This window comes from Ornithorhynchus anatinus, chromosome 3 (assembly GCF_004115215.2).
Source record: "Ornithorhynchus anatinus isolate Pmale09 chromosome 3, mOrnAna1.pri.v4, whole genome shotgun sequence".
In the NCBI taxonomy this organism is placed as follows: Eukaryota; Metazoa; Chordata; class Mammalia; order Monotremata; family Ornithorhynchidae; genus Ornithorhynchus; species Ornithorhynchus anatinus.
This window is the reverse complement of record NC_041730.1, coordinates 54,654-194,848: the sequence shown is the minus strand read 5'-3', so window position 1 is coordinate 194,848 and position 140,195 is coordinate 54,654. Positions and strand designations below refer to the sequence as shown.

General features: G+C 53.2%; 3 protein-coding genes across 6 annotated transcripts; 2 read left to right on the top strand and 1 right to left on the bottom strand.

The window, feature by feature from the left end:
- Positions 1-2,728: 2,728 nt before the first annotated feature.
- MRPL21 (mitochondrial ribosomal protein L21) lies at positions 2,729-9,378 on the bottom strand. Of its 2 annotated transcripts, XM_029060462.2 has the most exons (7): positions 9,272-9,378; positions 5,807-5,867; positions 4,455-4,540; positions 4,133-4,296; positions 3,778-3,830; positions 3,361-3,464; positions 2,729-2,890 (listed from the first exon to the last, which is right to left on the bottom strand). In XM_029060462.2, exons 1-7 carry the CDS (start codon positions 9,348-9,350, stop codon positions 2,826-2,828), a joined length of 612 nt encoding a protein of 203 aa, XP_028916295.1. In that variant the 5' UTR covers positions 9,351-9,378; the 3' UTR covers positions 2,729-2,825. The 2 variants fall into 2 exon arrangements, with proteins under 2 accessions (XP_028916295.1, XP_028916296.1); XM_029060463.2 differs by lacking the exons at positions 5,807-5,867; positions 9,272-9,378 and adding an exon at positions 5,621-5,775.
- Positions 9,354-34,097, top strand: IGHMBP2 (immunoglobulin mu DNA binding protein 2). The gene is made up of 15 exons (XM_029060461.2): positions 9,354-9,537; positions 12,599-12,768; positions 13,971-14,163; positions 14,638-14,735; positions 15,909-16,072; positions 16,878-17,078; positions 17,681-17,828; positions 18,601-18,775; positions 23,393-23,575; positions 24,664-24,782; positions 28,945-29,039; positions 29,281-29,404; positions 29,786-30,922; positions 32,884-33,071; positions 33,832-34,097. The coding sequence occupies exons 1-15, from the start codon at positions 9,458-9,460 to the stop codon at positions 34,030-34,032; spliced, it is 3,276 nt and encodes a 1,091-aa protein (XP_028916294.1). The 5' UTR covers positions 9,354-9,457; the 3' UTR covers positions 34,033-34,097.
- A 24,592-nt stretch (positions 34,098-58,689) lies between these two features.
- Positions 58,690-133,023, top strand: CPT1A (carnitine palmitoyltransferase 1A). Of its 3 annotated transcripts, none has more exons than XM_029059811.2 (19): positions 58,690-58,876; positions 90,728-90,886; positions 95,729-95,868; positions 100,030-100,201; positions 103,267-103,368; positions 103,924-104,061; positions 106,098-106,175; positions 109,140-109,247; positions 111,734-111,821; positions 113,398-113,593; positions 115,689-115,877; positions 116,617-116,722; positions 120,047-120,163; positions 120,912-121,076; positions 123,444-123,578; positions 125,363-125,515; positions 126,129-126,242; positions 129,670-129,762; positions 130,991-133,023. In XM_029059811.2, the coding sequence occupies exons 2-19, from the start codon at positions 90,746-90,748 to the stop codon at positions 131,075-131,077; spliced, it is 2,322 nt and encodes a 773-aa protein (XP_028915644.1). In that variant the 5' UTR covers positions 58,690-58,876; positions 90,728-90,745; the 3' UTR covers positions 131,078-133,023. The 3 variants fall into 3 exon arrangements, with proteins under 3 accessions (XP_028915644.1, XP_028915645.1, XP_028915646.1); XM_029059812.2 differs by lacking the exon at positions 58,690-58,876 and adding an exon at positions 60,043-60,220; XM_029059813.2 differs by lacking the exon at positions 58,690-58,876 and adding an exon at positions 70,367-70,389.
- Positions 133,024-140,195: the final 7,172 nt, after the last annotated feature.

The following is a 140,195-nucleotide window of genomic DNA, read 5'->3' as shown; positions in this document are numbered from 1 at the left end:
CAAGTGGTGGAGCCAGGATTAGAACTCATGACCTTCTGGCTCCGAGGCCCAGGCTTTATCTACCATGTTATGCCGCTTGGTTGGCACGAAGTGCTGAGGTGAGAATCACTGTGTCCCTCAACCCATATCTCTGCACCCCCACATCCCTGCTGCTTTTTTAAAAATGATATTCATTAAGTGCTTACTATGTGCCAAGTGCTGTTCTAAGTGCTGGGATAAGTGTAAGTAAGGTAATCAGGTTGGACGCAGTCTCTGTCTCATATGGAACTCACAGTCTTAATCCCCATTTTACAGATGAGGGAACTGAGGCACAGAGAAGTTAAATGACTTTTTAAGTGGTGGAGCTGGGGCTAAAACCTAGGTCCTTCTGACTCCCAGGCATGGGCTCTAGCCATCAGGCCATGCTGCTTCTCTTTTATCTGCCCCCAGAGCCTAGTCTGTCCGTTATGGGTAGGGAATATGTCCACCAACTCAGCTGTATTGTCACCTCACATCACTGCACCCCCAAATTCGTTCTTCACCCCCATGTCCCTGAACTCCCTCAGCCCACATTCCTGCACGCCCGTGTCCCTGTACTCCTCACCCCTGCATCCTTAGAGCCTTTCAGCTTTGCATTCCCTGCATCGCCGTCCCTTAGATTTCCACATTCCCTAGCTCACAGGCAGCTTTCTCGTTGACCTTCTGGGCACTGGGGGAGACCCGAGAGCCAAGACCTCCCCCAGGTGCCCCTTCCCTACCCTATGCTCGGTTCCCATTGGACATTATTCTTGTCGCTCTCACCCTTGACACCAGAACAGGTCCTTGGTGCCCTCAGCCAGAATACAACTCAGGGCTTGGAGGGAAATTGATTGATTGACTGGATTGCAGGTTTGACCGGCCCTCAAACTCTGCCAGCCAGCCACCCAATCGACTAGCCAGTTAGCATACTCTCCTCTTGTTTGGGCTGAGAAGGGACAGAAGCCTGTCCTGGGGTCAAATAAGGAGAGGAGGTGAAGCCCCTCACCCTAGTGTTGGAAGAGCAGTCGATCAGTCAGTCAATCATATTTATTGAGCGCTTACTGTGTACAGATTACTGTACTAAGCGCTTGGGAGAGTATGATAGAATAATATAACAGACACATTCCCTGCCCACGAGTTTTCAGGCTAGAGGAGGAGGCAGACTTAACTTCGAACAAATTACAGATATGTACATAAGTGCCGCGGGGCTGGCAAAGGGAATGAATGGAGTAAATCAGAGTGATGCAGAAGGGAGAGGAAGAGCAAAGAGTGAGGAAGGCTTCTTGGAGGAGATATGCCTCCATTAAGGCTTTGAAGGGGAAGAGGTCACCTTGGTAAACTGGGACTACCTGAAGGGAGCCCCTGGGAAGGAGCAGAGGCTAGAGTAGGAGAGACTCTTCTGGCTGGACAGGCTATAACACCAATGGGGGAAACATAACCTACCTCACCCAACTGGGGTTTGGAACTTGTGCCCCTGAGTCAGAGGGCTCTGTCCCTCCCATCTCGGGCCAGCACTGACTCTGAAAGATCCCTGCTGACCCAGCAGAGACCACCAGAGACTTGGGTTCAGATCCAAGATTACTTTGCTAAATCACAAAGATGGTGGGGAGAGGAGGAGAGGCTATTGGTCTTCAAAGGAGACATTATATAATAAAATACGTTGTGGAGCAGTGTTTTGCTAGCTGCTGCATTCTCTTACCTTTCCCAATCTAGCCAAACTGAGGGTAGGGTAGGCAAGATGGGCTCCCCCAATCCTTCAGAACAGGGACAGGGGCTTGGGTGGAGTCAGAGCTTTTGACTAGTAAGGGATAGAAGTTAAGTCAGTTCCAGCTCAGGGGAGAGGCCGTGGAGTCACTCTGTCAGTCAGGGTGACCGTTGGCCAGTGGGAGTGCTGGGAATGAGGTGGAGGGCCCTTTGATGAAAGGGGTAGAATACAGAACCAGACTCAGTTCTATGCACCCTGTCCAAACCCTGGTTTGCCATGCCATCACCTTAAGGGCAAGTCTGGTGACTGCACCTGAGAACAGACAGGACGGAGCCCAAGCAGGGAACGGAGTGGGGCAGCACAGCCAGGGGTGGAGCCCCCTCTGCATGGGGACAGATGTAAGGCTCAGGACTCTGCAGTCTGGGCCCATGCAAGATTGGAATGGGCAGAGCCAGGAGGGTGGGGGGGGCGGGGGAGGCTGGGGCCAGGCCCCCACCACCCAGAGCTGGAGGGAAGGTGGGATCCATTTCCATGTGGGAAGCAGCGTGGCTCAGTGGAAAGAACATGGGCTTTGGAGTCAGAGGTCATGGGTTCAAATCCCATCTCTGCCACTTGTCAGCTGTGTGACTGTGGGCAAGTCACTTCACTGGGCCTTAGTTACCTCATCTGTAAAATGGGGATGAAGACTGTGAGCCCCATGTGGGACAACCTGATTCCCCTGTGTCTACCCCAGCGCTTAGAACAGTGCTCTGCACATAGTAAGCGCTTAACAAATACCAACATTATTATTATTTTTTCCACTGGAAGTTGTTACCAGATCCCAGTGTAGGTGGGAATGAGTAACTTCCGGCACAGACGAGGGTCCGTGCTGGGTCACCAGAGTGGAATTTAGCAGGGGTTGGGGAGGACTATCCAGGGGATGGCCTTTGCTCATGTCCCCATCCGTCCATCCATCTGCTTGGACACATTATGTCATCCAGGCATTTGAAAATCTATTAGGTGGTAACCCGAAAAAAAGGCGCAAAATTCTTCTTAGATTCAGAATTTTATTATAAAAAGGCAATTGGATTTTTGGTTCGAGCAGGCTCAGAGCCCAGCGTTTCCTCTGAGGCTCAGCCCGGGGTCACGACAAACACGGAGCAATTTCGATGGTGTTGATGCGTAGCAACGTCTGCTGGGTCACAATGGCTGGAAGAGACAGGGGAGTGGGTGACCAAGCCTTCCAGCACTCACCATCTGGCGGCTGGGGGAGAGCCGGTCCAGCGAGCCCTCACGGGGCCAGCCCCTGGCCCCATCCAGACCCAGGCCAGGGAACTCCTTTTACGTTTGCATCAACCCCCAGCCCCTGCCCCCGTCATCATGACCTGCCACCCCATGCTATGCTGCACCTAGTCACTCCAAAGCAATCCCAGAGTGATGCCAGCCCCACCCTGTATATTGCCCCTCTTGTCTGTCTCCAAGCCCCAGGCACGACTCCCCATCTCTTGTCTTTCTCTAAGCCCCACTGCCGACTGCCCGTCACTCTCAAAGGCCCACACATGACCGCTCGGTTGGTTTGGGGCTGGGACGTTGCAATGCCCAGGTCCACCGTTGGCTCAAACCCGAGAGGGAGAGGGGTCCAGCACAGCGTCCTAGGGGCTGGGTTTTTCCCAACGTACTTTTCCTTTTCCTGAAGTTCTTCCTTTTCTTAAATTTCATATAGACTCTCGGCCACGACTCCGTCTTCTCAACAACGGTGGCTTCTACACGGACGAGGTCCAGGCTAGAACAGAAGATGGCAGGGTCTTGGAGGGAGGATGGAGGAGGGCCAAAAAGGACAATGGAGAGGGAACAGAAGGGATGCTGAAGAAAAAGGAGCCTGAAGGACGTCAGTGGTGCAGAAGACAGGGCTGGGAGAGAAGACATCCAGGGGGTAGGAGGGCCAGGATGGCTGGCCACTCTGGTCAGTCTAGATGCAGCAGCAGCCAAGCTGGGCACTGGGTGGGGCCCCCACCATAGACCAGGTTCAGCTGGCACCATGGGGGAGAGGGAGGAGGGGCTGCCGCCCATAAGGCTAACAACAATATGTGCATTACCCTAGCAGAGGTTTTCCGATGAGGGTGAAGTCGTCGGCTCCCACCAGCAACACCTGCAAAGGTTCAGGGAGTCATTTAAATCACTGCCGTTGGGGAGAAATGGGCTCCCTTGTGAGAGTTGAAATCTTCCCTCAAGAAACCAGGCCTCGCCACTCTTCTGACCCCAGACCCACCCACGCTGGCCACGGTCCCCAGACCCTCCCACTCCTCTGATCCCTCACCGGGCCCGCTCCCCTCCGCCTCCCTCCCTTTCTGGCCACGATCCCCAGGCCCTCCCACTCTCTAAGATGGTCCTCAAATGATGGGCCCGACAATGCCCCGGGGACATGAAATTGCCACAATCCGACTTCCTTACCTTTTCCAAGCGAATTCTCTCTCCGCATTCAATATCCAGCGAGTTCCCGATTAAAATCAGATCCTCATTGGTGACCTTCCACTGCTGGCTGGCAAAGTGCACGACGGCAAAGAGACGGCCGTACTGGCCGGCGGCGATCTGCTTGTTCACCTTCTGCACCAGCGCTGGTGGACATGGGCCTGGTCACGCCCGCACCGCTGGCCCCCACCCCCTCCGCTCTGGCCTGGACGCACCTCGCCACGATCCATCCAGCTGACCGGCTTGACAGACCCCCACCCCCGCCCCAGGCACGGCCCCCAGCCGGGCCCCGGGAGACGACTACCTGCATGGATGCCGGCCTCTTGGGCTGGGTCCGGAAGCTGGATTTTCGGCCATGGTGGTGAGGTCAGTGACGTTTTTGGGAGGAGGCTGGGGGGAAGGAGCAACAGCATGTTGAAAAGGCCCAGGCTCAGGGCCACATGGGCCCCTGCGTGACGGGCCCAGCGTCAGGACAGGCTCGGGCCAACGCCGGGGGGCATGGAGCCACCGAGAGCCAGTCATCCACACAGGTCCCCCGGTGCAGGCTCACACTCCTGTGAGGCCTAAAGAAAAGGCTGCAGTGCAGGCCTCATTCTCTAATGATCACACGAACATGGCGCCTCTTCCTCTAGCACGGGCCACACTGACACTAGGCTTCAAACATCTCCAACTCTCCCTTCTCCATCCCTGACTCTCCCCCAAGGACCATCCCACACACAACTCTCCCCAGTGACCCAGCAAGGACCATCCCATACCCCTGGCTCTCCTCAGTGACGCAGGACAGACCATTCCATACAGAAGTCAGAGACCGGGCTTGGGAGTCAGAGGGCGTGGGTTCTAATCCCAGCTCTGCCACTTATCAGCTGGGTGACTTTGGGCAAGTCACTTAACTTCTCTGTGCCTCAATTACCTCATCTGTAAAATGGGGATTACTAATAATAATAATAGTATTTAAGTGCTTACTATGTGCCAAGCACTGTTCTAAGTGCTGGGGGTGATACAAGGTAATCAGGTTGTCCCACGTGGGGCTCACAGTCTTAATCCCCATTTTACAGATGAGGTAACTGAGGTAACTGATTTAGACTGTGAGCCCAATGTGGGACAACTTGATTACCTTGTATCTACCTCAATGCTTGGCACATAATAAGTGCTTAACAAATACCATCATTATTATTACAACTCTCCCCTAGTAACCAAGTGTGGACCATCTAACCCCCTCCCCCATGACTCAGCACCAAACGTCCCATAGTCCCGACTCTCCCCCGGTGACCCAGCACAGGCCACCCCTGACACTCCCCCAATGATCTCGCACAGACCACCTTGAGTAGTTCGGCCGGAACCACCTAACATCCCAAACTTTCCCCACTTCCTTTTCTCTTCCCGATTGATTATGGTTTTGGTTACAGTATTTATGCTGAGCCCTGCAGTCTGGGCCTCCCTCGACCTCCCTCCTTGGGGCCCGCTCCTTACCTCCCCTTAAGCTTTTGGGTCTTTTCCATTATTGCCTGAACTCTGCAAATGTTCTCTCGCTCTCCTCTACCCTTTTGATGTGCAATTTGGGTTTCAACCTCTTCAGGATGGAGAGTTTTCTAAGGACTGGAGAAATCCCCCAGGCTCCCCTCAGATCAAATGGCCGGTCACACGCTGGTACATTACCGGGGATGAGCAAGATGGCTGTCAGAACTCTGACTCCGGATGGCTGCCCACAGGAGAGACGCTGAAGGTGGAAATGGAAAACAAGAACAGCCCAGAGTTGAAATCAGCACCATGGTTCTTAACTCCCAACCCAGAGGTCCCCTTCATCTGCCCTCATGGTCAGGGCACTTCTCATGAGAAACAGGCCAGAGACACAGAACACGCACCAGGTGTCATCTTTCAGGAGCAGGAGGGGAATTTGGGTTGGGGTTTAGGGGCCAAGGAAGCTAGGCGGATGGCCCCGGAGCAGACCCCGGGTGCTCACTGCCCCTTTGCTTCTTAGAGCCCACTCCCTCAACTTTGTGAACCCCTAGAAGGGAAGGCCCCTGCCAGGGCTGGGGCTGTGACTCTGGTCAGTGAGATACAAGGAGCTGGGCCTCCCACTGCTCTCAGGTTTTCCTCATCACTATCTACTCTGTTTGGGTTTCACCTTCCTGTAAGCATCTGCCGCCAATCCCTTTCTGGCCTTCCTCAGAGTCGGCGAGTCCCTTGGGGCCAATCAATCAGTAAATGGTATTTACTGAGCGCTTACTATGAGCAGAGCACTGTGCTAAGCCCTTGGGAGAGTACAATACACTGGCCAGGGACCATGTCTACATCTCGTCCGGCTCCTCTTCCTGTGTCCAGCCCAATGTGCTATAATGTCTTCCAGAGTTTTACTACCCACCAACACAACCCACGCAAGGCTGTGGCCTTTTCTCCTGGTCAAGTGTGGTGGCACAAGTGGTCTCTCTCTTCTCTCTCCTCCTCCTCCTCCCTTCCTCTCTCTCTTGTATTTGTTAAGTGCTTACAGTGTGCCAGGCCCTGTGCTAAGCACTGAAGTAGGTACAACTAATCAGGTTGGCCACAGTCCGTGTCTCACGTGAGGTATTCAGTCTTAATCCCCGTTGTACAAATGAGGTCACAAACATAGAGACGTGAAGTGGCTTGCCCAAGATCACAGGGCAGACAAGTGGTGGAGTGGGGATTAGAACCCAGTTCCTTCTGACTTCCAGGCCTGTGCTCTACCTACTAGACCACACTACTTCTTACCTCTCTGTGCCTATTTCCTCATCTGTAGAATGGGTACTAAAGATCTGTTCTCTCTAAAACTGTGAGCCCTAGGTGGGACAGACCCCTGATCCAGTTACTATGTAACTAACCAAGTACTTAGCACAGTGCTCAGCAGGTAGGAAGCACTTAACACATATCAATCATATTTATTGAGTGTTTACTGTGCAGTGCTACGTGCCTAGCACTTGGGAGAGTTTATATACTATAAATGCTACAGTGGAGTTTGGTAGACAAGTTAGAGGGGGATGCAGACATTAATATTGGGAGAAGCAACATAGCGTAGTAGAGCACATGCCTGGGAGTCAGAAGGTCATGGGTTCTAATCCCAATTTTGCTATTTGTCTCCTGTGTGACCTTGGTTAAGTCACTAATCTTTTTTGTGCCTCAGATAACCTCGTCTGCAAGATGGGGATTGAGACTATGAGCTCCATGTGGGACAGGGACTGTGTCCAACTCAGTTTGCTTGTAATCACCCCAGCGCTTAGTATAGTGCCTGGCAAACAGTAAGCGCTTAGCAAATACCATCTTTATTATTGTAAATAAATTAGGGATAAAGGCATAAATCCTGTGGGACTACAGGGGTGAATAAAGGGTGCAAATTCAAGTACAAGGGCAATGCAGGGGGGAGAGGGATAACAGTGTCAGAATATCACCACTACTACTCATTATTATTTGTTGAGAGTGTGGAAGAGTGTGGCTGGGGCCAACGGTAACAGTGAGATCGTCTACGTGCAGGATGGATAATAATAATAATGATGATGGTATTTGTTAAGCGCTTACTATGTGCAAAGCACTATTCTAAGCTCTGTGGGGATACAAGATGTTCAGGTTGTCCCACATGGGGCTCACAGTCTTCATCCCCATATTCCAGATGAGGTAACTGAGGCACAGAGAAGTGAAATGACTTGCACAGTCACACAGCTGATCAGTGGCACAGCGGAGATTAGAACCCATGACCTCTGACTCCCAAGCCCGGGCTCTTTCCACTGGGCCATGGTGATTAAACCAGTGGTAGTGTCACCCAGCTCAGGTCACAGAGTCTCTCGTGGGGAAGGAGCGGGGCTTAAAGCCAAGAGCCCGGGCCCGGCGGTCGGGAGATCTCGGCCCAAACGGGCCTGGGAGTTAGAGGACACGGGTTCTATGTGGCTCAGTGGAAAGCACCCGAGCTTAGGAGTCAGAGGCCATTGGTTCTATTCCCTGCTCCGCCACTTGTCAGCTGTGTGACTTTGGGCAAGTCACGTCACTTCTCAGTGCCTCAGTACCCTCATCTGTAAAATGGGGATGAAGACTGTGATTCCCACGTGGGACAACCTCATCACCTTATATCCTCCCCAGCTCTTAGAACAGTGCTTTGCACATAGTAAGCGCTTAATATAAATGCCACCATTATTATTAACAAATACCAGCATTATTATTATTAGCAGCGTGGCTCAATGGAAAGAGCATGGGCTTAGGAGTCAGAGGTCATGGGTTCTAATCCCGACTGCGCCACCTGTCAGCTGTGTGACTTTGGGCAAGTGACTTGACTTCTTGGTGCCTCAGCTACCTCATCTGTAAAATGGGGATGAAGACTGTGAGCCTCACGTGGGACAACCTGATGACCCTGTATCTACCCCAGTGCTCAGAACAGTGCTCGGCACATAGTAAGCGCTTAACAAACATCAAAATTATTATTAATCACGGCTGCGCCACTTGTCTGCTGTGGGGCCTTGGGCAAGTCGCATAACTTCTCTGTGCCTCAGTTCCCTCATCTACAAAAGGGGGATGAAAACGGTGAGCCCCACGTGGGACAACCTGATGACCTTGTATCCCCCCCCTGCGCTTAGAACAGTGCTCGGCAGAAAGTAAGGACTTAACGTTATTATTCTTATTATTAAACCCGGCTCTGCCACTTGTCTGCTGGGTGACCTTGGGCAAGTCACTTCCCGTTGCTCGCATCGCTTGCAGAGAAGCAGCGTGGCTCGGTGGAAAAAGAGCCCGGGCATGGAGTCAGAGATCATGGGTTCCAATCCCGGCTCCGCCGCTTGTCGGCTGTGTGACCTTGGGCAAGTCACTTCACTTCTCTGGGCCTCAGTGACTTCATCTGTCAAATGAGGATGGAGACTGTGCGCCCCACGTGGGAATCATCTGGGATCCCCCAGCGCTTAGAACAGTGCTTTGCACAGAGGAAGCGCTTAACAAATACCATCATTGCTATCATCGCTGTGCCTCGGCAGCAGGGGGAGGGCATCCCTCTGCTCGCTCCTCCTTGGCAAGGGAGGGGGACCCGCGCTTACCCCGGCGTTTAGGGCAGTGCTTAGCAGGCGGGAAGCGGTGGAGAAGCCCTCGGCTTCGAGGCCGGTGGGGCCGGGCCCGCCACCCCCGCTCACTCACCCGCTCCGGGCCGGGCGGGGGGCCCCGGCCGGAGGCCAAACGACACCCCGAGCCTCAGCCAGGCCCCCGCCGTCGCCATCTTCCTCCCGCCTCCGGCCGGAAGTGGCAAGCGGAGGGAGGAAGAAGCTGCCGAGGAGGCCCGACCCGCAGGCAGACACAGGCCCGGGGGGGGAGGGGGCCGCCATCATGGCGGCGGCCGAGGCCTTCGTGTCCCGCCAGCTGGGCCTGCTGCAGGAGGAGCGCCAAGCGGAGATCGACGAGAGCAGGTGCCGCCGACCGCCCCATAGGTGTAGACGTTATTTAGCCCTCTGTTTATTATTAATAATAATAATGTTGCTATTTGTTAAGCGCTTACTCTATGCAGAGCACCGTTCTAAGCCCCGGGGGAGATACGAGGTAAACAGGCTGCCCCCCGTGAGGCTCACGGTCTTCATCCCCGTTTTACAGATGAGGGAACTGAGGCCCAGAGAAGTGAAGTAATAATGTTGCTATTTGTTAATAATAATAACGTCGGTAATGTTCTTAGCGCTGGGATAGATACAGGGTCATCAGGTTGTCCCACGTGAGGCTCACAGTTAATCCCCATTTGACAGATGAGGTCACTGAGGCCCAGAGAAGTGAAGTGACGCGCCCACAGTCACCCAGCTGACAAGTGGCAGAGCCGGGAATCGAACCCACGACCTCTGACTCCAAAGCCCAGGCGCTTTCCACTGAGCCACGCCGTTAAGCGCTTACTATGTGCAGAGCACTGTTCTAAGCGCTGGGGGAGATACAGGGTAATAAGGTGGTCCCACGTGAGGCTCACAGTTAATCCCCATTTGACAGATGAGGGAACTGAGGCCCAGAGAAGTGAAATGACTTGCCCACAGTCCCACAGCTGACAAGTGGCAGAGCCGGGAGTCGAACCCATGACCTCTGACTCCCAAGCCCAGGCTCTTTCCACTGGGCCACGCTGCTTCCCCTTATTTTGCTAGCGATGTGTAGGGATCTCTGATTCTGTCGACTCCCGACTCCTTGTTTTGTTGTCTGTTTCCCCCTTGTCAGCTGTGTGACTGTGGGCAAGGCACTTCACTTCTCTGTGCCTCAATTCCCTCATCTGGAAAATGGGGATTAAGATTGTGAGCCTCACGTGGGACAACCTGATTACCCTGTAATAATGTTGGTATTTGTTAAGCTCATACTATGTGCTGACTCCAAAGCTCGTGCGCTTTCCACTGAGCCACGCTGATTCTCTGTATCTCCCCCAGCGCTTAGAACAGCGCTCTGCACATAGTAGGCGCTTAACAAATACCAACATTATTATTATGCATTTATTCATTCAATCGTATTTTTGGAGTGCCTACCGTGTGCAGAGCGCTGGACTGAGCGCTTGAAATGTACAGTTCGGCAACAGATAATAAGAATAATAATGTTGGTATTGGTTCATTCATTCGTTCAATCATATTTATTGAGCGCTTACTGTGTGCAGAGCACTGGACTAAGCGCTGGGAAAGTACAATTTGGCAACAGAGACAATCCCTACCCAACAGTGGGCTCACAGTCGTGCTCACTGTGTGCCGAGCCCTGTTCTAAGGGCTGGGGGAGATTGTCCCACGCGAGGCTCACAGCCTTCACAGTCTTAGGGAAGCAGCGTGGCTCAGTGGAAAGAGCCCAGGCTTGGGAGTCAGAGGTCATGGGTTCGACTCCCGGCTCTGCCACTTGTCAGCTGTGTGACTGTAGGCAAGTCAATTAACTTCTCTGTGCCTCAGTTCCCTCATCTATAAAATGGGGATGAAGACTGTGAGCCTCACGTGGGACAACCTGATTACCTTGTATCTATCCCAGAGCTTAGAACAGTGCTCCGCACGTAGTAAGCACTTAACAAATATCAACAATTTTATTATTCATCCCCATTTTACAGATGAGGTCACTGAGGCTCAGAGAAGTTAAGTGAGTTGCCCAAAGTCACACAGCTGATAAGTGGCGGAGCCGGGTTTAGAACCCATGACTTCTGCCTCCTAAGCCCGGTCTCTTTCCACTGAGCCACGCTGAAACTGGGAGCCCGTTGTTGGGTGGGGATGGTCTCTATCTGTTGCCCAGTTGTACATTCCAAGCGCTTAGTCCAGTGCTGTGCATACAGTAAGCATTCAATAAATACAGATGAATCCCCCGATTAGACTGTAAGCCCGTCAAACGGCAGGGACTGTCTCTATCTGTTGCCGACCTGTTCATCCCAAGCGCTTAGTACAGTGCTCTGCACATAGTAAGCGCTCAATAAATACTATTGAATGAATGAATGAATGAATTTCAAGCCCTTAGTCCAGTGCTCTGCACAGAGTAAGCGCTCAATACGATTGAATTAGTGAATGAATGAGGCTCCGTTTGGCCGCCTCTCCCTCAGCGTGACTATGGATCCAGCCATCCTTCTGACTGCCCCCGTGCCCGCTTGACCCTCGGCAGGTCCATAATAATAATAATGATGATGGTATTTGCTAAGCGCTTAACTATGTGCCAGGCACTGTCCCAAGCGCTGGGGTGGATGCAAGCAAATCGGGACAGGGACTATGTCCAATCTGATTTCCTTGCATCCACCCCAGTACTTAGTACAGTGTCTAGCACATAGCGCTTAACAAATACCAGAATTATTATTAATAATAATAATGGCATTTGTTAAGCGTTTTCTATGTGCAAAGCACTGTTATAAGTGCTGGGGAGGGTACAAGGTGATCAGGTTGTCCCACGTTGAAGGACATTTGCCCACCTGACAGTTGAGGGAACTGAGGCACAGAGAAGTGAAGTCACTTGCCCAAAGTCACACAGCTGACAAGTGGCAGAGCCAGGATTTATTATTTTTACGTGTCGTCCCATCTCTCGGCATATCCATGTGTCCGCCCCTCAAGGTGTCTGTGCATACGCTCGCCCCTCAAAGTGTCTGCCCACTCCTCAAAGTGTCCATGTGTCTCCTTGCCCCTCGGTGTGTCCGCACGTCTGCCCATCGCTCAGACTGTCCATCCGCCCTTCTGTGTGGACTGTGTCTTCTTTTTTCATTCAGTCGTATTTTTTGAGCACTTAGAGTTTGCGGAGCACTGTACTCCTTTCTCTATCCCTCCACCCAGGAGTGCAGGGCAGGGGCAATGAGCAGTGGACAGAGCCGGCAGGACTGACCGACTCTAGTCTCCCTGCGTTATCGTCATCATTCTGTGTGCTAAGCGTTTCCTATGCATCCAGCCTTGTTGTAAGCACTGGGGTAGAAGCAAGTCGGTCAGGTCAGACTCAGCCCCGTCCATCCGTTTCCCTCCCCTGCCTCCTGCCCACCACCCTTCGGCCACGGTGCTGCTTGCTTCCCAGGAGCTGGCAGAAAAATGTCTCGCTCAAGGAGCTGCAGCGTCGAGGCGTGTGCCTGTTGAAACTCCATGTGACCAGCCAGAGGACGGGGCTGTACGGCCGGCTGCTGGTGACCCTGGAGGGCCGGAAGCGGGGCTCTGGCTCGGGGCTGCCCGCCAACAGCTTCGGCCCCGGTACGTCTGACCTCGGCCCAAGTGTGGGCCGCCTCGAGAGGCCCTCATCGTGTTCTGACGGGGCCTGGATTTCTTTCGGGTTCTGTTCCTCACCCTTCGTGCCGCCCGCTTCCCGGCCCCCCGGGCGCTAAGATGCAGGTATCGGCCCGTAGTGGTCTGTGCTGCTTTCGGCGGGAACCTGAGTGGTTCTGTCAGAGCCCACCTCCAGCCACCCGGCCCACTAACTGAGGACTTTAATTCGAGCTGGGGCCATTGTGGGCTAGAGTCCAGCCCAGGGGATCCCTAGCCCTGGGGTCCGGCCCTGCGAGACCCCAGAAGGCCTGTGGCCTCGCCAGTGTTGGAGCAGCGAGGGTCTGTCCTGGGTGCCAGCTGGATGAGCTGCCCCATACTGGCCTTTAGAGATGCCCAAGGCTCGGGGGCACATGACCCCTACCCACAAGGAGCTAATGGTCATTAGACGGAGAAGCCTGGACCCTTTGGGAAGGAGGCAGGCAGCTAAGTGCCAGGCACCCAGGCAGGACTTACCAGGTCGCATGGACGCCGGGCCTCTGTCCTAGTCTCCAAGTCGCTGTGGGAGAGTTTGGGTGCGGGGGGGGTCTGTGTTTTCGAAGTTGTCAGGCTCTCTCCGCACAGAGATGGTGCTGGGGGTCTCTGGAGCAGCCGACTCCAAGGAGGTGGAGGTGGGTGTCTCCAAGGTGGCTGGCTAAGAGAGGAGGCAGTGGTGGGGGTTTCTGGGGTGGCCAACTCTGAGGAGACAGTGGCAGAATCTCCAGGGTGGCCGCCTCTGAGGAGACAAGCTTTGAGAGGAGATAGTGGTGGGGAGTGCTTGGGATAGGCGGTTCTGAGAGGAGATGGTGGTGGATTAATCCCGCCATCTTGGCCTACATTCTTTGGCCAGGGGCATCAGTGGAGCAAGGGGAGAGGGTGTCTGCCTGGGCCTTGGGGGCTCCCCTCTTCCGCCTGCCTGCTTTCTGTTTTGGGGTCTCGGCCCTTTGGTGCTTTTTACCTCCACTGCCTCACCTCCCCCCACCCCCTGCTGCCCTCCCGCCCTCTTCCTTTCTGTTTTTAACTGGGATCAATGCAAAGAGGATCCCCCGCGGCCAGTCTCCCACGGCCGGTCCCCCACGGCTGGGGTGTGGTTGGCCTGAGGCCTTGCTGGGGACCTCTTGGCCCGGCCCGGTTGACGGTGTATCCTTCTGCAGGCGACATCGTGGGTCTGTGCACCGCGGCGAGCGAGGATGCTGAGCAGGCCAGGGGGGTGGTGACCCGGCTCACCTCTGAGGCCGTCACTGTGGCATTTGAGGAACCACCAGGGGGCCAGCTGAGTTTGGACCCAGAGAGCACATTCAGCCTGCTCCGCCTGGCCAATGATGTCACATACAAGCGGCTAAAGAAGTAAGGGGAGAAACGGCTACCCCCTCCCTTCCCCCTCCTGCCCTGCTCAGACCCACCACCTTCCTCTGCCTGCCTTGTCCAGGCCCCATTCCTCCCCCTACCCACTCTGCTTGGACCCCCTCCCTCCCTCCTTCTGCTTGCCCTATCTGTACCCCTTCCTCCCCCTGCCTGCCCTGCCTGGATCTTTCCTTCTCATTCATTCATTCATTCATTCATTCATTCATTCATTCATTCATTCATTCATTCATTCATATTTATTGAGGGCTTACTATGTGCAGAGCACTATACTAATCGCTTAGAATATACAATTCGGCAACAATTGTCCCCACCTGTCCTACCCGGACTCCCTCCCTTCTCGGCCTGCCTTGCCTGGACCCCACCCCTCCATGCCCATGCCCAACTAGACCCCCACCCCTCCCCTGTCCATCCTCCTCCAACCTGCCCCGTCCACTTTGCTGTGGTCTCTTCTGGCAGGGCTTTAACCCGGTTGAACCAGTACCATTCCGGTCCCGCATCCTGCCTGATTGATGTTCTCTTCGGCTCATCTGAGCCCAGTGACCCCACTCAGAACCGTAAGTGTCTTCAGTCTTGGGCATGGCCGAGCCCGGGACCCCGCTCAGATATGCAGGTGTCTTCGATCTTTGGGCTTGGCTGGGAGTCGTCGTATGAGGTGGGGGATTGTAGGCAAAACAGCCGTCCCAGGTCAGCGCTGCTTTGGTCCGCCAGGCGCACTAATGATAATAAATTATTATCGTACTTGCTAAGCACTTACTATTTGCAGCGTGGCTCAGTGGAAAGAGCACGGGTTTGGGAGTCAGAGGTCATGGGTTCTAATCCCGACTCAGCCGCTCGTCAGCTATGTGACTTTGGGCAAGTCACTTAACTTCTCTGGGCCTCAGTTACCTCATCTGGAAAATGGGGATGAAGACTGTGAGCCTCACATGGGACAACCTGATGACCCTGTATCTACCCCAGCGCTTAGAACAGTGCTCTGCACAGAGTAAGCGCTTAACAAATACCAACATTATTATTATTATTATTCACCAAGCACTGTTCTAAGTGCTGGGGTAGGTACAAGTTAGGTTGGACACAATCCCCGTCCCACATAGGGCTAATACTCTTTATCCCCATTTTACAGATGAGATGCCTGAGGCCCAGAGAAGTGAAGTGAGTTGCCCGAGGTCACACAGCAGACATCTGGGGGAGCCAGGATTAGAACCCATGACCTTTTGACTCCTAGGCCCGTGCTCTATCCACTAAGCTAGGCTGCTTCTCCATGCTGCGATAGCAGTAGTCATGATAGCATTTACTGAAGGTTCCCTAGGCGCAGGGTACTGTGCTAAGTGTTCTGGAAGTACATACTAAATAAGCGAAACATTCCCTGCCCATAAGAGTAGAGAAGCAGCGTGGCTCAGTGGAAAGAGCCTGGGCTTTGGAGTCAGAGGTGATGAGTTCGAATCCCAGCTCTGCCACTTGTCAGCTGTGTGACTGTGGGCAAGTCACTTAACTTCTCTGTGCCTCAGTTCCCTCATCTGTAAAATGGGGATGAAAACTGTGAGCCCCACGTGGGACAACCTGATTCCCCTGTGTCTACCCCAGCGCTTAGAACAGTGCTCTGCACATAGTAAGCGCTTAACAAATACCAACATTATTATATTTATAAGGAGCTTCCACTGTAACGGGAGAAAGCTTGAGGTGATCGATACCAATAAGGGGGCGGCAGCGAGTCTCGGCTCTCTCCGCAGGCCCCACCGTGTTCTTCGACGAGGCCCTTGATGCATCCCAGAGGGAGGCCGTGACCTTTGCCCTGGCCCAGAGGGAAGTGGCTGTGATCCACGGTCCTCCGGGCACGGGGAAGACCACGGCTGTGGTCGAGGTAGTGCGACAGGCCGTTCGCCAAGGCCTCAAGGTGAGCTGCCCTGCAGGTCGGCGGGACCGCAGTGTGCTGAGCCGTGAGGCGAGCTGGGCCGCAGGCGGGCTGGGCTACAGGACTGCGAGTGCCACCAGGGTAGGGACCAGGCCTTCCCCTTTCGTGGCGCGCTCCCATGGGTTTGATGGTAACGATCGATCGATTGACCGACTGACTGACAGATGGACGAGGCCCTCCTCGTTTGTCCATCCCCAGAGGGAGGGGTGCTTCATGGTGCCCCTCCAGTTTGGCCCGGAGCTGTGGTTGGGCCTCCTGGCACCTCCCTCTTCCCTGTAGGTCCAGGAGCCCTGGGTTCCCTTTTCCCCCAGTAACCGCCTGGCAGCGCCTCCCTTGGCCGGCTGACCCTGGCCAGTGTCCTTGGAGCCCCGCGGGGTCCCGACTGACACAGAATTGCTGGGAACCTTGGTTCCCAGCCTCAGGAACTTCCCACCGACACTGCCCCTCGGAGCCTAGAGCTGGGCAAGGCCGTTACCAGGGGCACTCCGATGGATGAGCTGTCTCACCCCTTCCCTCCTCTCCCTGGTCCCCCTGCCCCTTTGGTCAGCAAGGTTCTGTAGCTGGGGGGATTCAATGGTGTATTTGGGCCCCGAAGTACTGCTCCCCCTCAGAGCCCCCGGTCCCCTTGGAGTTGCATGGGCACCGCTCATCCTCATCCCAGGGCCTGCATTTCTCCCAGGGAGCAACTTCCCTCGTGTGCTCCTCCTCCCCACGGCCGGTGAGGCCTCAGTCGCAGTCAGGATGAGGCTGATGGGAGGCGGCGGGGGGTGGCTGTGCTTGTCCGCAGGTGCTGTGCTGTGCCCCGTCCAACACCGCGGTGGACAACCTGGTAGAGCGCTTGGCCGGGCACCACGAGCGGGTGCTGCGCCTGGGCCACCCGGCCCGCCTGCTGGACTCCACCGTGCGGCACTCCCTCGACGCCGTCCTGGCTCGTGGCGACGGCGCCCAGCTTGTGGCGGACATCAGGAAGGATATCGACCGGGCTTTGGTGAGAGTTTGCAGCCAGGGAGGGAGGGTACACCGGGTGGGGCCCTAGTCCCGGGAAGCGTCATCCCCTAGTCTGCCAGAAGAAGTTGACTGCGTCATGTAGGCTGCATTTTCTCACTGATGGGAATCGAGTGCCCGCTGTGGGCAGAGTGCTGGGCCCCTTCTCTGGGCAGACTGCTGAAGTAGGTGCTTGGGAGAATACCATCTGTGAGAGACACAGTCCCTGCCCTAAGAGTGCTGGCCATCCCGTGGGGAGGCAGGTGGGCACTGGCGGTCTCTGTACAGTGGGACTAGGCGGGGAGGCCGGCGGGCACCACTGGTCTCTGTACAGGGGGAACAGGAGGGGAACTGCAGTTCTGGACGGCGGGTGGGGAGCAGCCAAGAGAAGTTGGCACTGGGGTGCTGATGGGCTGAACAAATCCTCACAGTGGGGGTGGGAGGCCCGCGGCTGACGGGACAAGGCCACTGGGGATCCGGTGGGGAGGGCCTCCTCCAGGAGGAGGAACAAGAGGAGAAGGTTTCAGGTGGGCTGGAAGCTGGGGAACGGTTCAGGGTAGGGTCCTACGTAGGGCCCTAAGGGCTTGAACTTCGTTTCTTTTCTAGGCCCAAACGCGGAAGACTCAAGACAAGGGGGAGAAGCAACACCTGCGGAGTGAAGTGAAGGTGCTGAGGAAAGAACTGAGGGAGCGGGAGGAGGCGGCCATGCTGGAAACCCTCACTAGGGCCAGCGTGGTGCTGGCCACAAACACGGGTGAGCTACGCGGGTAGCTTTGCCCGGAGCCGGCGGCTTCAGCGGCTCCATCCCCATCCCCAGGGGACACAGGCAGGCAGCGAGCGGGCGGGCCCCGGCCCAGGCAGGAAGCTCGGGGATGACCCAGGCAGGAGTCCGTCACCCCCAAATTTGTACCCACTCGCTGTATGCTGGAGACAGGTGGGGAGAAGGTCCTGGGGGCAGCAAGCCCTGGCCGGCCTCTGCTCGCCCCACCCAGGACTCCTGGCCTCCAGCCCTACCTTGGGTTCCTGGCCTCCCACCTAGCCCCTGGCCCTAGCCCGGGTGCCTGGCCTCCACCTGGCCCCTGGCCCCACCCCAAGCTCCTGCCCTGCCCCCTCCCCCCGGGTCTGGCCCTTGGCCCCACCCCAGGCTCCAGACCCCATCACCTGGCCCTCGGTCTCACCCCAGCTCCTGGCTCCCCTGCCTAGCCCTCGTTCCCACTCTGGGTTCCTGGCCCTCAGCCACCAGAATTTTTGTCCAGGCTAGAGTTCTAGGGGAGAAGAGGGGGTGGGGGAGCGAGCTGGCCAGTCACCCGGGATCCGGCTGCACTGGGCGGGGGGCTTTGCCCTTGGGCTTGAAACCTGGCCCCAAGTGAACCCAGCCTCCACCTTGGGCAGCCGGGAACCCCTCCGGGGGCACCCTCAGCCTCCCGGGAGCCCTGCTTGGCCTGCGGCCGTGACCGTCCCCAGTCTGGAATGTGGGGCGTCCCCTCCGGTCAGCCCTGCCCGTCTGACCCGCTCTGTGTCTGCAGGGGCTTCTGCCGACGGGCCGCTGAAGCTGCTGCCCGACGACTACTTCGACTTGGTGGTGATCGACGAGTGCGCGCAGGCCCTCGAGGCCGGCTGCTGGATCCCCCTGCTCAGGGCCCGCAAGTGCGTCCTGGCTGGAGACCACCAGCAGCTGCCCCCCACCATCCTCTCCCAAAAGTAAGACCCTGCCCGCTTGCTCTCCCATTCATGGCTGTCCCCCACCATCCTCTCCCACACCTAAGACACCACCCACTCACTATCCCTCTGACCGTCTTGTCTGTCGGCACAAGGAGCAGCAGTACAGTAGAAGTGACACCAGCATCGATGGCGATCTTAATAGTAATAGTACTCATTCATTCAGTCGCATTTATTGAGCACTTACTGTGTGCAGAGCACTGTACTAAGCATTTGGAAAGTACAGTTCGGCTATAAATAGAGATAATCCCTACCCAACAACGGGCTCACAGTCTAGAAGGGAGGGAGACAGACAAAACAAAACAAGTAGGCATCAATAGCATCAATGTAAATAGAGATAGATACACATCATTAATGAAATAAATAGAAATATATGTACACAAGGGCTGTGGGCGGGAAGGGGGGTAGAGCAGAGGGAGGGAGTCGGGGCGATGGGGAGGGGAGGAAGAGCAGAGGAAAAGGGGAAAGGCCTCCTGGAGGAGGTGAGCTGTCAGTAGGGCATTGAAGGGGAGGCGGTGTGCTCGTTTTGGGCCCGGGCGGCCTGCAGGCCGGAGTCAGGCCCGGCACGCCCCCGAGGTGCTAACGGCGCACCAAGACGCTGAGTAACTAAGTGGGCACGCGCACAGGAAAAGGGGAAGAGGGGTTCGCGCGTGCCCAGCGGACTTCGAAGGGGGAGTGGGAGGGGAAGAGGAGGAAGAGGCGGGGAGTGAGGGAAGCAGGAGCAGCGCTCACCAGTAGTGGTAACAGCAGTGGCAGGGCTAGTTGTGGTTGGCGTGGTGCCCAGTAGTGGGCTTTGGGAAGAAAAACATTTACCACTCAAGCAGTCACAATAAATAGAGCAGACATGTATACCGGTTTGCTGAGGAGGCTGTAAGTCAGTCCCCAAGTGCCAGAGTTGGCCGAGGTGACTCTAGGGGGTTGGGGAATTAATCGGGGAAAGCTGGTTGGAGGAGGTGAGGTTTAAGGAGGAATCTGGTTGTGGAGAGGTCTGCGGGCTGTCCGAGGTGGGAAGGGAGGAACGGAGGGCGATCCACGCCAGGGGGAGAGTGGAGAGCGAGGCCCAGCTAGAAAGTTGTCATTGGCTTGGGAGGACTAACACGCGGAGTGGGAATTAGTAGGAGAAGAGAGCAGATGGGGAAGACGGGGCAGAGCCTCGGGGCCGATGGGGGGGGAGGGGGTCTTGGCTTGACGAGGAGGGACCGGGGGAGCCAGCGGATGGCGTGGAGGAGCGATATGGGCTGAGCGACATTTTGGCAAGATGATCTCGGCTGCGGCAATCAATCGATCAGTGGTATTGATTGATCTCTTGCTGTGTGCAGTGCACTGAATTGAGCACTTGGGCAGGTATGATATGACTGACTTGGTAGGCACATTCCCCGCTCACCAGGAGCCTGCAGTCTAGAGACGATGGCAGCGTGAGGTAGAGATTGGAGGAACGAGAGGCTGGAGGCAGGAATCCTCCTTTCCTCCCATGGGTCCATGTTCTTTGGGCCCGGATCACGTCTCCTACCTCTGCCATCCTCTCCCCAGTGGGCCCGGTTTGCTCCCTCATGTCCACGGCAGGCCGGCTCTCAGTAACCACTATGGACTTGTTGTACCTGTTTTTCTCCTCCTGTTCCCACTGAAAGTATGCCATTGTAAACATACTTACATCCAGCCGGCCAGCCATCCATCTACGGATGCGAGCCTCTACAGTGGGATCGTAAATTCCTCGAGGGCAGGGATGGCACCTCAGATGTTTAATGAGCGGTCCCAGGCCCGGCACCGGGCTCTGCGCAAAATCCCTGCTCAGCGGAGACTCCCAGTTCTGTCGGATGGGGGCCGTGTTCTCGGAAGAGCCGCGTCTGGTCCCAAGAGTGCATCTGCCCCACATGTGCTCGTAGCCACCCGACAGTTCCCCCAGCCCCTGGCCAGGCTGTTGTCCCAGGCAGTGTTGGCTGCTTTCCCAGTGTGTTCCCAGCCGAACGGAGCCAAGTCGAGCACAGTCGAGCACCTTTGCAGAGTGAGGAATTCCCCCTCCCACCATCCTGCCATCCGTACTGCTTGGCCTGACCTGTGCCCACCTGTCCTCTTGAGCGAGTTATCTACCCCTATGGTCTCAAATTCCTCTCCTACAATTCTCTCCTTGACCCCTCCAATCTGGTTTCCACCCCCTTCGCTCCACAGAAGCCACTCTCTCAAAGGTTACCAGTGATCTCCATCTTCTCAAATCCAACGACCTGCATGCCATCCTAATAATAATAATAATAATAATGCTGTATTTGTTAAGCACTTACTATGTGCCAAGCACTTTTCTAAGCATTGGGGTCAATACAAGGTAATTAGGTTGTCCCACATGGGGCTTAAAGTCTTAATCCCCATTTTCCAGATGAGATAACTGAGGCACAGAGAAGTTGTGACTTGTCCAAAGTCACACAGCTGACAAGTGGCGGAGTCGGGATTAGAACCCACGACTTCTGACTCCCAAGCCCCTGCTATTTCCGCTAAATCACGCTGCTTCTCAATCCCCTTGGACCTCTCATTTCCCTTTGTTACTGTCAACCACCCCCTTCTCCAGGAAACATTATTCAACCTCGGTTTCACCGACATTGTCCTCACCTGGTGGTTGTTTTATTTCTGTGGCTGCTCCTTGTCAGTCTCTTTCATGGGCTCCTCCTCTGCTTCCCTCTCCCTAACTGTGGGTGGGTCCCTCCAGGCTCAGTTCTGGGACCCTTTCTATTTTCCATCTACACCCACTCTTTGGAGAACTTATTCACTCTCATGGCTTCAGCTACCACCTCTGTGCAGATGATTTCCAAATCTCCATCTCCAGCCCTGATCTCTCTCCCTGCAGTTTCACATTTCCTCTTGTCTTCGTCCCTACCTGGATGTCCTCCCCTCACCTCAAATTGAATATGTCTAAAACGGAACTCCCTATCTTCCCACCCAAACCTGTCCTACCCCTGACTTTCCCATCAGTGTAGATGGCACCACCATCCTTCCTGTCTCACAAGCCCGTAACCTTGGCGTTATCCTTGACTCCTCTTTCTCATTCAACACGCATATTCAATCCATCCTTAAGTCCTGTCCATTCAGCTTTCACAGTATTGCTAAAATTTCCTGTCCATCCAAACTCCTACCCCATTAACCCAAGGACTTATGCTACCCAACCTCCTTGCTGACCTCCTAGCCTCCTGTCTCTCTCCACTCCAGTTAATGCTTCACTCTGCTGCCCAGATCTTTTTTCTACAAAAATGTTCAGTTATTCATTCAGTCATATTTGCAGCGTGGCTTAGTGGAAAGAGCACAGGCTTGGGAGTCTGGTCAGGGGTTCTAATCCAGGCTCTGCCGCCTGTCAGCTGTGTGACCTTGGGCAAGTCACTTAACTTCTCTGCGCCTCAGTTACCTCATCTGTAAAATGGGGAGGAAGACTATGAGCCCTACTTGGGACAACCTGATTACCTTGTATCCCCCCCACAGTGCTTAGAACAGTGCTTGGCACGTAGTAAGCACTTAACAAATACCAACATTCTTCTTCTTCTTATTGAATGCTTAGTGAGTGCAGAACCTGTACTAAGCACTTGGAAAGTACAATTCAGCATCAAAGAGAGACAATCCCTGTCCACAACGAGCTCACAGCCTAGAAGCGGGGAGACAGACATCAAAACAAGTAAATGGGCATCAATTTCATCAATGTAAATACATAGAATTACAGATACGTACATACATAAACAAGTGCTGTGGGGCAGGGAGGTGGGGTAGAGCAAAGGGGGCAAGTCAGGGCGATGGGGAGGGGAAGCTGAGGAAAAGGGGGGCTTACACTGGGAAGGCTTCCTGGAGGAGGTGAGCCTTCAGTAGGGCTTTGAAGGGTGGGAAGTGTGATTCTTCTATGTTATGTCTTTGTTTCCCCACTCCTCAAGTACCCCCAGTGGTTGTTCATCCACCTCCGCATCAAAATGGAAGTTCTTCACTATTGGCTTTCAAGCACTTGATCACCTTGCCCCCCTCTTACTTCACCTTGTTACTCTCCTACTACAACCCACCTGCACACTTTGCTCTTCTGATGCTAACCTTCTCACTGTATCTCGATCTCATCTCTCTCGTCACTGACCTCTCGCCCTGGCCTCTGTCCCGGGACACCGTCCCTCCTTCATATCTGACGCAATTACTTACTCTCCCAACCTTCAAAGCTTATTGAATAGGCATCTCCTCCAAGAGGCCTTCCCTGACTAAGTCCTCTTTTTTATTCTCCTACTCTCTTCTGTGTCACCCTGACTTGCTCCCTTTATTCATCCTGCCTCCCAGCCCCAAAGCACTCATTCATTCAATCATTTCATTCAGTCATATTTATTACATATCTGTATATATCTGTATACGTATTTCATATACATATCTGTAATTTACTTATTTATATTAATGTCCATCTCCCCCTCTAGACGGTAAGCTCATTGTGGGCAGGGAATATGTCTGTTGTATTGTTATATTGTCCTCTTTAGAGCACTTAGTACAGCGTGCTGCACACAGTAAGCGCTCAGTAAAGACGATTGACTGCCCGACTGACTGACTCCCCCGCTCCCCCTCTCCTTCCCACCCCCATTCTCCCCTCCTGTGTCAATGCAGGGCAGCCACACAGGGCCTGGCAGTCAGTCTGATGGAGCGCCTCGTGGAGGAGCGGGGCGAGAGCGTGGTACGCATGCTCACCGTGCAGTACCGCATGCACCAGGCCATCATGCAGTGGGCCTCCCAGGAGATGTACGATGGCCGGCTCACTGCACACCCGTCCGTCGCCGGTCATCTCCTGAGGTAAGTGGCCTGGCAGGGATGGGGCTAGCAGCCAGGCCCTTTAGCGAGAGGAGCCAGCCCTTCCCCAGTCCTCCGACCCCTTTGGGATACATGTCCAAGCTGGGGGGGCCCCCAAGCATGCAGGAGGAAATTGTCAGGCATTTCATCCAGAAGCTTTCCAAACTGGCGGTCCCCTGCTCTGCTCACCCCAGGGCCCTCCCAAAGGGAGAGCTGAGCTGCCCTACACGGCACTTTGGCTACTTGGATGGAGCACGGCCAGTCACAGGGATGGGGCTGGGCTGGGGGTGGACGCCGGGCCAGGTGGGCAAGTGTCACCGCTTAGCACAGTGCTCTGCATATAGCACAAACTCAGTGGGTAGGCCCCCGACCAGTTGACTGGGGAGGCCCTTAAGAAGCTGCTTTTCTGCTGAGAAGCTGTCAGGGCAGAGGGGCTGCTGGGATGAGACAGAGGCGGGAGCTGCCTGGGTTTAGGTTTGGGGCGAGGGCCTGGCTAGAGATCATCCGCTGTCCCCATGGTCAGTCGAGGGGCTGTAGTCCCTCTGCTGAGGCTTGAACCAAGAACGTAGCAGTTCTCCCATCAAGTCAGAGACCGGGCCCGGGTGGGCGTTGTGGCAGAGAAGATGTCTGTTATTTGGTTTTATTATTGTTCTCTCCCAAGTGCTTAGTACAGTCCTCTGCACACAGTAAGTGATCATTAAATACAAGTGACTAATGGACTGGCTGAGCTGCCAGCTCACGTCCTGCTGCCTGGGGTCGGGCCTGGGCTCCCCATACTCCCCCGGCCTCCTTGGCTCCCCTGGTTCCTCACGCTTCTCCAGGCTCTGCAACTGCCCGTGGGGTGCAGGACTGGCCGGCTGAGACTCGAACGTTTCCCGGGCCCCTGGGGGTTCGACTGGGGCTGTGGGTTGAGGGCGGCCACCCCCGGGTGAACTCGGGCATGCTAGAGTCGAGTCCCGGCAGTAAGAAGCCGTGGGGTTAAGGCTGGGCGCCTGACCCCGAAAGCGAGGGGTCATCCTCTTCTTCCCAGCCTGAGGGGATGGGTGGCTGGGTCCAGGCACGAAAGTGCAGTCTTCCCCGACGCCCTTCAGGGACCTGCCCGGCGTGGCCTCCACCGAGGAGACGGGGACCCCGCTGCTGCTAATAGACACTGCAGGCTGTGGCCTGCTGGAGCTGGAACAGGAAGATGAGCAGTCCAAAGGAAATCAAGGTACTGGCTGACCACCCGGGGTCAGGGGGTGGGGGACAGGGTTGACATTCTGGACAAGTGCATGGCCATTGTTTATGGTTTGCAAGTGAGGGACTTGGGGAAGCTGGCTCCATGGTCAGAGATCAGGCGGGCTGGAGGGGCAGTCAGTTTGACCCTCTGCCCCCCACCAAGTCCCCGATCTCATCCCCCGTTGCCAGAGCTCTGGTCAGGTGTCAAGCCTTCCTGGGTCCACCGTTTCAGTCCCTCTTGGGCCTGGGACTCGGGCTTGGCCTTCTAGCCCTCTAACAGATTGAACTGTGTCTAACCCAGCCCTCAGCCTAGTGCTTGGCACATAGGAGGCGCTTTGCAAATGCCTCAAGCGATCTGCCGCCTCCTCTCCTCAGCCAGCCCTGGAACACGGGTGGAGTGGGTTTCAAGAGAGAAAGGAGAGTTGTTTTATGCCGGGTTGGATTGACGAGCCCAGCGAGTCCGCTTGTCATGGAGACCGGGTGGGGACAACGCACAGGCAGGTGAATGATCGGGGCCGGTGATGGAGGTTTGGGGGCCACCAGCCCGGAGATGAAGTCCAGAATGTTTCCAGGAGCAGGGAGCTGTTCCTTGGGGGCAGAAGCAGCCAGGGCCACTCAATCTATTAATGGTATTTATTAAACTCTTACTTTGAACAGAGCACCGTTCTAAGCGCTCAGGAGTGTACAATATACTGGAATTGGTTTCCTGTCCTTAAGGAGCTTACAGTCTAGAGGGGGAGACAGACAGTATAAGTAAATTATGAATATGGACTTAAGTACAGTAGGACCAAGAGTGGATGAATATATACCACCCAAAAGGAACAAATCCAAAAGGAACAGATGATGCAGAAGGAGCGGGAACTGGGGAAAAGAGGGCTTAATTGGGGAAGGGTGCATGGAGGTTTGGCCTTGCAGGCTTTGAAGGTGGGGAGAGGGGTGATCTGGCATATTCAGAGAGGGAGGAGTTCCAGGCCAGAAGGAGAATGAGGGAAAGGGATCCTCAGCGAGATAGATGAGATCCAAGTGCCGAGAGCAAGTTGGTGCTAGAGGAGTGAAGTGCATGGGCTGGGCTGGAGGAAGTAATCAGTGAGATGAGGTAGAGGCAGGTGAGCTGAGTGTTTTAAAGCTGATGGTGAGGAGCTTCTGTTGGCTGCAGAAGAAGTGAACGGGCAACCGCTGGAGGTTCTTGAGGAGCAGGGGGACGTGGACTGAATGTTTTTGTAGAAAAGGGATCAGGTAGCAGAGTGAAGAATTATCTGTAGTTGGGAGAGACAGGAGGCAGGGAGGTTGGCGAGGAAGCTAATGCAGGAGTCAAGGACAGAGTAGAAACTGCATGGCTTAGTGGAAAGAGCCCGGGCTTGGGAGTCAGAGGTCGTGGGTTCTGATCCTGCCTTTGCCACTTGTGAGCTGTGTGACTTTGGGGAAGTCACTTCACTTCTCTGTGCCTCAGTTACCTCATCTGGAAAATGGGGATTAAAACTGTTAGCCCCATGTGGGACAACCTGATTACCATGTCTCTATACCAGTGCTTAGAACAATGCTTGGCACATAGCGCTTAGCGAATACCATTATTATTATCATTATAATGAAGCGGAAATGACGTAGTGGATGGAGCACAGGCCTGGGAGTCAGGAGTCATGGGTTCTAATCCTGCTTCTGCCACTTGTCTACTGTGTGACCGTGGGCAAGACACTTAACTTCTTTGTGCCTCCATTACCTCATCTGTCAAATGGAGATTAAGACTGTGAGCCCCACGTGGGACAACCTGATTACCTTGTATCTACCCCAGAGCTTAGAACAGTGCTTGGCGCATAGTATGCGCTTAACAAACACCATTATTATTATTATTATTATTATTATTATCATCATGGCTTGAACAGGGAAATAATGAGTAGAGGCGGCAGGGTGCAATGACACCGATGCATCACAAGGTGGCGCCCTTGTGAGCCGTTGGAGGAGAAGAGCACTGAACGAATCCATCAGTGATATTTCTTGCAGAATAATAATAATAATAATGGCATTTGTTAAGCGCTTACTATGTGCAGAGCACTGTCCTAAGCGCTGGAGAGGATACAAGGTGATGAGGTTGTCCCACGTGGGGGCTCACAGTCTTAACCCCCATTTTACAGGTGAGGTAACTAAGGCCCAGAGAACTTAAGTGACGTGCCCAGAGTCACACAGCTGACAAGCGGTGGAGCCGGCAGTTGAACCCATGACCTCTGAGTCCCCAGCCCATGCTCTTTCCACTGAGCCATGCTGCGTACTTACTGTGTGCAGAGCACGGTAATAATCATAATAATTATTATGGTATCTGGTAAGTGCTTACTATGTGCCAGGCACTGTACTAAGCGCTGGGAAGAGTGATGAGACAGAGTTGGTAGATACTTTCCCTGACCACCAGGAGCTTGCAGTCTGGAAATGGAGGCAGATAATATAAATAATTTATGGATCAATAAATCAGGGAGTTGTATTTGAGAACTTTCTGTGTACAGAGCCTTTACTAAGCACTTTGGAGAGTACGTTATAAAAGTTAGTGGATACATTACCTGCCCACCAGGAGCTTACAGTTTATCAGTCAATCCCCTTGAGACTGTAAGCTCACTGTGGACAGGGAATGGGTCTGTTTATTGTTATACTGTGCTCTCCCAAGTGCTTAGTACAGTGCTCTGCGCACAGTAAGTGCTCAATAAATGTGATTGAATGAATGAACGGATGAATGAATCAGTAGGATTCATTAGAGAAGCAGTGTAGCACAGTGGAAAGAGCCCAGGCTTGGGAGTCATAGGTCATGGGTTCGAATCCCGGCTCTGCCACTTGTCAGCTGTGTGACTGTGGGCAAGTCACTTAACTTCTCTGTGCCTCAGTTACCTCATCTGTAAAATGGGGATTAACTGTGAGCCTCACGTGGGACAACCTGATTACCCTGTATCTACCCCAGCGTTTAGAACAGTGCTCTGCACATAGTAAGCACTTAACAAATACCAACATTATTATTATTAGGATTTATTGAGTACTTGCTGTGTGTAGATCATTTTATTAATCATTTGGGGCATACAATGCTATTGATGCCTGCCTACTTGTTTTGTTTTCTTGTCTGTCTCTCCCTTCAATACTGTGAGCCCGTTATTGGGTAGGAATTGTCTCTATCTGTTACCGATTGTGCTTTCCAAGCACTTAGTACAGTGCTGGGCACACAGTAAGCGCTCAATTAATGTGATCGAATGAATGAATGAACAATCGAATGAATGAATATAACAGAGTTGGCAGACACGTTCCCTATCCACAAGGAGCTTCCAGTTTAGAAAGGGTGACAGACATTAATATAAAAATAATTTACAGATAGGTACAGAAGTGCTGTGGGTTTGAGGGTGGGTTGAATATTAAGTACTTTAAGGGGACAGACCCCGGTGCCAGGTGGCTCAGACAGTCCAGCCAGGGAGCTGGGCAGGGGGATTGACGTTCCCTCAGCAATTTGGGGAGGGCCTGGGTGAGGGGGAGGACAGGATGGACAAGTCACCACCAACCAGGGGAGAGTGCAAGTGGGGAGAATCCCAGAAAAAGGGCCGTCTTTTGATGACTGGACAGATCTGGTCCCAGCTCTTACTGATTCAGGCAAGTGGCCTGGCCACCAACCCCCTCAGCTATCCCCAAGGCCCCCTCCTGATGCACCCACTCTCCCATCTCTGAGCTGCCCTCATCCAGCCCCCAGCCAAACGGGACCCAACTGTCAGCTCCCTCCCTCCTCACCACCCTGTCTTCACTGCCCCTACTGATCTCTCATCTCCGCCACCCCGTTCTCCCTCTGTCCCTTGGCCACTGAAGTACATATCTCCAACCACTTGGATCCTTCCCCCACCTACACGGCACCCCTGACTCTATCCTTATACTCTGTCACTTTCCTACCTGTAATTCCTTTTAACTTCCATCTCCCTGACTAGATTATAAGCCCCTTGTGGGGGGATCTTTTCTGCCTACTCTATTGTCTTCTCCCAAGCACTGAGTCCAGTGCTCTGCACGTGATATGGGCTCAGTAAACCCTACTGATGGACTGAGTTTGCCCCTCTTGTTCCCACTCGGTCGGACCGTCTCGGCTGGGATCTCTAGCGACGCTCTCGCTCAGGTTGACATTGCTCCCGCCTCTCCCCCCGCCACAGGGGAGGTCCGCCTTGTCGGTCTACATGTCCAGGCGCTGGTGGAGGCTGGTGTTCGAGCAGCTGACATCGCCGTCATCGCCCCGTACAATCTCCAGGTGAGGCTTCCCTTCCCCTTTCCCCCTGCAATGCCCATCTCTTCCTCATTGGAAGCTGGAAGGGGCCTCCCTGGGCTTTCCCAGCCTAGAGGAGGCGGGCGCCCTCGTTGCGCCCACCCAGACTACCAGCTTATTCTGCCTGGTGGCCATAGGCACAGATAACCCCAGAGCTGCGGGTCTGGCCCGTGGCGGGTGGCAGCTGACCATCGTTGCCCTCCGGGCCGGGTATTTGGGGTTCCAGGTGGATCTGCTCAGGCAGGACCTCATGCCGAAACACCCCGAGCTGGAAGTGAAGTCCGTGGATGGCTTTCAGGGAAGAGAGAAGGAGGCTGTCGTGCTGTCCTTCGTCAGGTCTAATAGAAAAGGTTGGTGGCAAGGGCAGACTGAGGTGGGGGCCGAGCCTCCCGGGGACTCCTGGGTCTGACTTTCCCCACCTCTGGGGCAGCCTCCTGGTGGGTCTTCCCCAGAACCCATCAGAGCATAATCTCCTCGAGGGCAAGGGCTGCGTCTTTCACCTATATTGTACCCTTTTGTGCACCCAGCCGAGCTGCCTAGTTTCTGGAGTTGGATTCTGCCTGTCTGTCCCCCAGACCTGGCTACCGGGGTCACGACCCCTCACCGCACCTTACTTGAGGGTGGTGTGGGGTGGGTCTGACCCCCAGTGCTTGGGCCAGAATTGCCCACCCTCTGGGGCTCCCGGTTCCCCCGCCCTCAGTTCACTCTGCCCTTTCCCTCCACCCTGGCAGGGGAAGTGGGTTTTCTGTCCGAAGCCCGGCGGATCAACGTGGCAGTGACTCGGGCCCGGAGACACGTCGCGGTGGTCTGCGACTCCCGCACCGTTGGCACCCACCCCTTCCTGAAGAGACTGGTGGACCACCTGTCGGCCCACGGGGAGGTCCGCTCGGCCTTCGAGTACCTCGACGACTTGGTGCCTGGGAACTATGCTGGAGACGGCCGGCAGGGCCGAGTCCCGGGCCCCACCGCCCCAACTCCCCCGGGGGCCCCGGCCTCCAGCAGGGCACGGCAAGGGGGTGGCCCGAGAGCCGTCCCCACCCGGAGACCCCGCAGGGGGAATCCTCTGGCCCAGACGCCCCAGAGCACGGGTCCCGGGTCCACGAGCCACGCACCCGGCGGCCTGGTGGTGGGGGATGCCGCAGAGGCTGAAGCGGAGGTGAGGGAGGCCTTGGGGAGGTGGCGGGCAACCGTGCTGAAGTTCCTGGAGAGCCGCGAGAGCCGCCTGGAGTTTCCCCCGTCCCTCAGCTCCCATGACCGGCTGCTGCTCCATCAAATCGCCCAAGAGCTGGGCCTGAGGCATGAGAGTCAAGGACAAGGGAGGAAGAGGTTCCTCACCATCAGCCGCATAGAGCCCCCAGCTGAGCCTCATGCTGAGACCCCAGCTGAGACCTCCGCTGAGTCTGCTGTGTCCCCCGCTGAGTCTGCTGTGTCCTCAGATGATCCCGTGCTCCCTTCCGCCAGGGAGCGGTTCCCACCTGGATCTCCACCTCCTGGGGAGCAGCCCCCACCCGGACCATCACCTGTCGGAAAGCAATCCTTGCCTGAGCCTCCACCCGCCGGGGAGTGTCCCCCACCCGGGCCTTCACTCCTTGGAGAGCAGCCCCCGCCTGGGCCTCCACCTGCCGGGGAGCGTCCCCCACACGGGCCTTCAACTCCCGGGGAGTGCCCCCTACCAGGACCTCCACCCGCAGAGGAGCGGCCCCAGCCCGGCCCTCCCCTAGCCAGCCCCCGGGACCCCGTGAACCTGAAAGCCCTGCACCTGGAGAGGATGAGGAGACGAGCCGCTCTGCAGGAAACCGTCAAACTGCTGCCTCCTGGGACTTTGAGGCCCCTGGTGGCAGCAGGCCAGGAGAAAAAGGGAGCCCGAGGTAAATGGTGCACCTGGTGGGCTGGGGGCCAGCGGAGCGGCTCTGCCCGCAGAGCCAGGGACCGGGGGCGCAGCCGGGAGCTCAGAGCTGGGGTGGCGGGAGGGGGGCGCAGGAGCCTTGGGCACAGGTGGGCGCTCAGAGCTGGGGTCTTGAGCTGGGGACGTGGTGCCGGGGCTTAGCTGCAGGCTCAGAGCTGGGGGCCCGGCTGACTTAGCTGGGAAGAGCCTGAGGCTCCCGGTGGCGAAATCTATGAGTAGAGGGCTATTGAACAGACACTGTCATACCTTGTGTGGCCCACGCCCATCTCAGCTTGAACTGTGGTGGCCGTCTTGCCGGCACCCCTAGTAGTCTTCTTCCAAAAGCTGGTCCCATTGGCCAACAGTTTTCTGGGGTTCAAGAAAGAGAGTTATCCTCCCAGCTTTCCACGGGCCATTTTGGAATCTTCGGCCCCTCCCTGCCCTGCCCATCCCCTCATCCCCCGGGTCTGCCCTGGCCCAGCCCGGCCTCCCCAGCCCACGCCCTGGGACTCTTGTTCCGGCATCCTCTCCCCTTTTGTGACGCATTGGGAGCCTGGGGTTTTGCACCTCCTGGCAGGCCGGGCCCCACTGGAGCGATGCCACGCTGGTCTGCTCCGCCGGGTAGATGGGACCCGTCCTGTCTCTCCGGTCGGATGATCTCTGGCCACTCCGGGGCAGACGCTCTCTATCCTGCCTCCTCTGGGCGGATGCTCGCTGTCCTGCTCCCCCGGTTGGATGCTGACTGTCCTGCGCACCAGGGTGGGGATCTCTGTCCCGCTTCCCCACGCGGATGCTGCCGGCTGCTCCTCTGGGCGGGTGCTTGCCGCCCTTGGCTCTGGCGTTCCTGTGAGGAATTGGCAGAGTCTGTGCCTCCATAGGGTTTTGGCCCTTCCGGCTGACTGTCAAGTGGGCCTGCTCCCAGCAGGTCTTGGAGCTGGGCCTGGGGCTGGGCCTGGGGGCTGACTTGGGGGTGACGTGCAGGTGGTCTTAACTCTGAGCTAGCCTCTCCTTTGGACGGGGTAGGCCTGGGTCACACCAGTCCGGTGAGGGACTGCAGAGTTCCTCTGGCTCCAGATTCAGGACAAGGGAAGACAGTCAATCAGTCCATATGTCCATCAACCCAACAGTCCATCCACCCACCTGTCGACCTGTCATCTGTCCGTCAATCCAACAGCCGATCCATCCTCTGTCTGTCCATCCACCTGTCTGTTTCTCCCCCTCGCCTCCCCTTCACTCCCTCCTTTTCTCCCTGCAATGGACTCTGTCTGAGCACTTTTACTCTCAGTCCAGTCCAGTCCACTCCGGTCTGTCCGGGGGCCCCGACCCCGCCACTTTTGGCTCTCGGTGTCAGCCGGACTCAGCGCTCGGTGTCTGCTGGCTCCGGCTGGTCTTGTGCCAGCACGGGGACTTGTCTTGACCCAATTCCAGCTGTGGATTGGGCAAGAAATATTGTCCTTTGGCTGCCCTGCTTTTCCTCCTCCAGCACCCAGGTGCCCTCAACCCCTTGCCCTCCTGCCCTCCCTCCCTCCCCCGCCTCTGCTTCCCCTTTGTTTCCTCTTGAGCTGCCACCTCCTCTGCCCCCTACCCCCTGAGTCAAGCCCCCTGGGGCGCCCTTCCTCCGCCCCGCTCCCCTGCCCCCCCACACCCTGAGCGAAGCCTCCCAGGCTGGCCTTTCTTATAACCTCGCCAGAACTGTGCTGCATCTGGACCTTTCAGGGTTGCTCTCTGCCCTCGTGAAACTGTCCTCCCTTCCCCCCCCCACACTTTCCCCTCCCCATTTCCCCCTTCTCCAGACAGGACAGGCTGGGGTACACCAGGCCCCAGCAGGGAAAGGTTGCCAGGGTGAGAGTGAGTGTGGTCCTGGGGTGAAGAGAGTGGGCACCAGCGAAGTCCTTCTCCAAACTCGGGTTCGTTTTCAACTCATGGACGTTGGGGCTTTTTCAGGGCGAACGGAAAAGGCAGGAGCAGTGGCGGCCAGCCCGGGGGAAGAAGACTTTGACGAGTTGGTTGCTGCTGCCATGAAGGCGGACAGGACGTGTGCATTCCCCAAGTGCCGAGCCAGCACTGCCACCTTGGGTTTCCTCTGCCTGCACTGTAATCGTCGCTACTGCCCCGCACACCACGTCCCAGAGGTATGGCCCAGAGACAGAGGTCACATGGCCTGGAGACCCCACCTGGCCAGCTGGTCTCTCAGTGTGGCCTGGCACGGTGGCCCGGCCCACCGACTTGGCACAGCCACCTCGGGACCCAGAGGCCCCGGGGCTCAGTCCGGGAAGGGTGGGGGCGGTCAGTCCAAGAGCCACCCAGCTGGCCGGTTTCTGGGGTGGTTCCTGTTGGTGGCCACGTAGGTGGGAGATTTGGTTGTTCTCGACTGCAGGCTGTCGGTGGGGGCGGGGGCAGAGCGACACGGCTGCCTCGGCCACCTCAGGAGCACAGGGCAGCCCCGACCCTGCGGCCCCTCGGGACCGTGGACCCTTGGGACTGGGCCCTGAGGAAACCTTATGTGGGTTTGCACTTGGGCCCACCCAGACCCTCTCTAGTGAGAGAGAATGCGGAAGCCAAGAAAAATGATCCGGTGTTGACTGGGCTCTTCTCCTTGGCTGTGGCAACAGCAGCCAGGCTTGGGGCAGAGAGGGTCCGGGCCCCTGGTCTGGGCGGAGCCTCCCTGTCGCATCAGGGGACGAGCCTCTGGGACCTCAGCCTGGTAGTGTGGCTGCCCCAAATCCAGTGGTGCCAACTAGCCAGCCTCCCTTCCTTCTTCCCTCCCGCTCCCGGCGGGCTCGGGTCCTCAGCTCCCCAATGGAGTATGATCACCCTCTCCCAGAGGCTCCCGGGTCCTCTCCAGTGGGGTGATGCCCAGGCCAGGGGGTGAGTGTTTGCTTGTCCCGGCAGGTGCACGGTTGCGGGGAGAGGGCCCGAGCCTGTGCCCGCCGCAGGGCCAGCAGAGAGGCAGCCGCCGCCACCTCCGGCAGCGGCCCCAAGGCCCGGGGTCTGGACTCCACCCAGCGGGCCTGCCTCCAGAGGAAACTGGACAAGAAGCTCAGTGCATTGACTGACCAGAGGAAGACCAAGAAATGGGACAAAGAGAAATGAGAAGACAAGAAACATCCCCTTCCCCTGCCCAGGCAGTGCCCTTTGTGGAGAAAATGAGAGACGCCCCCCCCCCCCCCCCCCCCCCCCCGCCTCCCCACCTCTCGGCACCACCACTTTTCTCACACACACACTCGTGCGCATTCACATGCGCTCACCCAAGACCCCAGCCTGCCTGACATCTACAGCTGGTTCCAGCCAGGGCCTTGCATGTGCTGGGAGAGATTGAGTGTCAGTCAGCCCTGACTGGGCCTCCGCGGGGAGGATGCTGGAGCATTGGGGTGGGAAAGTGTCTTTTCCAGCACAAATCCCAGCGGCCCTGGCCGCGAGCAAATAAACCCCACCAGATGGCCACATCTGCTGTCACGGCAGCAGCTTGGAGTGTGTCAGTCCGTCCCAAGGTCTCGTGGCTTTAGCCGAAGGTACCCGAGAGAAGGGGCTGTTGGCTGGGTGGGCCGGGGGCTGGGCCACAGGTGGGGCGAGCCAGGTGGTGGGTGGGCCAGGGACAGGCTGGCTCCAGGCCCAAGAAGCGGGCCGGCCCTGGGCAAGTTGTTTGAAATTGATCTTTGACTTGAAATCGAAGTTTGAAATATCTCCCCGCTTCCCAGTGTTTGTGGTCTTCATACCCTCCCACTTTCTCAGGATTGGTGCCCTGCGTACATCTCCATCTGAATCTGAAGCACCTTGACGGGGTGCTCTTGACCTCCCCCTCCGTCCCTCCCTCCCGCCCTCCATCCTGGCCCCTCCCCCAAGGGTTCGGCTGTGGACCGGTCTCCACCACGCCGGGAGAGGCAGCCTCCTCACGGCTGCCCTGGGAGCACCTGGGTGCGGCATGTTCTGGACACAGAGCGGGTGCACTTCTCCTTCTATGCCCCTTCTCTCCCAGCCTGGGCACGCTGGTTGTTGTCCCCCACCTCCTTGGGGCAGGGTTGGCCTGCCACCTCATCTCCATCGAGTGGCCCCTTCCAGTCCCTCCGTGCCGGGCCTCCATTGGTCCCACCCCTCTGCCCCCGAGGGGAAACTGTGCCGAAGGGCAAGGCTATGGGTTAACCCGGGGAGGCCGAGTGGGCGGTTGGGCGGACCTTACCTCCCCGAGTGTCCTCTGGGCCGACCAGCCTCTCCGCCCTTGGGCCCGGAGAGATAACGAGCCCTTCAACCCACACCTGCAACACGGCTCCTACGCTCTGCCCTCTCCCCCACTGACCTCTTCCCGTCCCTCACTCAGCTGGTCAGTGGTATTTATCAAGCGCTGATGGTATATACCAGAGACTGTTCTGGGTTCTTGGAAGAGGACAACAGAGGCAGAAGACGGGGCAAGTCCTCGGCATCCTTGCGCTCGCACAGCCAGCGGGCTGTGAGCAGGCAGACGGAAGAGCGGGTAGTTGGGCTCACAGATTGGCACAGGTACAGAAGGGCCATTATGGTGGGCTGGGGTGGGGAGGGCCACCGCATTTGATGACGGCATGGCAGAGGACATCGGACCTGCGGAGCTGGCGGAATAATGCGGGAAGGCCTCCTGGAGGAAGTGGGTTTTCAGAAGGACTTAGGAGGTGGGAGAGCTGGAGCGGAGGCGGATTTGAAGGGGGGGTGGGGAGAGCAGCACGAGCCAGGAGGATGGGGGGAGCTGGAGGTGGGACAGTCGAAGGATGTGGGGTGAGAACGTGAGCTGGTGGGTGGCAAAGAGACACCATGCATGGGAGGGAGAGAGTTGGTGAGGACTGCGGGGGGAGTCTCCGCCTGATGTGGAGGGAGATTAGGGGTCCCCGCTGGGTTTGAGGAGAGCGGTAGCAGCGTGGCTTAGTGGAAAGAGCACGGGCTTGGGAGACAGAGGTCGTGGGTTCTAATCCCTCATCCTCCATTTATCAGCTGTGTGACCTTGGTCAAGTCACTTAACTTCTTTGTGCCTCAGTTCCCTCATTTGTAAAATTGGGATGAAGACCGTGAGCCACACGTGGGACAACATGATTACCTTGTATCTACCCCTGTGCTTAGAACAGTGCTTGGCACATAGTAAGTGCTCAACAAACACCAACATTAGTATTAGTGGAGAAGCAGCGTGGCTCAGTGGAAAGAGCACGGGCTTTGGAGTCAGAGGTCATGAGTTCGAATCCCAGCTCTGCCACTTAGCTGTGTGACTGTGGGCAAGTCACTTCACTTCTCTGTGCCTCAGTTCCCTCTGTGAAATGGAGATGAAGACTGTGAGCCCCACGTGGGACAACCTGATTCCCCTGTGTCTACCCCAGCGCTTAGAACAGTGCTCTGCACATAGTAAGCGCTTAACAAATACCAACATTATTATTATTATTTATTATTATAAGCACTTAACAAATACCAACATTATTATTATTATTATTATAATGTTGGTATTTGTTAAGCGCTTACTATGTGCAGAGCACTGTTCTAAGCGCTGGTAATGTTGGTATTTGTTAAGCGCTTACTATGTGCAGAGCACTGTTCTAAGCGCTGGGGAAGATACAGGGAATCAGGTTGTCACCTGTGGGGCTCTCAGTTGATCCCCATTTTACAGATGAGGTCACTGAGGCACAGAAGTGAAGTAACTTGCCCACCGTCATACAGCTGACAAGTGGCAGAGCCGGGATTCGAACCCATGATCTCTGACTCCCAAGCCTGGACTCTTTCCATTGAGCCACACCTCATTAGTGTGTGATGAGGGATGCCTCAAAGAGATACCCTGTTAAAGCAACATAGCATAACGAGGATAATAATAATGATGGTACTTGTTGATTTCTTATAGTGTGCCAAGCACTGTTCTAAGCACTGCCACAATCCCTGTCCCACATGGGGCTTACACTATTAATCCCCACTTTACAGATGAGGTAAGTGAGGCCTAGAGAAGTGAAATGACTTGCCCAAGGTCCCACAGCAGATAAAAACAGAGGTCCCTCTGACTCCCAGGCCCGTGTTCTCTCCATTGAAACACGCTGCTGCTCCAGCTGCCGCGGTGGATGATGACGAGGAGGAGGAGGATGACGGAAACCAGCCAGGGAGGCTGAGACACTAGTTGGAGTTTGTGCAGAATGCCTGGAACCAGCCCTGGGCCTGTTTGGAAGGAGCCGCTTGACCGTTTGCTGACTCTGACCTGTGGGCAAGTCACTCTACTTGCCTGGGCCTCAGTCAAGAAGCCGGGTGGTGGCCTAGTGGAAAGAGCCCAGGCCTGTGAGTCGGGGTTCTGGTTTCTAATCCTAACTCTACCACTTGCCTGCCGGGTGACCTTGGACAAGTCACTTCACTTCTCCGGGCCTTCCGGTCCCTCACCCGTTCCATCAAAGTTGTGCACTGATTGCTTACCTGTGCCCAGGAGAGTACAATACAATCAAGTTGGTAGATGTCTTCCTAGCTTGTTCATTCATTCAATAGTATTTATTGAGCGCTTACTATGTGCAGAGCACTGTACTGAGCGCTTAGAATGTACAAATTGGCAACAGATAGAGACAGTCCCTGCCCTTTGATGGGCTTACAGTCTAATCGGGGCTCGTGAGCCCCTTGGAGGACAGTCTGTGTCTAATTCAATGCCTATCGAAATGCTCTTTCCCAGCACGTAGTGCAGCACTCTGAACACAGTAAGCATTTAATAAATATTATTATTACTATTACTTAGTGATTACCTGCCCACAAGGAGCTAGCAGTCTGTCCTCCCTCCCCTCCCTCTTTAACTGGGAGTTCCATATGGGATGGGGCCTGTGTCCAGTCTGATTAGTTTGTCCCACCCCAGTGTTTAATAAATTGCTTGACAGAGAGTAGTTGCTTACAGACACCACAATTATTACTACTGCTATTGAAGGGGAGGATCCTGGAGATGTTTCGGAGGAAGAGTCAGCAGGTTTTAGCAACAGACTGGATAAGAGAGTTGAAAGGATTTGGAGTGTGACCCCTAGCTCTTTGGCTTCAGGGATGGAAAGAAGGGTGGGGACTTCACTCATTCATTTATTCAGTTGTACTTATTGAGCGCTTGCTGTGTGCAGAGCACTGTACTAAGCACTTGGGAGAGTATAATATAACCATAAGCAGATACATTCCCTGCCCATAATGAATTTAGGGGGGGGGGGGGGGGACAGACATTAGAATAAACAAATAAATGACAATATGTACTTTAGTGCTGTGGGCTGGGAGGGGGGATGAATAAAGGGACCAAGTCAGGGCGACCCAGAAGGGAGTGGGAGAAGAGGAAAGGACTGCTTAGTCAAGGAAGGCCTCTTGGAGGAGATGGGCCTTCAATAACATTTTGAAAGGGGAGAGAGTAATTGTCAGATTTGAGGAAGGAGGGCATTCCAGGCCAGAGGCAGGATGCGGGGAAGGGGTCAGCGGCAAGATAGACGAGATCGAGGCACAGTGAGAAGGATGGCATTAGAGGAATGAAGTGTTCGGGCTGGGTTGGAGTAGGAGAGTAGTGAGATGAGGAAGAGAGAAGATAATTGAGTGCTTTGAAGCTGATGGTGAGTTTTTATGTGATGGCGGGGATGGGTGGACAGCCATTGGAGGTCCTTGAAGAGTGAGGAAACATGGCCTGAACATTTTTGTAGAAAAATGATCTGGGCAGCAGAGTGATGTGTGGACTGGAGCAGGGAGAGACAGGATGCAGGAGATGGGAGGTCAGAAAGGAGGTTGATAGAGTAATGAAGGCAGGATAGGATAATACATTCATTCAATCATTTATTGAATGCTTACTGTGTACAGAGTACTGTACTAAGTGCTTGGAAAGTACAAGACAATCCCTGCCCACAGCGGGCTTACAGTCTAGAAGGGGGAGACAGACATCAAAGCAAGTAAACAGGCATCAATATAAATAAATAGAATTGTAGATATATACACATCGAAAGTAAACAGATGTTAATATAAATAAGTAAAATTATAGATATGTACATATATGCACAAGTGCTCTGGGATGGAGTGGGTAGAGCAAAGGGAGTGAGTTGGAGTGATGGGGAGGGGAGGGGCATCTGAGGAAAAGGGGGGCTTCGTCTGGGAAGGCCTCCTGGAGGTGAGCCTTCTGTAGGGCTTCAAAGGGGAGAAGTGTGATTGGTGGATTAGAGGAGGGAGGGCCTTCCAGGCCAGGGGTAGGATGTGGGCCAGGGGTCGACGGCGACACAGGTGAAAACGAGGCACAATGAGGCAGTTAGTCACAGAGGAGCAGAGTGTGTGGGCTGGGCTGTATAAGGAGAGAAGGGAGGTGAGGTACGAGAGTGCAAGGTGATGGACAGCTTTGAAGCCAATAGTGAGGAATTTTTACTTGATACGGAGATTGATAGGAAACCACTGGAGATTTTTGAGGAGTGGGGTGACATGCCCAGAATGTGTCTGTAGAAAGATAATCTGGAGAGCAGAGTGAAGTATGGACTGAAGTGGGGAGAGACAGGAGGTTGGGAGGTCAGAAAGGCTGATGTGTTAATCCAGTCGGGATAGGGTGAGTGATTGTACTAACGTGGTAGCGGTTTGGATGGAGAGGAAAGGGCAAAATTTGGCGATGTTGTGAAGGTGAGACCAGCAGGATTTGGTGACAGCTTGGACTAAGCCCTCCTTTTTCTCTGCTCCTCCTTCCCTCCCCATCACCCTGACTCGCTCCCCCTGACTCGTTCCCTTTACTCTTCCCCACTCCCCGCCCCACAGCATTTGTGTATATATGTACATATAATTAAAATTAATGATGTGGATATATCTATAATTCTATTTATAATTATTCTACTGATGCCTGTTTACTTGTTTTGATGTCTGTCTCCCCCCTTCCAAACTGTGAGCCTGTCGTGGGCAGGGATTGTCTCTATTTGTTGCTGAACTGTACTTTCCAAGTGCTTAGTACAGTGCTCTGAACACAGTACACGCTCAATAAATACGATTGAATGATTGAATGAATGAATGAATGAATGAATGAATGGGGTGAATGAGAGAGCCGAGTCAAGGATGATCCCAAGGTTGCAGGCTTGTGAGATGGGAAGGTTGGTAGTTTCATCCACAGTGATGGGAAAGTCAGGGAGAGGAAAGGGTTTAAGAGGGAAGATAAGGAACTCTGTCTTGGACATGTTGAGTTTGAGGTAGTGGGAGGACATCCAAGTAGAGATGACCTGAAGGTAGGAGGAAATGCAAGCCTGGAAGGAGGGAGAGAGAACAGGGGAGGAGATATAGATTCGGGTGTCTTCTGTATAGAGATGATAGTTGAAACAGTGGGAGCAAATGAGTTCTCCAAGGGAATGAGTGTAGATGGAGAATAGAAGGAGACCAAGAACTGAACCTTGAGGGACCCCTACAGATAGGGGATGGGAGGAGGGAGGAGGAGCCCGCGAAGGAGACTGAGAATGAACGGCTAGAGAGATGAGAGACGAACCAGGAGAGGATGGAGTCAGTGAAGCCAAGGTTGTATAATGTGTTGAGAAGGTGATGGTCCCCAGTGTCAAAGGCAGCTGAGAGGTTAAGGAGGATTAGGATGGAGTAGGACCCATTGGATTTGGCAATAAGGAGGTCATTAGTGACCTTCGAGAGCATGGTTTCAGTGGAGTGGAGGGGCAGAAGCCAGATTGGAGGGAGTCCAGGAGAGAGTTGGAGGAGAGGAATTTGAAGCAGCGAGTATAGATGACTTGCTCCAGGAGTTTGGAAAGGAAGAGTAGGAAAGGAGATGGGGTGATAACTGGAGGGGGTTTTAGGGTCGAGGGAGGGTTTTTTTTAGGACAGGGGAGATGTGGGCATGTTTGAAGGCAGAGGGGAAGAAGTCATTAGAGAGTGAGTGGTTGAAGATGGAAGTTAAAGAAATGGGGGCGGGGGGGAAAAGGGGCTGGAGTTTTCATAAGGTGGGAGGGAATGGAATCCAATGTGCATGTGGAGGGGGTGGCACTTGAGAGGTGGGAGGAGTTTCCTCTGAAGTTACTGCTGAGAAGGGAAAATAGAAGAGGGGGCTGAGGAGGTAGTTAAATGTCCCTGGATTTGCATGCTTTATTCGCCCTTCCCTCAGCCCCATAGCAATTACATCCATAGCTATAATTTATTCAGTTCAATTAATGTCTGTCTCTCCCTCTAGACTGTAAGCTCGTTGTGAACAGGGAACGTAATATAACTGTTATACTCTATATTGATGACCTGAGATGACCTAAAATATTCTCTATTTTATAGAGAATAGATAAAGCCCCCATCCCTGCCCAGCCCCAATCCCTCACCCCCAACAATCTGTCCACCTACTTCATTAGGAAAATTAACACCGTCAGGTCTGAACTACCTCAAATCAGACCTCCCCCCATTCTCTCAGCCCCCTCTTCTATTTTCCCATCTGTCCTTTCCTCTCCATCCAAACAGCTACCACATTAATATAATCACTTATCTATTCTCTTCCCTTACTGACACCCATGCCCATCACCCTCATCATTTGTTCCAGATAATAGAGAAGTGATTATATTAACGTGGTAGCCATTTGGATGGAGAAGAAAGGATGGATTTTAACAATGTTGTGAAGATGGGACCGACAGGATTTAGTGATGCATTGAATATGTGAATTGAAAGAGAGAGAGGAGTCAAGAATAATGCCAAGATTACTGCCTTGTGAGACAGGAAGGATTGTGTTTCCATTTGCAGTGATGGGAAATTGATGAGGAGGACAAGGGACAATAATAATGACGGTATTTGATAAGTGCTTACTATATGCCAAGCACTGTTCTCAAAGCAGTGTGGTCTAGTGGCTAGAGCCTGAGCCTGGGAGTTAATAGGACATGGGTTCTAATCCCATTTGTCTGCTGTGTGACCTTGGGTGAGTCACTTCACTTCTCTGTGCCTCAGTTACATCATCTGTAAAATGGGGATTAAGACTGTGAGCCCTAGGTGGGACATGGACTGTGTCTAACCCAATTAGTTTGTAGTACAGTGCCTGGCACATAGTAAGCTCTTAACAAATTCTACAATTGTTATTATTATTATTATTATTAGAGTCTAGAGGGGGAGACAGACATTAATATAAATAAATAAATTACAGATATGTAATTCACCACATGAGTGAATTATTCACATGAGTGAAAAGTCATGAGTGCTGTGGTGGTGGAAGGGAGGATGAATAAAGGGAGCAAGTCAGGGCAATGCAGAAGGGAGTGGGAGAAGACGAAAGGAGGGTTTAGTCAGGGAAGGCCTCTTGCCTTCAATAATAATAATAATAAGACTTTGAAGGGAGGAGAGTAATTGCTTGGAAGGGCTGGGTCAGGGCCAGGGGATCCTCATTGCACCCAACAGTCAGTGAACCAATCAATTGTATTTACTGACCACTTATTGTTACAGAGCACTGTAATAAGGGCTTGGGAGAGTATAATATAACAGTTATATTACATTCCGTGCTCACGACGAGCTTACAGTCTAGAGGGAAAGAAAGACATTAATAGAAGTGAATAAATTTTAGCTATGGATGCAATTGCAATTGCAATTGTCTGTCCGTCTCCCCCGATTAGACTGTAAGCCTGTCCAACGGCAGGGACTGTCTCTATCTGTTGCCGACTTGTTCATTCCAAGCGCTTAGTACAGTGCTCTGCACATAGTAAGTGCTCAATAAATATTATTGAATGAATGAATTGCTATGGGGCTGAGGGAAGGGCGAATAAAGCGTGCAAATCCAGGTAGAAGGGTGACACAGAAGGGAGTGGGAGAAGAGGAAATGAGGACTTTGTCAGGAAGGCATCTTGGAGGTGATGTGTTTTAATAAAGGCTTGAAGGTGGGGAGAGCGATCGTCTTTCGGATATGAAGAGGGAGGTTGTTCCAGGCCAGAGGCAGGACATGGGTGAGAGATTTTTGGCAAGGTAGATGAGATCGAGGTACAATAAGTAGCTTGGTGTTAGAGGAGTGAAGTGTGTGGGCTGGGTTGTAGCAGTACACTGATCTGCCCACAATAAGTGCTCACTAAATTCAACTGATTGATTAATAGGAAAACAGCAAGTTGATTTAGTGCTTTAAAGCTGATGGTAAGGGGTTTCTGTTTAGCAAATCAATCAGTCGTATTTATTGAACACTTATTGTGGGCAGAGCAGTGTATTAAATGCTTGATAGAGTACAATACAATTGAGTCGGTAGACATGTTCCTTGCCCACAGTGAACTTACAGTCTAGAGGGGGAGTCATTAATATAAATAAATTACAGATATGGGCATAAATGCCATGAGGCTGAGGGAGGGGTGAGTAAGGGTGTAAATCCAAGGGAGTGGGAGAAGAGGAAACGACGGCCTAGTTGGGGAAGGCCTCTCAGAGGAGAAGTGCTTCAATAAGGCTTTGAAGGTGGGGAGAGTTGATCTGTTAGAGATGAAGAGGGAGGGTGTTCCGGGACAAAGGCAGTTCGTGAGCAAGCGGTCAGCGTGGAGATAGAAAGATGGAGGTACAGAGAGTAGGTTGGCATTAGAGGAGCAAAATGTGTGGACTGGGTTGTGGTAGGAAATGAGTGAGGTGAGGTAGGAGGGGGCAAGGGGATTGAGTGCTTTAAAGTCAATAGTGAGGAGTTTCTGTTTGATGAGGAGATGGATGGGCAATCACTGGGCGTTCTTGAGGAGTGGGGAGGTGGGGACTGGCCAATTTTGTAGAAGTCTGATCCAGGTAGCAGAGTGAAGTCTGGACTGTAGTGGGGAGACAGGAGACAGGGAGGTCAGCTAGGAGGCTGATGCAGTATTCCAGATGGGATGGGTTAAGGGCTTAGATCAGCATGGTAGCAGTTTGGATGGAGAGGAAAGGTCAAATTTTTGTGATGTTCCTCTATTCCAGACTGCTACATCCTTGCCCATGTTCCCCAGGCCCGGGTTGGCCCGCCTGTTTATCTGAATTCAGTCATTCAATTGTATTTAAATAATTGTATGAAAGCTCACCTCCTCCAGGAGGCCTTCCCAGACTGAGCCCCCCTTTTCCTCTGCTCCTCCTCCCCTCCCCATTACCCCTACTCCCTCCCTCCGCTCTACCACCTCCCCACCCCAAAGCACTTGTGTATATTTGTACACATTTATTATTCTATTTTTTATTAATGATATATATATATAAATAACGTGTATATTATATTTATCTATTTTGATGCTACTGATGCTTCTCTACTTGTTTTGCCTTGTCTGTCTCCCCGCTTTTAGATGGTGAGCCCACTGTTGGGTAGGGACTTTATCTGTTGCCAAATTGTACTTTCTAAGCTCTTAGTACAGTGCTCTGCACAAAGTAAGCGCTCAATAACTACGATTGAATGAATGAATGAATCTGAAGGCACAGGGGTGTTCAACCCCTCTCCAATGGTCCGCCTCGGGCCTCCATTGCTGTTGGGGAGGTGCAGGACACGTTTCTCCAGGCACTGGGAACTCTGGGGGAACTCTGTTTAGGGGAACTTGGGCTGTGGGAACTCATCTGGGAGAACTCTGTGCCAACTCCTGGGGCCTGTGGCAACATGTTGAGTGGAGGGTGGCCCAGCTGGGTCTCCTGCTCAGTTCAGGAATCTCCCCTCCCTTCCTTTCTTTCCCACCCCCACCTCCCTTGTCTCACTAGGCCTCTCCCCCTCCAGGCCCTGACCCATCCCCCGGCTGGCCCCTCATGAGTGGGTGACCAGAAGTCTGATCTCCTGATCCCATGGGGCAATCCCTGGCAGAAATAGCCCCTCTGGCCCCAGAATGACGCCCTCTTTTCACCCCCTACTAATGTCTGATGGGTCCTAAAGCCCACAAGTTATTCCCTGCTGGGGACCGGCCAGACTGGGGCTCCTGGCCTAGCAAACTCCACTCCTCCTTTACCCCTTTGTCTCCCCCTTAGCCTGTGAGCTCGTTGCCCGTGGCTTAGTGGCAAGAGCATGGGTTTGGGAGTCAGAGGTTGTGGGTTCTAATCCCATCTCCCCTTTTTCCCTCTGCTCCCTCTACCCCACCTTCACCCCTTCACCTCTCCGCAGCTAAACCCTCTTCTCCCCCCTTTCCCTCTCCTCCTCCCCCTCTCCCATCCCACCCCCTCAGCACTGCACTCGTCCGCTCGACTGTATATATCTTTTCACCCTATTTATTTTGTTTATTTTGTTTAATAAGATGTACTAAGCGCTTGGAATGAACAAGTCAGCAACAGATAGAGACAGTCCCTGCCGTTTGATGGGTTTACAGTCAAAAGAAAATGGGATGGGGATTAAGACTGTGAGCCCCATTTGGGACAACCTGATTTCCTTGTATCTACCAGCAGACATTAGCAGAACCAGCAGACATTAGTAGGGATAGGGACTGTGCCTACAAGCAGACAGGGACTGTGTCCAACCCGATCTGCTTGTATCCACCCCAGCACTTAGTACAGTGCCCGGCACATAGTTAAGTGCTTAACAAATACCATAATTATTATTATTATTATAATTAGGGGATGAAAAGAGGGGTCATTCCCGGGCCAGAAGGGCTATTTCTGCCAGGGATTGCCAGATCGCTGATGGCTCACACCCACTGGCCCAGGGGATCAGGAGATCACACTTCTGGTCACCTACCCATGAGGTGTTGGGGGATGGGTCAGGGCCTGGAGGCGGAGAGGCCTAGCGAGAAAAGGGAGGTGGGGGTGGGAAAGGGAAGGGAGATTCCTGAACTGAGCAGTGCTTAGAATGGTGCTTGGCACCTAGCAAGCGCTTAACAAATACCATAATTATTATTATTAATATATTGGTATATTGTACTCTCCCAAGCCCCAAGTACACTGCTCTGCACACAGTTAGCACTCACTGAATATAGTTGATTGATGATCTCTTGAATGATCTCTTGGAGGAGATATGTTTGCAATAAGGTTTTGAAGGTGGAGAGACTGATCGTCTATTGGATACGACGGGGAGGGCGTTCCAGGCCAGGGGCAGGATGTGGGTGAGAGGTCGGCGGCAAGATAGACGAGATCGAGGAACAGGGAGTAGGTTGGTATTAGAGGAGTGAAGTGCGTGGGCTGGGTTTTTGTAAGAAAGCAGTGAGGTAAGGTAGGAGGGGACACGGTGATTGAGTGCTTTAAAGCCAGTGGCGAAGGGTTTCAGTTGGATGCGGAGGTGGATGGGCAACCACTGGAGTTTTTTGAGGGGTGGGGAAACAAGGACTGAACATTTTTGTAGAAAAGTGACCTGGGTATCAGAGTGAAGACTGGACTGGGGAGAGACAGGAGGCAGGGAGGTCAGCAAAGAGACTGAAGCATAATCAAGGTGGAGGGGAGAAGTGTCCTGAATTCAATCAGTCAATCAATGGTATTTAATAATGTTGGTATTTGTTAAGCACTTACTATGTGCCAAGCACTGTTCTAAGTGCTGGGGTAGACATAGGGGAATCAGGTTGTCCCACGTGGGGCTCACAGTCTTAATCCCCATTTTACAGATGAGGGAACTGAGGCACAGAGAAGTTAAGTGACTTGCCCACAGTCACACAGCCGACAAGTGGCAGAGCTGGGATTCGAACTCATGAGCCCTGACTCCAAAGCCCGTGCTCTTTCCAGTGAGCCACGCTGCTTCTCTATAATGTTGGTATTTGTTAAGCGCTTACTATGTGCAGAACGCTGTTCTAAGCGCTGGGGCAGATACAGGGTAATCAGTTTGTCCCACATGAGGCTCACTGATAATCCCATTTTACACACTGATAATCCCATTTTACAGATGAGGTAACTGAGGCACAGAGAAGTGAAGTGACTTGTCCACAGTCACACAGCTAAGTGGCAGAGCCGGAGTTGAACCCATGACCTCTGATTCCGAAGCCCACGCTCTTTTTCACTGAGCCACGCTGCTTCTCCTATTTACCGAGTGCTATGTGTAGAGCACTGTACTGTGCACTCGGAAAAGTGCAGTACAACAGAATTAGCAGACAAGCTCCCCTCCTATAATGGATGTACAGTCTACAGACAAGCTTAGGATAAGGGTTACTGATTTGGGGGAAAGGTCTTAGTATGAGGCAACCAGGTATCAATCATATAATGAATAGAGATTTGGGGGAAAAAATGATCCTTCATGTCACAAGGCTTTTCTGAGGAGAAGCAGACTCTGGCAAGCACACGGTTTCGTGGCTCGGTTTCTGTAGGGCGATCGCCATGATCGCTAATCCTTCGGACGTTAGGGAGGTGGTTTGACTCAGGCTGTTTGTGTGTTTAAGGAGTTGGAGTGTTTGTTCAACCTTCTTCCAGCTCACCAAGGGTTAATCAGGACTGGCCATGTGATGAGGGAAGGGGGATGGAGGGAGTGGATGGGGACAACTGAGCAGCTCAGCGTGACTGACAACTGTCAGGGTCCATCTTGGCCTTGGCTCTTTTGCCTTCTGCTCGCGGGTGGGGAGGTAGGTATTGGTCAGGGTGGTGGAAGACTGCTAACTTGGTCCAAAGTGGTTCCGTTCTGGTCCAGCCCTTTTCCACTGGCCCAACAGATACAGTGGACAGGAGCGGCGAGGTGGAGGGTTGTTACCGGCTGCCCCCAAAACATTTACTTCGATGAGCGGTCCTGCCTTCCTGCCTTCTGGTGGCTGGGCTTTAATAATAATGATAACAATAATAGTGGTATTTGTTAAGCACTTAATAGGTACCAGGCACCGTACTGAGCTCTGTGATAGATAAAAACAAATAGGATTGGACACCGTCCCTGGCCCACATGAGGCTCACAGTCTTAATCCCCATATGAAAGATGAGGTAACTGAGGCCCAGAGAAGTGAAGCGACTTGCCCAAGGTCATACAGCAGACAGATGGCAGGGCTGGGATTAGAACCCAGGTCCTTCTGACTCCCAGGCCCATGCCCTATCCACCACGCCACACCACTTCTCCATCAGTGGCTTTCTGCATTTCATGCCCTGGACATTCCTACCATTTTGGATGGCTGAGAAATGGATAGGTTCGAGTCCATGAGATTTACTGAGCACTTTCTGGGAGCAAAGCACTGTACTAAGCACAACACAATAAACAGCAAAAATTCATTCATTCAATAGTATTTATTGAGCGCTTACTATGTGCAGAGCACTGTACTAAGCGCTTGGAATGTACAAATCGGCAACAGATAGAGACAGTCCCTGCCCTTTGACGGACTTACAGTTTAATCGGGGGAGACAGGCAGACAAGAACAATGGCAATAAATAGAGTCAAGGGGAAGAACATCTCATAAAAACAATGGCAAATAAATAGAATCAGGGTGATGTACATCTCATTAAACAAAATAAATAGGGTGATGAAGATATATACAGTTGAGCAGACGAGTACAGTGCTGAGGGGGTGGGACGGGAGAAGGGGAGGAGGAGAGGGAAAGGGGGGAGAAGAGGGTTTAGCTGCGGAGAGGTGGGGGGGTGGTAGAGGGAGCAGAGGGCAAAAGGGGGGAGCTCAGTCTGGGAAGGCCTCTTGGAGGAGGTGAGCTTTAAGTAGGGATTTGAAGAGGGGAAGAGAATTAGATTGTCGGAGGTGAGGAGGGAGGGCATTCCAGGACCGCGCCTGGGAGCCAGCTCTGCAGCCTAGTGGAAAGAGCACAGCCAGGGGACCTAAATTCTTATTCCAGCTCTGCCGCTTGCCTGCTGCATGACCTTGGGCAAATCAGTCAGTCAGACAACTGTATTTATTAAGTGCTTACTGTGTACAGAGCGCTGTCCTACGTGCTTGGGAGAGTACAACATAATATAACAGACACATTCCCTACCCACAGAGAGTTTACAATCTAGAGGATGAAAGAAAGTCACTTCATTTTTCTTGGCATCAGTTTCCTCATTTGGAAAATGGGGATTCATTCATTCATTCATTCATTCAATAGTATTTATTGAGCGCTTACTATGTGCAGAGTACTGTACTAAGCGCTTGGAATGTACAAATCGGTAACAGAGACAGTCCCTGCCCTTTGACGGGCTTACAGTCTAATCGGGGAGACAGACAAGAACAATGGCAATAAATAGAATCAAGGGGAAGAAAATCTCATTACAACAATAGCAAATAAGTAGAATCAAGGTGATATACATCTCATTAACAAAATAAATAGGGTAATGAAGATATATACAGTTGAGTGGACGAGTACAGTGCTGAGGGGATGGGACGGGAGAAGGGGAGGAGCAGAGGGAAAGGGGGGAGAAGAGGGTTTAGCTGCAGAGAGGTGAAGGGGGGGGATAGAGGGAGCAGAGGGAGAGGGGGAGCTCAGTCTGGGAAGGCCTCTTGGAGGAGGTGAGCTTTAAGTAGGGTTTTGAAGAGGGGAAGAGAATTAGTTTGGCAGAGGTGAGGAAGGAGGGCGTTCCCGGGGGTCGTCGGCGCGACAGACTTGAATGGGGGACGGTGAGGAGGTGGGCGGCAGAGGAGTGGAGCGTGTGGGGTGGGCAGTGGAAAGAGGGAAGGGAGGAGAAGTAGGAGGGGGCAAGGGGATGGAGAACCTTGAAGCCTAGAGTGAGAAGTTTTTGTTTTGTGCGGAGGTTGATAGGAGGTTTGTTTGTGCGGAGGTTAATCACTGGAGGTGTTTAAGAAGGGGATTGACATGCCCAGAGCGTTTCTGCAGGAAGATGAGCCGGGCAGCGGAGTAAAGAATAGACTGGAGCGGGGAGAGAGAGGAGGAAGGGAGATCAGAGAGACGGCTGACACAGTAGTCTAGCCGGGATATTTCGAGAGCCTGATTCAATACCTGTTCTCCATCCCCCTCAGACTGTGAGTACCATGTGGGATAGGGACTGTTTCCACCTGATTACTGGGTGCCTACCCCAGCGCAGTTTAGTGCTTGGCACATAGTAAGCACTCAATAAATGCCGTTAATGAATTGGCGGAGCCGAGCCCAGCCCACAAGGGGCGTTCGGCCTAGGAGTTCCATCACTAGGTTGAGTTTTCCTTAGGAAACGGAGGCTTGGCTAATAAGGCTCTTGGACTGTGTCTGACCTGATTTTCTGGTGTTCGTTCAGCCGCATTTATTGAGCGCATACCATGTGCAAAGCATTGTACTAAGCGCTTGGGAGAGTACAACAAGAAACAAATTGCCTACTCACAATGACCTCACAGTCTACAGGGGGAGGCAGACATTAATGTAAATAAAAAAATTACAGATTTGGTGTCTAACCCAAACGCTCAGTACGGTTCTTGGCACCTACCACGATTCATTTTGAAGCCATCTGGACAAGGGGGAGGTGTCTTGGACTGTAGCAGTGAGTGGAGAAGCAGTGAGTGGATAGTCAGAAGGTCATGGATTGTATTCCAGCTCTGCCACAAGTCTGCTGAGTGACTTTGGGCAAATCACTTAACTTCTTTGGGCCTCAGTTACTTCATCTGTAAAATGGGGATTAAGACTGTGAGCCCTATGTGGGACAGGGACTGTGTCCAACCTGAGTACCTTGTATCTACCCCATTGCTTAGAACAGTGCTTGGCACATGATAAGCACTTAAGTACCATAATAATAATAATGAAAATTTTATTAATATTATTTTTAGGCTGAGGATTGTTGGGGTGGGGCTCCCCATGCAGGTGTGAGATTGGAACTGGTGGAGGGGATCACTGCGTGGACTCATCAGTCATTATATCATGGCGGGAGAGAAACTGCATTGAGCCCAGGGCTTCCAGATCCCCGAGAGAGCCAGGCCCCATCTGGAAAGGGCACAGTGAGGCTGGGAGCCTGGCTGGAAGCTACACTGCAGACTTCCCCTAGCCTGTCAGCTTCTTGAGAGCAGGGATCGGGTCTGCCCACTCCTCATCAAGCATTTAGAACAGAGCTCTGTGGTATTGGTTAAAGACTCATGATGTGCCAAGCACTGTACTAAGCACTGAGGTGGAAACAAGATAATCAGGACTCATATGGGGGCTCACAGTCTTTGCAAGAGGGAGAAAAGTAATAATAATAATAATAATGTTGGTATTTGTTAAGCCAGTGCTATAGCCATAACAGTGCTATGTGCCGAGCACTGTTCTAAGCGCTGGGGTAGACATAGGGGAATCAGGTTGTCCCACGTGGGGCTCACAGTCTTAATCCCCATTTTACAGATGAGGGATCTGAGGCACAGAGAAGTTAAGTGACTTGCCCACAGTCACACAGCCGACAAGTGGCAGAGCTGGGATTCGAACTCATGAGCCCTGACTCCAAAGCCCGTGCTCTTTCCACTGAGCCACGCTGCTTCTCACGCTGCAAAGGTATTGAATCCCATTTTGCAGATGAGGGAACTAAAGCACAGTTGATTGTTACTTATTCATATTAATGTCTGTTTCCCTCTCTAGACTGTAAGTTGGTTGTGGACAAGGAACGTGTCTGTTTTGTTCTCTCCCAAGCATTTAGTACAGTGCTCTGCACAGAGTAAGTGCTCAATTAATACGATTGATTGACAGAGAAGGGAAGTGACTTGCCCAAGGTCACACAGCAGAAAAGTGGCAGAGCCAGGTTGAGAACCTCCCTCTTTTGACTCCCAGGCCCAGGCTCTTTCCACTAGGCCCAGCTGAAAGCGCTAAATCAATCCTACTCTATCCTAATCCTCCTTGACCTCTCAGCTGCCTTTAACACTGCCGACCATCCCCTTCTCCTCATCATGTTATCTGACTTAGGCTTCACATACTCCATCCTCTCCTGGTTCCCTTATCTCTCTGGCAGTTCATTCTAGGTCTCCTTTGCGAGCTCCTCCTCCTTCTCCCATCCCCTAATTGTAGGGGCTCCTCAAGGGTCAATTCTTGGCCCCCTTCTGTTCTCCACCTATACTCATTCCCTTGGTGAACTCATTTGCTCCCATGGCTTCAACTATCATCTCTACATAGATGACACTCAAATCTACATCTCCTCCCTTGTTCTCTCTCCCTCCCTCCAGGCTTGCATCTCCGGCCTTCAGGATGTCTCCACTTGGATGTTTGCCCGCCACCTAAAACTCAACTTGTCCAAGACTGAGCTCCTTATCTTCCCTCCCAAACCGTGTCCTCTCCCTGACTTTCCCATCACTGTGGATGACACTACCATTCTTCCTGCCTCACAAACCCTCAACTTTGGTGTCATCCTTGACTCTGCTTTCTCATTCACCCCACACATCCAGCCCATCACCAAAACCTGCTTGTCTCACCTTCACAACAGCACCAAGATCTGCCCTTTCCACTCCATCCAAACCGCTACCTTGTTGGTACAATCTCCCGTCATAGCCCGACTGGATTACTGCATCAGCCTCCTTTCTGATCTTCAATAGTATTTATTGAGCGCTTACTATGTGCAGAGCACTGTACTAAGCACTTGGAATGAACAAGTCGGCAACAGATAGAGACGGTCCCTGCCGTTTGACGGGCTTACAGTCTAATCGGGGGAGACAGACGAGAACGATGGCGATAAATAGAGTCGAGGGGAAGAACATCTCGTAAAAACAATGGCAACTAAATAGAATCGAGGCGATGTACAATTCATTAACAAAATAAATAGGGTAATGAAAATATATACAGTTGAGCAGACGAGTACAGTGCTGAGGGGATGGGAAGGGAGAGGGGGAGGAGCAGAGGGAAATGGGGGGAAAAGAGGGTTAAGCTGCGGAGAGGTGAAGGGGGGGTGGTAGAGGGAGTAGAAGGAGAAGGGGAGCTCAGTCTGGGAAGGCCTCTTGGAGGAGGTGAGTTTTAAGTAGGGTCTTGAAGAGGGGAAGAGAATTAGTTTGGCAGAGGTAAGGAGGGAGGGCGTTCCAGGACCGCGGGAGGACGTGACCGAAATAGGCGAGACCGAGGGACGGTGAGGAGGTGGGCGGCGGAGGAGCGGAGCGTGCGGGGTGGGCAGTAGAAAGAGAGAAGGGAGGAGAGGTAGGAAGGGGCAAGGTGATGTAGAGCCTTGAAGCCTAGAGTGATCTCCCAACCTCCTGCCTCTCCCCGCTTCAGTCTATACTTCACTCCGCTGCCTGGATTCTCTTTCTACGGAAACCCTCTGGGCATGTCACCCCACTCCTCAAAAATCTCCAGTGGTGGCCTATCAACCTTTGCATGAAGCAAAAACTCCTCACTGTTGGGTTCAAAGCTGTCCATCCCCTTGCCCCTCCTACCTCACCTTCCTTCTCACCTCTTACAGCCTGGCCCGCACACTCTGCTCCTCTGCCACTGCTAACCTCTTCACTCTGCCTCGTTCTCGCCTGTTCTACCATCGACCCCTGGCCCACATCCAACCTCTGGCCTGGAATGCCCTCCCCCCTCACATCCACCAAACTAGCTCTCTTCCTCCTTCAAGGCCCTACTGTGAGCTCACCTCCTCCATGAAGCCTTCCCAGACTGAGCCCCCCTTTCCCTCTGCTCCTCCTTCCCTCCCCATCACCCCTACTCCCTCCCTTTGCTGTACCCCCTTCCCCACCCCACAGAATGTATATATTTCTACATATTTATTATTCTATTTATTTTATTAATGATGTGTATATATCTACAATTCTATTTATTTTTATGCTATTAATGCCTGTCTACTTGTTTTGTTTTTTTGTTTGTCTCCCCTTCTAAACTGTGAGCCTATTGTTGGGTAGGGATTGTCTCTGTTGCCAAGTGGTATTTTCCAAGCACTTTAGTACAGTGCTCTGCACACAGTAGGTGCTCAATAAATATGAATGGATGAATGAGTGAATCCCATGGATTGACTAATGACGGGTGGCTGGTTGGATGTACGGACTGGACTTCGAGTCTGCCGGCACATGGTGGGCTGCCTAGGGAAATCGCCACAGTGTCATCCTCATCAGAAATTATGGGATCAAGAGGTGCATCTGGAGGGATGGGACCAGATGAAGTAGAGTTTTGGGAATGCTGGGCTGCCCTTAGGGGATGGAGCCGTGGAGGGGCAATCTGGGAGTAGGTGTGCCTCCAAACAGCACTGTTGGGAAGAGCAAGGGATCACGGGAGAACAAGGGGAGGCTCTTTCCTTCCCTTCTCCTCCCCTGGCAGTCAGATGGTGGGGCTGCCAGGAAGGAACGGGATGGATGGCAGGGGAGGGAGTGGCAGGGGCCGGAGCGGCTGGGGTGGGGGTGGGGGAAGGGCCGGGAGCGGCAGAGATGGGAAGCCCAAGACGGCTAGAAGGGAACTATTATGAGCAAAGTGGAGTTTTGGAGCAAAATCTCTGGTAGAAAAAATGCCATGATCAGAGCCGGTCGGCCTGGACCCCGGCCAACATCTGTGAGATGGTGCCCTGCTGCGGGCCTGGAGACTTTCTTTGGAAGCCACGCAGCTCTGGGAGCCTTGATGCCAGCATGTCTCTATGACAGGCACATACACACACACACTGACAGACTGCCCGACATACCCATCGACGAACGGACGGACCAAGTGACTGACAGATGGACAGGCAGACAGGTCGACAGACGGACAGAGCAACTGATGGCCAGACAGACCGACAGCATTTCAGACTTTTCCAGCCCAGGCCACATAGTTGATCAGTGGGATTTATTGGCCTGAGTCCTAGGCCCTGGACTAAACACTTGGGAAGGCACATCACAGCAAGACACAAGCAAGGTCCCTGCCTTCGAGGAGCTTACAGTCCGATGAAGAGACACGTGTTATTAACAACGAGGGGGAGTAGGAGGAAGAGCACTGAGAGAACAGGTAGTATGAATGTCAGAGTGAATAAAATTAATTCATTCAATAGTATTTATTGAGCGCTTACTATGTGCAGAGCACTGTACTAAGTGCTTGGAATGTACAAATCGGCAACAGATACAGTCCCTGCCCATTGATGGGCTTATAGTCTAATCGGGGGAGACAGACAAAAACAATAGCAATAAATAGAGTCAAGGGGATGAACATCTCATTAAAACAGTAGCAATAAATAGAATCAAGGTGATGTACATCTCATTAACAAAATAAATAGGGTAATGAATAAAATCACTGAATGTAAATTCAGTCAGTCGTATTTATCGAGCGCTTACTGCGTGCAGAGCACTGTACTAAGCGCTTAGAATGTACATTTCGGCAACAGATAGAGAAAATTCCTGCCCAGTAATGGGCTCACAGTAAGTGCTGGGGATGGGGGTAAATGCAGAGATGCTAACAGTGGCTGTTGAGTGGCACAACTTGGGGTGTTGAGAATTAATCGGGGAAGGTCTCCTGGAGAAGGAGGGGTTCAGGAGGTTTTTGAAGATGGGGAGGGTCTTGGTTGGCAGATTTGAGGGAGAGGCAGATCTAGAGAAGATGGCAAGGCACAGTTCTGTGGGGCAAGAGCTGGCAGAGAGAGCCTGTCTTGAACGCCTTGGGCTGGAGGTAGTGGAGGCAGAGGTAGGGAAGAGGTCTCAGAACAGCATCTAGGAAAGCTGGTGACAGGGAGAGGGATGGGCAGGAGAGCAGGTAGTGGGTGTTCGTTACCATTACCCAGAAGGCCCTCCCTCTTCTTTTCCAACAGACGATTACCCTCCCCACCTTCAAAACCCTAATAAAAGCACATCTCCTCCAAGAGGCTTTCCCCAACTACGTGGTCATTTCCTCTTTTCTAACGCCCTTCTTTGTTGCTCTTGGACTAGGATTTGCACCCTGTATTCACACACACCCCTCAGCCCCACAGCACTGATGTCCATATCCGTAATTTATTGATTTATATTAGTGTCTGTCTTCCCCTCTAGACTGTACTCTCATTGTGGGCAGGGAACAGGTTACATTGTACTCTCCCAAGTGCTTGTTACTATGTCCTTTACACAGTAAGTTCTCAATAAATATGGTTGATCGATACTGTGCACTGATTCTACTGATTCCTTGCTGAGGTGTTGGAACTGCATGGGGATGAGGGAGCCTTAGACTCCTCCCCTCCCCCTTTCCATGCCTTCCCTTTTCCTCCTCCCTCCCTCCTTTCAATCAACCAATTAATAGCATTTATTGAGTGCTTTCTCTGTGCAGAGCTCCATATTAAGCTCTTGGGAGAGTACAATATAACAAAGTTGGTAGACATAATAATAATAATTATGGTATTTAAGTACTTACTGTGTGCCAGGCACTGTACTAAGCACTGGGGTGGATACCAGCAAATTGGGTTGGACACAGTCCCTGTCCCACATGGGGTTCACAGTTCTAATCCCCATTTGACAGATGAGGTAATTGAGGCCCAGAGAAGTGAAGTGACTTGCCCAAGGTCACACAGCAGACCAGTGGCAGAGCTGGGATTAGAACCAAGTCCTTCTCACTCCCAGGCCTGTGCTCTATCCACTACACCATGCTGTGCACCAGAAGTTTACAGTTTGGACAGGGAGACGGGCATTAAAATAAATAATGGCTATGGACATAAGTGTAGTGGGGCTGAGGTAGGGTTAAAGTCAAGTTTCTAAAGGGTAATAATAATAATTATGATATTTGTTAAGTGCTTACTATGTGCCAGGCACCGTTCTAAGGACTGGGGTAAATACAAGGTAATCAGATTGTCCCATGTGGGGCTCACAGTCTCCATCCCCATTTTACAGATTAGGTAACTGAGGCCCAGAGAAGTGAAGTGACTTGCCCAAGGTCACACAGCAGACAAGTGGCAGAGCCGGGATTAGAACCCACTAGCTCTGACTCCCAAGCCCGTGCTCTTGCAACTAGGCCATGCTGCTCCTCTTGGTACAGATCCAAGTGCAAGGATGAGGCAGAAGGGACAGAGAGTGGGGGAAAAGAGGGCATAGTTGGGGCAGGACGGTTGAAGGAGATGGGATTTTAGTAAGTCTTTGGAGGTGGGGATCTTGATTATCTGAGAGAGAGGGCAGGGAGGGAGTGAGGATGAGAAGTGGGCGACCCGATAGGCGAGATGGAGGAAAAGGGAGTAGGTTGACCTTACAGGAGTGACATGGGCTGCAGTTGCAATTGAGATGGCCTAAGAGTAATGGAGTGAGGTGGGAGGGGGCAAGGTGACTGAGTGCTTGGAACCTAAGGTTAAGGACCTTCTGTTTGATGTGGAGGTAGATGGACAACAACTGGAGGTTCTTGAGGATGACAGAAACATGTACTGCACTTCTGGGGAGAAAAAAGATCCGGACAGCAGAGCGAAGTATGGACTGGTGAGGGGAGAGATAGGAGACAGGGAGGTCAGCGAGGAGGTTGATTTGGTAGTAATAGTAGTAATTATAATTGTGGTATTGGTTAAATGCATACCGTGTGCCAGCCGCTGTACTAAGCACTGAGATGGATGCAAGCAAATCGGGTTGGACGCAGTCCCTGTCCCATGTGGGGCTCACAGTCTCAATCCCCATTTCACAGATGAGCGGTCCTAGTAATCAAGGCGGGAAAGGATTATGTGTTTGGATCCCCTCCCCTCCCCTTCCTCCTCTTCCCTTCCTGTTCCCTCCCTCCCTCCCCGTCTTGAGACCCGCGTGGGGTGGGGCCAGACCAGACGGGACCGGCCGGAGGAGCCCTGGAGCCCGCCAAACTGGTGAGGAGGAGGAGGGCGAGAAGAAAAACTCTTCACTCTTGATTTCAAAGATGTCCATCCCCTTGTCCCCTCCTACCTCACCTCCCTTCTCTCCTTCTCCAGCCCAGCCCGCACACTCCACTCTTCTGCCACCGCTCACCTCCTCACGGTCCCTCGTTCTCTCCTGTCCCGCCGTCGACCCGTGGCCCACGTCCTACCACGGACCTGGAATACCCTCCCTCCTCACCTCTTCAACACTAATTCTCTTCCCCTCTTCAAAGCCCTATTGAGAGCTCACCTCCTCCAGGAGGCCTTCCCAGACTGAGCCCTCCCTTTCCCTCCCCCCTTCTCCCCTCCACGTTCCCCCTACTCCCTCCTTCTCTTCTTCCCCCTTCCCCTCCCCATAGCACTTGTGCATATGTGTATATATTATTACTCTATTAATGATGTGTATATATCTATGATTCTATTTAGCTTGATGGTATCGATGCCTGACTATTTGTTTTGTTGTCCGTCTCCCCGTTTAGACTGTGAGCCCGTTGTTGGGCGGGGGAGGTCTCTATCTGTTGCCGAATTGTAGATTCCAAGCGCTTAGTCCCATGCTCCACACATAGTAAGCGCTCAATTCGGCGTGGCTCAGTGGAAAGAGCACGGGCTGGGGAGTCAGAGGTAGTGGGTTCGAATCCCGGCTCTGCCACTTGTCAGTTATGTGACTTTGGGCAAGTCACTTAACTTCTCTGTGCCTCTGTTACCTCCCCTGTAAAATAGGGATGAAGACTGTGAGCCTCATGTGGGAGAACCTGATTACCCTGTATCTACCCCAGCCCTTAGAACAGTGCTCCGTACATAGTAAGCGCTTAACAAATACCAACATTATTATTATTATTACTTTGGGCAAGTCACTTAACTTCTCTGTGCCTCAGTGACCTCATCTGTAAAATAAAGATGAAGACTGTGAGCCCCATGTGGGACAACCTGATTACCCTGTATCTACCCCAGCCCTTAGAACAGTGCTCCGCACATAGTAAGCGCTTAACAAATACCAACATTATTATTATTATTACTTTGGGCAAGTCACTTAACTTCTCTGTGCCTCAGTGACCTCATCTGTAAAATAAAGATGAAGACTGTGAGCCCCATGTGGGACAACCTGATTAATCTCTATCTACCCCAGCACTAAGAAGAGTGCTCCGCACATAGTAAGCACTTAACAAATACCAACATCGTTACTATTACGTACGATTGAATGGATGAATGAATGAAAGGCGGAGGAGCCCCGCCCCCGCACAGGCCCCGCCCCCACCCCGCCCATCCAGGCCCCGCCCCTTCCCAAGGCCGGCCCCGCCCCGCCCCCTGCAGACGTCACTGCTGCGTCTCAGCCAATCAGGTGGCAGCCGGCTTCTCCGGGCGGCCCGCCCCCGCCCTCCTCCCTCCCTGCCTCCCTCCCTGCCTCCCTCCCTGCTGGCCTCTCCACCTCCCGCCGGGCTGCTCAGACGCGGCGCTCCGCCCGCCGCCCCCCGCCAGTCCTCAGGTAAAGGGGCGGAAAGCGCGGGATTGACTGCCTGCCTGCCTGCCTGCTTGACTGCCGCTATCACCCTGAGCGTCAGCCACTCTGCCATCCAGAGTGAGAGCGACAGAGTCCGAGCGAGCGTGGAGCGAGCGTGGCACACAGAGTGTGAGCGGGGGCAGGGGGCGGGTCAAGGTGGTGGGTTCGGGGCCGGAGGTCGTGGGGTGGAGGCCGGGAGGGCGCTGACTCAGTCTCCCGCCGGAGCCGCTTAAGCCCGAAGTTGGGCGGCGGGGCGGGGCGGGGCAGGACCGGACCCGACCGGGAGAGGGGCGTCCGGCCAACAGCCTACGTAGCCCAGCCCAGCCCGCGTCTGGCCGGGGAGACGCCGCCGCCGCCCCTCCTCCTCCTCCTCCTCCCCGCCAGGCCCGGTTCCCCCCGCCCACCCCCCAGCCCGCTTCGGCCCGGCCTGGTCGCCGAGCCCCCTCCCCTGCAGCCCCCCTGCAGCCCTGTGGGGCTCTTCAGATCCCCCCGCCGCGCCAGCCAGTTTCTGCCAGAAGGCAAAAGCGGGTGACATTTCCCAACTTGACCTACGAAGTTGAGGTGATCTGCCCAAGGTCAGGCCATGAGTCAGCCACAGCAACTTGTTGATAGGACTGCCGAGCTCTCTGTGGGCAGGGAATGTGCCTTTTTATTGTTATAGTGGACTCTCCCGAGCGCTTAGTCCCGTGCTTAATAAATCCCATTGACTAATGGGAGGGAGAAACCGAGTAAAGTTCCCATTAGACTCGCCGCGGAGGGTCCGAGGTAAACCCCTCCGGACAGCTCAGGGCCCCGCTCACACCATCAGACACCCCCGGCTCGTCCTGGGCCTCGAGGCCACAGCGCACCAAACTTCCAAAAGTCGAAGCCAGGAAGGCGTGGAAACACGTGGGTATGGGGGGCACGGGGGGCACGACTTGTTCATTCCAAGCGCTTAGTACAGTGCTCTGCACATAGTAAGCGCTCAATAAATACTATTGAATGACCTACTCTGCGAAAGCTTCAGAGCAGTTTGAGCGGAAAGGCGGTGGGCAAGATCAGCGTGCTAGGTCGGAGCTGACCACGTTGGTGACTGTTTGGGGCCGAGGAACCGGGTTCCCCTGTCTTGGCAGCGGGGTGGGACTGGAGCAATGTAAATCATTACACGGGTCCATCCTGTGGTAAAGCTGACCAAAGGAATCCACCAAATCATCTTAATTTTTAACTATCGAGATTGGTTCGAAGTCCAAGTAATGTTCATGGAAGCAAAGCTCAGGGTAAATTTGAGCTTACCATCTCGAGTTCCAGGCCCGCCTTTGGCAATCGGGCTCCTGGTTTGTGCCCGGAAAACCTAGAGGTGCGTGACTCCTCTCTCCAAAGCACCGTGGGTAGCCGTGAAAAGGGAAGGCGCCTCTGTCCCGAAACATTCATCATCAGAACATTCGCCGGGCCGAGAGGAAAAGTGCTCCCTCCCCATCCAGCCTTTGGAAAGTGGTACGTCGTTGCCCCATTTGTTTTTTTTCCTACGGGAGTCTTATTTCTGGTCATTCCAGATCTACGAGAGTTTGCGTTTCCTTGAACATAGCCGGCTGCATTCATGTGGCTGAACCGTGAGGCTTTTTCCCTCTTGGCCGGCACGGAGTAGGGTGTCCCTTTCTGAAGCTTTCCCCCCCGGGCTGTTCCGCAGCAAAAGGGCCGGCCTTATCTTGCCCCATCCGTGCTTGTCAGACTCCTTGTCAGAGTAGTGGCCATTTGGCAAGTTCTCAGGGTGTCAGAATCCAATTCCCAGTTCCTTCTTGGCTTCATTATTTCCTGGCAATTCTCTTAGGTTTTGGGACTTGCCTTCCTTCTGATTTCCCTTGTCCATGTTTTGGTCGTTTCCACGCAATGAAAAGTGCATTTAGTCCATTTTGCCTTCCAAGTATAAGCTCCTTGAGGTCAGGGAGCCTTTCATTGTTTCTCACTCCGTCAGTGATGTTTATCAAGCGAGTCCTTACTCTGTGTAGAACGCGCTACGTGCTCTCCCATACCCTAGTTCAATGCATGGTACTTGGTAGGCGCTTAATAAATACAGTCACTGCTACTCCCCTCATTCCCCCTTCTTCCGTTTAGGGTGTGGGAGGAGGACCCCACTCCCCCTCCAGAACTGGGCAAGAGAGAAACCTTGGCTCCAGTCCCTTTTTTCATTCATTCATTAATAGTATTTATTGAGCGCTTACTATATGAAGAGCACTGTACCCAGCGCTTGGAATACACAATTCAGCAACAGATAGACACCATCCCTGACCAATGACGGTCTTACAGTATAATCGGGGGAGACAGACGGACAAAAACAAGACAACATAATCACGATAAAGAGAATCAAGGGGATGTACACCTCATTAACAAAATAAATAGGTTAACTAAAATATATGCAAATGAGCACAGTGCTGAGGGGAGGGGAAGAGGGAGCGGAAGGGGGCTTAGCTGAGGGGAGGTGAAGCTCAGACCCCCGGGGGCCCCTAGGCCGAAGGAGGAGTAGCTGCCCAGCTCTTTGGAGTGTCTGACAGTAATGATGGCAGAGACTCGGCGCTTACTGTAGACAAAGCTCTGGGCTAGATACAGAACTAGTGGGGTTTGTACTATGGGTCGAACACTGGTGCTCACAGTCCAAGGGAGAGAACAGATATTTCATCCCCACTTACAGATGAGGAATCGGCAGCCCGGCAAACGATGCCTTGTCCAAGGGCTTAGACCCCTATCCCCCCTTCGATTCCTCATTCTTAGGTTGTGGCCCCGCCCCCCTGTTGAGGGTCAAAGGACCGGTTCTAATGCAAACCTGTGGATGTTTCCCAGCGCTTCGTACAGTGCTCGGTAAAAGTATTTTTGAAGCGCGTTCTGTGTGTGCAGAGCACAGTACTACTTGGTTTGTTGTCTCTCTCCCCCGTTTAGAGCCCGCTGTGAGCCCGTTGTTGGGGCAGGGATTGTCTCTCTCTCTGTTGCCGAATTGTCCATTCCAAGCGTTTAGTACAGTGCTCTGCACAGAGTAAGCGCTCAATAAATATGAATGAATGAATGCACTAAAATCCTGGGAGAGAATTCACAGCGGCAGACGGTAAGATCTTAATAATTGTGGTATTAAAGCGCTCACTATGTGCGCCAGATACTGTACTAAGCCCCGGGGGTGGCTACAAGAAAATCGGGTTGGACACAGTCCCTGCAACGCGTAGGGCTCACAGTCTTAATCCCCATTTTGCAGATGAGGTCACTGAGGCTCAGAGAATTGAAGTGACTTGGCCAATGTCACCCAGCAGACAAGTGGCAGACAATGACAAGTAGTATCATTACTAGAACAGCAGCAGCAGGGTCTCCCGCCGCAGCCCGGGGAGGGGGAGGAGGAGGTGGAAGGACCCCCGCGGGGCCTCCGCTTTTCCGCCGTCCAGGAGGACGGCGCTTGGGGCCTGGCGAGACCTGGCCGACGTTTTTCCTTAAGAAAAGCGCACTTTTATTTTCAGTTTGCCTCGCCCTCGTTGACCGGGGCTGTGGGCGCGCACACCCATTTTTCCTGTAGGCGTGTGTGCGCGCGCTCACACACATTTCCCCCCCAGTGTGTGTGGATGAAGGCACATTTTTTTCCCCTAGAGAGAAAGAGAGGGTGGTATGTGTGATGGGTGGGAGTGGGTGGGCGCACGCAAACCCTCTCCCCTCCCCCGGCTCGCCAGGAAGCCAGTGCCGTTTCCTTCAGTTAGTAATGAGGCAGCGAAACAGGATCCGTAGCCTCCAGTATAGAAACGGCGTGCGCGCGCCGCCGGCGGCTCACCTTTCACCCAGTTTTCTCGGGTCGTCATGTGACCCGGACGGGGGGGGGAGGGGTGGGCGGGGCCTCGCGCCCGGCGGAAGGGGCCCTGACGATGACTCGGCGGCGCGGCGCGCGCAGCCCTGCCCCCTGGGAAGAATAAAATAAAAGCCTTGGGATTTGTTAAGCGCTTACTAGGTGCAGGGCAGTCTTCTAAGCGCTGGGGTAGACAGGGGAATCAGGTTGTCCCATGTGGGGCTCACAGTCTTAATCCCCATTTTACAGATGAGGTAACAGGCACAGAGAAGTGAAGTGACTTGCCCACCGTCACACAGCTGACATGACCTCATGACCACTCATGGTCACTCATGACCTCTGACTCCAAAGCCCATGCTCTTTCCACTGAGCCACGCTGCTTCTCTAAAGACCTTGGTATTTGTTAAGCACTTACTAGGTGCAGAGCACTCTTCTAAGCGCTGGGGGAGATCGAGGGTCATCAGGTCGTCCCGCGGGAGGTTCACACTTAATCCCAGTTCCCCCATCTGTAAAATGGGGATGAAGACAGTGAGCCTCACGTGGGACAACCTGATGACCCTGTATCTCCCCCAGCGCTTAGAACAGTGCTCTGCACCTAGTAAGCGCTTAACAAATACCAACATTATTATTATTATTAAACCCCATTTGACAGATGAGGTCACTGAGGCACAGAGAAGTGAAGTGACTTGCCCACAGTCACACAGCCGACAAGTGGCAGAGACGGGATTCGAACCCATGACCTATGACTCCCAAGCCCGGGCTCCTTTCACTGAGCCACCCTGCTTCTCTGGAGGGGGCATGAGCGTGCCGGCGAGGGCTGCCTAGGTGCTCCCTACCTTCTGGCCGGAATAGCGAGTGGTCCCTGTGGCCCGGCATTCTGGGCTTCTAAAAAGCCTGGAAAACGGTCATTAAAACTTAACGAATGGAACCTTCCCTTACATTCTGTTGCCGTCTTGTACATTCCAAGCGCTTAGTACAGTGCTCTGCACATAGTAAGCACTCAAAAAATACTACTGACTGAATGTCGGCATTGTGGGCGGATCCTAAGGAAATTAGGTTTTGAAGGCCTGTTGCTGCTGATGTTTATTATTATAATAGCTGTTGTCATCTTTATTATTATTATCGGCCACAATATTATTCTGCCCTAGCATTGATTAAGCACTTACCCCGGCCCGGGCCTTGTACTTGCTCCCGGGTGTAAATTTGAGAACTCATGGAGTCAAAATGGGGGAGCAGGAGGCCACTGTGGCAGCGCAGAAATCCCTGGTAGTAAAATGCTGCTCCTCTGAGCAAAAGGCTAAAGTCTGCTGTGGCTGTGATTTCTTAAGAACTCCCAATCCCGAAGGCCCAATTAGGAAAGGAGCACATCGGGCTTATGGAAAAAACCCAGGACTGGGAGTCAGGACCTAGGTTCTAATCCCAGCTCCGCCACTTGGCTTTGTGACTTTGGTCAAGTCACTTAACTTCTCTGTGCCTTGTTTTTCTCAAATAATAATAATAATGATGATGATGGTAGTTAAGCGTTTACTATGTGTCAAGCACTGCTCTAAGCCCTGGGGTAGATACAAGGTCATCAGCTTGTCCCTCATGGGGCTCACAGTCTTCATCCCCATTTTACAGATGAGGGAACTGAGGCACAGCGAAATGAAGCGATTTGCCTAAAGTCACACAGCTGACAAGTGGTGGAGCCGGGATTAGAACCCATGACCTCTGACTCCCAAGCCCGTGTTCTTTCCACTAAACCACGCTCCCCCTCCTACTTAGACTGTGAGCCCCATCTGGGACAGGGACTGTGTCTGACCTGATTAACCTGTGTACCCTAGAACTTAGAACAGTGCTGAAAACGTAGAAGACGCTTAACGGATACATTTAAAAAAATCCCTTTGTGATACATTTTCAGGCCCCGCATCAGAATCAGGTCACCAATTGCACAGCTCTAACAGGCACACTGGAAAATAGGGCACTAGCCTGTGGCTTCTTGTGGTGAATTACAAGTGTCACAACTATTCCACCAGAAATCTGAGGGTCATTCATTCATTCAGTTGCATTTATTGAGCGCTTACTGTGTGCCGAGTACTGTACTAAGCTCTAGGGAAGCACAATACAGCAATAAAGAGAGACAATCTCTACCCACAAAGGGCTCACAGTCTAGAGGTAACAGGGGTGTGTGGAGACCTCTTTCCCCCAGAAATCCAAGGGTTTCGGGGGTGTGCGGACATCCTTTTCCCCCAGAAATCCGGGGGCTTCAGAGGGTGTGTGGAAACCTTCCTCCACCAGAAATCTGAGTGTGTCAGGGGGCAGGAGTAGAGACTCTCCTGTACCAGAAATCCAGGGGTCTTGGGTCATGTGCCGAGACCCCCCTCCGCCAGCAATCTGCGAATCACAGGGGGTGTACAGAGACCCTCCACCAGAAATTAGGGGAGTGTATGGTGGTGTGGTTGGCAGCAGGAGGCCAGCGGGCCCCGCCCCTGTGGCCAGGTCCTTCTCTGTCACATTTGGCCGGTCCTACCTCCCCACGCCGGCACCTGGTGTTGTTTTGTCCCCGATCGATTTCCAGACCTGGGACTAGCCCTGCGGTTTTGGGGTGTGTCGAGAGGGTTTTAGATGAAAGGGGCAGTTTGCGGTGCTGCCGGCGGGAAGTCAGGGTTCTGCTGGCCGTGCTGGGAAGTCAGGGATGGAGGCGGTTGTCGCCATGCGCGGTGGGATGGTGAAGACACGTCCCGTTCCCGGATGTCCGGTCCAGGAGCCAAGCCCACCTTCCCACTGTGTCGGGGATGGGCTTTGGAGCCCATTGATGGGTCTGCCCTCGGGAGCGGGGGCGAGGGGAGGGGTCGAAACCTCTCAGGGGTCCAGCTTCAGGAAAGGCCAGAAGAAATGGCCGGTCCAGGTCCAAGTTCCTTTCCCGGACCAGATGAATGTGGTCAGAACTGACCGGCCTCCAGAGGCGTCCCCAGGGAGTTCTGGACAGATCCGCCCAAACAGCTGACAGCCACATCGGTTTAGTTCAGTGTATCTCACTCTGGAGAGAAAGAGGGAGAGGGACAGTGACAGAGAGAGAGATCTTGATATCTTGCTTTGTGTTGGTCTCAGCAGGAAGCAGTGAGGCCTAGCGGAAAGAATCTGGGCCTGGGAGTCAGAGAACCTGGGTTCTAATCTCAGCTTTACCACTTGCCTGTTGGTTTTTTTTTTAATGGTATTTGTTACGCGCTTCCTATGTGTCAAGTACAATTCAGCAATAAAGATTGACGATCCCTGCCCACAATGGGCTTACAGTCTAGAAGTGGGGAGACAGACATCAAAACAAGTAAACAGGTATCAAAAGTATCAATATAAATAAGTAGAATTATAGATATATACATCAAAACAAGTTAACAGGCATTAATAAAAATAAATAGAATTTTAGATATGTACATATATACACAAGTGCTGTAGGGCAGAGAGAGGGGGGTAGAGCATAGGGAGCGAGTCGGAGCGATGGGGAGAGGAGGGGGAGCTGAGGAAAATGGGGGCTTTTTCTGGGAAGGCTTCTTGGAGGAGGTGAGCCTTCAGTAGGGCTTTGAAGGGGGGAGTGTGATTGTTCGGCAGACCTGAGGAGGGAGGACATTCCAGGCCAGAGGAAGGACAGGGGCCAGGCGTCGATGACGGGACGGGCGAGACTGAGCCCCAGTGAGAAGGTTAGCGGCACCAGAGGAGTGGAGTGTGCGGGCTGGGCTGGAGAAGGACAGAAGGGAGGTAAGGTAGGAGGAGGCAAGGGGATGGACAGCTTTGAAGCCAAGAGCGAGGGGTTTTTGCGTGCTACGGAGGTGGATAGGCAACCCCTGGAGAATTTTGAGGAGGGGTGACATGCCCAGACGTTTCTGTAGAAAGATAATCCGGGAAGCAGAGAGAAATGTGGACTGAAGTGGGGAGAGGTAGGAGGTTGGGAGATCAGAAAAGATGCGGCTGCAATAATCCAGTCGGGGTAGGATGAGTGATTGTACTGAAGTGGTATTTTGGATGGGGGAAAGGGCAGATCAGGTCCTCTGACTCCCAGGCCTGTGCTCTACCCACTAGGCCAAGGTTGCTTCTCCAGGTTGTTCAAGGTTGCTGTGTAACCTTGGGCAAGTCTTTTAACTTCTCTGCACCTCAGTTGCCTCATCTGTAAAATGGGTCCTAAATACCTGTTTTCCCTTCTACTTGGACTTTGCGCCCAGTGTGGGACAGGGACTGTGTCCAATCTGATGATCTTTATCTACCCTGGCGGTTAATAGTACTTGGCACATAGTAAGCGCTTAACGAATACTGCAATTATTATATCAGTCATTTTGGCAGAAGCCATGGGTGTCCTTGGCCTGTTTTTCCTTTTTAGTTCTGACTCTCACCAACCCCACCCCATCCCTCTTCTCACCCCATCCTCCCTCCACGCTTCTTTGTGGGGAATGCCCCTTAAGGGTTATGGTGCTTTGGAGTGCTTTGAAGATTCATTCATTCAATAGTATTTATTGAGCGCTTACTATGTGCAGAGCACTGTACTAAGCGCTTGGAATGTACAAATCGGTAACAGATAGAGACAGTCCCCGCCCTTTGACAGGCTTGTTTACTGGGCTCTCCTGGGCCAATCAATCCATCAATCAATAATAATAGTGGTATTTGTTAAGCACTTACTATGTTCCAGGCACTGTTCTTAGCCCTGGGGTGGATACAAGATAATAATAACTATAGTATTTATTAAGCACTTACCATGTGCCAGGCACTGTGCTAAGCGCTGGTATGGATACAAGCAGATTGTGTCAGACCTAATCCCTGTCCCACATGGGGCTCACAGTCTGAATCCCCATTTTACAGATGAGGTAACTGAGGCACAGAGAGGTTAAGTGACCCAAGGTCAGAGAGCAGACAAGTAGCGGAGCAGGGATCAGAGCGTTAGAGCGGAGGTCCTTCTGACTCGCAGGCTGTGCTCTATCCAACAGGCCACGCTACTTCTCTAATCAAAGCTCATTGTGAATGGGGAATGTGTCTGTGATAGTGTTATCTTGGACTTTTCCCAAGTGCTTAGTACAGTGCTCTGTATGTAGCGCTCAATAAGGACAATTGATTGATCTTTCCTCCAAAGCCTCAGGCAGAAGCTGTACTGCCCACTGCCCGCTGGTGCCCAGACTGCGCATGGCACCCTCCCCCTTCCGCTATCCTCACCTGCTGCTCGCTCTGCTTGCAGCTAGCCGCCGCTAGCCGCCCTCGCTCTCGTCACTTCTGCCTCCCCGCCTCCCCCTTGCTTACCCAGTTCCCCCAGCCTGAAACTCCCTCCTCAAACCATCAATTGGTGGTATTTATTGAGTGCTTACTATGTGCAGAGCACTGTCCTAAGCCCTTAGAGAAGCAGCATGGCTTAATAGAAAGAGCACGGGTTTGGGAGTCAGAGGTTGTGGATTCTAATCCTGGCTCTGCCACTTCTCAGCTGTGTGTGTCTTTGGGTAAGTCATTTCACTTCTGGCCCTCAGTTAGCTCATCTGTAAAATGGGGATTAAGACTGTGAGTCCCACGTGGGACCACCTGATCACCTTGTATCTACCCCAGCGCTTAGAACATTGCTTGGCACATAGTAAGCACTTAATAAATGGCATCATTATTATTAGTAGTAGTATTATTTACATTTTTATTTGAATTATCTGATTGTCAAGGCACTCGTGTACACAGTTGTGCATTTTTAGTGATTTATCGATTTGTGTTTACATTCAGGTATTTTCTCATCCACTTTATCCCAAGTTCTACTTCCTGCTTTATCCTTGTTCCTCTTCCAGCATTCACTCTCTGGAAGTAATTTTGGTCCCTCTCCCTGATGGGAGGAATGTGAGCTCCTTATGGACTGGAAATGGTATATTGTGATTTGATCCTGTTGTACTATCCCGCTGGCTGCTATGGTGGCTTTCCAGGCACCTAGCACTCCGTAGGTGTGCAATAAATGTCACCGATGGATGGACGGATGGATATTTTCCCTGAACTAGTCCCCCTCTGCCCCCACCTCCTTCCAACCCTCCCCCTCCACTGTCATCCCAACAGAGACCTTTAACTTTTCTGCATACATAACCTTTAACTCTGGGCATAGGTAAACACCCTTAGCCTTTATGCATACATAACCACCCTTGTTACTTATATATAATGACTTTGAGTTGATGTGTATGTACAGCTCTAAGTAAATCCACCCTTAACCCTTATGCAGACAGAAGCACCTGCATAAGTAGCACTCCATGCCCTCAACTTTTTAGTCAGGCATTTAGTCATCTGCTCTCCTTCCCACCCTGTTAGAATGGACCCTCCCCGTGGGTAAGGATCATGCCACGTCTGGGTTTTAGACTTCCCACTCTCTTGGTTCTCTTGGAGAAGCAGCGTGGCTCAGTGGAAAGAGCTCGGGCTTTGGAGTCAGGGCTCATGAGTTCGAATCCCAGCTCTGCCACTTGTCGGCTGTGTGACTGTGGGCAAGTCACTTCACTTCTCTGTGCCTCAATTCCCTCATCTGGAAAATGGGGATTAAGACTGTGAGCCCCACGTGGGACAACCTGATTCCCCAATGTCTACCCCAGTGCTTAGAACAGTGCTCGGCACATAGTAAGCGCTTAACAAATACCAACATTATTATTGGTTCAGCATGCTGCACCCTGTCGGTGCTCAGACTGTGCTGGGCCCACCACCGGCGCTCAGCCCACGCAGCCCCCTCCCCATCAGCGCTCAGCACATACTATTTCTCGTGTCAGCACTCAGTATGCGCCATTCCCCCTTTTGGGGCTCAACATGTGCTATTCCCCCCTTGACACTCAGTATGTGCTATTCCCCATGTTGACACTCAGTATGTGTTAAACCATGATATTCTGTGCTTTGTCTGTGCTATTCCCCCTTCAGTGCTCAGTACATGGTGTTTTCCCCCGTGGGTGCCCAGCGCATGTTAGTTCCATGGCCATAGGCTGTCTGAATGTCTGGTCCTTCCCCCAGCTCCCACTTTTAGTACATAATTTTGTGTTTGTCTCCCTGTGAGCTGGTGAGTTCCTTGAGGGCAGGCAGCTTGCTTTTTTATGTCTACACTCCACACCTCTAGACTGTCAGCTCATTGTGGGAAGGGAATGTGTCTATCGCCACTTTAGTCCCATGCTCTGCCCCCAGTCAGAGGAAGATGGGAGGGAGTTCCATGGCAGGAGACCCAGCTGTGAGCAGCCGGGATTGTTGTTAGGAGTGTTAGGAGCAGTAGGAGCACACTGCCCAGAGTATGAAGAATGTTGGCTTTGGAGAAGTGAGGAATGCGAGAGCGCCAGGGCCCTGGCCCAGTGTGGGGGAGGGAGGGAACAAGCTGATCTGGGGAGGGCCTGGAAGCCTGGTCACCCCTGCCCCTCGCCCGCCAGTTGAGGTAGCCTGGACTGACAAGTCTCTTCTCTCTCTCTCTCTGGTCTCTCTCTCTATGGTCTCTCTGTTCTGGTCATCACCAAATGAAGCCCTGCAGGGAGGAGGACTCACCGGTGTTGTCTTTGACCCGTGGATGACCCCGCCGTGGCCTCAGCTGAAAAAGGGACGCTAAGCTGAGGCCTCCTATGAGCCCCTGGCTCCCCCCCACTCTCCCACCACTGCTCGCAAATGGCTCCTTGCCGGGTTCATTTGAGTGTAGCGGTGAGGTGACTTGGGGTCCTGGCACTGCGGAAAGTGGAGGGGAGGGGGCGGGGCCGCCGTCCAGGCCCCCGGTCAGTTTGCCCGCTTCTCAGCCCTCCCTCCTGCCTCTCCCCCTGCTTGGGATTTAGGTCACAGAGAGATCTGTTACTCTGCTGCTTGGTTCCTTTTGAATCTATCTAATCCTGTTCTTCTCCGAGACCTTCAGACGGTAAACTCCTGGAGGGTAAGAGACAGGCCCTAGGCTCCTGGGGCCCTTCCATCCTCAGTGTCCTGGCCAGAAGATCTATGTTCAGGGGAAGGGGAGGCCGGCTGTTGCCATGGCAGAGCTGTTTGGGCTGTGTTTGGGGGGTGGCGGGAGAGAGGGAGGGAGGAAGAGCACACAGGAAAACCATGGGTTGCCGGCCGAGTCCCTCCTTGGCCCAGCCTTCAGCTGAAGCTCCGCACCGTGGAGCCAGTTCCTTACCGGGCACCTGGGCCAGAGTCTGGCTCAGAGCCGTCGGGCGAGGGTCAATGTGGTCGGCCGTGGCTCAGCAAAGTTCAGCATGGCTGGTCGTGACTCAGTGTCGTTCAGCATGGTTGGTCGTAGCTCGGAGAGGTTCGGTGAGGCTTGGCACGGCCTGTCATGGCTCCGTGAGGCTCGGAGCGGTTTGGTGCGGTTTGTGGCTCGGTACAGCTTGGAGCGGGTCAGTGCGGGTCAGGAAAGCTCAGTGTGGTCGGTCGCGGCTCAGCACGGTTGGATGAGGCTCAGCACGACTGGTGGCGGTTTGGGAAGACAGATGTTGGAGACAGTCACAGATGGATGTGGATGGAAGGGCTGTGGGCCTGGGGACCGGGTGTCTATCAAAGAGCCCAAGGGAGGAAGAGGGGCCGCTGATCGCCACTGGGCCGGGGGCCTTTTCCTGGGACCTTCCCTGCCACAGGTTGTTCAAGACTCCTGTAGGTCTCTCACAGTGGAGAGGGTGGAAAATTGTGGGTTGATTACCTGAGACTGGTATTTTCCCTGGTCCTTGGAGTTTGGACCCTGTTGACCAGGTTCAGGGCCCATTTCTGGAGAGAGGGCCCAGTACTGGGCTCCCGGTGACCTGGGTTCTAGTCCCACCTCCTCCCCTGGCCTGTTGGGTGACCTTGGGCCAGTCACATAACCGTTCTGGGGCTTGGTTTCCTCATCTGAAACCTGCAGATAAGCTCTGTGCTCCTCCTCCCTCTCAGACCCTGAGCCTCAAGCTCCAAGCCCTGAGCCCCCAACCCCGAGCCCTAAGCCGGGTCTGGGTACAAAATGATCATCTTATTTCCACCCCGGAGCTCAGCCAAGGGCCCAGGACTGACTTACCCCTTAAAAAATCTGGTCACTCTTAATCTCTATTGGAGAATTGTAGGGAGGACAGTAGGGCGGCTCCCCAGGGGGCCATCGGCTTGTTCTTTTGAACGCTGCCAACGCCAGTGGACTTTTCCCCCCCGGGAGGAAGAGGACTGAGTCCGATGTCCACTCCACAGAAGAAGAGAGAAGCTTCTCTCCGTGGGGTTGGCCCCCTCGGGTCAGAGAAGCGGCTCCTGTGGCCGCTCTGCCGTGGCCTGCAGGGGCCCGCATTTCCATCACATGCGTTGGCTAGAAGCCTGGTGAGGGGTGAGGGAGGGCCCTCCCCCCAGTACATGCCTCTCTGGATCTGGCAGGACGTGGTGTCGGGTGAAATGTGTGTGTGTGTGTGTGTTTATGTGTGCATCACATGTGGACACACGCATGCATGCGTACGGGTCACGTCTCTCAAGCCGGGGGTTCTGTGACCCGACTTCTCCTTACCTCCAGATTCCTGAAAGAATAAGAGATTGGATGTACAATATGTTAAGCTCTCTGTAAGCTTGTATTCATAGATCTGTACATACATGGGGAACTTCACGTCAATGAGAAGCAATGTGATCCCCCCACTCCCTCTCTCTGCTCTTCCCCCTTCCCTTCCCTACAGCACTTGTGCATATTTCTATATATTATTTATTGTTCTATTTATTTTGTTAATGATGTGTATATATACATGATTCTATTTATCTTGATGATATTGACGCCAGACTTCTTGTTTTGCTTTGTTGTCTGTCTCCCCCATTTAGACTGTGAACCAGTTGCTGGGCAGGGATTGTCTCTATCTGTTGCTGAATTGTACATTCCAAGTGTTTAGTACAGTGCTCTGCACATAGTAAGTGCTCAAAAAAAACGATTGAATGAATGAATGAGTGAATGAATAGAGCACAGGCCTGGGAGTCAGAGGGACCTGGGTTCTAATGCTGGCTCTGCCGCTTGGGCAAGTCACTTCATTTCTCTGTGCCTTAGTTCCCTGTTCTGTAAAATGGGGATTAAGACTTTGAGCCCTATGGGATGGGCACGGAATGTGTTTGTTTATTATTATTAAATATTCTTAAATATATTAAATAATAATAATTATTATTCATGGGAAGCAGCGTGGCTCAGTGGAAAGAGCCTGGGCTTGGGAGTCAGAGGTCGTGGGTTCGTATCCCAGCTCTGCCACTTGTCAGCTGTGTGACTGTGGGCAAGTCACTTCACTTCTCTGTGCCTCAGTTACATCTGTAAAATGGGGATTAAGATTGTGAGCCTCACATGGGACAATGTGATTACCTTGTATCTACCTCAGCACTTAGAACAGTGCTCTGCACATAGTAAGCGCTTAACAAATACCAACATTATTATTATTATTGTACTCTCCCAAGTGCTTAGTACAATGGTCTCCACAAAGTAAGTGCTCATTAAATATGATTGAATGAGTGAATGAATGAACCTGATTATCTTGTACCTCAGAGTTTAGAACAGTGCCTGGCGCATAGTAAGCATTAAACAAATATTATTATTATTATTATTATTATTATTATTATTATTATTATTATTATTTGTGGGTGCGAGGGACTCTGGGCATTCAGGGCCGAGGAGTTTGTGGGGAGCCTCTGCCCTGCCTGGCTCTGCCCAGGGGGCTTGAGGCCACAGATAAATTCTTGCTCCAAGCAAAATGAGAAGGGAGGGGAGTCCTGTTTCCACTCCTTTGGTCCCTCCTGCTGGGCAGTTAGCTGGGGTGGGGTGGGGTGGGGGAGACGACTTCAAACAAACAGCAGCAAACAGAGGCAGAGTCCGGACCATCTGACCACTTTTTTGTGGAGAAAGAAGCCAAAGTTTGCTGAGCCTGAATTTTGGACGTGGCTTCCTGCTCACAGGCAAACGTCCGGCCCATTCACCATCTTCTGCTCCCAAACCCAGCACGGCTGGGAGATTCCAGATAAGAGAAGCCAACTGAAAAAGGTGGCATTTAATAAGCCCAGGGTAATTAGATCAGACACCATCTCTGTTCTACAGTGCTTGCAACGGTGCTTATTATTATCATTAAACGAGGCTCCCAGGCAAAAGGGAGGCAGAGCAGGAATCTTCTCCCCATTTTGTGGATGAGGAAGCTGAGCCCAGAGAGGTTGAATGACTTGCCCAAGGTCTTGCAGAGGCCAGTAGTAAAGCAGGGACTAGAACCCTTGTCTCCTGACTCCCAGACCCAAGCTTTCCACAAGTAGTGAGAGTGTTTTTTGAGTGCTTACTGTGTGCAGAGAGCACCTTCCCAAGCACTGGGCAAGAGCATCCAAGTGGGAATTAGATGGGGCCCCCACCTCTCAAGTGTCTCCCACTTCCCCTGGATGCTCTGGTAACTGGGCGGGCCGGCAGGCAGTCAGTTGTATTTATCGAGTGCTTACTGTTTGCAGAGCACTGTACTAAGCGTTTGGGAGAGTACAGTACCACAACAGACACATTCCCTGCCCACAGTGAGCTTAATCTAGAGGGGGAAACGGACATTAATATAAATAATTAAATGACAGATATGGAAATAAGTGTTGTGGGACTGGGAGGGAGAATGAATAAAGGGAGCATTTCAGGGTGATGAGGAGGGAGAGGAAAGGAGGGCTGAGGGAAGGCCTCTTGGAGGACTTGTGCCTTCAAAAAGGCTTTGAAGTGGGGGAAGAGTAATTGTCAGATATGAGGAAGAGGGCATTCCAGGCCAGAGGCAGGATGGGCGCGAGAGGTCCGCGATGAGATAGATGCGAGTTGGAGGTAAAGTGAGAAGGTTGGCATTCGAGGAGTGAAGTGTGTGGGCTGGGTTGTAGTAGGAGAATAGTGAGGTGAGGTAGGAGGGGGCGAGGGGATTGAGAGGTTTGCAGGCAGGCGGGGCCAGAGCAGGGTCGCGGTAACTGTGGGCAGGCAGGGCCGGAGCAGGGCTGCCCGCCTTTGAGGAACCGGGCCCGGTGGGGTGAGGCGGGACTGATGGTTGCTGAGGTGGATCGCCATCGGGAATGTTCACTTGTCACGGGGTGGCATCTTGCGGCCAACTGGCCATTCTAGCCCAATGCCCTCGCTGTGGTCCGAGGAGGGGCACACGGGGGCCAGGGCCAGGCCCAAGCAGGGCCCGCCGGGGCGGGGGTGGGTGTGGCTCGAGACCAGCAGCCGGCACCCCCAAGCCCTCTAGGCCATGAGCTTGGGTGGAGCTGTGGCGAGGCAGGGTGGAACCAGGGAGGGGAGGAGCCGGGGCGGAGCAGGGCGGGTAGAGCTGGGCCGCTGCCGAGTCGTCCCCGGGTTTTCCCCTTTCCGCGGGGGACATGTAGGGAATGAAGCGCTACGATAAATCGATAGGTTGGCTGAGAGACAGACAAGGTGGAAGTGCAGTGAGTAGGTTGGTGGCGAAGGAGCAGAGCGAGTGGGTCGTCCTCTCGGGGGAGAGTGACGAGGTCACGTTGGAGGGGACGATTCATATTCGTTGCCGAATTGTACTTTCCAAGCACTTAGTACAGTGCTCAGCACACAGTGAGTGCTCAGTAAATATGATTGAATGAATGAATCCTTTCCTGGTTCATCTCCCTTCTTCCCAGGCTACAGCCTCCGCACTATCAAGCCATCTTTGGTGTTCATCAAGCACTTACTGTGTTGGAAGCGCTGTCCTAAGCACTCGGGAGAGTCGGTGTGCCCTTCCCTGCTCAGCGCCTTGGCCCTTCCCAGATCCCGGGCCCTCTTGTATACTCCGGGCTCTGCTCTTTAAGCATGTCTTCCTCCCACCTGCAAATTATCATGCATTTGTCTCTCCCCCCCACCCCGCTAGAGTGGAAGTGCCTGGCGGGTAGGGATTGTATCTGCGTGTGGTCCTTGAGCATGGCTCTGCTCACGCTAGGCACTCGATGGATGCCGTTGACCCATGGACTGAAATGCCCATCAAGGTGACGTTGCCGCATTTTAAAGTTCTGATCGGTTGGTGTGGTGGACTGGCCACTGACCATACCTGAGGCTGGGCCCAGCAGATACTCTCCTCCCTGCCCAGAGACCGCGGTGGGTCTGTCCGTGTGGTGCCCTCCTGGTCCTGCTGTCCTCGGGTCTCTCCTTGCGCCTGTCCTCCTGGGTCGGGAGGTCCAAGACAAACAGCAAGGGCCAGGTAGCCTTCGGGATGAGAGGAGGGGGTTTTGCCACTATGAGAAACTGCAGGGGCAGAAGAGACTCCCCCCACTCAAGAGCAATGAGGTTAGATTGGGATACGAGCGGCCTCACGTGAGTTATTCCCCAGCAGCGGGCTGTGAACCAGTTCCCTGGGCTCTAGTCGGGCCACTGGGTCCTGTATGTTCCCATCTTCTTCAGGCCTTCGGGGGCGGATCAGTGCATTGGCCTGGCCCTGCACTGAGCACTCAGCAGAGCCCAGCCCAAGGGAGACCCTAGCTCCCTTGCCCCCAATTCATTCATTCAGTCAATCGTATTTATTGAGTGCTTACCGTGTGAAGAGCACTGTACTAAGCACTTGGAAAGTACAATTCAGCAACAAGGAACAAACAAACCACACAGTGGACACATAGATTCAGAATTGAAATATAGTATTAAAAAAAAACGCACAATGTTTGTCTGCGTGTCAAGGATAGGGTTCAAGTGCCCAAGGGCTAAGGGGGAGGGTTAGCTGAGGCAACTGGCGTTTGGAGCCAATCGGAGAAGCTTTCCTGGAGCAGGTGGGATTTCAGGAGGCTTTAACAATGTCTGGTGGCTTTAGGAGAGAGGGGGTTTCAGGCTGAGGGAGCAGCAGGAGCGAGGGAGGACTGGAGATGGGAGAGTCAAGAGTGAGGGACAGGGGAGAGGTTGCGTACGGAGCACGAGCTGGGGAGAAATGGGTGGTGAGAGGTGCCACACTCACAGGATTCATTCATTCAATAGTATTATTGAGCACTTACTATGTGCAGAGCACTGTATTAAGCACTTGGAATGTACAATTCGGCAACAGATAGAGACAATCCCTGCCCAATGACGGGCTCACAGTCTAAAGGATGAAGAGGGCTGGCCGGGAGCCAAGCGCAGGTTGACGCTGCCAATTGCAAGGACTCATTGTCATCATCAATGTATTTATGGAGCGCTTACGATGTGCAGAACACTGTTCTAAGCACTTGGGAGAGTACAATGCAACAGAATTGGCAGGCTCGTTCCCTGCCCACAATGAGCTTACAGTCTAGAGGGGGAGACTGTCATTAATATCAAGATGTAAATTACAATATGTAAATTATAATATGTTGTTATACAATGTAGAATGATATAATCGAATAATGTGTTATAAAGTAATATGACTTTTAAAGGGTCCACTTCTCGGGGCTGCAGTCCCCGGGACCCAGCACTGGTCGGTATGCATTGGCCCTGTGGCAGAAAGAGCGTGTTGCCCATGTCAGGGGAAGGGCGTCTGCTAAGTGCCAAGCGTTGTTGTAAGCATCAGGGTAGATTATCTTGTATCAGTGCTTGACATATAGTAAGCGCTTAATGAATAGCTTAAAAAAGAAGACAATACAATAGTTGGTAGTTAGGCTCTCTGACCACAAAGAGCTTAGCGTCTAGTATCTGTGTCTTTGATGGCAACCTAGAAGACCTAACAGGGGTTCAGCCCACCATGCCCACCCTGCCCTCACCCAGCTTCTCTGCTCCCCACCCCCACCCCTGTCTCCCCCAGGCTGCCACGACCTTCAGGGTTGGCGTGGAGAGCTCAGATGACTTTGAACTTCTCCATTCTCTACCCTCCACAGCTCCCGGGCCGAGAATCCCTCGTGACACCCCCGAGCAGACACATTCTGGAGCAGAGGAGAGATATGTTGAGCGGGTGGCAAGGTCATTGCTCCTGCTCTTCGAGAGGCTGAGCGTAGAGAGCACAGAGGCAGTATCTCACTCCCACTCAGCCACCTTTTATCCCACTCTCTCCCCTCTGGGAAGGCTCAGCCCACTGCCAATGGTCCAGTCACTAAGCTCGGTCCAGGCCGCCGGACCAGGCACTGAGCTTGGTCCGGGAACTGACCTTGGTTCAGGCACTGAGCTCGTGCCGCATACCCGGATGAGATTTTATCAAATCCATTCATTCGCATCAGACCGTCCCTTGTTGACACAGTCAGCTTCCGTTGGCTGGCCCAAAGTTTCTCCCTCGCAGGGGTGGGCTCCAACGATCTGTTGATCTCCACCTCGTAGCCCGATCTACCATCACGGAGCCACGTGGTCAGTGAGGGAGAGACAATACCAAGGCGTAGAGGAAATAAGGAGTGCTAGGGTCATTCCAAGCTATTAATGTTAATGTTGGTATTTGTTAAGCGCTTACTATGTGCAGAGCACTGTTCTAAGCGCTGGGGTAGATACAGGGTAATCTGGTTGTCCCACATGAGGCTCACAGTCTTACTCCCCATTTTACAGATGAGGTAACTGAGGCTCAGAGAAGTGAAATGACTTGCCCACAGTCACCCAGTTGACAAGTGGCAGAGCTGGGATTCGAACTCATGACCTCTGACTCCAAAGCCCGTGCTCTTTCCACTGACCCATGCTGCTTCTCTAAGAGAAGCTATGATGGGGTGGGGGTTGGAGGTTTGATTCCTTTCTCTCATTCAACCCACATTTTGAATCTATCACTCAATCCCGTCAGTTCGACCTTCACAGCATTGTTAAAATCCATTCTTTCCTCTCCATTCAAACTGCTGCCACATTAGTGTAGGCACTTATCCTATCCCGCCTTCATTACTCTATCAAACTCCTTGCTGATCACTCTGCCTCGTGTCTCTCCCCACTCCAGACCACTCTGATGCCCTGATCGTTTTTCTACAAAAACATTCAGTCCACATTACCCCACTCCTCAACAACCTCCAGTGGCTGCCCATCCACCTTCCCATCAAACAAAAACTCCTCACCATCGGCTTTAAAGTCCTCACCATCGGCTTTAAAGTCCTCAATTACCTTGCCCCCTCCTTTCTCACCTAGCTGTTCTACACCTACAACCCAGCCCACACACTTCATTCCTCTAATGCCAACTTCTCACTGTACCTTGATCTCATATATCTCACTGCTGATCTCTCACATCCTGCCTCCGGCCTGGAACGCCCTCCCTCTTCTTGTGTGACAGACAGTCACTCTCCTCCAACCTTCAAAGCCTTTTTGAAGAGGCATCTCCTCCAAGAGGCCTTCCCTGATTAAGCATTCATTTCCTCTTCTCCCACTCCCTTCTGCCTTGCCCAGCCCCACAGCACTTCTGTCCATATCCATAATTTATTTATATTAATGTCTGTCCCCCCTTTTTGACTGTAACCTCATTTTGGGCAAGGGGTATGTCTGTTATATTGTTGTGTTGTACTCTCCCAAGAACTTAGTACAGGGCCCTGCACACGGTAAGCCCTCAATAAATACGACTGATTGATTCTTGATTGGAGAGGGGAAGGAGCTGTGTGGGGTGGGGTGGGGTGGGGGTGTGTGGTGGGTTGGGGGCTGCAGCAGCGGCAGCCTGGGGATGCCCCGTGGCGGCAATGGGGTCGAAGCAACCCACGCACGGCTCACCTCTCTGCCCTGGAGCCCGAGGAGAGCCAGGGGAACAGGCAGAGGCAGAGATGTCGAGGGCGGGTTGGGGGAACGTAATTAGAGCTGCCCTTCAGATTCAAAACCAGAGGGGACGTGGGTACTGGGTACTCTTTCCTGGAGCTTAGTACAGCATCCTGCACACAATAAGTGCTTAGTGAATAATACTCTAATTACATGATGAAACTGAGGCACAGAGAAGTTAAGTGGTTTGCCCAAAGTCAAGGCACATAGTAAGCACTTAGTAAATGCCATGCCTACTTCACAGCAGGCAAGTGGCAGAGCAGGGAATAGATCCCAGGTCCTCCGACTCCCAAACCACCCCCAGGTCCGCTCTGCTGCCCACTACGGCTTCCTTGCCAGACATTCCCTGTGCTAGACTATCATTGGCAGCTGCTTCCTAGGTTGCCCCTGGGCTGTGGCCCCATCTGAAGTTCTCTGTGTCAGTGTCCTCCGCCTTCCTGGCTTTCCAGTTCCCAATCTCAGCTCTCCATCCAATAGCTGTTTAAAATCTCCTGCTGTCATCCATTCTCCTCACATGTTCCACCCAGGGGATCCAGGTTGTGGTGAGTACAGCTCTGAGCCAAAGACATCAGCTCCTTAGGCACTTACTCATGCATCTATTTTTCCTTTCTCCTTCCCCTCCTATCTAGATTTTAGCTCCTTGGGCAGGAGTGTATGCCTTCTTACTCTGTTTTTTTTTATTGTTTTGTTTTTTTTAATGGTATTTGTTAAGTGCTTACTATGTGCCGGGCAGTGTACTGAGCACTGAGATAGATTCATGATAGGGTTGGACACAGTCCGTGTCCCACATGTGGCTTGCAGTCTTAATTCCCATTTTTACAGATGAGGTAACTGAGGCCCAGACAAATGAAGTGACTTGCCCGAGGTCACACAGCAGACAAGTGGCAGGGCCGGGATTAGAACCCAAGTCCTTCTGATACCCTTCTGACTCCTGTTATCGTATTCCAAGCACTTGGGCATTTGAAATTTGCTCCACCCTCAACCCCACAGTACTTATGTACCTATCTTTAAATGATATATTATACATTCCTTAGTGATATTAATGTCTGTCTCTCCCTCTAGACTATAAGCTCATGGTCAGGGTATGTGTCTGCTGACTGTGTTTTATTTTTCTCTACCAAGCCTTTAGTACGGTGCTCTGCACAAAGTAAACGCTCAATAAATACCATTGATTGCCACATCTCAGCTGGAAACTGGGAGTCAGCTGCCCAGCTGCTCGGCACACTACTAATAGTGATAATAGTGGCATTTGTTGAACAATTACTGTATGCTAAGCACTGTACTGAAGCTCTGGGGTAAGATACAAGCAAGATAAAGCAAAGTGAACTCAGATTCCCCACAGCACTTATGTACAGATCTGTAATTTATATTAATGCATGTCTCCCCTTCTAACAAGCAATGGTGTTTATTGAGCACTTGCTATGTGCAGAGCACTGTACTAAGCACTTGGGAGAGGCAAGGGAGCAAAAAAGAAGACAATGCCAGGCACTGCAAACATTGAGCCTGAGGACGGAACAAGGGACAGACTTCAGTGGTCACAGTGGGACTGGGACTGGGAGCCTTGCCTGTCCAGCCAGACAATTACTTATAGGTGAACTTTACGGTCAGTGAAGTTTTCTTCCAGTGTGTTGTACAGTCATCTTGTTAGTGTGTTTGTATACATGGAGGCAGTTGTGCAGTAATAATAATAATGATGTTGGTGTTTGTTAAGCACTTACTATGTGCCAAGCACTGTTCTAAGTGCTGACACTGTACAACTATCCACGAGGCCATAGTGGCAAGTAAAATGGGGGCTGGGAGCTAAAGGGCCTGGGTTCTAATTCCCACTTTGCTACTTGCCCGCTATGTGACCTTGGGCAAATCACTTCACCTCTGGGTCTCAGTTTCCTTATCTGCAAAAAAATGGGGATTCGTGTTCTTCCTCCTAGTTCATTCAGTTGTATATATTAAGCACTTACTGTGGGCAGAGCACTGTACTAAGCACTCAATCCTACTTGATTGTGAGCCCCAAAAAGGTCAGGGACAGGATTAATTTGTAGCTACCCTAGTGTTTTGAACAATGCTTGACCCCTAGTAAGCACTTAAACGCCGGTAAAAAAACCAAATAGCCTTAGAGGAGACAGCACAGGAGGGAATTTAGGTGGCAGTTGGGGGTTCGTGGAGGGAGGAAGCAGCATGGCTCAGTGGAAAGAGCACTTACTGGGGAGTCAGAAGTCATGGGTTCGAATTCAGACTCTGCCACTTGTCAGCTGTGTGACTGTGGGCAAATTACTTAATAATAATGTTGGTATTTGTTAAGCGTTTAATATATGCAGAGCACTGTTCTAAGCGCTGGGGTAGATCCAGGGTCATCACGTTGTCCCACGTGAGGCTCACAGTTAATCCCCATTTTTACAGATGAGATAACTGAGGCACAGAGAGGTTAAGTGACTTGCCCACAGTCACACAGCTGACAAGTGGCAGAGCTGGGATTCGTACCCATGACCTCTGACTCCCAAGCCCGAGCTCTTTCCGCTGAGCCACGCTGCTTCTCCAACTTAACTTCTCTGTGCTTCAGTAACCTCATCTGTAAAATGGGAATTGAGACTGTGAGCCTCACGTGGGACAACCTGATTACCCTATATCTCCCCCAGTGCTTTGAACATGCTCTGCACATAGTAAGCGCTTAACAAATACCAACATTATTTTATTATTATTATGAGACATGAATGGATGACGATTCCTGGAGCAGGTGGGATTTGAGAGTCTTGGGACATGGGAATGGTGGACCAGGGCTGGTGTGGGACTTGATTTTGTATCTCATGTCTACTCTAGCTTGTAGGACAGTGCTTGTCGCAGAATAAGCGCTTACCAAGGGCCCCAACCAGCACTGCTGCCATGAGGAGGAGAGGCAGCGGCGGCGGCCTAGTGGGCCCCGGGCAGGAGCAGGCCGCTCTTGTCTCTCACCACTTCAGTCTACTTCACTCTGCTGCCTGGATTATCTTTCTACAGAAATGTTCTGGGCCTGTCACCCCCCTCCTCAAAAGTCTCCGTGGTTGCCTATCAACCTTTGCATGAAGCAAAAACTCCTCACTCTTGGCTTCAAAGCTCTCCATCCCCTTGCCCTGTCCTACCTTATCTCCCTTTTCTCCTTCTCCAGCCCAGCCCGCACACTCCGCTCTACTGCCAACGCTAATCCCCTCACTGGGCCTCATTCTCACCCGTCCCGCCATCTACCCCTGGCCCACGTCCTACCTCTGATCTGGAATGCCCTCCCTCTTTAAATCCACCTAACAATCACACTTCCCCCCTTGAAAGCCCTACTGAGGGTTCACCTCAAGGAGGCCTTCCCTAAGCCTCCCTTTCTCTCAGCTCCCCCTCCCCATCACCCCAACTCGCTCCTTTTGCTCTACCTCCCTCTCCCCGCCCCACAGCACTTGTGTATATATGTACATATCATAATTCTGTTTGTTTATATTAATGCCTGTTTACTTGTTTTGATGTGTATATATCCACAATTCTATTTATATTGATGCTGTTGATTCCCATCTACTTGTTTTCATGTCTGTCTCCCTCCCTGCCCCCCCCCCCCCCCCCCGCTAGACTGCAAGCCTATTGTGGGCCGGGATTGTCTCTCTCTGTGGCTGAATTGTACTTTCCAAGCGCTTAGTACAGTGCTGTGCACAGAGTAAGCACTCAATAAATATGATTGAATGAACCCTATCACTGTAGATGGTACGACCATCCTTCCCATTTCTCAAGTCCACAACCTTGGTGTCGTCTTTGACTCGGCTCTCTCATTCACCCCACACATCCGATCTATCACCAAGGCCTGCCGGTCTCACCTTTATAATATTGCCAAGATCCGCCCTTTCCTCTCCACCCAAATGGATATCTTACTGTTACAGGCTCTCATATCCCGGCTGGATTATTGTGTCAGCCTTCTCTCTGATCTCCCTTCCTCCCATCTCTCCCCGCTCCGGTCTATTCTTCACTCCACTGCCTGGCTCATCTTCCCGCAGAAATGCTCTTGGGCATGTCTCTCCCCTTCTTAAAAACCTCCAGTGGTTGCCTATCAACCTCTGCACGAAACAAAAACTTCTCACTCTAGGCTACAAGGCTCTCCATCACCTTGCCCCCTCCTATCTCTCCTCCCTTCTCTCTTACCACTGCCCACCCGGCACGCTCCGCTCCTCTGCCGCCCACCTCCTCACAGTTCCCCGTTCTGGCCTATCCCGCCGTCGACCCCTGGGCCACGTCCTCCTGCTGTCCTGGAATGCCCTCCCTCCTAACCTCCACCAAACTAACTCTCTTTCCCTCTTCAAAGCCCTACTGAGAGCACACCTCCTCCAAGAGGCCTTCCCAGACTGAGTTTCCCCTTTTCCCTCTGCTGCCTCTTTACCCCCCCTTCACCTCCCCACAGCTAAGGCCCCCTTTCCCTCTGCTCCTCCCCCCCCCCTTCCCCTCCCCTCAGCACTGTGCTCGTCTGCTTATTTGTATATATTTTTATTACCCTATTTATTCTGTTAATGAGTTGTTTTTCACCTTGATTCTATTTATTGCTATTGTTTTAATGAGATGTACATCCCATCGATCCTATTTATTGCTATTGTTTTTGTCTGCCTGTCTCCCCCATTAGACTGTAAGCCCGTCAATGGGCAGGGACTGTCTCTGTTACCGATTTGTCCATTCCAAGCGCTTAGTCCAGTGCTCTGCACATAGTAAGCGCTCAATAAATACTATTGAATGAATGAATGAATGAATATCTGTTGCCGATTTGTACATTTCAAGCGTTTAGTGCAGTGCTCTGCACATAGTAAGCGCTCAATAAATACTATTGAATGAATGAATGAAAGGAGCAGAGCCCAGCAGGGGACCGCCCCCTGACGAGAGCGGGGGAAGCCCGGACCCAGGCGCGAGGGACTGGGGGGGTTCAGGGCGGGCGGGCTGTGGGGCGCGCGCGGGGGCTGTGGGGCGCGCGCGGAGGCGCGCGGAGAGCTTTGTTTCTGAAGCGGCTTCCCAGCGCGGCGGTGACCTTTTCCCCAGTTTCTCCCGCGGTCACGTGCCTCCCCGCTGTCTGCCCTGCTGGGCGGGGGCGGGGCCGGGCCGCGAGCGCCGGGGGGAGGGGCGGGCCGGGCCGGGCCGGGCCTGGCCTGAGGAGGGGGGAGGGGCGGGGGGAAGGGCGGTCCGGGACCTGAGGAGGCATTCATTCATTCATTCATCCATTCATCCATTCATTCACATTTATTGAGCGCTTACTCTGTGCAGAGCACTGTACTAAGCGCTTGGAAACTACAATTCAGCAAGAGAGAGAGACAATCCCGGCCCACAATGGGCTGGCAGTCTGAGGGGGGGAGGCAGACATCAAAACAAGTAGATGGGAATCAGTAGTTTTATTGCCATTGCTCTTGTCTGCCTGTCTCCTCCATTAGACTGTAAGCCCGTCAAACGGCAGGGACTATATCTGTTGCCGACTTGTTCATTCCAAGCGTTTACTACAGTGCTCTGCACATAGTAAGGGCTCAATAAATGCTATTGAAATAAATACTATTGAATGAATAGCATCAATATAAATAATAATAATAATGTTGGTATTTGTTAAGCGCTTACTATGTGCAGGGCACTGTTCTAAGCGCTGGGGGAGATACAGGGTCAGGTTGTCCCACTTGAGGCTCACAGTTAATCCCCATTTTACAGCTGAGGTGACTGAGGCACAGAGAAGTTAAGTTACTTTGCCACAGTCATACAGCTGACAAGTGGCAGAGGCGGGATTCAAATCAATAATAATAATAATAATAATTTGGTATTTGTTAAGCACTTACTATGTGCAGAGCACTGTTCTAAGCGCTGGGGTAATAATAATAATAATAATGTTGGTATTTGTTAAGCGCTTACTATGTGCCGAGCCCTGTTCTAAGCGCTGGGGTAGACACAGGGGAATCAGGTTGTCCCACGTGGGGTTCACAATCTTAATCCCCATTTTACAGATGAGGGAACTGAGGCACAGAGAAGTTAAGTGACGTGCCCACAGTCACACAGCCGACAAGTGGCAGAGCTGGGATTCGAACTCATGAGCCCTGACTCCAAAGTCCATGCTCTTTCCACTGAGCAACGCTGCTGATACAGGGTAATCAGGTTGTCCCACGTGAGGCTCACAATTAATCCCCATTTGACAGATGAGGTCACCGAGACACAGAGAAGTTAAGTGACTTGCCCACAGTCACACAGCTGACAAGCGGCAGAGGTGGGATTTGAACTCATGACCTCCGACCCCCAAGCTCGGGCTCTTTCCACTGAGCCACGGGAATTATGGATATTGAAGTGGATTTTTGGGAGGCTCCTGTGAGAGCGAGGAGGTTTCCTTTTGTTCCCCTGCCCATCAGGGGAGTTCAACCCTGTTTTCCTCAGTTGTGCAAAAGGGTTGGGGTTGGACACCTCCCTCCCCGTGTTGTTGACAAAGTGAGGGAGGAGGGCCAACGGATCCAATTCTCATCCCCTCTCCGCCACCTGTCAGCTGGGGAACTTGCGGCAAGGCACTTCACTGCTCTGGGCCTTAGTGACCTCATCTGTTAAATGGGGATGAAGACTGTGGGCCCCATGGGGGACAACCTGATGACCCTGTATTAATAATAATAATAATAATGATGGTATTTGTTAAGCGCTTACTATGTGCAAAGCACTGTTCTAAGCGCTGGGGAGGGTACAAGGTGATCAGGTGGTCCCACGTGGGGCTCACAGTCTTCATCCCTATTTGACAGATGAAGTCACTGAGGCCCAGAAAAGTGAAGTGACTTGCCCAGAGTCACACAGCTGACAAGCAGCGGAGTGGGGATTAGAACCCACGCCCTCTGACTCCCCAGCCTGTGCTCTTTCCACTGAGCCATGCTGCTTCTGTACCTACCCCAGTGCTTAGAACAGTGCTTGGCACATAGTAAGTGCTTAACAAATACCAACTTTATTATTATTATTATCATCGAATTGGCGAAATGACAAACGGGGTCCACTGGGGCAGGCGTGGGGCTTTTCAGGTTGGGCGCCCGAGGAATGGAAAACTGAACGATCCCACGAAAGCAGTGCCAGCTGCTCTGAAAATAACTCTCCGCCCTTCCCGCTTTCCCTTTTCGTTCGTATTTGTGGGCCCGGGATTAGGCCAGGGAGGAGAGGGAAGCCTTCAAAGCCACCCAGCTGGACGCCCCCCTAAACCCCCCTTACTTGGAGAAGAATGTTCATTCAACAGTATGTATTGAGCGGTTACTATGTGCAGAGCACTGTACTAAGCGCTTGAAGAATGTGCCAACAGGGTTACCAGCCCTTGGTCCTTTGCACGGGGAAATAATAATAATGATAATGGTGGTATTTGTTAAGCACTTACTATGTGTGAAGCACTGTTCTAAGCGCTGGAGAGGATACAAGGTGATCAGGTGGTCCCACGTGGGGCTCACAGTCTTCATCCCCATTTGACAGTTGAGGTCACTGAGGCCCAGAGAAGTCAAGTGACTTGCCCAAGGTCACACAGCTGACAAGTGACAGAGCGGGGATTAGAACCCACACCCTCTAACTCCCAAGCCCGGGCTCTTTCCACTGAGCCACGGTGCTTCTCTAATCCTCAAATCCCTGCCTCACTCATCCACTGCTTCCCTTCCCTTCCTGATCGTAGACCCACAGGTTTTGCAGCAGAAGCACATGGAGGTGGGGTGGGCGTCTGTGTATGCACATGTCTATGTATACACACATGTCTATGTATATGCATATGTCTATAATAATGTTGGTATTTGTTAAGCGCTTACTATGTGCCGAGCACTGTTCTAAGCGCTGGGGTAAACAGAGGGGAATCAGGTTGTCCCTCGTGGGGCTCACAATCTTAATCCCCATTTTACAGATGAGGGAACTGAGGCACAGAGAAGTTAAGTGACTTGACCACAGTCACACAGCTGACAAGTGGCAGAGCTGGGATTCGAACTCATGAGCCCTGACTCCAAAGCCCATGCTCTTTCCACTGCGCCACGCTGCAACTCTAATACATAATGTCTATGTATATGCATATGTGTTTGTGTATATAAAACCAGCCCCCAGAGCAGTGGGACTCTCCCCAGGGAGAGGTGAGGGCCTGGCTAGAGCCCTCTGATAATAATAATAATAATAATGATGGTGGTATTTGTTAAGCGCTTACTATGAGCAAAGCACTGTTCTAAGCGCTGGAGAGGGGGTACAAGGTGATCAGGTTGTCCCATATAGGGCTCGCAGTTTTAATCCCCATTTTACAGATGAGGTAACTGAGGCCCAGAGAAGTGAAGTGCCTTGCCAAAAGACACACAGCTGGCAAGTGGTGGAGCTGGGATTAGAACCCATGACCTCTGACTCCCAAGCCCGGGCTCTTTCCACTGAACCAACGCTGCTTCTCCAAATAAATGAGGTTACAGATATATACATACGTGCTGTGAGCTCACAGTCTCAACTCCCATTTTACAGACAATAATAATGTTGGTATTTGTTAAGCGCTTACTATGTGCCGAGCACTGTTCTAAGCGCTGGGGGAGACACAGGGGAATCAGGTTGTCCCACGTGGGGCTCACAGTCTTAATCCCCATTTTACAGATGAGGGAACTGAGGCCCAGAGAAGTTAAGTGACTTGCCCACAGTCACACAGCTGACAAGTGGCAGAGCTGGGATTCGAACTCATGAGCCCTGACTCCAAAGCCCGTGCTCTTTCCACTGAGATACGCTGCTTCTCCAAGGTAACTGAGGCACAGAGAAGTGAAGTGACTTGCCCAACGTCACACAGGAGATAAGGGGTGGAAGTGAGATTAGAACCTATGACCTTCTGACTCTCAGGCCTGTGCTCTATCCACTGCACAGTGCTGCTTCTTGCTGCTGCTTCCCGTTGCCGATCCGGTCCCTGCTCAGTTTCCAATGAAAATTAGGTCACGGTCAGTCAGTCGTCATTTGCTTCCTATCCTCTCTTTTCCGTGGAGGAGAGCTGGACGGTGGGGCAGGGCAGGGCTCGGCGGTGCAGCGGGGGCAGCTGGGCATCAGGCCCCAGGCCGGAGGGAAAGGAAGGGGGGGGCAGACCTCAACACAGGCCTGGCCTGGAGTGGCAACCCCTGGGGGGGACGGGAAGAAGGCAGTATGGCTGGATGGAAAGAGCACGGGCTTGGGAAACAGAGGACCTGGGTTCTCATCCAATCTTGTCTGCTCCGTGGCCTCGGGCAAGTCACTCAACTTCTCTGGGCCTGGTACATCATCTGTAAAATGGGGATTAAGACTGTGAGCCAGCCCTACGTGAGTCAGGGGCTGGGGTCAATCCAGTTATTTTGGAGAAATCCCAGCATTTAGTACACACCTACCACGAAGTAGGCACTTAACGAAAAGGGCGGCTGAACCTCAGTGGAATGTACTACGTCTACCCCCTTTCAAAGCCTTATTGAAGGCCCATCTCCTCCAAGATGCCTTCCCTGACTAAACCCTCAACTCCTCTTTTCCCACTCCCTTCTGCATCACCCTGACTTGCTCCCTTCTCCAGGACATCTACATATTTATCTGTTATTTATTTATTTATTTATTTATTTATTTATTTATTTATTTATTTATGTATTTATATTAATATATGTCTCCCCCTCTAGACTGTGAATTAGTTGTGGGCAGGGAAGGTTTCTATTGTTATATTGTACTCTCCCAAGTAGTTATTACTTTATCAGTGCTTTGCACACAGTAAGCGCTCAATAATTACTGTTCAGTTGAATTGAATTACCCCAGCGCCTTAGTCCACGTTACCACCATGGGATGAACCCGTGGTGCGGGTAGGACCGAAAAGGCCAGTGTGGGTCCTGCCAGTCTGGCCACACAGTGCACTTGTTAGCAGTAGCGTTTGTTAAGCTTTTACTATGTGCCAAGCACTGTACTAAGCATTGGAGTAGATACAAGGCAACAGGCAGGACACAGCCTCTGTCCCTTCTGGAGCTCTCAGTCGAGGAGAGAGAATAGTCGGGGGAAGCAGCATGGCTCAGTGGAAAGAGCCTAGGCTTCGGAGTCAGAGGTCATGGGTTCGACTCCCGGCTCTGCCACTTGTCAGCTGTGTGACTGTGGGCAAGTCACTTAACTTCTTTGTGCCTCAGTTACCTCCTCTGTAAAATGGGGATTAACCGTGAACCTCACGTGGGACAACCTGACTTAACAAATACCAACATTATTAATAGTTATTGGATCCCCATTGTACGGAGGAGAAAGAAAACTGGATAAAAACTGAAGAAAGAAACTGTAGTCCACAGAAGTGAAGTGATTTGCCCAAGATAACAGTTGTGGTGTTTGTTAAGCACTTACTATGTGCCAAGCACCATACTAAACGCTGGGGGAGTTACAAGCTAATCATGTTGGGCACACTCCCTGTCCCACGTAAGGCTCACAGTCTTCATCCCCATTTTACAGAGGAGGTAATTGAGGCCCAGAGAAGTGAAGTAACTTGCCTTATGTCACATGGCAGTCAAACGGCAGACCCAGAATTAGAACTCATTAAGCCTGTCAATGGGCAGGGACTGTCTTTATCTGTTGCCGATTTGTACATTCCAAGCGCTTAGTACAGTGCTCTGCACATAGTAAGTGCTCAATAAATACTATTGAATGAACTCAGGTCCTCAAACTCTCAGGCCTGGACCCTTTCCCCTAGACCGTGCTGCTCCCCTAAACCCCAAAGGGGCTCATCCCTCTTTGGGTTGCCTTGCTTAATGTTTACAGCGCCTGGCCTTGCTTGTCTCTGACATTCCTCAGAAAGTTTTTGTTCAAGGAGAAGCCCTCCCTTCCTGCTTCCCTCCAGGAGAACGGGGCACGGTGCTGGGCTGGCCTCAGCAGGGGATTCCCAGTTTTCAGCTGGGATGCAGCAGCCTCTGCGGTTATCTCCCAAAAGTTTTCTCTGTCCTCCTTGCCTGCGGAGTGTAAGCTTCCACCGGTAGTGGATAGAGCACAGGCCTGGGAATCAGAAAGTCATGGGTTCTGATCCCGTCTCTGCCCCTTGTCTGCTGTGTGATTGTGGGCAAGTCACTTTACTTCTCTAGGCCTCAGTTACTTCATCTGTAAAATGGGAATTAAGATTGTGAGCCTCATGTGGGACAGGGACTCTGTCCAACCTGATTATCTTGGATCCACCCCAGTGCTTAGAACAGTGTTTGACACATATCGCTTAACAAATACCATCGTTATCAATAGTACAGTGTTGTCTTTATATGATGCCGGGAGTGCCTTAGCTGTTTGTGTATCTAAGTAAAATGAAAAAACTCCCAGATTAAAAAGATAATAATAATCTGTCTGCCCTGCTGGAAATGCTTAGCCCTTGGACCGAGACCTTCATTGCTAGGGACTCCGTCAAGTGCTCCGCCCATGTAAATATAACAATAAATGTTGGTATTTGTTAAGCGCTTACTATGTGCCAAGCACCGTTCTAAATGGTTGGGTAAATACAAGGTAATCAGGTTGTTCCACGTAGGGCTCACAGTCTTCATCCCCATTTTACAAATGAGGGAACTGAGGTACAGAGAAATTAAGTGACTTGTCCAAGGTCGTACAGCTGACAAGTGGCAGATCCGGGTTAGAACCCATGACCTCTGACTCCCAAGCCCGGGCTCTTTCCACTGAGCCATGCCGCTTCTCTATGTGTTCCCATGTGTGCCCTAATGCTCCATCTTCCTCTCTGGGTGTCCCTTGGCAGGCTGCGTGCTCCTGAAACATGGCGGAAGCTCACCAGGCTGTCGCCTTCCAGTTCACGGTCACTCCGGATGGCATCGACCTGCGACTCAGTCATGAAGCTCTGAAACAGATCTACCTCTCTGGCCTCCACTCGTGGAAGAAGAAGTTCATCCGATTCAAGGTTTCTGGAACTTGCAGGCCCAACTCCTGTTATCTCTTCTGGAGATGGTTTGAGAAGGGCAGAGTGGGCAGCCCCGGGGGCTGGGAGGTGGGTGGCCCCGGAGGCTGGACCCCGGTGGTCAGCGCTCACGGTGGGCAAAGCCCCCACCCTGAGCGCTAGGAGAGGCCCCGGGCTCGGAGGTCATCGTAGCCCCCGGCTAAAGGGGCTCTCGGTCTCAGGGGTGCGGGGTAAGGGGAGACCCCTAGGAAAAGGAAAACAGCCCACCTCCTGGGGTCAAGCTCTATTGGTGACAGAAGGGACATGGGAAGGTTTTTCACACAGGTGTCCTGAGTCCCCCCAAGCTAATACTAGGTCCATTACTGACACCCCAAGTACCACATGCGGGGCACTGTTCTGAGCACTTGGGGGAGAGAGAACCATGGAGTTAGTAGGTGCCATCCCGGCTCTCAAGGAGCTTAACAATCTACTTTGTCAAGGACATGATAGCAAGTGCATTATTAAGCACTACGGAGAGTCCAATACAGTTAGTGGATACAGTTTCTGCCCTTAGGAAGCTTGCAGTCCAAGAGGGAAGGTGGGAAGCAGATGATTTACAACTGGGAGAAAGAGAATGGAAAGATGGAGAGCTTAGCACGGTGCCCTTAGTACAGAGAACCAGCATGGCCTAGTGGATAGAACCCGTGCCTGGGAGTCAGAGGACCTGGGTTCTATTCCTGACTCTGCCACATGTATCTTATATGGTCTTGGGCAAGTCACTTAACTTCTCTGGGTTTCAGTTACCTTACCTGTAAAATCAATCAGTGAATATTTATTGAACGCTTTCTATGTGCGGAGCAGTGTATTGAGTGCTTGGGGGAGGACAGTACAATAGACTGTAGACTTAATCCCTGCCCATAAAGAGTTTGCAGTCTAGAGAACTGTAAAATGCAGATTAATGAATCACTCATATTTATTGAGTGCTTACTGTGAACACTTCACAGTACTAAGCGTTTGGGAGTTCAACATAACAGAGTTATTCTTGTCAATTTTCTCAGTGTACCTTGATCTCGTCTCTTTCGCCACTCACCTCTTGTCCACGTCCTGCCCTTGGCCTGAAACACTCCCTCTTCATATCCTATGGACAATTACTCTTTTTACTCTCCCCCACCTTCGAAGCCTTATCAAAGGCACATCTCCTCCAAGAGGCCTTTCCCAACCAAGCCCTCCTTCCTTCTTCTCCCACTCCCTTCTGCGTCTTCTTGACTTGCTCCCTTAATTCATCCTCCCTCCCAGCCCCATAGCACTTTATGTACATATCTGTAATTTTATTTATATTGCTATTTGTCTCCCCCTCTAGACAGTAAGCTTGTTGTGAGCAAGGAATACCTCTGCTCTATTGTTATATGGTACTCTCCCAATTGCTTAGTAAAGTGCTCTGCACAGTCACTGCTCAATAAATATAATCGACTGACTGATCTGGTGGACACGTTCCCTGCCCGCAGCGAGCTTACAGTCTTTATGGAGAGACAGTTACTAATATGAATAGATTACAGATATGAACATAAGTGCTCTGGGGCTGAAGGAGAGGTGAATAAAGGGTGCCAATCCAAGAACAAGGGTGACGCAGAAGGGAGTGGGAGAAGAGAAGTGAGGGCTTAGTCGGGGAAGGACTCTGGGAAGAGATGTCCTTTTACAATAAGGCTTTGAAGGTGGGGAGAGTGATTCCATCAGATAAAAAGAGGGAGGGTGTTCCAGGCCAGAGGCAGGATGTGGGCCAGAGGTCAGTGGTGAGATAGATGAGGTCAAGGAACAGTGAATAGTTTGGTATGAGAGGAACAAAGTGTGTGGGCTGGATTGTAATAGGAAATTAGGAGATGAGGTAGGAAGGGAGCAAGGTGATTGAGTGCTTTAAAGCCGATGGTAAGGATTAAGATGAGCCCAATGTGGGACAGGGACTGTGTCCAACCCGATTAGCCTGTATCTACCTCAGCATTTAGTACAATGCTCGGCACATTGTAAGTGGGTAACAAATACCATTTTTTAAAAAAGTCCACTATACTAAGGACTTTCATTCAATTGCATTCATTGAGCACTTACTGTGAGCAGAGCACTGTACTAAAGCGCTTGGAAAGTACAGTACAACAATAATGAGAGACAATCCCTGCCCACAGTACAACAATAAAGACAGACAGTCCCTCCCCACCAGGGTCTTATGGTCCAGAGGGGATAGACACACATCAAAACAAATAAGCACGCATCAATACAAATAAATATAATTATAGATATATACATAAGTGCTGTGGGACGGGGATTGGGGGAAGAGCAAAGGGAATGAGTCGAGGTGATGTGGAAGGGAGGGGGAGCTGAGTTAAAGGGGGCTCAGTCTGGGAAGGCCTCTTGGAGGAGATGTGCTTTCAGTAGGGCTATGAAGGGGGGAAGAGTGATAGTTTGGTGGATTTGAGGAGGGAGGGCATTCCAGGCCAGAGGTAGGTAGGACGTGGGCCAGGGGTCAGCAGTGAGGCAGCTGAGATGGAGGCACAGTGAGAAGGTTAGCACCAGAGGAGTGGAGAGTGCAGGCTGGGCTGGAGAAGGAGAGAAGGGAGGTGAGGTTGGAAGGGGCAAGGTGATGAAGAGCTTTAAATTGCCGAATTATACTTTCCAAGTGCTTAATACAGTGCTCTGCACACAGTAAGCACTCAATAAATACTATTGAATGAAATGAATGAATGAATTTAAAGCCACTAGTGAAGAGTTTTTGACTCCTCAAAAGGAGTCAAAGGACTTGGGAGAATCCAATATAATACATTCAATATAATAGAGTGGGTAGATACATTCCCTGCCCACAAGGAGCTTACAGTCTAGAAGAGGAGACCAACAATAATCGAAATAAAGAAATTACAGATATGGACCTGAGTACTGTGGGGCTGAGGGTGGGGCGAATAAAAGGTGCAAATCTGAGTGCAAGGGTGAGGCAGAAGGGAGAAAGGAAATGAGGGGTTAGTCGGGGAAGGCTTCGTGGAGGAGATATGATTTTAATAAGGGTTTGAAGTTAGGGAGAGCAGTGGTCTGTCAGATATGAAGAAGGAGGGCGTTCCGGGCCAGAGGCAGGAAGTGGGTGAGAGGTCGGTGGTGGGATAGATGAGATCAAAGTGCAGTGAGTAGGTTGGTGTTAGAGGAGCAAATTTGGACTGGACAAGGGAGAAGTTGGTGACCGGGAAGCCAGGGAGGAGGCTGAGCCCCGGAGTCAAGGTGGAATGGGACAAGTGCCCCGGCCCAGGGTGGCACGGTGGGAATGTAGAGGAAGAGGCATGCCCCGGAAGTGGGGGTTGGAGACCCACAGGATTTGGTGACAGACCCAATGTGAGGGTTTGAAAGAGAGCGGGCCATTGAGGATAATGTAAGGTGGGGGGCTTTGGGGCCAGCTGGGATGATAGGGGTCGTGGATTGCAATCAGAGCAGCCGCTCTTATTGTGGTAGTAAGGGCTTCTGCTGCTCCTGCCCCTCTGGCCTCAGTCCTGGGCCAGACCCTCTCCATAAGATGATCTGATGCTTTCTGAGAGAGTGGGGTGATCACCGCATTAAAGGCTGCTGCCAGGGGGACATGGTGGAGCATTAGCCCAGAGCAGAGCAGAGATTTGGCCAGGAGGAGCGGGTCTCCGGGGACCACGGAAAGAGCGGTTTCCGGGGAGCAGAGGGAGCGGAGGCCATTCATAGGGGGTCCAAGAGAGAGTTGGAGGACAGAGTTTTGGCAGCCCGATCCGGGAATCTGGACAAGCATGGCATTGGGGAGGTGGGGTGAGAGCTGGAAGGGACCGGCCAGGGAAGGTTTTATTTTTCAGTTGGAGTGGACAGGTAGACTGACTGACTGGACAGTTTAGCGGTGGGAGTCTGGTAGGCGGGAGAAGCGAGTTCCATTGTGTGACTTTCTGCTTGAAGCAACGTCTGTGGGAGCCCTCCCTCTGTGAAGTGGTCATTTATTCACGGTGAAGAGCAGCGTCTGCCCGGATAGCCGCCCCAGCCGGCGGTGACAGGGACCTCTGAGTGGGTCTCACCAGAGGCGGGTGGGCCCTTGGCCATTCGTGGGCCCTGGTTGGGCGTGGCCAGCTGGCATCAGGTTTGTGGAGAGTTGAATCCCAGCCACTGGGTAACTGCTCCTGAGCCTGCTGAATTGGGACCATTTTCCATTGCTGGGATCGTTTCCTCTCATGGCTCTTGGTGTTCTAGGCACATTGTTCTGGGGGTCTGCCCTTCCTCACTTAGCCCCACTGTGACGCCCTTGGAGTGGAAGTGGGGTGGGGTGTGTGTGTGTGTGTGTGTGTGTGGCCTGGCCAAGCACATGGCGGACCACACATCTTGCACACAGACTGTTAGTATTGTTTTGTTGTGTCTATATTACAAGGTCCTTGTTGGCAGGGAATGTGTCTACTAACTCAGTTATCTTGTACTTTCTCAAGAGCTTAGTAGAGTGCTCTGCACATAGCAATCAGTCAATAAATATCACTGATTGATTGACTGGGCTCCTAACTGACCTAACATTTAGAGCTCAGTGCTTTTCTTCCTTTTCTCGTTGTCTGACAGGCTTTCATTTCTTCCTCGCAGGTGGTTGTGGTTTAGCGGGGAAGGGGAGGCTGAGAGAAATGGAAGGGCCGTAGCCTGGGGGCGGGGGCCGGGTGGGTCAAGTTCATCAGCTGGGGGACCTGACAGTCCTAGGACAACGTGGGCTGGGGTGGGCTTCGTGGTGGTGGTGGGCCAGTGGGAGGTGCATTGGAAGCCCCTTCGCCCCCGACTGATCCTGGCACTTGATGGTGCGGTGTGTTGGGCCCGGCTGGGGGTAAGAAGTCATGTGTCTTTGTTTCCTTCCAGAATGGAATCATCACGGGCGTGTACCCTGCCAGCCCCACCAGCTGGCTCGTCGTGGTGGTGGGCGTCATGTCGACTACATATGCTCAAGTCGACCCCTCGCTGGGCTTGATCGCAAGAATCAATCAGACGCTCGACACAACGTACGTCTGGGCATCATTTTCCCGGGTCCCTGGAGCTTTTGCCCTCCTCGACGGGGTCGCTGCCTCTCCCCGGCGAGGTGGCCGGGGGCGGGAAGGGGAGAAGCTGTCAGAGCTCCCCAGGCCCCTTTGCAGAACCACTTGGGGTGGGCCACCTCTCCTCAGGGGCCTGGTTTGGAAGATTGGCGGCCTCCCAGAGGTTTGAGCGTGGAGATCAGCTGCTTCCTAGGGGTCTGGGCGGGGAGATCTGCTGCTTCCCAGGAGTCTGGTCACGAAGATCACCTGCTTCCCTGGGGTTGGAGAATGAAGATCGGCTGCTTCCCAGGGGTCTAGGCATGGGAACCCCTACCTGGTGGAGAGGAGAGCATAAGGCAGGGTGGGGAGTCTCTCCAGGGTGGAAGATTTGGGGCCAAGTGCCACCGCCTTCCCTGGGCCATCTGGGATTGCAGAGCGGCAGGACCGGCAAAGCCAGGCTGGTTGGAAAGATGGAGGGCTGAGGGTTTGGCGTCCGGGATCGGCAGGGGAAGGGGGAGACGGATGGATGGAGCTGGTGACTGTGAGGACCAGCTTGTCTGCCCGTCGCGTCAGTGGTATAGACTGAGAGGGTAGTATAGTGGACAGAGCCCTGTGGTAAAGCCCCAGGGAGAGTCCAGTAGGGTCGATGATAATAATATTAAATAATAATTATGTTATTTGTTAAGTGCTTACTATGTGCCAGGCACTGTTCTCAGCGCTGGGGTAGATTCAAGATAATTGGGTTGGACGTAGTCCCTTTCACACAAAGGGATCACAGTCTTAATCCCCATTTTACAGATGAGGGAACTGAGGCAGAGAGAAGTTAAGTGACTTGCCCATAGTCACACAGCAGACATGTAGATCCGGGATTAGAACCCATGACCTTCTGACTCCCAAACATGTGCTCTCTATTCCCTAGGCTATGTAGTCAACAACCCCTGCTCTTGAGGAGCAGCCAGCAGTCTAGACTGGGTGACAGAGCCCAAAGTAAATTGCTTATAGGAGGAAGTGATAAATTGGGAAATAGAATGGACACCCTCAGGCCAGGGGTGGGTTGGGGGAGGGAGGATGGGTTCCCCAGGGCTCAGGTGACGCAGAACTGCTAGAACGGCAGTAGGGGAGGAGGAGATAGGTGGCGGATGGGAGAGATGAATCAGGGAAGGCCTAAGAAGCGTCATACCCTAGTGAGTAGAGCACAGACCTCAAAGTCAGAAGGACCTGAATTCTAATCCCGGCTCTGTCACTTTTCTGCTCTGCTGTATGACCTTCACTTCATTTCTCTGTGTCACAATTACGTCACCTGTAAAATGAGGATTAAAACTGCAAGCCCCATGTGGGTTGTGGACTGTGTCTAACCTGATTAGGTTGTATCTAACCCAGCACTTAGAACAGTGCCTGACACATAGTAGGTGCTTAACAAATACCATAAAAAGAGCAACAAAAACAAGTCTCCTGCAGGAAATGGGATTTCAGGAGGTCTTTGAAAATGGGGCGAATAATGATCTGATGGGTGTGAAGGGGAAGGGAGCTGCAGGTGGAAGAGGTTGTTGGGTGACCAGAGAGGCAGGAATGATGCCCAGTGAGTAGGTTGGCTCAAGAGAGAGAAAGGACGTGAGCTGGGATGTAGTGGGAGAGGAGCGAGTTTGAGTAGGAGGGGGAGCGAGGGCTTTAAAGCTGGTGGCTGGGTCTGTCAGACTCCATGAGGAATGGGCAGCTTTTGGAGAAGGGGGAGGTGTGCTGACCAGACTGGGGACCTACTGGTAGGGGAGATGGAGGCTGAAGGCCCGGCAAATGGTAAAGGTCTCTGGGAGTGGGGAAAAGAGATAGGGTCCCTGGGGTCCTGGCCAGACCTCCCTCCCTCCCTCTGGACTAATGAGAAAGGCAGATTTTCTGGAAATTGGGCCAAACATTTTCACCTTGACCAGAGCAGTCCTCAAGTGGACAAAATTTTAATTTCTCTGGCCACGGAGGTGAAAGATTTGAAGTGTGGCTAGAGCAAACTGAGGAGTTGCTACCATTTGGATCTGAACAGAAAAATCGGTCAATAATATTTATTGAGCGCTAGCTGGGTGCAGAGCACTATACTAAGCACTCGGGAGAGCACACTATAACAGTCACTAGACATGTTCCCTCCCCACAAAGAGCTTACAGTTTAGACGGGGAGGCAGACATTAATAAATTAAAATCTGACTATAGACATAAATGCTGTGGGGCTGAGGGAGGGGTGAATAAAGGAAGCAAATCAAAGTGGAAGAGCAACACAGAAGGGAATGGGAGAGGAGGAAATGAGGGTTTAGTCAGGGAAGACCTCTTGGAGGAGATGTGGCTTCGATAAGGTTTCAACAGTGGGGAGAGTGATTGTCGGATATAAAAGGGGAGGGGGTTCCAGGCTGGAGGTGGGATGTGGGTGGGAGGTTGGCAGTGAGATAGATGACTGAGGTACCGTGAGTAGGTTTGTTAGAGGAACGAAGTGTGCGCCCGGGGCTGTAGTAGGAGAGCAGTGAGGTAAGCTGAGAGGGGGCAAAAGGATTGAGTGGATGGGCAGCCAATGGAGGTTCTTGAGGAGTGGGGGAAACATGGACTGAACATTTTTGTAGAAAAATGATCCAGGCAGCAGAGTGAAGTTTGGACTGGAGTGGGAAGAGACTGGAGGCAAGGAGGTGAGTGAGGAGGCTGATACAGTAGTCAAGGCGGGATGGGATAAGTCCTTGGATTGACGCGATGGCAGTTTGGATGGAGAGGGCAGATTTTAGCAATGCGAACTGACAGGATTTGGTGGAAGACATAGTATTCATTTGATTGAATATACTGAAAAAAGAACACTGAACTCTAGGGAGCGGGGCTTCGGCTCCCACAGTCCCCTGGGCCCCACAAGGCCGGTCCCATCTGCCTGACCTCCAACCTGGAAGGAGGAGGAGAAGGATGTGCTTTGGGTTGTTGAACATCAGCATCATTTTAATCATCACTATCATTGTCATTATGATATTTGAAGCCCGTCAAACGGCAGGGACCGTCTCTATCTGTTGCCGACTTGTTCATTCCAAGCGCTTAGTACAGTGCTCTGCACATAGTAAGCGCTCAATAAATACTATTGAATGAATGAATAAATAATTACTAAGCGCTGGGGTAGATAGTTTCAATGTAATGTGAGTTGAGTGGGCCAAAAGACCACCCCTGGCCCCTGCAAGTGAATAAAGAAAAAGACAAACACCCGATTTCCACATTTGTGTTTGAAAGCCAGCCCCAAGGGGAGGGATAGACTCTCATGCAGGTGGATTAAGCGGAAGAGGAAGGGGTTTCATTATTTCCAAGAGATTGGAATTGGTTTCCCGGCCTTTGCCCCATCAGGCAGAGACTCCTGACCTTCGGCTTTAAGGCTCTTGGTTAGCTTCTTCCTTCCTCCTTCCCTTTCCCTCCCTCTCTCCTTCCCTCTCTCTCTCTCTCTTCTCTGTGTTCTTCCATTACAGTCCAGCTCAAACACGTGGGTCCTATCACTCCAGTCCTCTTGCTGTGCTCCAGTGTCATCTCTCTCACTGTCAACCCCTTATTCATGCCCTCCCTCCCTTCTTCCTGGACCCTCTCTCCCACCCCCCCATATTGGGTAGACCACGGCACTCTATCGTAAGAGCCCTATTCAAATTACATCTCCTCTAGGAAGCCTTCCCTGACTAATCTCTCACCCCCCCACCACACTCTTTCTCATTCCCTTCTGGGTCACCTCCGCCCTTGAGTCAATGTCCCCCGAACATCTAGGTCTATACCTCTAGTTTTGGTTGCCTTCCCCACCTGTCATTAATTTGTGTTGTCCTCCTTGAGAGTTTAAGGTCCTTGAGGGCAGGGACCATGTCCACCCACTGAGCTCCGAAGTGTTCAGTACAGTACCCTGGACACACTAAGTGCTCAATCAATACCATTGGTTGTCAGACGGATGGACAGATGGATTGAGGTAACCCTGGGGTTCACCCTTGTGACGGCCTGGATCCCCCTCCAATTGGGATGGGTTGGCGTGGCCACATGCAGACCAGCAGGCCTCCCTCTCCCTAGTCTGGTGCAGTGACTACTGGATGCCATCACAGGAGAATTCGGCGTGGGGGGTGGCAGTGGCTCCCGGCTCCTTGGTGACATGGGGCCGACTCTCTTGTGTCGCAGCGGGTGCCTGTCCAGCAAGACGCGGAGTGTCGTGAGCGGCCTCCTGTTTGGCACCGGACTGTGGGTGACCCTGATGCTGACCATGCGCTACTCCCTGAAGATGCTGCTCTCCTACCACGGCTGGATGTTCTCGGAGCATGGAAAACTGTCCAAGGCCACCAAGGTTTGGATGGTAAGGCCCCCTCCCCAACCGTCCCCAGCAACAGCCGGCATCACCGCCCCCCGACATCCTCATCGTCATCTGGACCCAGAGGGGCGGGAGTGCCCTGCCCCCCGCCCCGGTGACAATGGGATTCTCTGGCTTTATAATGGGGGTATTTGTGATGTGCTTACTATGTGCTGGAGTAGTTACAGCTTAATCAAGTCCCACATGGGGCTCACAGTCTAAGTTGGAGGGAGAATAGGATTGAATCCCCGTTTTGCAGATGAGGGAACTGAGGCCTAGAGAAGCGAAGTGACTTGCCCGAGGTCAAACAACAGTCAGATGGCAGAGCTGGGGATAGAACCCAGGCCCTCAGACTCCCAGGCCCAAGCTCTTTCCACTAGGTCATGCTGCTTCGTCCCCAGGGCTGCTTCCTCAACTGTCGGGGCCCAAGCTTCTGTGTGCAGCTTCTCTGGGGAACCTAACCCTCCTCTTCTCCCTGCTGGGCAAAGAGGAGGGAAAGAGAGAGAGAGAGAGATCGAGTGCATGTGGTGAGTGCATATATTACAACTGTCCTCCAGGCTCAGGGGAGGCAGACACCAGAAGGACACAGTGGCCCCTGGGGTTGTGGCCACACTGCCCACACTGTGCCCATGTTGACACTCCTTTCCTGTGCTGCCATGTTGGCTTCTGGCCGCTCCAGGCTGCGGAGGGGAGGGAGCTCCAGCACCCGCCTTCAAGAGAGTGGAAAGGAGCAGGGCGGCTCCTCAAGGGTGGGGGGAGAGAGCAGGGCCAGTGGGCGGGAGGATGGGGGAGTGGCCTCGTCCATTTCCCGAGCTCCAGCCCGTTCTATCAGGGAGGACCTCTCAGTAGGGCGAACCCCGAGGCCTCCAGCAGGAGCCCCCAGCAGCCTCCAACAGCCTGGCCCGGGACCCCACTCGGACAGGGAGCACCACACAGCAGGGTGAACCCCGAAGCTTCCAGCGGAAGACCCCCTGCCCCCAATGGCCTCCAACAGCCCGGCCCGGGAACCCACCCGGACGGAGCTCGGGGGCTGTGGGAGCTTTGGGAGCTGGGAGCCGTGGGCAGCTGCTGTGGCTTCAGAGGGCTCGGCAGTTGTCCAGCCAATTAACCACTGCCCGCCAGGCCCAGAAGGGAGGGTGAAGGTGGGGGACCTTGGGGTGTGTAGGGGCCAGATCAAGGCCAGAGTCCAGCTGGGCCCTTTTCTGGCAGTGGTCTGGGGGCTCTGAGTCCAACCTGAACCCCCAGAGGGCCCCCCTGCAGTCGGTGAGAAAGGGCCGTGGCTGGGGAGGGGTCTTGGAGACGAGGCAAAGCGGCTCTCCTTCACGGTCTCCCTCAAGTGGCCCAGCAGTAAAAACACCATCAGTGAATTGGTTCAGCGCTTACTACTGGCCCAGCATCGGGCTAAGTGCCGGGCTAGATGCAATGGGATCAGCCTCCGGCCCTGGCTCCATTTTACAGATGAGAAAACTGAGGTCCCGAGAGGTTTTGGTGACTTGCCCGAGGTCTCACAGTAGCCCAGACGCAGAGCCGGGACTAGAACTGAGGTCTCATGACTCCCCAGTCCCAGACTCATCTCACTGGTCTGTGCTGCATTCCAGTTTTGGCGGTTTCAGCAGAGTTAAATGAGAAGCAGGGAGACTCAGTGGAAAGACCACAGACTTAGAAATCAGAGGTCATGGGTTCTAATCCTGGCTCCGCCACCTGTCAGCTGTGTGACTTTGGGCAAGTCACTTGACTTCTCGGTGTCTCAGTTGCCTCATCTGTAAAATGGAGATTAAGACTGTGAGCCTCATGTGGGACAACCTGATTACCCTGTATCTACCCCAGTGCTTAGAATAGTACTCGGCACATAGTAAACGCTTAACAAATACCAACATTATTATTATTAAAGAGCCTGGGCCTGAGAGTCACAGAGCCTGGATTCTAATTCAATCATTTGATTGTATTTGTTGAGCACTTATTGGGTGCAGAGCACTGTACTAAGTCCTAGGAAAGTACATTTCAACAGCAAATAGAGACAATCCTGCCCACAGCAGGCTCTCAGTCTAGAAGGGGAGAGACAGAAATCAAAACAAGTAAACACACATCAGTAGCATAATTATAAATAAATATAGATATATACACACCATTAGTAAAAAATTGAATTATAAATATACATATGTACATATATACAAGTGCTGTGGGGCGAGGAGGGGGGTAAAATAAAGGGAGTGAGTCAGGGCAATGGGGAGGGGAGGGGGAGCAAAGGAAAAGGGGGGCTTAAATCTGGGTTCTAATCCCAGCTCCACCACTTGTCTCTGGACTGAAGGCTTATTGTTTACCAGGGAATGTATCTACCAGTTCTGTTATATTCTACTCTCCCAAGTGTTTAGTATAGTGATCTGTACACAGTAAGCGCTCAATAAATTCAATTGATTGACCGGTAGATTGCCTTCTGTGTGACTTTGGGCCAGTCACTTCACTTCTAAGAGCCTCAGTTTCCTCATCTATAAAATGGGGATTCAAAATCTGTTCTCCATCCAACTCAGACTGTGAGCCCCATGTGTCTCTCCTGATTATCTTGACTCTACTCCAGCACATAGAGCAGTGCTTGACAAGTAGTAAGCGCTTAACAGGTATCATTAAAAAAATAAAATAAAAATTGATGTTCCTTAGGGATCTCTAAAACGGAGGATGGGGGTGAGTGAATCTAGCGGGCTGGGTTGCTGGGGGATGCTTTGGGTATGTGCGTATCGATGGGGGGCACAGTCCTTGGAGGAGGGGTGAAGTCATGTGAAGAGGAGATGGTCCTGGGGCAGGGGGACTATTGTGAGGAGACAACAAGGGCGGGGGGAAAGCAATCCAGTGGGTGTGTTTCCCAAGGGGATGGTGTGGGGCCGAGATCTTGGAGAAGGGCATGGTTTGGGGGCTGGGGTCCCAGAGGCGGTTGCACCGGGGCATACTTTCTGGAGGGGTCTGTCGGGGCAGGTTGTGACTAGTCTGCGGGGATCCCATCAGTGGGGTGAGATACCAAGCCAAGGTTGCCCCGGGGACCCTCCGAGAGCCAACCCCATTTTCTCTGGTCATTTCAGGGGATGGTCAAGCTTTTCTCGGGCCGGAAGCCCATGCTCTACAGCTTCCAGACCTCTCTGCCCCGCCTGCCTGTCCCCGCTGTGAAGGACACTGTGAACAGGGTGAGTTTCCACCTTTGAGTGGTTAACTGCCTATGGATGAGTTGTCCCGAGGGACCTTCCCTGGCCTCCCTGGACCCTGGCCGTCGTGGACAGTTGGAAGGGAATGCTCGAGGTCAGGTACTCTTTCGGGGTGAATTAAGCTTGGGTGGCATGGGCTGGACTTGATTTCCCTTGAAATTTCCAGCTTGACCCATGAGGCCCCCAGTCGTGCACCGTGATTGACGAGCGAGGGGCTGGTTACCAGCCCTGGCCCAGCAGCGGCCCAGTCCCTCTCCGCCCGGGCTCCCCTCGGGGCCGGCTGTGGTGTTGTGCGGATGCGTTGCTGGCTGGAATGATGTGTGGGTCTGTGTCGGTGTGTGGGTGCATAGTTGGCTGGAGCGCCAGGCCTGGTGGGAATGGATCCCCCTCGCCCCCTTGAATGGCTCCAGCTGTTTCTGTCCCAACCCGTGCCCCCTGGAATGGATGGAGGGAGGGAGGGAGCGAGCGAGGAAGGTCATAACAGCTTCAGGGAAAGCCGCCTGTTTGACCCGATCCTCTCCCGCCCATTCACTGTAGTACCTGGAATCCGTTCGGCCACTTATGAATGAAGAAAATTTCAAAAGAATGGACAGTCTTGCCAAAGATTTTGCAATCAGTCTGGGACCCAAGCTGCAGTGGTATCTGAAGCTGAAGTCCTGGTGGGCCACCAATTATGTAAGTGTCTAGCAGAGCCCCTGGCTCCGGCCCCTGGCACCCATCCAGCTGGGGCCCAAAGCCAGTCACGTGGCTCTCCCTTCACCCTGAGGCCTGTGTGGGGAAGGGAGTGGGTGCCCGGGTTCCTGGGCTTAGCAGGAAGATTGAGTAGCAGAGCAGCAGACCTCCTCCTTGGAGAGCAGGCGCTGAAGGCTGGTCCCTTCCTCCTGGCCCCCAGCCCACCCCTCAACATAATAATAATAATAATAATAATAATAATAATGGTATTTGTTAAGCCCTTATATGTGCCAAGCACTTTTCTAAGCGCTGAAGTAGATACAAGGTAATCAGGTTGTCCCATGTGGAGCTCACAGTCTTAATCCCCATTTTACAGATGAGGTAACTGAGGCACAGAGAAGTTAAGTGATTGGCCCTAGGTCCCACAGCTGACAAGTGGTAGAGCTGGAATTAGAACTCACTTCCTCCAATTCCCAAGCCCGGGTTCTTTCCACTAAGCCACACTGCTTCAACCCACACCCCCTCTGCTGAGTCACAGCCACCAAGTGGCCTGGACGGTTTTTGAGCCACATCAGGTTCACCCGGGTACCCAGGAAGCGGAAGCAGGGCCTCCTGCCTCCTGGCCAGCCATCGGTCGATTTTGCCTGGTCAGTCTACTGGGAAAAGAGCCCGGAACTGGGAGGCAGAGGACCTGGCTTCTAATCCCAGCTCCACCGTTTACCTGCTGAGTGACCTTGGGCAAGTCACTTAAATTCTCTGTTAGTTTCCACATCTGTAGAAGGGGATTCAATATTTGTTCTCCGTCCTACTTAAACGTGAGTCCCTCATGGGGCAGGGACTATGTCCGAACCGATTGTCTTGGATAATAATGTTGGTATTTGTTGAGCGCTTAATATGTGCAGAGCACTGTTCTAAGCACTGGGGGTAGACACAGGGGAATCAGGTTGTCCCACGTGGGGCTCACAGTCTTAATCCCCATTTTACAGATGAGGGAACTGAGGCACAGAGAAGTTAAGTGACTTGCCCACAGTCACACAGCTGACAAGTGGCAGAGCCGGGATTTGAGCCCATGACCTGACTCCCAAGCCCGTGCTCTTTCCACTGAGCCACACTGCTTCTCTGTGCTTGGCACCTAGTAAGCACATAAATTCCTCAATTATTGTTGTTATCATTATTATTATTATTTTAAAATTCACCACATGGTTGGTGAAAATTCCTCCTGGGGTGAATCTCTGGGAGGCTGTGATATCAAGGTGGGCCGGCCCAGGTCCTGCCTGGCAAAGGCAAGGTGTCCAGGGGGCAGCTCCGCCCCCCGGGATCCTCCCAAGTTGGGAGGATACCACCTAGCATTCAGACACCGCATTGTCCCAGCCCAGCTGGGGTCCTTGTCCCTTGAGTCACGTGGCCTATCCCTCTGGGGTGGGTGTATTCACTGAGGGGAGGCACCACAGTCGCGGCCCCAGCATCCCCCACCCCTCCCGAGGCGCCGGACCGAGCCTCAGTTTCTGTTCCCAGGTCCGTCAACTCGTGTGGCCACCGTTCTTTCTTTCCTATGGGACGGCACTGCGGCACCTCCTCTACCTCCAAGTCCACTCTTATCAGAATAAGAATCACTATAATAATAGAGAGGATTGGGGCATCAAGTGGGTACTCTTGGGCTGGGTGCAGGGGGCAGAGGCTAATTCGATCGATCAGACCGGGTCCCCCGGCCCCACCCCCACTCCACCCCCATGCCCAGGGCTCACCGACTCTCTCAGCCGGAAGGAGAGAGAACGAGCAGGGATCTGGTCCCCTATTGACAGAGGCAGATCCAGAAATGGGGAGTGATGTGCCCGAGGCGGTCTGTGCGGTCTCCGCAGTCTCCGAGTTCTCGCTTCTCCCAGCTCCGAGCTCTCTCCTCCCTTTTGGGGATCGTGCCCTGCCTTTGGCCCTGCCTTCAGCCCCGCCCGCAGCCCTGCCCAGATGGGTGACGGTAGATGTGCGGTCGTCTGCTAAGGGTGTCTGTGCTCCTCTGCCTCTTGTCCTCGACCCCTACACAGGTCAGCGACTGGTGGGAAGAATACATCTACCTCCGGGGGCGTGGACCCATTATGGTCAATAGCAACTACTTTGCCATGGTGAGTACCGTCGGGCAGCACGAAAATCTCATGACTGGTTGGTGGTGGGACCGAGGGCAGCTCTCACCAGAGGGGTTGCCTTCTCGGCTCAAATGGCCAGGGTTCGGGCGACCCAGCCCCTCTGTGCGGTGGAGAGGAATGTACAGCTTTGCTCTGGACTGAATCTGGCACCGGTGAACCCCGCCAGGCCTTGACAGAAGCAGCGGCCGCTGCCCGTAAGTGGCGATGCCTGCTGCAGTGCCCACCACAGTGCCCGCCGTGATATCTCTGCGCACACCTTTCTGCCGTGCCACTGGAAGGAGAGCCCCGGTCCACTTGTTCCACGGCCCAGCCACGGTCCGGGCCTTCAGTGCTCTTGGACCTGCGCTTGGTGCAGGCCAGGATCCCGGCTCAGGCGGGACTCGACCCAGGGAGGGCCTGGGGAAACAGATGGACACTCGGACTCCCCAGAAAAGGGAAAGACTCTTTCTGAGCGTTGATAGAGGAGAGGCAGGAGGGCAGCCCGACCCAGCGTCTGCTGAGCCCCCATTTTACTGAAGCGCAAAGGAAAGCTGGGTCAGTGGGACCAGGCTGGTGCTGGTCTGGTGGCGTTTCTGCCCGGAGAGTAGCATTCCCTTGTGTTCCTATAGGTTTAGCCAGATTTCCCAGGCAGCTTTTCCAACTTCCCTCAGCCCCATCAATTTTGTTATCCTTGGTAGCATCCAGTGATGGGGATGGTGGAGAGACCCTTTGAAGATGGTGGCCATGGAGGAGGTGGTGGTGAAGATGGTGGTGGGGGAAGGAGGTGACGGTGATGGGGGAAGGTGGTGATGGAGGAAGGTGGTGATGGTGGTGGTCGAAGGAGGGGTGGTGGTGATGGAGGAGGGAGTGATGGTGGTGGTTGTGGTATAATAATAATAATGTTGGTATTTGTTAAGTGCTTACTCTGTGCCGAGCACTGTTCTAAGCGCTGGGGTAGACACAGGGGAATCAGGTTGTCCCATGTGGAGCTCACAGTCTTAATCCCCATTTTACAGATGAGGTAACTGAGGCACCGAGAAGTTAAGTCACTTGCCCAAAGTCACACAGCTGACAAGTGGCCGAGCTGGGATTTGAACCCATGACCTCTGACTCCCAAGCCCGTGCTCTTTCCACTGAACCATGCTGCGTATAATTACAGCAGAAGCAGCGTGGCTCAGTGGAAAGAGCCTGGGCTTGGGAGTCAGAGGTCGTGGGTTCCAATCCTGGCCCCGCCACTTGTCAGCTGTGTGACTTTGGGCAAGTCACTTCACTTCTCGGTGCCTCAGTGACCTCATCTGGAAAATGGGGATGAAGACTGTGAGCCCCACATGGGACAACTGATTACCTTGTTTCTCCTGCAGTGCTTAGGACAGTGCTAGGCATATAGAAGTGCTTAATGAATGGCATCATTATTATTATTAGAATGATCTCATAATGGTAGTGACAGGACTGAGTCTCACCGTTGTTTCTTTAAGAGGCCCCATCAGTCAATTGGATTGATTAAATCCCTCTGTGTGCCAAGCACTGTGCTATGTGTTGGGTCGACAGAAGGTAAAGCAATTAGGTTCGCTCCTGCCGGGGTTCCCAGTTCATTCATTCATTCATTCATTCATTCAATAGTATTTATTGAGCGCTTACTATGTGCAGAGCACTGTACTAAGCGCTTGGGATGAACAGGTCGGCAACAGATAGAGACAGTCCCTGCCGTTTGACGGGCTTACAGTCTAATCGGGGGAGACGGACAGACAAGAACAATGGCACTAAACAGCGTCAAGGGGAAGAACATCTCGTAAAAACAATGGCAACTAAATAGAATCAAGGCGATGTACAATTCATTAACAAAATAAATAGGGTAACGAAAATATATACAGTTGAGCGGACAAGTACAGTGCTGTGGGGATGGGAAGGGAGAGGTGGAGGAGCAGAGGGAAAAGGGGAAAATGAGGCTTTAGCTCCTCAGTTGAGTTGAGACTTGGGGGAGACTGGAAAGAGCAGGAACAGAGCAAAACTCTCTGTGACAAGATCCATATTCCCTACTCTCCCCACCGTCTCCCAGTTCCCGGTGCCCATGGCAGCCTCCCCCGGCAACCTCCCGGGGACCGGTAGCATGAGGTGGGACCAGGATTAGGGAGCGGCAGGGACCCCGGCGTTCCCAGTCTCCTAGGGGCTCTGGGTCACATGGGCCTCTGCTAGTGCCCCGTCCGGTGCTCCGGATCTCCTCCCCACCCCACCCACCCCCTGACCCCCAGGGCAGCCGTGCTCTGACCCATGGAGCTCTGGAGGGAAAACGTGCCGTTGGCCTGGAAACCCCAGTTGGGGCAGAATGATCACCAGTTTCGGAGAAAATTCTCAGGCAAACGATTGGAACACAAATGTCAAACTCTAGGGTGACTAAAACTTGCAAAGTGACCCTTTTCTTGGTATATGGAGACCTTTCCCCGCATAACTGAGCAGCCGCCACCTAGTACGTGAAGCTTGAACCAACTGGGAAGAGCTTATCAGGGAAGAGTGGCGAAACGCTGTCTGATGTAACTGGAAGGCTCATCTCCAAGCGACCTTCCCCAGTTAAGCCCCCCTTTTCCCGGCTTTGTCTCCCTTCTGTGTTGTCTATGCTCTTGGATCTGTGACCTCTGGGCATTTAATATCCACCCCACCCTCAATCCCACAGCACTTGTGTACAAACCTCTAAATTATCTATTATAAATGATTTATTTCTATTGATGTCCGTCTTCCCCTCTATACTGTAAGCTCACTGTGGGCAAGGGACTTGTCTTCCGTCTCCGTTGTATTGTACTCTCCCGAGTGCTTAGTACAGTGCTCTCTGCACACAGTAAGCACTCAATAAGTACCATTGATGATGATGATGATGACTTTGGCAAGTGGATTTCCTGCTTTATCCCCACGCTCTGACCCTAACGCTTTCCTTTTCCCCACTTTGCCTGGGTCCGGCTGTTCCCCGTTCAGGACTTGCTGTATGTCACCCCGACACACCTGCAGGCTGCCAGAGCTGGCAATGCCATCCACGCCATCCTGCTCTACCGGAAGAAGCTGGACCGTGAGGAAATCAAGCCCGTATGTAACTATGGGCCGCCTGCGTTCGGGAAGCCCTCCTCACCCAGGGGGTAGGTGGGTGGGTACGCAGCATGGGCCTTCCTCGGAGGCCTTGCCTGAGGGAGGGGAGCAAGGGACTGGGGGCTACTTCTATACACCAGCCCAAGGATTATACCCTATATGCTGTCAGTCTGTTCCTTTATCCATGTCAGTCTGTTCCTTTATCCATGATGGGTGGAGAAATGGCAGCTTCAGGTGAGGAAAAGCCGGCATGAAACAAACACCCTGCAGACTACTCAGGGACCCAGCTGGGCCTCGTGATGTCTGAGGGGAAGTTTATCCCTGAGCAAAGAACTTGGAAAATTCGGTCACCCAACGATAAAACTTTATTGGCACGTGGGCCGAGTTGAGAGGCGCCACTTTGTCGATGGCTCCTGTTAACTCAAGGCTTGGGCAGCGGAGCCAGAGTCACCGCGGTGAGGGTCTTACAGAGGGACTTCTCTGTGGTTAGTGAGATGGTGGGCCGGGCAGATTAACCTGGTCCTCCTGGGTTAATGGAGAACCTGGGCTACATGATCCGGAGAGTCCCGACTGGGCCGGGGATGTGGGCGGACACGTGGCTGCACTGTTGGCCACAGAGGGGGAGAGAGGGAGATCGAACACAGAGACAGAGATCACTAGGTAGGCTGCAAGGCTGGTTTTCTTCAAGCTGAGAAGGCTAAAAGGAGACAGGATTGTATCGTGGTGTTTAGCAAGCATTTAACAAATACCCTCAATTGTTGTTATTGTAACTCTCCAAGTCCCGTTAGTATCCCCTTCACCTCCCCTCACCCCATTCTCCTCCCCTCCACCTTCGGCCTCATCTGGGTGGCCCGGCTCATCAAGATTCTATGACCTCTGGGCCAGAGCGGCCAGGACCCCGTCCGCTGGAGCCAAGCCTTTCCTCCACGGGCAGAGTTGGGTAGTGGGCCCGGTCCTGTCTGACATGTTCCCCGCAGCCGGGATGGAGGAGGCAGCGAGGGACTTGGTGCACGTGTGAGAACGCTCTTCAACATCTCCAGGAAACTCTTCCGACCTGACCGAGTCGGAGCGTCATCTGGGAATGGTTGTGTGCCACCCTAGAAGTCCACGCCCGGGAAGGGCTGCAGGGTATCGCAAACTGATGACCCACCTCAGCCTGGTGTCATGAACTGGCGCCAAGCCTGAAGAACACGGAGGCGATGTGTTGGCATGGCCTGGCCCAGCCGAAAACTCTTATTTGTCCTGTGGAGCAAAAGCCCATCACAGAATTGCGTTACCTAAGCAGCAGCCTAATGGAGGATGCAATGATTGACTGCTTCAGGAAACAGAATCGAGAAGGCCAGCCGCCCCTTAGGGAGAACATCAGACTGCAGAGGAGGGCGGCGGCAGTGGGGTGGCGGTCTCCAGTCAAGCGCAACATCTCCAGGACTGCTGGCCCCTAACCTCCTCTTCGGTCGGGAGGCCTAGGCAGACCCTACACAGCCGTCACTGGTGGGCCCGACTCAATGGCCAAAGTGGCAGGATGGAACCCCAGACAACTAAGTCCTGGAACAAAGTCAGTCTTTTAGCACCGAAGCTCCCACTCCACATGTCAGCAAGCTCTGCTGGGAACATGTGAAGAGAATGGACAACGGCTGAATACTCGGACTTGCATTGTCTGGAGAACGTTCTGAACAACTTGTGCTGAAATACAGCTTACCAAGTTTTTCATAAAGAGCCGCTCCCTTGCAGATGGCGCTGCGTCCTGCCGGTCTGCCCTCGGCACTTGATTCCCATTTTTCTTTGTTTGGGGTTTTATTTTTCTGTGTCCTTAATCTGTTTAGACGGGCCTCCTTGCTTATGGTTTCCCCATGTCTGTTCTCCAGACGGCAGTTTCTTGGGCTTCCTGGTGTCTGTCACCCATTCTCGATTTTCCCTTCAACATCCCTGTATGAGATCGGGGAGCCGTAGAGAGTCGAGGCTGCGAGGACGGTTTGGTTGGGAGATGGAATGTTGGAGAAGAGTAGAGAAAGGGTTTTTAAGAATCAATTATATTTATTGAGCACTTTCTGTGTACAGATCATTGTACAAAGTGCTTGGGAAAGGACAGTATAACAGAGTTGGTAGGCACATTCCCCCCGCCCAACATGGCGTAGTCTGGTTAGTTGGGAGACATTCGAACGTGTTTACAGGTGCTCATTGATAACTGCCAGTTGGAAGGGGTGGCACCTAAAGGCTTGGGGATCTGGCCTTGTTTCTGGCCTCAGAGCCCTTCCTGACTCTATGCTGTCAACGTTGCGGGTCCCGGACCCCCCCTCCCCACCCCCGGTTATGTCATGCCCTCCCCTCTGCCCCACCCCCCCAGTCAGGGAATAGCTGGAATAGCAGGTGCGGTGTGGGTGTTGGGAAGGGGGCGGGATGGGGGCAGTCTATGGATGAACAAGGCAATCAGGCAGTGATCTCTTCCCACCCCCTGAGTTTCATTTCTGATATGCGTTTGTGACCAGATTTTTCTGTTGGGATCCACTGTTCCGCTCTGCTCAGCGCAATGGGAGCGGATGTTCAACACGTCCCGCATTCCAGGAGAGGAGACAGGTGAGGGGGGTCTCCCAGGCCCTAAACCTGGGCAAGGCGGGTTCCTCCGCCCTTGCCCTAGCACTGTCTTGCTGGATGTTGTCCCCGTGCTGTGGCGCTCCCTGGTGGCGGTGATGGTGAACTGAGGGTGGGGACTGACCCGATGAAGGCCCCGTACTGAGCGCCTAGGACGGGCGAAACAGAGAAGTGGCATGTTTCCCATCCACAAGGTGCTTACTATCTAAACGGAGGGTGACGGGACGTTAGAATATTGATAGAGACGAGAAGTCAGGACAAGTAATGGAATAGGGACCCCGAGGGCGTATACACAAAAGAGGGCTGAGGACTGGGGCGTCGGGGCTCCGTTTGGCCCGTGGCTTGGGGCAACTTGGGGTGTGTCAGGGGATGCTCATTGGAGGAGATAAGATTTGAGGAGGGCGTTCAACATAGGCAGAGCTGTAGCCTACGGGATGAGGGCCAGGAGACCCCCGGCTGGGGAGCGGCCTGCGCCAGGGGCGGAGATGAGAGTGGTAGAGGTGAGCTTGCAAGGGGCCATGGAAAGAGTAGACAGGTCCACTGGGTCACAGGATGTGGAGCCGACGTGCTGACATGAAGCACGATAGTTTGATGGGGGAGGCCTGGAGAAGCAGAGATTCCTTGGAAATCTTCCCTGAGGGCATGGAGTGGATCGCAAACACACGAACCCAGCCAGCTAGCTGTGAGGACCCTCCCCTCGCCCTGAACTTTGAGTGGCACAGGACCTTTCCCTGCCAGGGGCCCCTCATTTCCCTGCGTTTGCTCCCAGGACCATGGAGTTTCCTTGGCTCTTCTTCCAGAACCACTAAAGAGGTCTGGTTTTTGGTCCTTGGAGTGGTTAGAGACAACCCGCTGTGGGGGCTGAGAAAGTTAGGGATTTGGAGTCACAGGGGGCGAGGGGGAGGGGGGCAGCCAATATTCCCACCACTCCCTGTGCGAGTGTTGCAACGCAGACCCCTGGGCCAGCTCCCAGCCCCCACCATCCTTATCCCAGTCCCAGTCCCCCAGCCTGGGAAAGGAAAGGAAGTGGGCTGAAGACATTGTGATTGGTTCCGAAGCAAGGAAGCATGGTGGGTGGAGGGAGCAGAGCATCCTGGGACGCCAGGACCTGGCGTGCGTGTGAGTGTATGTCGTGCAGTTCGGAACGTGTCAGTGCAGGGTGGCTCCCGGAGGGTCATCTTGGACAGCCCTTCCACTCCCACTTCTTGTGTGTTTGTCTGGCTGGCTGTCTGCCTCCCACACTAATCTGTCATACTCTCCCAGGCACTCAGTGGTTGGGTGGATGGATCCGTGGGTGGATGGATGGATGCATGAATGGGTGGGTAGATGGATTGATGAGTGGATAGGTGGTTGGATGAGTGATGGATGGATGGATGTGAGGGTGGACGGATGTATGCATGGATGGGTGATGGATGGATGGGAGGGTGGATGGATGAATGGATGCGTGATTCTGTGGTTGAATGGATAGATGGATAGATAGATGGGTGGGTGGGTGGGTGGATTGCTGTCCGTGCTTTGCTGACGGTCATACTTGCAGCCTAACACATGTCTACAATTGCAGATGTTATCCAGCACGTGAAGGACAGCAAACATATTGTGGTGTACCATAGGGGGAGATACTTCAAAGTGGGGCTCTACCACGATGGGAGACTGTTGAAACCCCGAGAAATTGAGCAGCAGATGGAGAGAATACTTGATGACCCTTCTGAGCCTCAGGCTGGAGAAGAGAAATTAGCTGCCCTCACAGCTGGGGAACGGTGTGTACTTCTGCCTTATGTTTTTTAATGTGGTGCTGTCACGGGCTTTTAATCATCACAACGATGAGGATGGTGATAATATTAATAATTCAAAAGTGTGTTAGGTGCTCACTCTGTGCCAAGCACACTACTAAGTGTTGGTGGAAATACAAGATCATCAGTCAGACACAGTCTTCTGTCCCTCATGCGGCTCACAGTCTATTCACAGAGGGAGGACATCTGTCGAATCCCCATTTTTCATAAGAGAAAACCGAGGCTCGGAAAATTTAAGTGACTCTCCCAGAGGTTCCACAGTTGACAAGTTGCAGAGCTGGGATTAGAACCCAGGTCCTCTGTCTTGTAGGCCTGGACTCTTTTCACTAGGCCACTCTGCTTCACATTGTTTTTCTCATTAAATGCCTTATCATTAAATCACTGTCCCATGATTTTAGGTTTTGAATTTGAAGTTGGCTTCAGTTTGGGTTTCTGCCTCAGGTTGAAAACTCCTGGAGGGCAGAACCAGGACTTGGCAGCATAGCCTAGTGGGAAGACCATGGGATGAGGAGCTGGGAGACCTGGGTTTCCAGTACCCGCTCTGCACTGAGCTGCTGGGTGAATTTGGGCAGTCATTCAACCTCTGGGAGCTTCAGTGTCCCATCCCCATCCCTGCAACAGCTGTCAAATGTTAAGAGAAGCAGCGTGGCCTGGAGGATGGACCCTGGGCTTGGGAGTCAGAAGGTTCTAATCCTAACTCTGCCACTTGTCTGCTGTATGACCTTGGGGATATCACTTTGCTTCTCTGTGCCTCAGTTACCTCGTCTGTAAAATGTGGATTGAGACTGTGAGCCCTATGTGGGACAGGGACTGGATTGAGACTGTGAGCCCTATGTGGGACAGGGACTGCGTCCAACACGATTTGCTTGTATCCACCCCAGCGCTTAGTTCAGTGTCTGGCACATAGGAAGCACTTAACAAATACCGTTATTATTATTATTGTTAAGTGGGCCCAAGACCCATGCTCTCCCCAGCCTCTTAGGCTGTGAGCCCCATGCGGGAGATGGAGGGACTGTATCCAAGTTATTTATCCTGTATCCACCCCAGCGATTAGCCCGAGGAAGGGGCTCATAGGCACCCTGAATATTATGTGTTTGCTGGAGGCCAAGTCCTGGGGAGAGGCAGGACTGAAATGGAGGCCAGTGTCCCTCCCCCCTGCAGTGATGAGAAGCCCCCACCTCTCCCTCTGTGGTGTGATTGTGGTCCCAGACACCAGCCCAGGATGGGGGGGTGGGAGGAGGTGGAGCTGGCCTGGCCCCTGCAGGTGGCTGGTCCTTCCTCCTAGGAGGCACACTCCCTTCTCATTGGCTGCTCCCTGCACTCGTGTGCCCCTGCCCGTGAGTGACCAACTGCCCGGTCCCCCAGTCTGGGCCCCTGCTTGGCCCCGAGATCAGCATAGCGCGGTGCAGCGGTGGCCCTCCCAGTTCTGGTGTGGTTGGACACAGTTCCGTCCAGAACCTTGCCTCCACTCCAGTTTTGTCTGACATGGGGAGCCCCGCTGTGCGCTGGCTAACTGTGGGCTAACCCTCCCCTCCCGCCTCCTCCCTCCTCCTGCCTCCGGGCCAGTGGAGCTTCTTGTCCCACACTTCTGGGGGCTGACTCTCAGACGACCTCTCAGCTGGATGCTTCGGGGCGGTGAGCGGTTGGGGCTCATGTGGAGAGCCCTGCTCTGGGCCAACCGAGGCCTCCCCTGCCCTCACCCACGCCCAGGCTGGCGGAGCGCCTCATCCCTTGCTGCCAGGGACCGACCCTCAGATCTCCTCCCGGCTGGCCGTATGAGGGCAATGGGCTGTAGGGGCCTGGCATTGTTATCAGTGGTCCCAGGGGCTGGATAAGGGTGGGAGCAACTTCTGTATCAGAGCTTGTAAAGGGCGGCTCTCTGACAGCAGGGAGGGTCTACACATGCTGCCCTGACTAAATGCTTCCCGCCACATGGTAGAAGGGTGGTTCCGGTGCCCCGGTCAAGGGCATATTCCCTCTTAGTGCTGTGTGTCCAAGCCCACGGGTCCCCAGGAGGCCGCCCTGCCTGCGTGGGTGTAACGGCTGCATGTTTCCACGGCAGAGTGCCATGGGCGAGGGCTCGGCAGACATACTTTGGACGAGGAAAGAACAAGCTGTCCCTCGAAGCGGTGGAGAAAGCGGCGTTCTTTGTGACTCTGGATGACACAGAGCAGGGATACAAGAAAGCGGACCCCGTGATGTCATTGGACAGCTATGCCAAATCCCTCCTGCACGGGAAATGTTACGACAGGTAGGGACATCCTGTACTGCGGGCACTTAGGGTGTAACTGGGGAGCCCTGCTCCAGGGATTCTGCAATGGAGGTGGTCCCAGTGGCTCCTTTCAGCCTCTGATTTCAGCCTCTTGCCTCCCCCACTCTGCTTGACCCGGGAGGCCAGTGGGACGTTGAAGGACTCACCTGGCCCCAGAGCCTGGCCTCTCCAGCTCTTATTTTTCCACGAGGATGGAGATTCCGCTCTGAACGGGGGTCTTTTCTCAGGGTTTTCCCACGCCCTTGTGAAGCAGGGGCCCTGAGTTAGCATCAGTAAAAGAGAATCTGCCTGGCATACCTACGGGCAATCGGGTCAACTCTGAATCCCCAGAGGCTGTTGTCCGGTCCCTGGCTACTCTGGCCCCTGACGGATGTTGGCCCTAGTAAAACTGGCAGTGGATCTTTTTCACGTTGGGGAAAGCCAGTTTTGTTCCCTAGTGGCCACTGCGAAAGGGGATTGACTTGGGGTGAGGGAAACGGAGCTGAGGCTTTGGCCGACGGGGAGACTGTGGGATTGATTTTATGGGAGTTTGATCTCTGTACCATCCCTGTCCCATTGTGGGGCGGGGTGCCTAACTGGGAGGCGATGGAGAAGCTCACCGGTTAATCAATTGAAAAGTCACTGTGCTGTTTGTAAAAGCATCACATTTTTTTTGTTTGTTTTCTTTCTCCTCTTCCCCCTCCTGCTCTCTTCCCCCTTTGGCTGACTTCCACTGTAGGTGGTTTGACAAAACGTTCACATTTGTTGTTTTCAAAAATGGTAAAATGGGCCTGAACACGGAACACGCTTGGGCCGACGCCCCAATCGTCGGGCACCTGTGGGAGGTGAGTCTGGGAGCCGTCGGACCTCGGCCGGAGGGAGCAAGACAGCCTTCTTGGCTCTCTGGGAATCACTGACGGTCCTGGCTCTGCCGTGGGATCGCGGCACAGGTGGCCCCCAGGGGCCGCTGCCTGTCCCCCCAGCTTCAGATGTGGCTCTGAGCCCGGGGTGCCTCCCCTGGGGGCATCATGAGAGTGCCATGTGTTGCCACCAACTGCGAGTATGGAAGGGCTAAAGTGGTCATAGTGGGGGAATAGAGCGTGGGGACGAGCTGAACTGGGGGAGAGATGTCATCTCAGAGGGGCTGCTTTAAACCCCGGGAGAGCAGCGGTGTACCAGATTTGAAGCGGGAGGGCCTTCCAGGTGGAAGGGAGGGCGTGAGCAAGAGGCCGATGGCGACAGAGCTGAGAACGAGGTGCAAATCAGTAGGAACGATGTGGGAGAACTGGGGGTAGTGGGACAAGAGTGGATAAACAGGAAGGGCAGACCTGCTGTGGTCCCTCAGAAGCTGGTGGCCAAGAGAGGCACGGGCAGGCCCTGGAGCTTTCTGAGGCACATGAAGGCGAGCAGAAAATGTCTCGGGCAGCCCAAATTGGCCCTGATGAGATAGAGGAGCAATCTCCACCATAAAATGTTTCCTGGGCCCCAAAACTCTGAACATTAAAATGTAACTTGCAGCCTCACCAGTGGATCAAACTGGGGAATCTGCATTTACTGAGTTGAATCAATCAACCGATGGTGTGTCTGTTGGGTGCAGAATATTGCTTGGAAGAAAATGAGAAGCAGTGTGGCTCAGTGGAAAGAACATGGGCTTGAGAGTCAGAGGTCATGGGTTCAAATCCCGGCTCTGCCACCTGTTAGCTTTGTGACTGTGGGCAAGACACTTAACTTCTCTGTGCCTATGACCTCATCTGTAAAATGGGGATTAAGACTGAGCCTCACATGGGACAACCTGATTACCTTGTATCTACCCCAGCACTTAGAACAGTGCTCTGCACATAGTAAGCACTTAAATACCAACATTATTATTATTATTATTGTTAAATGGTATTTGTTAGAGGCTGGAGACCAGGAGGCCAGTGAGGAGACTGATGCAGTGGTCGGGATTCGACAAGTGCTTGGACCAGCACGGTGGCATTTTGGGAGGAGAGGATGGGGCGGATTCCAGAGAGGTCGTGGAGGAGAAACTGAAAGGATATGGTGGCAGGCTGAATATGGAGATTGAAATAGATGGAGGAGTCAAGGACAGCACCAAGTTTCTGGGTTTGTGAGATGGGAGGATGGCAGTGTCGTCGACTGGGTTGGAAAAGTGAGGAGAAGGAGAGGGAGGGAGGGAAGGGAGGCTTGAGGCCTGTTGAGCTTGAGACCACACACAAGTAGCCCCGCAACATCCTAGCTGTCAACTAGTCCCCAGCTGACTCAGCCTTTCCGTCGTGTAAGGCCAGGTGCTCTGAGCCAGAGGGTGTTGGCAGAGCCAGGGCAGGAACCCTTCCCATTCTGCCAGCCTGGACTGGGGGATGGAGAGGAAACCCTAGGGCAGAAAGAAGACAGATGGCAGCCCGGCGGTGGTGCCGCCCTGGGGGGCAGAAATACCTGCACCGGTCGTTGGATCCGAGATCCAGGGGGTCAGCGGCCATCGGATGCCAGAGCCGGGGTGCCTCTGGCCTCTGGCTTCCAGAATGCCTTCGAAGGGCCGCCCTTGCAGGCAGGTGTATCTCTCGTGATTCCATCAAGGCTCCCCGGCCAAAGATGGGCTCGGAACTCAAAGGCCTGATCCCACGAGTCAGACGCCCCCGCTGGCACCTCTGCCCTTGCAGCCGGGCACGGTGCCGTGCATCAGTGACCAGCGGGGTGCAGCCAGTACCCTATTTATTTTGTTAATGAAATGTACATCGCCTTGATTCTATTTAGTTGCCATTGTTTTTACGAGATGTTCTTCCCCTTGACTCTATTTATTGCCATTGTTCTTGTCTGTCCGTCTCCCCCGATTAGACTGTAAGCCCGTCATACGGCAGGGACTGTCTCTATCTGTTGCCGACTTGTTCATTCCAAGCGCTTAGTACAGTGCTCTGCACATAGTAAGCGCTCAATAAATACTATTGAATGAATGCTGCCTCCGCTGCTGGAATCAGCGTGAGGGCCAGAAAACGAGCCAAAGTCGATCCAGCTGAGCTCACCCAGGACAACTTCCTTGGCTGCTGAGCAAGCTCTGGATGGAAAGAACCTGTGCCCTCCTGCCTTCACGTGCTGGGTCAGAAGCCTCCCGTGGGTGGGCAGGGCGGAACACTGGGACTTGCCTAAACGCACAATAGGTGCCCGATGGTGACTTGGAGTCCAGTGGCTGATGAGGAAAGAGGAGACAGCCACGGCCAGGCAGTGCCCCATTTGCAGGGTAGGCGTTGGACCATTCTGAGAGAATCCTGGACCCCGCCCCCTACCCTGACAACCGCGGGTGTCGGGGAGCACGTCCAAGTGCTCCACCGGGAAGTTGGCAACCGGGGAGGGAGGAAAGGATGGAAGGACAGACAGCTGACCCTGCTGCTCTGGGACAGAGAAGTTAGGACAGTCAGCATTGAGTGGAATGGGCTGCGGATGCCCACCTTGGACCCCGCTCCGGCCCGCTGTTTGCCCTGGGAGGTTCCCGTGGCCAAAGAGTACAGGGGCATCAGACTGAGGTTGAGTTGGTTCCGCCTGGGCCTGAGTGAGTGGGACCGGGCATCTCACCTGCTTCCCACAGGCAACGTTTCTAGCCCACCCTCTGACCCAGGAAAGAGCTTTCCACAGGCACTGTGGCCTGCTGAGGTACCAGCGGTTCAGAAAAGAATGCCCGTCCTGACCGCCGAATGGCAGGAACTCTCAGGCATGACCCAGGCCTGTCTTGGGCCCGACCTGGGCTTGGGCTTAGTCTGTCCGTATGGGGCTTTCTTCCACCACTGGCCCCAACCGGCTCAATCTGGCACAGTCCGGCCAGCTGCTCGTTTCCCCATTAGGTGGCTTTCCTCCAACCACCTCTTATTACTCTAATGCCACCGTCCGCCCAGTGCCTGGTTCGGTTCTCACCCTATCCTTCCCCCTCCGCCCCCAGGGTACACACACTCTGTCAGTAGAGAAAAGTTATGGAAAGCGGTTGGATCCCCAAGGTCTCTGTAGACTGCCTGGGATTCCCAGGGACGTTAACTGCGGCTCCCCCAGTAGCCATCGTAGTAGTATTTATTTGACACTTACTGTGTGCAGAGTACTGGACTGAGCGCTGGGAGAGAGTACACAGGTGGGAATTAGACATGGTCCCTGTCCCCTGGGGGGCTCACAATCTCATCCATTCTTCCTAGTACGTTTTGGCTACCGACTGCTTCGACCTGAGCTATGCCGAAGACGGGCACTGTAAAGGGGACATCAACCCCAACGTCCCGGGTCCCACCAGGCTCCAGTGGGAGATCCCTGAGGAGGTAAGTCGGCCCAGAGCAGCTGTGGCCTCCTCCTCGTGCCTCTTCGCCACTGCAAGGGTCTGTAGAAGAGGTGTCTGAGGGAGGCAGCTTGGCTCAGAGCCCTGGGAAGAAAGACCCCAGGCTAGAGCTGGAGAGGGCTGGGAACCTCTATCCCTCTGCAAAATGAACCCTCAATATCAGTCAATCAATAAGGGGGTTTTATGGATCACTTTCATACTGTGTGCAGGGCACTTTACTGAGTGCTTGGGAGAGTACACTACAAACTAGTTGTGATACAGTGTGCTATCGGTCTTCACCTCACATGACCTCAGTAGATGGATAGAATTTACTAAGTGTCTCCCACGGTCCGAGGGCCGCTCCCTGGCATTGTCCCCTCGCAATTCTGGTGGGGGTGGTCCCTGGCTGCTCCAGCCTGAGCGCTAGTTCCTGACGTCCTCTCGCAGTTCCGATGGGGTTGGACCCTGGCTGCTTCAGGCTGAACACAGGTCCCGGCTTTGTCCCCTCGTGGTTTTGATGGGGGTGGTCTCTGGCTGCTCCTGGAATTCAGAGCACTGAGGATTCGGTGAGGGAGGTCTCCTCAGGCTGCCTTCCTGGAGGCCAGGCAGTGCCTTCCCGATCGTGGAATCGCGGGCCCGAGCAGACCCCAGGGGGAGAGGGTGGGGCCCACTGGTCAGCAGCTGATGGGAAAAGGGTGTGGAGGGGGATGGCAGTTTCCAGGTTCTCCCTGAGAGTCGGTTTTCTTTTTCAGTGTCAAGAAGTCATCGAGAAGTCCCTGAACTTGGCATCCACCTTGGCCAACGATGTGGATTTCCACTCCTTCCCCTTTGAGGATTTCGGGAAGGGGCTAATCAAGAAGAGCCGGACCAGCCCCGACGCCTTTGTGCAGCTCGCCCTCCAGCTGGCTCATTACAGGGTCAGACCCCACTCCCGCCCCCCCCAACCAACACCTCTCCCCCAAAGGGATGCTGGGGAGGGGGTGGCCGGCCAGGTGGGCGGGACGCCCGACTACTCTTCAGCGGGACCAAGTAGAAATAGCTTGGGCCTGAGTGTTAGAGGCTCTGGGTTGGTATTGGTATTTGTATTTGTTAAGCGCTTACTATGTGCTGAGCACTGTTCTAACCGCTGGGGTAGACATAGGGGAATCAGGTTGTCCCACGTGGGGCTCACAGTCTTCAAACCCATTTTACAGATGAGGGAACTGAGGCACAGAGAAGTTAAGTGACTTGCCCACAGTCACACAGCCGACAAGTGGCAGAGCTGAGATTCGAACTCATGAGCCCTGACTCCAAAGCCCGTGCTCTTTCCACTGAGCCACGCTGCTTCTCTGTCCCAGCTCTGCAATTTACCTGCTCTGTGACCTTGGGGAAGTCACTTCACTTCTCTGGACCTCAGTTCTCTACTCTGCAAAATGAGGATTTACTACCTGTTCTCCTTCCTACTTAGACCTGGAGTCCCATGTGGGACTTGATTACCTCTTGTCTTCCCCAGTACCTAGTGCATGCTTGGCATGTAGTAAGCACTCATCAAATCCCACAGTCACTATTATTATCATTATTATTTTCTTACTATTATAATCTGCTCCCGACCCCAGAACGTCTCCCCCCCAGCCACGGTGCCGCCCACGTGGGTGTCAGGTGAATTCCCTTCCCTCTTCGTCATCCGCCCCCAGAGGCAGAGCCGTGTTGGTTTAAGGCGCCCATTGGCAGAGACCAGTCCCGAAGCCTGCCCCTGTCGGTGCCCGCCCAACCTCGGCCCGGTACCCGGCCTCCAGCGCCGTGTCCTCCGAGTCGCACGTGCAGACGGGTGGGCGGCGGCCGACGGGACCTGGAGATCGGCCTGTGGCTGTGCTGGTCTGGGCGGGGTTCCTCACGGATGCAGGTCAGAGAGCCTCCCGTGTAGCCGCTCTGCTGCTGCCGTGTGCTGCGCGCTTCCCCACCGGCCTACGCTGACTCCGAGGGGCGAGTGGATTGCATGGCAGCTTTGGGGAGCGGGGGGAGGGGGGCAGGTGCATCCACTAACCATCCCTGAGCCAAGGCAGGCATGATCCCCATAAAGTGGGGCCCATTTCCTGGCCAACTGCAGCCGCTCCTTTCCCCCCTTCTGAGGCCGGGCCCCCAGTGGATACGCTCGGAAAACAGCCCTCATAGACAAGCAACTGAAATTCAAATCCCACTCAAGGCCTCCTTCTCCTCCCCCTCCTCCCCGCCCCGTCCTCCCCCTCCAGATGGGGGCTTAGTCGCCTCGACCTGCCCCGCTCTGGAGCTGAGGGGCCCAGGCTGCCCCACCCCCTAGTGGTCTTAGGGTTTCTGCCCTTTTCTGTCTCTGCGCCCGCAGTAGCAGAGGGCAGAGGCCCACGGATTTTGTTGATTTTGCGTTTGGACATCCCTCTCCGGCATAGCCGGTTTGGGCGTTTCCCCTGAGTTTGGGCTTCCTGGGCTGTGTTCTGGTTCCACCTCACTCTTTCTCTTCCTCCCTCACTGAGCTCCTATCTGGAGTTGGGCAAAACCCAGGCACCAGAAGAAGATTGGGGCAGCCAGGAACAGCGTGCCTGACTCTGGGGGAGGGGATCTGGCTGGGAATGGTCCCCGGGAGGGGAGGGCTGGGGGGCCAGGGGCTGTCCAAGAATGGTGCCCAGCCCTGGAGGGATCTAGATGGAAAGGGCCTTGTCCTGGGGAAATCTAGGAAAAAAGGGTCCCAGGCCTGGGGAAGTGTAGCCAGCTGCCACGATACCCAGGAAGTGCCAGAACGTGTCTATCTGCTTCAAGGCTCCTGGGTTCAATGAAGCCCAGTTTGTAGCACATTTGTCCCCATGGTGAGCTGGTGGGGAAGCCACACAGGGGCTCTTCCCACGGGAACTGACCCTGGGGATGTTGGAGCCTCCCGTTCGCGGGGCCTCATGTCTCTTACCTCAGCAGCTGCCGTGGGTCTCCGGGGGTCCCTGTGGCCCCAGCCGAGGAGGTCCCACACCCTGCCAGGCTCTGTCCTCTCCGTACACCCAGGCAAGGTGCCTTACCTGGGAGCTGGGAGGATGGTAAGCTCTTTTCACCCTCCTGCCTTGCCTGGGAGCTGGGGGGATGGTAAGCTCTTTTCACCCTCCCCCCGGCCCCCCCACAGGGTCTCTCTCCGTCCCCCACCACCTCCAAGTGTGGCTTGGGCTGCGTGAGGGTCAGGTGATGGTGCGGGGTCATGCCAGGTTTCCGTGTGCTGGTCGGGGCCTCTGCTGCTGGGCCCGTCGCCCTGGGCACCCCTGAGATCCGCTCCGGTTTCCCTTCACTTCCAGGACATGGGCAAGTTCTGCCTGACATACGAAGCCTCGATGACGCGACTCTTCAGGGAAGGCCGGACGGAAACCGTGCGGTCCTGCACCACCGAGTCCTGCACCTTCGTGCAGGCCATGGCGGACCCATCCCAGACGGTGAGCAGGCCGCCCGCGGGCCCCTCCTGCGCGGCGTCTTCTCTGGTGAAACACACTGTCTGTGGATCCTGGCATTCTGAAAGGACAACTGATTAACTCTTCCTTTCCTCTTCCTTTCCAACCTGATTTGCTTGTATCCACCCCAGCACTTGGTACGGTGCCTGGCACATAGTAAGCGCTTAAAAAATACCACAGTTATTATTATGATCCCTGCCAAAGGGGCTGTGAGCTGACCGAGCTGCAGGGAGGCGGCCGTGGGGAGCCCAAGATCCGGCTGGCTCCACCTTGGGGTGGGCAGGGTCCAAAGGGCACCAAGGGCCATTTGAGACAAGGAGAGGGTGGGTTCCGACCCCGCTGGTAGGGATGATCCCGAAAAGCAAAGCTAGAAGCAAGATGGGTCTTCCCCACCCCCAGAGACCTGAACCCCAGGCCAGAAAGGTATGCTGGGCGGTGGTGGGAGACGTCATTGGTCCACATTAGCTGCTGGTTCTCGAGCTTCCCGCTGAGCCCTAGGGTGTCCTTCACTTGGAGATGTGCCACTTGTCTGCTCTGTGACCTTAAGTAGATCACTTAACTTCGCTGTGCCTCAGTGAACTCATCTGTAAAATGGAGATTAAGACAGCCCTATATAGGATATGGACTGTGTCCAACCTAATTAGCTTGTATCTTTCCAAATGGCACTTAGCATGGTGCCTGGCGTATATAAGCACTTAACCGATACCACAGAAAAAAAAATCACTTACTGTTCTCCTGGAACCAGAACCCAGGGCTCCTGATGCCCAGAGCCCAGCTCTTTCCACTGCACCCATGGTGTTGGCCTCCCCCAAGCCTTCTGCTTCCCTACTGGAGGCTGGACACCGGCCAGATCGTCCTCTTCTGTGGTGCTGGGAGCCTAGGCCCCATTGACCCAGTTAGAGCCTGGGAGGGACTCCCAGCCAGACCCATTTCTCACTCCTCCTCTCCTGCTCGCAGGCTGCTGGAGGTGGCCCAAGGGCTGCCGGGCAACTGGTCCATGCAGGCCTGCTGCCCTGACCCCCCCAGCCCCTCCCATTCTGTGAAAGTTCACAGAGAAGGGTCCGTCAGGGAAAGATAAGAGGATGTAGGTCGGTGGTGGTGGTGGGGTGGGGAGTGGGGACCTCTGCGGGACAGGACTGCAGTGGTTCGCTTCTTTTGCTACTCCCACGAGGTCCAACGTTTCTCTGGCCTGCAACTCTGTGGCTCGAAGGCCTCTGTGAGAAGACTCGGCATCCAGCGATATTGGTTGGGTGGTCATAGGGTCTGGGCGGGTGCCCCCTGGGACCTTGCTGGGATGGCCCCTGCAGGCTAGCTTCGTCCCCAAGGGCGGCCTCTTGAGGACCGCTGTGCCCAAGAGGTCTGCTCAGTCTGCTCACTAAGTCTGTCTCGTGGCCTCCTGACCTACCCTGGACACTTTACTGTATTTGTTAAGCGCTTTCTATGTGCCAAGTTCTGTTCTTAGTGCTGGAGTAGATACAAGGTGATCAGGTAGTCCCACATGGGATGCTCAGTCTTACTTCCAACTTTACAGATGACATGACTGAGGCCCAGAGAAGTTAAGTGGCTTGCCCAAGGTCACACAGCAGATAAGTGGTGGAGCCAGGATTAGAACCCATATCCTCTGACTCATGCTCTTTCCACTAAACCATGCTGCTGGTATCCACCCCTCCACATACACCCCAATCCTGGATGTGTATGACCGACTCCCCAACCCTGGCCCTGGCCCTGGGCGTGACCAACGCCCCTTCTTTGCATCTCCTTTTCCAAAGGTGGAAAAGAAGCTGAAGCTCTTCAAGCTCGCAGCGGAAAAGCACCAGCTTTCCTATCGCCTGGCTATGACTGGCGCCGGCATCGACCGCCATCTCTTCTGCCTCTACGTGGTCTCCAAGTACCTGGCCGTGGAGTCTCCTTTTCTAAAGGAGGTACGTCGTCATCGCTGTCACCGCCGCCCATGCTCTCGTCCCGATCTGGGTTTGTCAGTGAAGGGGAAGATGGACCCTGAGGTCAGCGAGGCCGTCAGCGCGGCCCGGGACCCAGATCCAGCCAATAGTTCTGGGAGACTCTCTGTCATCTGGCGCTTCTGAGCCCCAAGGTTCTGCCCTATAGGGGTGGTTCCCTCTGCCCCTCCCGGCTCATCCTTCTAAGCTGAGAGTGCACGGCTGCCAGGGTCTGCCCAACGGCTGGTCTCGGGGGTAGAACAACCCTTTGGCCTCAGCAGCGGGTCATGCTGATGGTCAGGAAGGAAGTCGAATCCCTGCTGCGAGCCGGACCGGTCATGCCCCCAGGGCCAAGAGGGAGGCCCCGGACCGGCCTGTGATCAGATTGCACCCAGGGAGTTGCCCTCTCTGACCCACACCCGAGCAGCCAGAGGGAGGAGAGGGGCGCTCCAGCGAAAGCCAGAACAGGGAAAGACCTGACTCCACCTGATGAGAAAAGATCCCGGTCCTGCCCCCGGGGCCGCTTTCCCCCAAGGGAAAGGCTCCCGGCCTCCCAGCAGCAGGGCGAGACCGATTTAGCTTCTGTTTTCCCTCCCAGGTTCTGTCTGAACCGTGGAGGCTGTCGACGAGCCAGACACCCCAGCAGCAGGTGGAGCTGTTCGATCTGGAGAAACACCCTGAGTATGTGTCCAGTGGCGGGGGCTTCGGACCGGTAAGTTTGAGCGGCACCTCTCCTGAGTGGAGGAGGAGGAAGAGGAGAAGGAGGAGGAGGAGGGGGGAGATGGTTTGGCACAGGTGCCTGGGGAAATGGGGTTGTCACCACTACAGAGTTGTCCTCGCCTGGGCCCCGGGGGAGGGGTTGGAGCTTTCCAGGTGAATGCAGGAGCTGGGAGAGCCGGGCTGGCCCGCGGCCCCGGAAGAGGAGAGAGTTGGGGAGGCCTCTCCCCGGAGCAGAAGGAGGGCCGGCTGCCCCTCGGGGCTGTTCCCCCAGCTGCGGGTTGAGGTGAGAGAAATGAGCCCAACTGCTCTGGGCCGACACCCTGAGACCAAATAGGAAACGCGGGCCCCCCCTGCCACTGCGGGGAAGACTTCCAGCCGCAGCTGGAGTTGTGCGCCCGCCGTGCTCACAATCACCACTGATGGTGAAGTTCACCACCCTTGGGTGCCGGGGGGACTGAGCCGGTTAATGCCAGGCCCATGGCCCCCACTGCACTGGGAGGGCATATGCGCGCGCACACACATACACACACACAAATACACACACAGAGTCCCCGGCCATCGTGTTTACTTGCAATACCTGGTACTCTTTTTACATTTTTACATTTGCCTCCTTGTCTCTCGTCCCAGAATTATGGTACTTGTGCATTTAATTGTTGAATTATAGTACTTGTTAAGCACTTAAGGAAGCGGGTAGAGAACGTGCCCGCTAACTCTTGAACTCTCCCTAGCGCAGAGGCCGGCACTCTGCCCAGGGTAAGAGCTCATTAAATACTCAATAAATCTGAGTTCCCAAAAGTTAAGGCCCCTGAACTGATGCCTGCTGGGATTTCTTCGGGGAGAGACTGGAACTAGTGGGGGGTGTAGACTGTAGACTGTAAGTTGTGGGCAGGGAATGTGTCTGTTTATTGTTAGACCGTAGTCTCCCAAGCACTTAGTACGGTGTTCTGCATATGGTAAGCACTCAATAAATGTGACTGACTGACTGACTTCGTGACTTCCTTTCAAAGTTTCAGGACATCTCCACCTGGATGTCCGCCCACCACCTAAAACAACATGTCCAAGACTGAGCTCCTTATCTTCCCTCCCCAACCCTGACTTCTCCCTGACTATCCCTCCGCTGCAGACGGCACGACCATCCTTCCCGCCTCATGAGCCCGCAACCTTGGTGTCATCCTTGACTCCGCTCTCTCATTCAGCTCACACATCCAATCCGTCACCAAAACCTGCCGGTCTCCCCTCCACAACATCGCCAAGATCCGCCCTTTCTTCTCCATCCAAACCGCTACCTTGCTGGTACAATCTCACAACATCCCGACTGGATTACCGCATCAGCCTCCTCTCTGATCTCCCATCCTCCTGTCTCTTCCCGCCTCAGTTTTCACTTCATGCCGCTTCACTTCACATTGGAAGCAGCGTGGCAGAGTGGAAAGAGCTTGGGTTTGGGAGTCAGAGGTCGTGCGTTCGAATCCTGCTTCGCCACTTGTCAGCTGTGTGACCTTGGACAAATCACTTCACTTCTTGGTGCCTCTGTGACCTCATCTGTAAAATGGGGTTTAAGACTGTGAGCCACACGTGGGACAACCTGATTACCCTGTATCTACCCCAGCGCTTAAAACAGTGCTCTGCACCTAGTAAGTGCTTAACAATTTCCATCGTCATTAATATTATTATTTGAGAAGCAGCATGGCTCAGTGGAAAGAGCCCGGACTTGGGAGTCAGAGGTCGTGGGTTCTAATCCCGGCTCTGCCAATTGTCAACTGTGTGACCTTGGGCAAGTCACTTCACTTCTCTGGGCCTCAGTTCCCTCATCTGCAAAAGGGGGATGAAGACTCTGAGCCCTACGTGGGACAACCTGATTACCTCTTATCTACTCCAGTGCTTAGAACAGTGCTTGGCACATAGTAAGCACTTAAACAAATACCAACATTATTATTATTAATCTTGGCTCTGCCTCTTGTCAACTGCGTGACCTTGGGCAAGTCACTTAACTTCTGTGCCTCAGGTACCTCATCTGTAAAATGGGGATGAAGACTGCGAGTCCTACGTGGACAACTTGATTACCTTGTAATAATAATAATAATAATAATAATAATGTTGGTATTTGTTAAGCGCTTACTATGTGCTGAGCACTGTTCTAAGTGCTGGGGGGATACAAGGTGATCAGGTCGTCCCACGTGGGGCTCACAGTTTTAATCCCCATTTTACAGATGAGGTAACTGAGGCACAGAGAAGTTAAGCGACTTGCCTAAAGTCACACAGCTGGCAAACGGCGGAGCCTGGATTCGAACTCATGACCTCTGACTCCCAAGCCCGGCTCTTGCCACTGAGCCACGCTGCTTCTCTTGTATTTACCCTGGAGCTTAGAACAGTGCTTGGCACATAGTAAGCACTTAACAAATGCCAGCGTTATCATTATTATTATTACCTGGATTATTAGTTGGGTGACGCTCTGGGCATATCGCCCCACTCCTCAAAAATCTCCATCACCCATCACCCTTCGCATGAAGCAAAAGCTCCTCACTCTTGGTTTCCAAGCTGTCCATCTCCTTGCCCCCTCCTACTTCACGTCCCTTCTCTCCTTCTCCATCCCAGCCCGCACACTCTTCTCTGCTGCCACTAACCTCCTCACTGTGCCTCATTCATGCCTGTCCTGCCTTCAACCCCTGGCCCACGTCCTACATCTGGCCTGGAATGCCCTCCCTCCTTACTTCCACCAAACTAACTCTTGTCCCCTCTTCAAAGCGCTACTGAGAGCTCACCTCCTCCAGGATGCCTTCCCAGACTGAGTCCTCCCTTTCCCTCTGCCCCTCCTCTCCTCCCTATTTCCCCTACTCCCTCCCTCTGCTCTACCCCTTTCCCCTCCCCACAGCACTTGTGTATATTTGTATATATTATTTACTACTCTTTATTTTATTAACGATGTGTATATATCTCAGATTCTGTTTATTTTGATGGAATTGATACCTGACTACCTGTTTTGTTTTGCTATCTGTCTCCCACTTTTAGACTGTGAGCCCGTGGTTGGGCAGGGATTGTCTCTATCTGTTGCCAAATTGTACATTCCAAGCGTTTAGTACAGTGCTCGGCACACAGTAAGCGTTCAATAAATACGATTGAATGAATGAATGAAAGTTTCTGCTCCTAAAGAACTGCCCCTTTCCTCGCAGCTGTGTGGCAGGCCGGGCCGGGCAGGTATATCCCCGGCGATGGACTCCCAGTTTTTGGCTGGGATGCAGTGCTTTCTGAAGCTGAGTTTTCCTCTCTGTTGTGCCGGGTGCTGGCTGGCAACGGTATCGCTATGCCGGGTGCCCAGTGGCCAAGGCCGGCCCCGAGACCTGTTGGTGACTGGGCAGAGGGAAGGGCGGTTTTGGTCGTCGCCTTGGCGGTGACCGGGGGCTTTTCCCTGTCCGTCTCCCCAGGTGGCCGACGATGGCTATGGGGTGTCATACATCATCGTGGGAGAGAAGCTTATCAACTTCCATGTCTCGTCCAAGTTCTCCAGCCCCGAGACGGTAAGCGAAGTGGCCTCGGTCCCGGCTGCCCCGTCCACCCAGGCGCGGGACCCACGGCGCCTCAGCTTTTATAGGGAAATGGCCGGTTCCCCGCTTCTCCATCCTGGGCCGCTCCTTTCTCCTCCTCCTCCTCGTCCTCTTCCTCTAAGCTCCTCTTGCTTTCTCTTTCACCCATCCTCCCACCCCTAGTAATCTCACAGAGGCTGGGATCGGTGGTTAGGAGTGCGGGTGCCCCTTCCCACCTCCCCTTCCGGGGCTTGGCAGTCATGCCAGAGACTGGTGTTTCCTGGAGGGGCTGCCTTGTGAACCGGATGGGGAGGAGTTGGGCAGGCATCACTAGTACCTGCTGACCCTTCAGCTCCTGCCGAGATACTAGGCCTCCAGGGGCCCAATGCCATCCCGTCAGAAGCAGTTCAGCAGTTGAATCCACTGACTGCCTTCAGGGCACTTGGACCTGGCATCGTCTGGTTTGCCTCACCTTCCTCCTCCTACTTCCCCTCCTTCCTCTCCTTCTCATACCACTGTCCTGGAATGCCCTCCCTCTTCCCCTCTTCAAAGCCCTACTGAGAGCTCACCTCTTCCAAGAGGCCTTCCCAGACTGAGCCCCCCCCTTTTACCTCTGCTACCCCTCCACCCTCTGCTCCTCCCCCTTCCCCCTTCCCCTCAGCACTGTGCTCATTTGTATATATTATTTATTGCCCTATTTATTTTGTTAATGAGATGTACATCCCCTTGATTCTATTTATCGTGATAATGTTGTGTTTTTGTTTTGTCTATTTTGCTCTGTTGTCCGTCTCCCCCGATTAGACTGTGAGCCCGTCATTGGGCAGGGATTGTCTCTATCTGTTGCCAAATTGTACATTCCAAGCGCTTAGTACAGTGCTGTGCACATAGTAAGCGCTCAATAAGTACTAATGAATGAATGAATACTTGGAGCCCCACAGGGTGGGTGCTCTTTGTCACCCTTGGCTGCAGGATGCAGAGCAGCATGAAGGACAGGGCCAGCTGCCCGCACTCATCTGGGACCTGGGATGCTCAGTCCCACCGGGCACTGGCCCCGGGGCGGCTCTCCTGTCCTAATGCGGGCTCAAGCCTGCCGGGGACGGTTCAGAAAGAAATCTCAGTGGTGGAGCGGGCCTGAGTAAAGGTTTGGTAGACGCAGCTCCGACGATGTGGCAAGCACTCCCAGCCTCCGTATCTCATTTGTATCCGTTTTTCCAATTCCAAGGATTCTCATCGATTTGGAAAACACATCAAGCAAGCAATGATTGACATCATCACTCTTTTCAACCTCAGTCGAAACGCCAAAAAGTAATTCGGGGAGTCCGGGGGCCGCGGAGGCCCGGGATGGGAACTCTTCTGATAAACCCAAACAAAGATGGCCGTCTGATCGCTCCGTCCCTCCCTCCCTCCTTCCCTTTCTCCCTTCCACCCACCCCTCACCAAGAGTCAGACTTTCTTTTTTGGGGGCTTTGATCAGAAGGATTCCATTTCCACAGAGGATCCGTCGTCCCTTTTTAGAGCGCACAGTACAATAGCCGCGTGTGAAAATGTGCAGTTTTGCATTTTCTAGGTCTGTCTTAATTTCATGACTTTCTGATCATTTTTATGCTAAAATCACTGAGTCCGCTTGTATTTAATAAATGAAGGGATCATGACTAGTATTCCATTTAACCAAGTGTAAACAGAGGAGTTTTGACTACCTGTATGTTGGGAGCAGAACATCATGCAGTGTATTTCTCCAGTGGCGACTGTATACCTGGTACTTAACGGGCATTTTTATCGAGCAGTCTGTGTAAAGTTTTCCTTTTCTAAACAAACTTCATTTCTTTCCGTTGACAAGGTGAGCGTGGAGCCAGCGTCGGCCTGGGCATGGCCCAGGCGGCAGAGCCGCGCTCTGGGAATGAGCGGCCCGGAGACCCGTCTCTGCCCTCTGTGAAAGGGGGTGCGACCTAGCCGAGGTGTGGTTTCCACGGGAATGGACGGGGCCTGTGTGGGTGACCCAGCACCATAAAGCAAGAACGGTCCCGGTGGAGTGGGGGGGTGTTGCCAAGCGTCGGAGGTCGCCGATCACTTCCGATCACCGCTTCTCCGGAAGGCCGCACCCCCGTGATTTTGTGCTCAGTTTCCTGAGCGTTTACCGGCCCGTCATGCTTTGTCCCGGTGGGACCAGTCACCCGGGTCGGGGCTGCAGAGGACCACTGGTGCCTGTTGGGCACGCTGATGACCACTCCTCTGGGGCCTCGGGTCGTGGGCCAAGCTCAAACCAGGGGCGGGGTGGGGGTGGAGGAGGGCGGAAGGCGGGGGAGACAGCGAAAAAAATGTCCTCGGAGTGGGTCCGGACAGTCGTGGACACTTGTCAGGGCCTTGACCTGCAGGGTCCCACTGGGGAGAGAAAAAAATCCCCGGCCCGGGGCTTTGTGGCGTGGTATGGAGAAAATAAGGAATCATCAAGGTGGGCATGGTGGAGCGGGGCAGGGCCAGGATGGGGTGATGTCCCTGAGAGGACCTAAGGGGGTGAGGGAGCACGTGCTGGCTGAGCCCAGACTCTCCCTCAGCCTCGCCCCGGGGACAAGTTGATCAACCAGAAGCGGCTGCAGTCTTGGGGCATTTGGCTCCAGTCTGGCAAGCTCGGTTGGTTTCAGAGTCCCAACTACCTATGTAACCCTGGCTAGGGATTGGGCCTGAGACCCCCGCCGATTTGGGGGACCCACTGGCCTCCCGGGGCCCCCGCGGGAGGCATCGGATGATTATTTCTCTCTAAAAAAGCCTCTCGAGTAGCGGGGAAGCGAAGAGGAACCAAGGAACCACCAGAAGGGGAGGGCTGGCCCTCCGGCCTCCTGACCGGACCACCTGACTGCCCGGGCAAGCGGAACCCTGCGGTGGGGCTTACACCCGCAGGGGAGCTGGGGGTGGGGAGGGGCGGGCGCTAGGCTGTGGGAATGAATGACTCAGGTTTCAGATGTAATTAATCAGAGCAGCTATCAATGCAATCTCACCTTTCTTCAAAGGATGTCAACCTAATTGGCACAGGAAGAGTTTTTTTATTTTACATGTTGCAAAGGGCAGTGAGTGCTTGTGTATTTAATTTTTATTTGGCACGGATCCTAAGTTCTTATTGGAGCTAGGAGTTGGAATTCACTGAGAGCTTGGAATGACCATTGCATGTAAATATAATAAACTCTTGGATGTAAATCTTGGAAATGCAAACTGAAGGTCAGTTTTCAGTAATAAAGAAATTAATGTCAACCTTCCTCTTCACACCAGGACTGTGATTCTGCTCATTTTGCTTCCTTCAGAGAGAGGACTTTGATTCAAGGCCCATCGTTCCCGGTCCAAGTCGGGCGTCTGGGCGGGAGTGAGCGAGCCCTGCTGCCTTGGGAGTGGTCTGGTCCGGTCTGGCCCACTCTGGAACCCACCACCACAGCAGGGCCCGGGGTCACCGGACTGTGGCATCCCTGGGCTTGGAGCATCAGGAGAGACTTGGCGCTTCACCTGTGGCTCAGGGACCCTGGGCAGTTCTGGGCAAGGGAGGGAGAGCTCACGGAGCCAGCGGGGTCACCAGAGGCATTAGGCGGGGAACTGGACAAGAGGAGGGAGAGTTCCGAGTATGTGGGAATGGTGGAAGGGATGCTATGACTCGGGGGGGGGGGGTAGTGGCGGGGGAATTAATTGGGGGAAAGCTTGTTGGAGGAGGAGGCTGGATTTCAGGAGGGCGATAAAGGTGGGGACAGCTGGGATTGGTCTGGTGTGAGGAGGGAGGGGATCCCAAGTCAGGAGAGCAGTGTTGGGGTGTGGAGTTTCGGAGTGAAGTTGAGTTGGGGGGCTGTAGAGCTGGGAGGGGGCAGAAGAGGAGAACGGGAGAGACTTGGGGGTGGCGGAGGGAAGCGGGGAGAGGCCATCCTAGAAAAGTCTATGATGCAGAGTAAGTGCATAACAAATACCATCTTAAAAACAAAAAGGATGGGGACAGTCGACAAGAGGGGAATGCAAGATTCCCCAAATGTTTCTCTGAATCCCAGCTGGCTCTCTCATTCACAACTCTCTGGATTTGTTTCCCTGGAGTTTTCCCGTTTTATTCTCATCCCTGGGAGCAGGAAGAGGAAGCGGCCCTTCTCCCCATTTTGCAGGTAAGGAAACTGAAGCTCACTAGGGTAATAATGTTGGTATTTGTTAAGCGCTTACTATGTGCCGAGCACTGTTCTAAGCGCTGGGGTAGACATAGGGGAATCAGGTTGTCCCACGTGGGGCTCACAGTCTTAATCCCCATTTTACAGATGAGGGAACTGAGGCCCAGAGAATTAAGTGACTTGCCCACAGTCACACAGCCGACAAGTGGCAGAGCTGGGATTCGAACTCATGAGCCCTGACTCCAAAGCCCATGCTCTTTCCACTGAGCCACGCTGCCGGGCCAGAGCCAGAACTAGAGCCCCAGTCTATCGACTCCCCGACCTGGGCCCCCCTCATGAGGACCTGCCCACTGCCACTTGACACCACACCGGGACCCAGAGGAGAGAAGGGGAGATGGTTGGGCACAGGTGGCAGGGGAGGGGAAGACCCTGTGGGGAGATCAGAGGAATAGGGCCCCGGGCCCAGGGAGAAGTCTTAGAGGAGGGGGGAGGGGAAGGGAGTGAGGGCCAGGTCGGACAGATTGGAGGAGGTGAGGAAAAGAGAAAGGGCATTGGCCCTCTTCTGTTCTCCACCTATACTCACTCCCTTGGTGAACTCATTCGCTCCCACTATCAACTATCATCTCTATGCAGATGACACCCAAATCTACATCTCCCCATTCTCTCCTCCTCCTTTCAGGCTCGTATCTCCTCCTGCCTTCAGGACGTCTGTACCTGGATGTCTGCCTGCCACCTAAAACTCAACATGTCCAAAACTGAGCTCCTTCCTCCCAAACTCTGTCCTCTCCCTGACTTCTCTGTTACAGTGGACAGCACAACCATCCTTCCTGTCTCACAGGCCCACAACCTTGGTGCCCTGCTTGACTTCACTCTCTCATTCACCCCACATATCCAATCCACCTTTACAATATCGCCAAAATCCACCCTTGCCTCTCCATCCAAATGGCTATCATGCTGGTACAAGCTCTCATAATATCGCCACTGGATTATTGTGTCAGCCTTCTCTCTGAACTCCCTCCTGTCTCTCCCCACTCTAGTCTATTCATTCTGCTGCCCGGATCATCTTCCTACAGAAACGTTCTGGGCACGTCACTCCCTTCCTTAAAAACCTCCAGTGGTTGCCTATCAACCTCCACACAAAACAAAAACTCCTCACTCTTGGCTTCAAAGCTCTCCATCACCTTGCCCCCTCCTACCTCACTTCCCTTCTCTCTTTCTACTGCCCAGCCCGTACGCTCTGCTCCTCTGCCACTCACCTCCTCGCTGTCCCCCATTCATGCCTATCCTGCCGTTGACCCCTGGCCCACATCCTACCGCTGTCCTGGAACGCCCTCCCTCCTCACGTCTGCCAAACTCTTTCCCTCTTCAAAGCCCTACTGAGAGCTCACCTCCTCCAAGAGGCCTTCCCAGACTGAGCTCCCCCTTTTCCCTCTCCTCCCCCTCCACCCTCTGCTCCTCCGCCTTCCCCCTTCCCCTCTCCTCAGCTGAGCCCCCTTTCCCTCTGCTCCCCCCCACCCCCCTCTGCTCCTCCCCCTCCTCCTTCCCCTCCCCTCAGCACTGTGCTCATTTGTATATATTATTGCCCTATTTATTTTGTTAATGAGGTGTACATCCCCTTGATTCTATTTATCGTGATAATGTTGTCTTGTTTTTGTTTTGTTCTGTTTTGCTTGCTGTCTGTCTCCCCACATTAGACTGTGAGCCTGTCATTGGGCAGGGATCGTCTCTATCTGTTGCCGAATTGTACATTCCAAGCGCTTAGTACAGTGCTCTGCACATACCACTCTACCGAGACTGCTCTCTCTAAGGTCACCCATGACCTCCTTCTTGCCAAATCCAATGGCTCCTACTCCATTCTGATCCTCCTTGACCTCTCTGCTGCCTTTGACACTGTCGACCATCCCCTCCTCCTCCATACCTTATCTCACCTTGGCTTCACGGACTCTGTCCTCTCCTGGTTCTCCTCTTACCTCTCTGGCCGATCATTCTCGGTCTCCTACGCTGGAGCCTCCTCCCCCTCCCATCCTTTAACTGTTGGAGTTCCTCAAGGGTCAGTTCTTGGCCCTCTTCTGTTCTCCATTTACACTCACTCCCTCGGTGAACTCATCCGCTCTCACGGCTTTGACTACCATCTCTACGCAGATGACACGCAGATCTACATCTCCGCCCCTGTCCTCTCCCCCTCCCTTCAGGCTCGCATCTCCTCCCGCCTCCGGGACGTCTCCACCTGGATGTCGGCCCGCCACCTAAAACTCAACATGAGCGAGACTGAGCTCCTCATCTTCCCTCCCAAACCTGGTCCTCTCCCAGACTTCTCTATCACCGTGGATGGCACGACCATCCTTCCCGTCCCGCAGGCCCGCCATCTCGGTGTCATCCTTGACTCGTCCCTCTCGTTCACCCCACACATCCTATCCGTTACCGAGACCTGCTGGTTTCACCTCTACGATATCGCCAAGATCCGCCCTTTCCTCTCCACCCAAACGGCTACCTTACTGTTACAGGCTCTCGTTATATCCCGGCTAGACTACTGTGTCAGCCTTCTCTCTGACCTCCCTTCCTCCTCTCTCGCCCCACTCCAGTCTATTCTTCACTCCGCTGCCCGGCTCATCTTCCTGCAGAAACGATCTGGGCATGTCACTCCCCTTCTTAAACAACTCCAGTGGTTGCCTATCGACCTCCGCTCCAAACAAAAACTCCTCACTCTAGGCTTCAAGGCTCTCCGTCACCTTGCCCCTTCCTACCTCTCCTCCCTTCTCTCTTTCTACCGCCCACCCCGCACGCTCCGCTCCTCTGCCGCCCACCTCCTCACCGTCCCTCGGTCTCGCCTATCCCGCCGTCGACCCCTGGGTCACGTCCTCCCGCGGTCCTGGAACGCCCTCCCTCCTCACCTCCGCCAAACCGATTCTCTTTCCCTCTTCAAAACCCTACTTAAAACTCACCTCCTCCAAGAGGCGTTCCCAGACTGAGCTCCTCATCCCCCTTTACTCCCTCTGCCATCCCCCCTTTACCTCTCCGCAGCTAAGGCCTCATTTTCCCCTTTTCCCTCTGCTCCTCCACCTCTCCCTTCCCATCCCCACAGCACTGTACTCGTCCGCTCAACTGTATATATTTTCGTTACCCTATTTATTTTGTTAATGAATTGTACATCGCCTTGATTCTATCTAGTTGCCATTGTTTTTACGAGATGTTCTTCCCCTTGATGCTGTTTAGTGCCATTGTTCTTGTCTGTCCGTCTTCCCCGATTAGACTGTAAGCCCGTCAAATGGCAGGGACCGTCTCTATCTGTTGCCGACTTGTTCATCCCAAGCGCTTAGTACAGTGCTCTGCACATAGTAAGCGCTCAATAAATACTATTGAATGAATGAATGAACATAGTAAGTGCTCAATAAATACTATAGAACGAATGAATGAAAGAGCTGGAGGTGAGAAGCGATGAGACGGACCATGATGGAAGAATGTGGAAGCCCTGATGTGACCGAGGCCAAAACGTGGGACAGGCCCGAACAGTTCACGGTGGGCAAAGGCATTGGGGGGGTCTGACTGTGGGAGTGCCAGGGCCGAGTCCTGTGACTGCAGCCCTGACATTGGCTTGAGATGGGGTTTACTGGGCACGTGTTTGTCAGTGGAGTGCTGCTCCCAGCACTCGCAGGGCACCTGCTGCCCAAGTCTCGGAGGGGCCACGGCCCCGACCTGTTCACTCTGCCGGCTGCCTCAGGCAGGCAGACAGACATCAATAGAAATATATAAATGATGGTTCTGGACATGAGTGCTGTGGGGCTGAGGGCGGAGTGAATAAAGGGAGTGGGAGAAGACAAAATGATGGCTTAGTCAGGGAAGGCCTCTTGAAGGAGATGTGCCATCGGTGTGGCTTTAGAGGTGGGCGAATGATGCATTTGTTAGATATGAAGGAGGGCATTCCAGGCCAGTGCATCTCTGGGGTAAGTCTCTTTTCTGTGCTTCAGTTACCTCATCTGTAAAATGAGGATTAAGACTGTGAGCCCCATCTGGGACAACCTGATTACTTTGTATAGAGAAGCAGTGTGGCTCAGGGAAAGAGCCCGGGCTTGGGAGTCAGAGGTCATGGGTTCGAATACTGACTCTGCCACTTGTCAGCTGTGGGCAAGTCAATTAACTCCTCTGTGCCTCAGTCACCTCATCTGTAAAATGGGGATTAACTGTGAGCCTCACATGGGACAACCTGATTACCCTATATCTATCCCAGCGCTTAGAAAAGTGCTCTGCACATAGTAAGCACTTAACAAATACCAACATTATTATTATTACCCTGGGGCTTAGAACAGTGTTTGGCACATAGTAAGTGCTTAACAAGTACCATCATCATTATTATAATCTCTGCCCTCAAAGATCTAATAATCTAATGGAGGAGACAGATTGAAATACATTTCAGGTAAGGGAGGCAATCGAGCATAAGAAGATGGATGTGAGTGGGAGGGTGTGTGTGTGTGTGTGTGTGTGTGTGTGTGTGTGTGTGTGTTGTGGGGGGTGGGGGGCAGGGGACGTTAGTGCCCAAGTGGTACACACAGTAAGAAGGAATATAGGGTGGGGAGATGAAAGTTTAGTCAAGGAAGGATTTCTGGAGATGTGATTTCACTAGGACTTTGAAATTGGGAGATATGATCTCTACTCCCAAGGAGCTTACAATCTAGTTGGGGAAGCAAACATTAAAATAATTACAGTGAGGGTAAATGGCAGAGTGAAATGCAAAGTATGTGGGGTGAGGGTTGGGAGAGAGGTGAGAATAGGAGGGGAGAGAGAGTCAATAGAGTATCTTAAATCTGATCGAGAGTTTCCTCTTAAGCTGAAGCTGGACAGGAAACCATGAGGTTTTGTGGAGTGGGGAGACTGATAAAATAATTGAAATGACCCATTCCAGGATTTTGATGAGAATGGTAGCCGGAACTGAAGTGATAGCTGGAGCACGAGCCAGAGAGAGGTTCTTAAGCCGGGGGGAGACTTGAAGTCAGAAGGTAAGGGGTCAACACAGGGAGAGCAGGAAAATAGCCTGAGGTAGGGGAAAAGAGGGGGAGCAACTGATTTTAGGAGGTCAGCAGAGATAGGCTGCTATCTCTGGGCTCTATGGGGTAGAGTGAGAGTCCCAGGTGGGACAGGGACTGTGTCCAACATGATTATCTTAAATCCACTCCAGCACTTAGTACAGTACTTGGCACATAGTATTATGCATAGTATAGTATATATAGTTAATTATAACTATTATTGTTATAATTTTCTGGTATCTGTTAAGCACTCACTATGTGTCAAGGACCACTCAAAGCACTGGGGTAGATACAAGTGCATCAAACCAGATACAGTCCCTGTCCCACATGGGACTCACAGTCTAAGTAGGGGAGAGAAATAGAATTGAATCCCCATTTTGCAGTTGAGGTAACCAAGAGGAAGAGAGGTGAAGTGACTTGCCCGAGTTGACACAGCACTCTGTTGGAGCCAGGATTAGAACCCAAGTCCTCTTTCTCCAAGGCCTGGACCCCTTTCCACTTGACCGTGTTGCTTCCCTTTTATTAGGGTCAGAGGCGCGGGAAGAGAGGGTCTTCTGAGAGGGCAAGTGGGGAAGACTTCCTTTTGAGAAACAGCTGGGAAGCAGAGAACGATGAGGAGGCCCGAGTGGAGCGGTGAGGAGTGAGGGGGCACCTTATCAAAGCACATGACCCCTCCCTTCTCACTTCCCAGACCACCATCTTCAACTGTTCCCTCTCCATTGGCTTCTTCCCCACTGCTTTCAAACACGCTCACGTCTTCCCGATCACAGGAGGAAACTCTCCCTCGACCTCACGGCTCTCTCCAGTTAGCGCCCCATCTCCCTCCCACCCCTTCTCCTCCAAAGTCCTCGAGCAAGTTGTCTACACTCACGGTCTCCATTTCTTTCCCTCCAATTCTCTCTCTGACCCTCCCCCCGCCCCAAATCTGGCTTCTGTCCCCTTCACTCCACAGAAAGTGCCCCCTCAGAGGTCACCAACACTCTCCTTCTTGCCCAATCCACTGGGCTTGACTCCATCCTCATCCTCCTCAGTCTCTCAGCTGCTTGGCCCTGCCCAACACCCCCTTCTCCTGGGAGCCATAACCAGTCTCGCCTTCACTGACCATTCATTCATTCATTCATTCATTCATTCAATAGTATTTATTGAGCGCTTGCTATGTGCAGAGCACTGTACTAAGCGCTTGGGATGAACAAGTCGGCAACAGATAGAGACAGTCCCTGCCGTTTGATGGGCTTACGGTCTAATCGGGGGAGACGGACAGACAAGAATAATGGCAATAAATAGA

Bases quoted from the DNA above. Each gene is read 5' to 3' on its own strand.
- MRPL21 (XM_029060462.2), bottom strand. From the start codon at position 9,350: ATGGCGACGGCGGGGGCCTGGCTGAGGCTCGGGGTGTCGTTTGGCCTC. The intron at 5,868-9,271 runs GTGAGTGAGCGG...TTCCACCTTCAG, and splicing joins CCCCGCCCGGCCCGGAGCGG to CGTCTCTCCTGTGGGCAGCC. The intron at 4,541-5,806 runs GTAATGTACCAG...CCTTCCCCCCAG, and splicing joins AGCCATCTTGCTCATCCCCG to CCTCCTCCCAAAAACGTCAC.
- IGHMBP2 (XM_029060461.2), top strand. From the start codon at position 9,458: ATGGCGGCGGCCGAGGCCTTCGTGTCCCGCCAGCTGGGCCTGCTGCAG. The intron at 16,073-16,877 runs GTGAGCTGCCCT...GCTTGTCCGCAG, and splicing joins CCGTTCGCCAAGGCCTCAAG to GTGCTGTGCTGTGCCCCGTC. The intron at 29,040-29,280 runs GTGAGGCTTCCC...TTGGGGTTCCAG, and splicing joins TCGCCCCGTACAATCTCCAG to GTGGATCTGCTCAGGCAGGA.
- CPT1A (XM_029059811.2), top strand. From the start codon at position 90,746: ATGGCGGAAGCTCACCAGGCTGTCGCCTTCCAGTTCACGGTCACTCCG. The intron at 120,164-120,911 runs GTAAGTCGGCCC...TTTCTTTTTCAG, and splicing joins AGTGGGAGATCCCTGAGGAG to TGTCAAGAAGTCATCGAGAA. The intron at 129,763-130,990 runs GTAAGCGAAGTG...TCCAATTCCAAG, and splicing joins AGTTCTCCAGCCCCGAGACG to GATTCTCATCGATTTGGAAA.